Source organism: Ursus americanus, chromosome 19, assembly GCF_024610735.1.
Source record: "Ursus americanus isolate L20-20 chromosome 19, mUrsAme1.1.p, whole genome shotgun sequence".
Lineage (NCBI taxonomy): Eukaryota > Metazoa > Chordata > Mammalia > Carnivora > Ursidae > Ursus > Ursus americanus.
Genome location: NC_142145.1, coordinates 13,975,108 through 14,090,916, shown reverse-complemented (window position 1 = coordinate 14,090,916; position 115,809 = coordinate 13,975,108). Strand labels below are relative to the sequence as shown.

Here is a 115,809-nt window from a genome sequence, read left to right as displayed (position 1 = left end):
ATAAAAGAAACCTGTAAAAGAAGCCTTTTTAATCTATATGCCCATCATTTATTCAAATGATCCCAAGGGTCTGCTTAGAAGCACTGGGGAAGCATGCCAGGATCTGACTGGGTCCTGGGAGGATTCAGTCAGAAGCAATAAACAACAGCCTGGTACCGTGGGAAATGCACGGGCCCTGCAGACCAGAGACAGCTTCCTACTCCAGCCCTCCTCTTGCTGGTCATGTGACTGTAGGCAAGTTCCCTAACTTCGCCTCAGTTCCTATCTCTGTGAAATGAGGTCATTAATGTCTACTTTGCAAGGTTGCAGGGAGCACTAAATGAAGTGAGGCCCATTAAGCCCTTGGCCATAAACATTTCTTTTTCCTCCTTCTTGAATTCCTCTTATGGTATATCAGGCTTATGTCATATCATCAATGGTTAGCTTATTCCATTCTTTATCATATAGACTGACAATTCTTATGTGGGGACAATGTATACCACCATACAGTAAGTGATTTGTCCAAGAGAGTTAAAAAGATTTACCAAAGGTCTAACCGCCCTTCTAGAAGATAAGCCACTGGAGGGCGAGGAATATGTCTTACTCATCTTTACATCCTCCAGAGTGTCAACGTAGCAGAGCTCCACAGGTGTTGTGGAAACTCGTCAGTTTGTCTCAAAACATTCAGATGTTCCGTTTTATTAGCTCTACAAGGCATCCCCAAAATAAATCATAGGGAGTCTCAATAATTGTAAGACACACCTTGTTCAGTAGTTTCCATCTTGAGGTTTTCAACTCTTGGGTTTCTGAAGGGCATTGTTAGGCAGGGCATGGAGGAGAATTCCCAGACAGTGTCACAGGGTAGCCGATCGGACATTTCCTATCTGTGCACATGCATCATCTTCTCACACCTAGATTATTATTTTGTTCTTGTCCAAATGTACTGAATTAAAACAAAATGGCTGGATCGACTATTCCAGAGGTAACTGCTATTTCTATTTCTGTTCGTACTCAGCTGGGAAGAATCATTTTTAAGTGTAGGTTAAGGGCAGAGACTACAGGTCTTTGAAGTGTTCCTTTCAACCCAACTCACAAGGGAATATTTCCCTATTCTCACTAGCTTACCTAGACTTCTAAAATCTCCTGCACTAAAGGTAAAGCCAATGCCCATCTGCCGTCCTCTCAGCCAACATCAACAGGCTCTTGGCTTATGAGTTGCCATAACCACGAACAGAGCTCTTCCTTCAGATCTCTGGAGGCATCAGGCAATTTCTGATCCACCAAACTTTGAACTTCTTTCTCTCTACCTGGAAAACTATGTCATTGCCATCCTAAGCTCTAACATCACCCCTTCTCCAGTTTGCTGAATGAGCCCTACGTCTTATCCTACAGGTTCCCTTTGCTCCAAGAAGCCCTCCTTGCCTACATGTTTCCATAGCATGGGGTTTGTTTCCCCATCGTCATCCATTAATATTCAATGAAACAAGTGCTATTTATGACTGTTCAGGTCCCGTTACACTGTAAATCTCATGTGACCAGGGATAGGTCTGTCTTACTAATCATTGTTTCTCCAGTGCCTGCCACAACGCCACTTACTGTTTGTAGCACTCACCACTGCTCTTCTTCCAGTTAGCAAGCATCTCCCTACCCAACCACATATATTAAATAAAAACTTATTTTTTGTATTAATGACATAAATAAATGTCCAATCAGCACAAATTAGTTTCCTTTGGTTATAAGCAATAGAAACTATGATTACAGCAACCCTTTGGCAAGACATCTGCTGGCTCAGATTATGGAAACCCAAGTCTAGAAGTGTGGATCCAGAGGGGGAGGTCAGAGACTTTCCATTGCTACTTGCAATCTTATCAAAGTATTGTGTCTGTTAGCCATGGATGCCAAGTGTTCTTAGTCTTTTTCTCATTCTGCTCAAAATGTAAATTCCAGGGCCTTGGTCCCCCATCCCATCGTTTGGCTAGGGGAAGACAGGACATCTTAAGTAATAGTCTCACCAAACTATACGGAATGGAGGAGAAATAATTTTTCACAAGGAACTGAAGTGCTATGACTAAAATTGGTAGTGGATGCCAGATCACCCTAAGAATTCTTACTTTGATAAAATATGCGCTGTCACCACATTCAGTCAATTAAGTTATAATCAGAAGCAAATAAATTTAACATTTTTTGTTAGCCTGAGTAAGCTTATGATGGATCATGTTCTTGAAACAAAAATCTATTTTTAATGCACTTTAAATTTAGCCTTGAGAAAGAAAAACTCAATAGGGTATAAGCAGAAAACAACTCTGTTTCCCCTCGCTGTCTGTTTGAGCTATTTCTGCCCCACACCCTCCCAGATGAACTCTTGGCTAGTTCCCATATCTCTGTCAGGCACCCTTTGATAAGAGAAAGTTCTCCAGTCACTCTTAGAACCAGGGATAGCCTCCGTTCAGTAAATTTCCTCTTCAGTGTAACAGATAAAACTGGGAACCTCATTGAAAGTTCTTGCCTCTAGATTAGCTTTGCTTCTGGCTGGGAGCCCGAAGGGGGAGGGGATGGTAGGGTTGACTTCTTTCTGTTTTCTCGGCCTTTCCTCTTCCTCTCTGTCTGAATCCTTCCAGATAAAACCTGAAGGTGGGACTGGGGGTCAAGCTACTGGAAAGAGAAGCACCAGAAAGATCTTACTTGGCTGCTACTGTTAATATCTGCTCAAGTGTTCAATGAATATGGGTGATTCCCTTGCTGACTTTCTCTCACGGACATCTACGAGAAACATCCACCTGCAGTTCTCTTGACTGAAAAGGTAAGGGCTCTCTTCCAGCTGTCTTCTTATGACATTTCTATTAGCTTCTGCATCCAAAAGTGCACCCCCATCTTTTCCTGGCAGGACTCCATCTTGGGTGAGCTCCCTCTGAGTGGCCTATGTTTAGTCTACGGTATGCCTCTGCCTTACCATCATCGGAAGCCCGGCCTTCTCCCAATAGTGCCACCAGGGAGAAGGGGAAAATGTCATCACACTTCAACACCCTTGTTTAAAGATATTCTCTGGATGCCTTCAACATCAGTCCTTTCCTATCCTTAAGGTCACAAGATAGGCTCACAGGATGCCTCATGTGCAAGGCCTTCATAGGTGGTCTAGCACCCCACTTTGGAACGTGAGGGTACTTGCCATCTATTATTTGGCTCTGGGTCATTGATCAAGTACCATTTTAACACGTTGAGGTACACACATTATTCCATTGCTTGAATGTTGATCAAGCCCCAGGCGCTGCGAGTCATGTTCAAGCAAACACGAATTAGGCTCCCTGCCCTCTAGAAGTTCTTAACATACACTGTAAGGTAGAAAGAAGCACATGTTTTAAAAAATCACAGTAATCAAATATTCTTAATAAGTATGATCTTAAAAAAACAGTTGGCCCTTTCTGATGCTTAGTCTCCTTACCTTTAAAAATGAGGGGCTGGTTCCTCAAAACACAGAATCATCATATGATCCAGCGATGTCACTCCTAAGTATACACCCCAAATAACTGAAGTTTAGGGCTCAAACAGGTACTTGTACACCAGTGTTCACAAGAACCAAAAAGTGGAAACAACTCGAGTGTCCATCAGCAGATGAATGGATAAACAGAATGTGGTATAAACATAGAATGGAATATTATTCATCTACAAAACACATAAAATTCTGATGCCTTAAACTCTGCTACCACACGGTTGAACCTTGAAGATGTTATGCTACGTGAAATAAAGCAGACACAGAAGGCAAAGATTACGTGATTCCACATATATGAGGTACCTCAGACGGTCAAGTTCGTAGAGACAGAAAACAGAATGGTGGTTACCACTGGTGAAGGGAGGGGGGCTGAGGAGTTAGCTTAAGGGGCACAGAGTTTCTGTTCGGGAAGATGAAAAAGACCTGGAAACAGATAGCGGTGATGGTTTGCAATACATTGTAAATGTATTAAATGCCACAGAATTGTACACTTAAAAGTGGTTGAAATGGCAAATTTTATCTTACGGATATTATACCATGATAAAAAAAAATGAGGATCTGGGCGTGAGAAGCCCCCATGGGTCTGTTGGATTCTAACTAAGTTCTCTGAAGTATGGAAATTGCTACTATGGTGAAAATTATTTTCAGTTGATTCACAATAGAGTTTTATTTCCAGCTTCTAGGAAAAGAAGGAAACTGAATCCACCCCTCAAGTTCACCTCGACCATGAGAGGGAGGCTGGGCAATGGAGTCAGACGACTGAGCCAATGTCTTTCTGATCCTCACAAACCACAGCTGTCAAGAAGCTCTTTAATTTATTCATTTATTGACTGTGAAAACCATGGTTAACGTCTGAAGTGGCCCTTCTCAGCCAGAAAGTTCAATTATATAGTGTGAAGTAAAGTGAGGCAGTGATTTCTGGGGATGGGGGATGGCGGTGAGGGAACCGGGGTTTCAATGGTTTGGGGAAATAAGCAGAAATTAGAGAGTGAGACTTACAGAAAAACTGAAAATGCCACTGAGCTGCCACCTTGGAGCTGGGGGGTGGAGAGGCTGTTGTATTTTGAAGGAAATTCCAAGAAACAGTAGAAATGAGATCCCAGGAATTCGGCGATCCATAGAACCTGAGGTTTTACCGCCTGGATAATGGAGGTGACAGGCCGCTGGGAAGACTTAATTGACACTGAATCCTTCACAAGCCTCTTTTCCGAACAGAAGCGTGTTAAGGCCGTGGTTTTGTGAAATGTCACACCTCCACCTCTCAGCACCCAGCGAGAGTTTAGATGAGGCGGTTACCAGAAGTTGGGCTACAGGGGGGAGGGAAAGTGGAAAATGCAGAGTTTCCGACAGCATTTCTGCCCAAAGGAAGAGGCATCTGCAGTGTTTCTAGTAAACATGCCCTGTCAGAAATTTCTGCCTCTTGCCCAATTCTTAGGCCCCAAATCACCTCAGCTGCACGGTTTCTGTCCCAGCTCACCACTGAAAGGTTGAATTCTGAGAAGAGGCTTTCTTCTAAATGAGTGATGTTAATTGGCCTCATCTGAAGGGAAGGGGGTTGCCCGCAGGGATGCGGGGCTTATCTGTGGAGAGCAGCCTCCGAGAGCACGCAGGATTTGTAGTCTGTCCAGCCCAGCGGGGGTTGGCTTTGCTGGAATGGCTGCCGCCTCACACCTTGTTAACAGCATTACTCACCTGGGAAGGCTCACGTGACCCTGTTTTGTATTTCCACTTCCTCATTCACAGATCATGCACTATTCTATTCATTTTGGCCACAGGTTCTCCCCTCTGGGGGCTACACAAATTCATCCGGACTGAAAATGGCTTCCGTTTTCCTTAACCCTGTTTTCTCTCTCCCTCGGGAACCTGCCCTTTGGGGTGATTGCAGTGACAGTGTTTACGGCTGGCCTCTCCCTGATTAAAAAGAGGCCCCCGGTTCTCAAGTGCTAAAGGAAAGGCCTGTGTCAGTTTTCTCCACCTGATTTAGTCTTTAACAAGATTTTGGAACACAGGTTTGGAACGAGAGAGAGCTGGGTTTCAATTCCCGTTCCATCATTTAGTACTTATCTTGATCCAGCTACTTAACCTAAGATTCGGTGTTCCTTTTCTATAAAGTAGGATAAGAAGACACATCCCAAAAGGATCGCTGAAAGAATTTAATAAAATGATGCATGCCAAATGCCCACAACAGCTTAATCCATAAATGGAAGGTCAATCTTTTTATCAGTCAAGGCCATCAATATACGGCCTGCCTTGGCAATTATTGGAAAGATTTTATTTTTGTTGTTTGGTGCTGTGTTTTGCTTCATTTTTAATCGTTTAAGGAAATGCCCTATATTTACCAAAAAATATGTATATATGTAAGGTATAAAACACAATGACCCATGAAACAGTTTAAGAGAAAGATGGCTACCATTACCCAGAAGTACTTACGCTCCACCTCCACCTCATTGTCCCCACCCCCCAACCCCCGATTATTTTGAACTCCGGACTCATTTGCTTTTCTGGTTTATAGTTTTAACTTCATATTTGTATCTCTATACAATATACCCAAACTAGCCTTTTAAAGTTTTATATAAATGTAATCATTCTATGGGTACGCTTCCGAAACTTGCTTTTTACATTCAATATTAGGTGTCTCCCATATGGTCTTGTATAACCACAATTCTTTCCCTCTTACTCCTTTATGGCATTCGATTATACAAATATACCACAATTTATGTAACCATTCTACTGCCAATGGAAATGCTGACTTTTTCCAGTTTTTTTTCCTGTTAGGAGGCTGCAATGACAGTGGTAGGGGAGTTCCTGTTATCCACATGCAAAGGTTTCTCTAGGGGAAATCCCTAGGAGGTGAATGGCTGTTATTGTATATGTACATTTTTAAGTTGACTAAATAATGCCAGTTACTTTCTAGTGCAGCTCTAACATGCCCAAAAGCACCGTGTACGTGTTCAAGTTATTTTATATACTCATCAAAATTGGATCTTTATCTTGTTGAAGAAATTCTTCCTTATAACAAGGTCATAAAAATATTCCCCTACTTTGTCTCCTAAAAGTTTTATGGTTCTGCCTTTCACATATAAATGTTTAATCCACCTGGAATGGGTTAGTATGTACTATGAGATAGTTTCATTATTTTGGGGGTGAATCACCAACTGATTTTTTTTAAAAAGATTTTATTTATTTGAGAAAGAGAGTAAGAGAGAGAGAAGGAGCAGGGAGAGGGGCAGAAGGAGAAGGAGAAGAAGACTCCCCACTGAGCTTGGAACCCCACATGGGGCTGGATCCCAGGACCCCAGGATCAAGACCTGAGCCGAAGGCAGATGCTTAACCGACTGAGCCACACAAACACCCCACCAACTGATTTTTAAATTATCAATTTAAAATAATCATTTTAGGGGCACCTGGGTGGCTCAGTCGGTTAAGCCACCAACTCTTGATTTCAGCTCAGGTCATGATCTCAGAGTCGTGAGATCGAGCCCCAAGTCAGGCTCTGCGTTGAGCACGGAGCCTGCTTGAGAGTCTCTCTCTCTCTCTCTCCCTCTCTGCCCCTCCCCCCACCCCCCTCTCGTGCACTCTTTCTCTCTAAAAAAAATTTAAAAATGAAACAAGATATTCATTTTAAGTAATCAGTCCTTTACCCGCTGACCAGCACCATTTTAAATACTTCTTCACCCATTAACAGCAGTGTCTAGAGTTTCTGTATATGTATCTGGGTCTGTTTCTGAGCACCTGATTCAGTTCTATTGGTCAATCTGTCTTTCCAAAGTATTTCCAAATAATACTTCTTGCTACGTTTCTGTAAAGTGAGGCACCCAGCCAATTCTTCAGGGGTGTCTTCACTATTTTTGATCCTTTGCTCTCTGATATAAATTTTCAGATCAGCTCATCTGGTTCAAAATAAAACAACCCAAAACCTGTGGGTGTTTTGTATGGTATTGTCTTATCTATAGATAAATTTGGGAAGACTTGACTTCTTTGCTAAATCGTTTTTCCCCCATCCATTTACACAGTATATTCTTCATTTACTTGCATCTTCATAAATGTGTTTCAGTAAAATTTAATAATTTTGTACATTAAGATCTTGCTCTTTTATTCCAACTGTTTTCTTCCTGGGTATTTTATATATTTTCAGTGCTATCATCATTGGTATCTTTTATTAAATTACATTTTCTAAATGTTTATGGCGGAAATATACAAACAGCTTAATGTTTATATATTATTTTTGCATTAGGCAATCTTTCAAAAGTCTGGTTAACTATAATAATTATTAGAGATCCTTCTGGGGTTTTCTATGCACATAATCATATCATCTGTGTAAAAAGAAGATTGTGCTTTTTCTTTTCCATATCTCACTGGTCTGACCAGGACGTCCACCTTTGTCTTCCTTCTGCTCCTAAAGGCATTACATACAGCCAAACCTCATTATATACGGATTCCGCGTCTGCAAACGCACCTGCTTGCCAAGACTTCTCTGTAGCACCGGACTCGATAGAGCGCTTTTGCGGCCATTTGCGGGCATTTGCGGGTGCAGAGTGGCGAAAAATTTGAGTCACTTTCTCTGCACGTCCCCTGTTGCAGGCGAGCAAGGCTCTGCCTTCTAGCTTCAGCCATCATGCTGGAAACGTGTCCGTTTGGTGTCCGTTTAGTGTCATATTTTTCGCATTGTGGCGCTTCGTGTCAGTGATTCCACTACTAGTGCCAAAGCGCTGTCTAGTGCCCTCCACGCAAGAAGGCTGGCTCGTGACTTAGGAACAAAATACATGTGTTCACATAAGTGTCTTTCGGGCCCATTTGCTATTTCTATGTCTGTGTAAATTATATTTTCCCAGGCATATGTCTATCTCGTTCAAGTTTTCGAATATAGTAGAATATAAATTTCACCATATTTTCTTATATTTTAAATCTTTGAAACACCTATAGTTATGTCCTTTTCATATTTCTCATATTCTACTTGTGTGTTTTCTCTTTTTTGTCCTCCATCGACATGATGAGAGACATTCAGATGGGCTAGTAACGCCCCCCGGTGCTAGGGGGGCCTGGCAATGGGAGTACCTGAGAACGAGCTCCTACTTCTTCAGTGGAAATTGCTGTGCTCAATTTAGGACCCAGGGGACCCTCGTCTGTGGCCCCAATCCATCTTCTCACAAGGGCACCCATGCTAACCCCTGTTGATCTCAGACTCCTCCCCCATGTGGACTGTGGGTCCTAAGTGTCCCCATGCTGTGGCAATTGCCCTTGCCTAGCTGCCATATACCCTAAATGTTCTGAAGATGGGGGAGTCAGGCTGTGACCTAAGGAGCAATTCTCCCCTGGAGCATCCAGAAGGCACACGGCCCTGCCAATGTCATGATTTTAGCCCATGTTGGACTTCTGACTCCGGAAACGTTTGTGTTGTTTGAAGCCACCAGGTTTGTGGTACTGGGTCATAGCGGCCATAGTAAGCTCTACACCACCTTCTCTGTTGCCTCTGTCTTGTCCACGTTTTTAATGCTTCTTTTTCTTTACTTTCTAGCCTTCCCTGTGATTATGTTTCAATCATTACACTGTTTTCTCTACTAGTTTGGAAGTTCTATACTTTCTATTCTTTTTGTGGTTACTAAAGAAATCTAAATTTATCTAAAGACAAGATTATCCATTACCTTTACACTTATCATAAATAATAGAAGGGGAACGCCTGGGTGGCTCAGTCAGTTAAGCAACTGCCTTCAATTCAGGTCATGATCTCAGGGTCCTGGGTTCGAGTTCTGCATCGGGCTACTCACTCAATGGGGAGCCTGCTTCTCCCTCTGCCGGCCGCTCCCCCTGCTTGTGCTTATTCTCGCTCACTCTCTCTCTCTCTCTGGCAAATAAATAAATAAAATCTTGAAAAAAATAAATAAATCTATAAATCTATAATAAATATAAGGAACTTAACCATATATCATCACCTCCCTCCCAAATCATGTGTTACTACTAAGTAGTATTTTGATTCTGTAATTAAACACCCCAAATTAAACATTGGGATTTTTTATTTATATAATTCATGATTCATTATATAAAAGGTTTAATCTATCCAAATATCTGCCATTTGCTTATTATTCCTTACTGCACCTCAGACCTTTCGTATAAGATCACTTTCCTTCTAGCCAAAGTAAATCTCTTCAACTTTCTTTAGTCAAGGATTGTTGTGGAAAACTCAGCTTTTTTTTTTTTTTTTGGTTTGTTTTTGGTCTTGAAATGTTTGGTTTTGCCTTGTTCTTTTTTCTGTTTACTACTTTGTCAGGGCATGATTTCAGTACAGTAAATTTCACATATTTAGAATGTACAATCTGATGAGTCCAACAGATGTCAAAACCTGTGAAACCAGCACCACAATCAAGATACAGAACATTTCCATCACCCAAGGCTTCTTCATGCCCTTGGCACACCATCCTTCCCGTACCCCTGTCCCTGGGCAACCACTTTGTTTACTGCAACTATAGATTAGTTTCCTTTTTTCTAGAATCTTATATAAGTGAAATAATTCAGTAAATAGTTATTTGGGTCTGGCTTCTTTCGCTCAGCAAAATTATTTGGAGATTGATTCACATTATTGCATATGTCAACAGCTCCATTTCAGTGTTGGGTGGTGTTCAATTGTATAAATATGCCACAGTTTGTTATCACCTCCTTTGCGACCATTGGGTTGTACCTGGTGTTTCGACTGCTACAAATATACTATGGACATTCATATACAAGCCTTCGTGCGAACACCTGTTTTCATTCCTTTGGGGTAAATACTTCAGAGTGGAATGACACATGGGAGGTGTATATTTAACTATTTAAGAACTGCCAAACTGTTTTCCAAAATGTATTTTTACCATTTTAGATCCCACCAGCAGTTCCAATTGCCCCCATCTTTGTTAACATTGTTATTGCATTTTTAAAAAATTCTGCCATTCTAGTCGATGTGTAGCAGGATCTCATTCGGTTTTGATGCGCTTCCATTGATGACTCACGTAGGCGGTCCCTAAGATGGCCTGTAGCGTCCTTACCGCCTGGCATTCACACACTTGTGTGATTGTGTAATGGACGGGACTCAATGATTTGCTTCTAACGGCGAGAATACTGCAACACTGGTAAGTCATCACTTCAGCAACGAGGTTACCAAAGACTGGCTTCCATCTTGCGCTGCTTCTCCCTTCTTTCTTTGTTGTGCATTTCCTCTGTCCCTTTCTTTCCACTTCCCTTTCTGGAACTCAAACGAGATGTAATTAGAACTTCCTCCTCTAGCTTCTGTGCCATCTTAACTTCCTTAAATATTTTCGATCTCTTTGTTTCCTGTGCTACATTCTACATCATTCCTTGAATCTGTCTCCCAGTTCATGGTTCCTCTTCTGTGAGGAGTACTCTGCTGTAAGCCATCGAGTGATTTTCATCAGAAGACTTCCCTTTGTAAGGTTCTAGTGACTCCTTTTTATTTTTCATTTCTTACTCTTTGTGCACGCTTTTAATCCAATCCATTCGTTTTTTTTCTTAAAATGTTTGGCAAACTTATTTTCTGTGTCTGAAGGAGTTTTATATCTGCTTCTTTTTTTTAATTTTTATTTATTTATTTATTTGACGGAGAGAGAGAGAACACAAACAGGGGGAGTGGGAGAGGGAGAAGCAGGCTTCCTGCTGAGCCGGGAGCCCAACTCGGGGATCGAACCTAGTACCCTGGGATTATGACCTGAGCCGAAGGCAGACGCTTAACGACTGAGCCACTCAGGCGCCCCCGCTTCTGTGTCTGTTATTCCTGCTAGCTTGCCTTTGGTGTGCTTTGTTTCTTTATTATTTTATAATTTCTCACTATGTCCTGATATTCCTTAGAACTTCATCTTTGGGAATTCTCGAGGCCTGCATTGAAAATGATTTCCTCCAGAGAGGATTTCATATTTCTTTGGTCAGACGCCTGCGGCACCAATCGATCCTAAACTACTTTCACCTGTTCTTGACTTAAGGTTTTTGTGTTTTTTTTTTGTTGTTGTTGTTGTTGTTTTTGTTTTTGTTTTTGTTTTAGGAATCACCAGGTATGGTAAATTTTGGAAACAAATGTGCATGAAGGGAGGCTTATAATTTTGAATTATCAAGAAAGATTTGTTTTCTGTTACTCCAAGATTGAAGGGATGCAGTTTCCTTGCAGCCCCTTCCCCTCCTTAACCTAGGTGCAATTATTTCCAATTCATTACTACCCTCAGGAAACAGAATTTTGAGTCTCAGCTTTATGCAAGAGACCTATAATTAGACACTCCATGGGCAGTCTTGGCTTTTGTCATATGTCACTGTCCCCACAAGGCTTCGAAAGCCAAGCTCAAGTTCACTGGTTTCAATAAGGACACTCAAGGCAAAAGGTTGATTTAGTGCCCTCCCTACTCCTATACGTTAAAGCGTCTACTTAGCTTCTATCACTGAGCAACTCTGCCTTCTTGCTAGCCCGTTGATGCATTTGGAAAAAAATTTATGCAGTTTCAGAGGCAGAGTTATCAAGTCCAGCGTGCTGCCAGAAATGGAAAGGTTCCTTTTAATTTTTGCAGGTTTCTAATGAAGTGTGAATTAATTTAACAATGTTCAACCATGCATCTGTAAAATAATTCAAAGCACTTTGCCTTAGTCATTTCAGGCTGCTGAAACGGAATACCATAGACTTGGTGGCTTAAACGACCTAATTTATTTCTCAGTTCGGAGGCTGGGAAGTCCAGGATCAAGGTGCAGGCAGATCCCGTGACTGGTGAGAAGCCACTTCCTGGTTTGCCGATGGCCGTCTTCTTGCTGTGTCTTCACAGGGCGGAAAGCAGAGAACAATCATTTCTCTCAAGTCTCTTCTCCTAAAGGCACTAATGACATTCATGAAGCTCTACCATCATGAGTTAATCACCTCCCAAAGGCCCCAACCCGTAACACCATCACATTGGAGATGAGGGCTTCACTACGAATTTGGGGAGAACATAAACATTCCTTCCATAGCAGCAAGTTTCCAGGGAACTTCATAGTTTGATCTCACGCAGCTGCACGTGTAGCTTTAAGTCAAGATGTGAAAGGTCAAAAGGAGGTCGGTTGTGTTTTCTTGTCATCTTAAGTAAGTTTCTCAGCAAGATACCAGTCCTACTCCTCAACTTCATCTTGAGTCCCTCCCCACACGGAAGGGCTATTAAAATATTTTCAGACAGGGACACCTGGGCGGCTCAGTCAGTAAAGCGTCTGCCTTCAGCTCAGGTCATGATCTCAGGGTCCTGGGATGAGTCCTGTGGGCTCCTTGTTTGAGCTCCTTGCCTTCCTCTCCCCCTGCTTGTGCTCTCCCTCATGCTCTCTCTCTGACAAATAAATAAAATCTTGAAAAAAAATTAAAATGTTTTCAGACATCCCTTACATGGATGGAATGACTTCGAATCCCTCTGTTTCGTGAAAAGCGAATGTATGTAGGAAAATATAAAAGACATTAGTCTAAACATCTTTAGACAGCGTTTTAAGAAACCTAACTAACCAAATCATCCTCATAAGGCCCTTTTAGGCTGTGGAATTATGGAGGTTTAGAGCTGGAAGTCATGACTCCAGTATGTTATTCAATAGTTAAGGAAGTTGAGGTCCAAGACCTTAGCTGGGGCTAAACCTGTACCTTGTACACTGCCTAGCTCATAGGAAGGGGCTGAGTTTGGTTCAAGGGGCCTGAACCCCAGTCGTGATCTCTTTCCTCCAAGCCCCACTGCTAATAGCACTATTTGCAAAACCAACATTTGCTCTTTCAAACAATCTTAGGGGTTTTGTAGAGCAAACATCCTGCCCCCCCCAACCAGAAACATCTTTCCCTAGCCTGATAAGACAAGCAGAAGTATTGTTAATTTAAGATTTAACATGGATTTCAGCTTCTAATAGGTCACATCTTTGATTTGGCCACTCATAATTTTTATGTGCTATTTGTGCACTTTATAGCCCACTGGAAGCCTGTTGTACAATGTACACAGTACATTTACACCCAATTTGTAGCATTACTATTTTAATTAATTGAAGAGGTTAATAGTTTTGTATATTTGATTTTATGGCACATATTTTGCATATCCATTACATATTGGAGATTGCATTCTGGATCAGAAATGTAACCCCTAATTGTAACATGGTTCCCATGGGAGCATATAGCTCGCTTTATGACAGTCACTTTATGACAATTTCTAGAAATGAATTATGGTCTACATATAATCTGTAGCATCAAATTTATGAGTAATGGAATTAGGACATGTGATCTGTGTGCTTTCATCTGAGGGGCACTGTCAATGGCAGCAGAATCTTGACAATTTTCCATGGAAAACCAACACGACTCCAACATTATGATTTTAGGATAACCTGTAGAGGAGAGAAGATGGAAAATAGAGCATTTAAAGAAAGATTATACATTATTAACTAATGTGACATAAAATGTTCCCATCCCACTAATAAAAAATGCTGAATTTGTTGTTTTATAGCAGGCTGTCTGTCTCCTAGAGAATAGCAATATTGGTAATATTTTTTTCATGGGGCGACTGGAACGCTTTGCTTACTTATGTGATTTACAAGGCTACTTTAGAAAAGGAACAATAACAACTCAGATGTGGATTCGTTCTAAAGTAGAGAAGTTACATTAGAGATTTAGGATGGTGGAAAATGTAAAACATACATTATCACAGAAAAAGAGGCAATATGAAAATAAGGAGAATCATAATTTGTTTAAATGAATTCGGGGCGCCTGGGTGGTTCAGTCAGTTAAGCATCTGCCTTTGGCTCAGGTCATGATCCCAGGGGCCTGGGATCGAGCCCCACATTGGGCTCTCTGCTCAGTGGGGAGCCTGCTTCTCCTTCTGCCTGCCGCTCCCCCTGCTTGTGCTCTCTCACCCGCTCTTTCCCTCTCAAATAAATAAATAAAATCTTCAGAAAAATACAAAATAAAGGAATTCAGTCAAGTGTGGACTTAGCATTAAATACTTCCAAAGGTCTCTATTTGATTTTGCATCTTTTGCTGTACCCACAATCCTAGCAAAGACTTCTTTTTTTTTTTTATAATGATTTTTTATTATATTATGTTAGTCACCATACAGTACATCCCTGGTTTCCGATGTAAGGCTCGATGATTCATTAGTTGTGTATAACACCCAGTGCACCATGCAATATGTGCCCTCCTTACTACCCATCACCGGTCTATCCCATTCCCCCACCCCCCTCCCCTCTGTAGCCCTCAGTTTGTTTCTCATAGTCCATAGTCTCTCATGTTTCATTCCCCCTTCTGATTACCCCCCCTTTCTTTATCCCTTTCTTCCCCTACTGATCATTCTAGTTCTTATGTTCCATAGATGAGAGAAATCATATGATAGTTGTCTTTCTCTGCTTGACTTATTTCACTTAGCATTATCTCCTCCAGTGCCGTCCATGTTGTAGCAAATGTTGAGAACTCGTTCTTTCTGATAGCTGAGTAATATTCCATTGTATATATGGACCACAACTTCTTAATCCAGTCATCTGTTGAAGGGCATCTCGGCTCCTTCCACGATTTAGTTATTGTGGACATTGCTGCTATGAACATTGGTGTGCATATGGCCCTTCTCTTTACTACGTCTGTATCTTTGGGGTAAACACCCAGTAGTGCAATGGCTGGATCATAGGGTAGCTCAATTTTTAACTTTTTAAGGGACCTCCACACGGTTTTCCAGAGTGGCTGTACCAACTTGCATTCCCACCAACAATGTAGGAGGGATCCCCTTTCTCCATATCCTCTCCAACAATTGTTGTTTCTTGCCTTGTCTATTTTTGCCATTCTAACTGGCGTAAGGTGGTATCTCAGTGTGGTTTTGATTTGAATTTCCTTGATGGCTAATGATTTTGAACATTTTTTCATGTGTCTGTTAGCCATTTGTATGTCTTCATTGGAAAAGTGTCTGTTCATATCTTCTGCCCATTTTTTTATTTGTTTATTTGTTTCTCGTGTATTGAGTTTGAGAAGTTCTTTGTAGAACTTGGATACCAGTCCTTTATCTGTAGTGTCATTTGCAAATATATTCTCCCATTCCGTGGGCTGCCTCTTAGTTTTTCTGACCTAGCAAAGACTTCTGTTACCATTTAATGTTAACAGATCACTTATCAAACATAGTGACTTGTTATGGTAATCCACGTTTGCTTACTCAGCTGCAAAGTCCTTAACATACATCAGGTCTAAGAGTCGGTTGTTACAAGATGAGCTGTGTTCCTTAATAACGAACTTGGCCTCAAATAAGGATAAGCTTAATCTGGTAACATTGGCAGCTGGTCATCATTGCAACATAAATGATTAAAACCCATTCTAACCACCTAATTATTCCTTAATCCGATTATCACCACTCATCACATTCCTAAAATAGTCCTATGAGACTTTCTCATTTAAACCTAGTTGATAGCTAACTTAGCACTATCAATAAGGTAGCCAAGTAGCTTTATCTGCTTCTTTGAGATCATGAGCTGTCCAGGGATGGAGGTATTCAAAAAGGAACCAGGAGATCTCTAGGGCCACTTTCAAGACTGTGCCTCCCATTCTCTGAAGGAACACGTACATGACAATGAGATGCTGGGAGATGCTCAGATGGCTGGAGAGTATTGGACACAAAGAGCAGTCAGAGTTGTGATTGTCACTTCAAGCTGAAGCAAATTCAACCTGAAATTACTGATATCACCAGCGAAACATTCAACCACATGCTATAAAAAGAAAAGCAATGGTCTAAAAGTCAGGAGTTCTGAAAGCAAGTCACAGCTCTGCCGGTAAATAATTGGATGTTTATGCGGTGTCTGGGTGGATCAGTCGATTGGGCAGATGACTCCTGGTTTTGGCTCAGGTGGTGGTCTTGGGGTTGTGGGATTGGGTCCCACATCAGGCTCCACGCTCAGCAGGGAGTCTGCTTGGGATTCTCTTCCTCTCCCTCTGCCTGCCCTCCTCCCCCTGCTCTCATTCTCTCTCTCAAATAAATAAATAAATCTTTTAAAAAAATAATTGTATGCTCTTAAGCAAGTTTCTTCACCTTTCTGGGCTAATGTAGGACTCACTAATCCTTTCCAGCCTCAACCTTTTGCCTGTTACTTGCTTGTTTAGACTAAACCAACTTATTTCCATTTCTCAAGGAGATGGTTGTCCACCTCAAGGCTCACCACGTCTCTCAGTTCTTTCAGGTGGAGCAGAGAATGTAGGGAAGGTATTAAGAGACATTGGACTTGCCTTCAAGGACTTTATAATCTAACCCATAGGTCATATGGTTCTCACCCACAAGGAAAGAAGAGTTAATCTGCACAATGTGAGATATAATCTCCTTTCTTCCACCCAGAGAGGAGAATGTGGTGCAATGGTTGGCAATGACTTTGCCAAAGCATAAAATAAATGGGGCTTGGATGACCCTTGGGCTGGACACTCTCGGACGGACAGAGTTTGCTCAGACCGAGGACACAAGGATTATTTGAAACTGGGTGAGCAGCATGAACAGAGTCAGAGAATGAGCATGGCATGTGGAGGAAACGGTGATTTACTTGAATGAGAGAAAGGTGAGCATGGGATGTAAGACTGACTGGAAAGGTAATAATGAACCCAATTATGAGGACATTGAAAAGTAACTCAAAGAGTTCATATGTGACAGGGGAACCATGAGGGGATTGGGAATTCTTGAGTAGGTGGGTGTTTGGGTCCATTTGGGCTGCTATAAAAGAATCCCACAGACTGGGGGGCTTAAGCAACAGAAACTTATTTCTCACAGTTCTGGAAGCTAGAAGCCCAAGATCAAGGCATCAGCAGATTTGGTGTCTGGTGAGACCTACTTCCTGGTTCACGGATGCCTGTCTTCTTGCTGTGTCCCCTCAGGGCGGATGAGGATGAGAGGTCTCATTCATGAGGGGTCTACTCTCATGACCTAATCACCTCCCACAGGCTCCACCTGCTAATAGCATCATCCTGGGAGTTAGGTTCAGCTTCCAAATTTGGGGGAAACACCAGCATTCAGTCTATAGCAGAGTGGTGAAGTTCTGTTCAGGGAAGGTTAGACAGATGTGCCTTTGTAAACTGAATTACTTATAGACGGAGAGGGGAAAATAAGATAAAATAGGATCAGAATCAGAAGAGAGGAAGAGTGGGGAGAGAAGAAGATGGGAGAAGAGGTGTCTTCGCAAATACCTAAGTGGTTCAGGAAGTGAGACTAGAATGCAGGAGAGTTGTCAGGCTGATGTCTGGATATCGGAGACACCTCATGAAAAAAAGTGATATATCCCCAAATTAATTAAAAGGGACTACAAGACATATTTGTACACCCGTGTTCACATCAGCATTATTCACAATAGCCAGAAGTTGGAAGCAAGTGTCCATAGAGGGATGAATGGATAAAGAAGTGTCCATAGAGGGGTGAAAGGATAAAGAAAATGTGGCATACACGTAGATAGAACATTATCCAGGGGCGCCTGGGTGGCATAGTCGTTAAGCGTCTGCCTTCGGCTCAGGGCGTGATCCCAGCGTTCGGGGATCAAGCCCCACATCAGGCTCCTCCGCTAGGAGCCTGTTTCTTCCTCTCCCATTGCCCCTGCTTGTGTTCCCTCTCTCGCTGGCTGTCTCTGTCAAATAAATAAATAAAATCTTAAAAAAAAAAAAAAAAAAAGAACATTATCCAGCCTTAAAAAGGAAGGAAATTCTGACATACACTACCACATGGGTGAACCTAGAGAATATTATTCTAAGTGAAATAAGCCAGTCCCAGAAGGATAAATAGTGTATGAGGACATTCATTTGGCGCACATGCAAGAGTCTAACTCATAGACACAGAAAGTACAATGGTGGTTTCCTGGGGCTGGGGAAACAGGGTAACAGGGTGAGGGAGTTATTGTTTAATGGGTACAGTTACAATCTTGCAAGATGAGGAAAGTTCTGGAGTTGGGTGGTTGCACAAGAATGAGTACTTACTGCCACTGAGCTGTATACTGAAAAATGGTTAAGATGGTAACTTTGATGTTAAGTCTATTTTACCACAATTTTTTAAAAAAGAAAGAAGTGATCTTCCTTAGTCCAAGGCTCTGGATCTCATCATCCCCAGCCATCTCAGGGGCTTCATTCCATCTACCATCCTGTCTCTTTCTCTCTCTCCTGGACCTTCGAGCTCTCCCTTTCTTTCTGTCAACTCTTTCTAGCCATAGTCTTCAAATAATTTTCTATACTTTGTAGAATCTATTTTTTCACATTTCAGCCGCTACCTTCAGACAATCAATCAACAACCCCCTTCTCCTAACATTCAACTCATGCTTTTTAGTTCTTACATGGGTGGACCACCAAGCAGGAGTTTATCCTGTTGAGCTCCTCCTACTTCAAATTGTTTCCGTCCCTCTTCTGTTCCACAAAACTCCTGATTTATCTGCTACCTTTCGAATCACTCCCTGAATCCCATTCAGGCTTCTTCATGGTCTTTCTTCCTGTGTGCATAGTACTGGGGCCCCCAGTTCCATCTTGAGTTCTCTTTTATCTCTTTTATCCTCACACTTTTTGAGTGATCACATTCACTCTTCAGCCTCAGGTACCATCATATGCTGACAATGCCTAAGTCAGCATCTACAGTAGAGATCTCATTCCAGTACTTTCCACCCACAGTCACTGGCCTTCTAGACATCACCACTTGGATGTCCCACGTACATTTCAAGCTCAACATGTCCAGACTTGGACTCATTTTGGCCCCTCCCCACGATACACATACCAACTTCTCCTCTAATATGCCATTTGCTGAAATGGCAGAATTACCATTAAATACCCAACCCAGAAAGTTCACATCATCCTCTACTTCTCCATCTCTCTCATACCCATTTCCCATCAGTTATAATCCTGTTGATTATACTGATTCTGGGACATTGGAAAATCCCCAGAGTGCTCTGCCCATCTGAGGGGCCATCGGAAAGCTTAATAGTGTCAAAAAGAAATATTTTAATGGTATTTTGGTCTGTGTGTTAGGAAAAGGATTTGAATATTCAAATGAGTTGACTTCCATTAGTAGTAAATGTTTCAAGATGATGTAGTAACCCTGGTGTTGAGTATCCTCTTTAAAGTCTGCTTTTAGGGCATCCGAACTGTATTTGTTGTAAAAGTATTTAATATCAGCAAATGTGATAAGTTACTCCTAGAAGAACCAGGAACAACATCTGTTGTTAGATGATAAGGCATCAGTTTTAATGCCTCAAAGCCCTGTTAAGTAGCGGAGAAGGCAGTCAGCTGGAATCTGCCTGGGAGGGTTGGTTGAGGGAGTCCCTATCTCCTCCTCCAAAGCCTGTTGGAGGTCGATCTAGATTTCCAGGGCCCCTCTGAGGCTCAAACATTGGCTCACTACTTCAAATGGGAAGCTGCAGCATCCTACCTGCCAGGACCCTCCTTCCCACACCACTTGGAGGGAAGAAGGCATCTGTGGGGTGATGGCAAGGAGCACTCGTGAAAGGGAAGCAACACGGTTGGCTACTGTATTGTCTTTGCTGTGCTCGAAACCTCATGAAGGGTGTTGTAGATTGTGTTTCCTCCCAAAATATGATCCCTGGTATTTGTGAATGTGACCTTATCTAGAAATGATCTTTGCAGATGTAATCAATTTAAGATGAGGCCATTGGATTAGGTCCTACTCCAATGACTGGTTTCCTTATAAGAAGACAGTAATTTGGACACACAGAGACACAGGGAAGAACACCATGTAAAGACAGAGGCAGCAACTGGAGTGATGTGTCTGTAAGTCAAGGAATGCCAAGGATTGCTGTCAGCTACCGGAAGCCAGGAGGGACACATGGTCCAGATTCTTCCCTAAAACTTCAGAGGGAGTCTTGATTTTGGACTTCAAGACTCCAGAACTCTGAGAGAATAGATTTCTGTTCTTCTAAGCCCCTCAGTGTGTGGTTCTTTGCCACAGCAGCCCTGGGAAAAGAGAACAACGGGGAATCCTGGATGGGACAGAAACAGGAGCCAAAAGGGAGGCCTTCGATACGTGCACCCCAGGTTTAAATGGCAGCCAATCAATACATTGCATCTGAAACAGCGCTCAGATCTGCCCTCCTCTCCGAACTAGGCCCCCGGGGCCCTCTGGCCTGGATTCCACAATGGTCTCCTGACTGGTCCCTCCACTCTAGTCTTACACCAAGGGACTGGGGAAACCGAACACTAGTCACAGTCACATGGATGGAGAACTATGTTCTTAACACGGTCAGAAGCAGCTGGCATGCTGTGTAAACGTGCCGGCAGAATCCTAATGAGGACCCTCATCCTCCTTTAACTAAATCTTGCCGAGAGTTCTGTGATGAGTAATACTATAAGCCTCATGTGGGGGCCTGGGGAGACTACAGCCCAGCGACATTGAGCAATGAGCCTGAGGTCACACAGCTAGAATTTGAACTTGGTCTGGCTAACTCACCAGGCTTTCCCGTGTTACTGTATCGCCTGGAGAAGGGGCTGGCAAACCACACTTCAGGGCTGGAGGGGCAAGCAGAGCCCCTTAAAGAGAAGGAGCGCCCATCTTGAGACAGTCCTTTGAAACTGGGGTGAGGTATCATCGTGATTTCTTGGTGGAGACACAGAAATCTGAGATTTGCCTCAAGTGCCAATGTGAGTCAGAATTGGACCGGAAACCGCGCTTTCTACACTCTCTCTCCCCCCCCAACTGTGGCTCATTCCTTCCTGGGCCCTCCTCCAGTCTGGGCTGTGAGTGGAGCCCAAAGGATCCCCTGGCCCCACCAGCTGCTGACAAGCCGGGGCTCCTGGGGTGATCAAGGCGAACGCTTGCTCGCTCACAGCTAGCGCGTTGTCAGTGACTTTCCCAAGAGTGCGGTGAGAGTTAGTGTTTATAAAGTGCTCTGAAAGCCTCTGATCAAAGACGTTAAATGGCATTAATAGAACACATACTGCAGGCCCCGTGTCTCACTCAGGCTTGATGGACACGCATCCCTCTTGCGCTGTAGGTGGACTCTTCACTTCAGATGAATTGAGCTCATTAATTAGGATCCTGTGTGCAGTTTATTGTGAAGGATGCTCGGTTATTACCGTAATTAGGACCCTGAGCCAACCCCGGACGATCTCACTGTAAACATATGGGGGAGGGGGACTGTCTCCCTGAACCCTCTGTGCACAGAGTTGCTAAATTCAAGCCCATTATCTTGCACAGACAGGCACCTGAGGCTCCAATAAAATAAAGTGTCACTGATTCCAACAGGGCTCGCTCTTAGATGAGTCTCCGGTAAGCACGTGATTAATGCACTGCTTAATAGTGCTTCCCTATTTCCAGACATGAGCTCAACTCTGGTCCTGTAACACCTCTGTTCGTCATTTCCACTCAGCATCTAATAGACATTTTGAAGCAAAATCAAGCTTCTTTACCCATTTGCCACCAAGGGGCTACTTGTATTAGCCAGAAAAGCGGCAGTACCCTTAAGGCAAATGTTCCCAAACCTGGTTGCACATGAGAAGCCTCTGGGGAGCTTTAAGCAAATCTGGATGCCCAGATCCCAGCCTTAGAAATTCTGATTCTGATTCGTGTGGTCTGGGGACTAGGCATCAGTTGGGGGGGTAGGGGCATCTTTCTTTTTCTTCTCTTTCTTTTAATTAGTAGACTTTCTCTTTTTAGAGCAGTTTCAGGCTTACAGAAAAATTGAGGCTAGTCCAGAGAGTCCCCATATACCGACATCTATATGCCATATGGAAAGTGTATGTATAGGGACGCCTGGGTGGTTCCAGTCTGGTTAAGCGTCTGCCTTCAGCTCAGGTCATGATCCCGGGGTCCTGGGATCAAGTTCTGCTTTGAGCTCCTTGCTCAGCAGGGAGCCTGCTTCTCCCTCTGCCCCCCGCCCCCGCTCCCCCTGCTGTGCTTTCTTTCTCCCTCTCTCTCTCTCTCTGACAAATAAATAAATAAAATCTTTAAAAAAAGAAAATATATGCATATATATTTAATGACCTAAGTGATTCAAATGTGCAGGCAGAACTAAGAATTCAGGTTTAGTGCAATCATTCTCCGCACAACTAGAATTCAACAGCTTTGGGTAAAAATAATTCCTGGTTGAACCACAGCCCACTGTTCCAGGTTTTCTCAACACTTGTCCCTAATGTAGCAGCCCAAGCTTGAGAGTGGATTGGCATTCATTCAAATGAAGAGGACCCTGTTTCCCACCGTGGTTTATGCCTTATGCATAATTAATGGCCTTATTAATTATTAGAGGTCTTGGAGGGTTATCTTCCTTGTTAGATTAAAAAGAATATAAGTAGAAATAATACAAGTTGTGGCAGTCTAGACCTCTTTGAAATGGCTGATGAGTTGCAGTACTTAAGGGAAATTAACATAGTACTTCTAAAAAGGAGTTATTCGAGTATTTTTGACATTAGTAGTCTTGCTGTAAAGATAATTAAGTGGAACAAAGGAAGTAATTCATTTGACAGAGAATAGAAAATATGGGGGGAAATGTGTTTTTTCATAGTACCCGAAAGGGAGCTACACATGGAAGCAAGTATTTTGCGTCCATAACCATTCATTCATTAAACAAATATTTATAGAGCATTTATTATATTTCAGGTTCTAGGTGCTGTGGATAAACAATAAACCAAATAGGCAATAGTGTTGGTCTTAGAGAATTTATATCCTGGTGGCATAATCGAATATAGACTCTCCCACTTATCCAAATGCTGTTGGAGCTAACTAACAACAGTGGACACCTATGTAAATGTGAAAGAGTATGCAAATTGTAAACATTACTGACATCACCATGGCTTTTCATTAGATGGCATCACGATAAAAGGAAATTCTAAAATTCACTATGAAATACACTTAATTACTAAATTTTGACTTGAGAGAAAGTTAATACACTCTGATATCGGTGCGCTATAACAACTAATTGTTGCAATATAAATCATAAATCATATATAAAATAGAGAAAAGAAATGAATTCAGGGCATCTGGGTGGCTCAGTCGGTTAAGTGTCCAACTCTTGGTTTCCACTTAGGTCATGATCTCAGGGTCATGGGATCGAGCCTCGCATAGGGCTCCACGCTCAGTGCAGAGTCTGCTTGTCCCTCTCCCTCTGCTCCCCTCCATGCTTGCTCACACACTCTCTCTCTCAATCTTTTATAAATAAATAAATAAAATCTTTTTTAAAAAAGAAAAGAAAACTCAAGTTCGTTCATAAGGTTAACAGCTTATGGGTATGTTGGGTCTATTTCAGTTGATAGACATGTTTTAGAATTTTGTTAGGAAGAAATGGTATCCTTATTTATTGAAGGGCCCTGGTGTCTATCACTTAGCTTCTGGTGCATAACATGGTTCTCTGAAATGAAGTGCCTTAGAACAACACAATTTAGCTTTTATTTAGCTCATGATTCTGTGAGTCAGCTGGGAGCTTTTTCTGGGCTGATGGGGCCTCTCAGGTGTTCCTGCCAACTGATGGGATGGCCTCACTCACTGATGGGGGGGTCTAGTGCCCCCCCCCCAGCTGGGATGGCTCATCTCTTCTCCATGTGGCCTCTCATCCTCCAGTCTCCTGGTCTCCTTCACGCGGTTAAGAGCAAGTCCGATGCTCAATTAGTTTTCAAGTCTGTGATTGTGTCACATTTGCTATTGTCCTCTTGACAAAAGCAACTCACACGGCCAAGCCCAGAGTCGGTATGGGAGGGCAGTACTCAAGGGCAGAGACGGAAATTACAGTGACATTTGTGCAAATGATTCATTCCACGATCCCATTGCCACTATGGGTTTTTAGGTGAGAATCTCCTAGAAATTGCTATTTTCTGAGAAGATCCCCCTTTGATCATGGGCCCCAGGTACACTCAGCTCTAACAGTTGGCAGTGAATATAGTGCAGGGGAGACAGCACCTTGCTGCCTCTCTTCGGCCATCTGGGATCTGGAGGGGCACACTTCATCAGCTGCGCCGTGCTAGGTTCCACCTCCAGGGACCATGCTTTCTTGTCTTAAAGCAGCTTCATAAATTTCATATACACCCCTGCATCTTTAAGAGATGAGAAAGGTGTTTGTGATAATGCTGTGAGTATCTCTCTCCCAGGACTTAAACCTACACGATCTTCCTCTTCCTTAAGCCGAAAGAATCAGAGAATCATTGTTAGAACCGCGTGTGAGGGCTTGGCGACTCAGGATTCACGGCCAAGAAAGAAGCTCAGGGAAGAGAGAAAACACCTCCTGGCGGGACTCAGACTGGACTCCCCCTCAGAGATGAGAGGAAGTGCAACAAAGAGAGGAGAGCCAGAGGAGTGTCTTCCAGCATTGGCACCTCCTTTTTTAGAATCTGATAAAACTCATTAAAAATTTTGTTTCAACAAGATCAGCCACGAGTTCAATACTCTATTGCATGTTTAAAAGTTTCGAAGAGAGATCTTAAAAGTTCTCATCACAAGAAAGAAAAATTTGTAACTACGAGTGGTGATAGATGTTCACTAAACTTACTGTAGTAATAAATTCATAGTGTCTACACGTATCAAATCATTGTGTTGTACACCTAAACTGATACAAGGTGTCAGTTACATCTCAGAAAAAAAAAAGGATCAGCCACGTGTTGATGATTGTTTAAGCAGGATGACAGTTACATAGAGGTTCAATGCACTATCCTCACCACTTTTGAACATGTTGCGAATTTCCCATTAAAAAATTATTTTGTTTGAAATATATACATTTTTTTTGTTTCAAGGTTGACTATAATTGCCACGAGTAACTCCCTGTCCTGGTACAGGAGGGTAGTATAGTCTTCCACCACTTACCACCTGTGTGACCTTGAACAAGTTAGCCTAGGTAAGCCTCACTTTCCCCTCTGTCTTGGCCTGGGTTGTCCAGAGGAAGAGAACCACTAGATAGAGATTGAGATGGAGATCGATTTTAGCAATTGGCTCACAGAATTGCAGGGGCTAGAACGTCTGAAACTACAGGACAGGCTGGTGGGCAAGAAGTTCTGACAGTCGATGTCGCAGTGTGGAGTGTGAGCTCCACAGAGCAGCGGGCTGGAAACTCAGGCAGGGTTTCTGTGTTGCAGTCCTTAGGATAATTCCTACTTGGTGGGGAGGGGACAGGAAGGAGGCCAAGGCTTTTTGATGCCTTCAAATGATTGGATGAGGCCCACCCAAATTATGGAGCATAACCTGCTTTACTCAAAGTGTACTAATTTAAATGCTAATCATCTCTAAAAAATACCTTCACAGCAATATCTAGATGAATGTTTGACCAAACAATGGCCACCATAGCCTAAGCCAGGTTGACATATGAAATTAATATCACACTGTCCATTAAAGGGAAACAAATAGTATACATGTCATAGAATTGTACGGCAATGAAGCATACAAAGCAGGGAGAATAGCTGCTAGCATTAATCTTGGTTGTCATTATTCTTAGCCAAACCCTATCGAAACAGGAAAGGCTGGTCATCCACGTACATTACGGCTCTCTAGTTTGGGGAAGGGGTGAGCAGAAGGGTTGGTGGATTTATGGCAGGTAAGTGGTTTTATTCCTTAAAGAACCAGAGTGGGGCATCTGGGGTTAGTTTTAAATTGATGTTTGTTTTCAAAAGAAAAGGAATTTAAAAAGAGCTCTGATCCTTTAAGACTGAACTGTTGCTTTAGAGACCCATCACCTAGCAACAGGAAGATAATACCTTCTCTCCTCCAACAGGTAAACCTCTGGCTTATCTAATTGAAATTTCAGGCTTCCTGCCACACTCCTGAAAAACTATCACTTTAAAGGGATCAAACTGTACAAGCCAAACAGAGTCAAATTTGAATGTGCTGGTTTCCAAACGGCAGGCTAATGAGATTTTCATTGGGAGAAGAGATTTGAAGCTTTACAGCTCATCATTTAAGTAGCTTTGTTCCACTGGCATTCATCAAATTTCACAAAAAGACTGCAGTAAAATTCCTTTTTTGACTCCTGTCTGGGGATCAAAGATAAGTGTTAGAAGCAGAAACGAAATGTAAATTGTAAGAAAATAAAGAATTATCTAGACTTCTCACCAGGTTATCTTTTATTCTTCTCTCACTGTTACCTGGCCCTCCCTTCCCATGTTCGTTGCAAATGCTGTCCATTCTACTTCTGAAATGACAGCTCATTTCATGCTTTTCCACTCCACTGACATTGCCCTTTACAGTGCCCCTGATTGATCTTCCTGACCGAACTGTCTAATCTATTCTTGACACCATTGACCAGTTTACTTCTTTTAAGACACAGCCTTCCCTCATTCTATTCTCTGCTCAAAAGTTTCAGTAACTACTATTGCTTTCTTCTCAACAAAGTTCAAACTCCTTTGCTTGGCATTTAAGACCTTCTGTGATATAACCTCAAATTTTCTTTCCAAGATTATTTCCATATTTTTTTAAAGATCTTATTTATTTGACAGAGAGAGAGAGAGACAACTAGCAAGAGAGGGAACACAAGCAGGGGGAGTGGGAGAGGAAGAGGCCGGCTCCCAGCAGAGCAGAGAGCCCAATGCGGAGCTCGATCCCAGGACCCTGGCGCCTCTATTTCCACATTTCTATGCACCAGTTCTAGCCAAACACAAATTTCTGGTCCTCCCCAAACCTGCCCTGAGCCTTTTTGACTCCACATCACTTGTTTGTACTAGCACCTCCTCAAATGCCCTCTCCTTGAATCCCAGTAATTCACCTAGGCCCAGGCATGGCAATTCTTCCAAGAAGCCTTCCTTGATTTCCCACCTCCCAAATAGTAATAGATTCTTACCTTTCAGTGCCCCTCTCTTGTGATATTTATCACATTTAGAGAAGTCAGCAGGGAGCAGTACTTGGGTGCACAACTTTGGAGGCAGAGAACTGGGTTTGAGGCCCAGATCTGCTGCTTCTTATCTGTGTTACCTTGGACAAATTGCTTACCTTCTGGGAGTCACAGCTTGTTTGTCCTTTTGAAAAGTGAGATAGCCAGTGGTTGTGAAAGTTAAATAAGTTAAATCATGGAACGTGCCTGGCATGTAGCTGACAGTCAGTAAATATTAACTCTTATTTTTAAAAAATCACATTTAATCTTTATTATACTCCATATATTCCCCCAGCTCATTCCTCCACTGTAAAATCCCTGTGGGTAGAATCTATCTCATAAACCCACACAGTTCTTCGGCCCACCATGCCTGTCATGTATTAATATTTGAAAAAATTGTATACAAAATCAGGCTCACGGTGGCCTTCCCTGAGTACCCTAGCGAAAATGTCCCCCCACCCCACCCCAGGCCTTATTTTGACACGACACTAATTCTCCTCTGAGTTACAGTATACACTTACTGTTTTTGTCATATGCATATTTTATTGTCTATCTCCCCCACAAAAATACACTTTCAAAAAGACAAGGACTTTTGTGTGTTTTGATTATTGCTGAATCCCAGCACCTGGGTCTGTGTGCATAGCGGGCATTCAACAAATATTTGCTGAACACATGAATGAATGAAGATCTCCTTTCTCTTTTTTCTTTTTTCCTGAGTTGTATCTCTAAATAAAGTGATGATGCTTACTGCCAATTCCTCAAAGGTTTACGGAGAACAGCTGGAATATTCACCGGATGATTTTGGTATGTAGGTGTCAGGTGAAGAAACTCCAAATGTGATTGGAAATGTGCGGTGGCGATGTCTAGTGCTTACCCATTTCTTCTCTGCCTCTCCTTTGGGGCATGTGAGAAGGTAACATCTCCCTGCTCCCCTTCCAGTCAGGCACGACCATGTTCTGGAGCAGAAGTGAAGAATGTCACTTCCAGGCCAAAGCCTTTAATTATCAGTGTGAGACCCTCTTCATCTGCTCTGTCACCTGAACAGGTCAAGTGTTCCAGGAGGAAGAGCTATGGAATGGCGGGCCCTCTGTTCAGCCTGGATCCTACAATGTTGCACGGAGGGCAACTGTCTTAGACTGAATCACCTTAGACCCACAAACGACTTTGTAAGAGTGAGAAATAAGCTGGGTGGTACTCAGCCTTGAGACGTAGGGGTTGTTTGTTACTATGCATAACCTAGCTACCCCGACTAATACAAAATGTATTAGGGTCGATCGTATGAAGAGCCAGAAGGAGAGCCTTGGTATTTACAACCAAATCTATCAATGCGAAATAGACCTCCACCTGAAATATTAAGTAACTCACAACATATGCTCTTTAGTTCATTTCAGTGATCATGGAAATGTCCTCTCATCTTCCTTGATTGTCCCTCATTCTTCATAGAGAAGGGGAATGTACCAACCTTTACTGGACTTCAGTGGAGTCCTTGCTTTGCATGCTACCATATTTACCAAACCCTGTGCATCTCAGAACGATATGGTCATGATTCTAACATGCACCTGTTTCAGCCACCACTGTACTGTGCAAAGCAATGACTGCCCAAATTTGACTTTTCTAGAAAGTACTGAACTATAAAGGGACAAGACTTTGAAACTCAATTTCCTGACAGTTTCCTTTGGTTTTCTTTTTTTCTTCAAAGATCAAGAATGTTTTTCCTGTAAATTACTGTAACTTCTCAATAGCAACGAACTTCACACACCCTATCTTAACATTGCTGATTGTCATGGTCTCCTTTCTTTGTATCCAAACAACTCTTCCTCCTATCGCATAAGTAATACTGGTTACTGAGTTATAATTATTAATTCATCATCGATTCACTCAAGATATTGCAGAATGAACTTAAATAGCTGCCATCCTTTGTAAAAATACCTTTACTGTCTGAGGGACAGCCTCCTTGTACAAAAATAATAAGGCCCAGGAGCCATGAATTCTTCCTCAGGACTAAGGGATGAATTTGCACAAGTCTGTCAATCTTTCTGCCCTTTGAGCAAGAACAGCCATTGGCCAGAGGATGAGATATGGTCCATGTCCACAGGATGGAACAAATGGATTGACTTTCCAAGGGATGAAGTCCATGTCGTTGGCTGCATTAGCACAATTCTCTAAACAGCTGAACTCATGAGTCATCTGTACTCTCAAAGAAGTTCCCAAACCTATTGATTCATTATTGACACCAACCCAACCCATGCTGCTGCTAGGAAAATCAGGTGTTTTAAGGTGTCATCTATGCGCTGGAGGGTCTTACAATCTAGTTTGGGTCATGAATGACTGTGTCTTCGGAAGGAGAAACAGAGGGACTCCTGGGTGGCTCAGTCTGTTAAGCATCTGCCTTCGGCTCAGGTCATGATCCCAGGGTCCTGAGACTGAGCCCTGCATCAGTCTCCCTGCTCGGCAGGGAGTCTGCTTCTCTCTCCCCTTCTGCCTGCCGCTCCCCCTGCTTGTGCTCTCTCTCTCTCTGCCAAATAAATACATAAAATCTTAAAAAAAAAAAAAAAGATAATCCATGATAAGGGCCAAGAGTAGTGTAGGCACCGTAAGAGCTGTAGGAACGAAGAGCTCCCAAGGGAGGGGATTGGAGGACTAGGCAGTTTTATTGAGGAGATGAGAGAAAGGGCAGGGAAGACTTGCATCTGAGATGGGAACTCAAATGCCCAGGGGGCCGAGCAGAAAACAGGAGCGAGTGAGAGCAGTATGGGCTGGACGTGCGAGGGTCACATGCCCAGTCCCAACGGGACAGCCACCACCCCTCTGCTGTGCACAAGCCTGGGGCCATGTTACTGGGCCTTCAGATTTTTCAAGAAAAGTTAGAAATCCCTATTTGTAAGACATGGCCAGATTTGAAACTATTGGCAACTCAGATAAACACGATCGCAGGTCAAATAAAACAGTTTCTGGCGGGATTGGACTACTGCCTTGCAACTCCCGCCCCGGGTCAACCAGGTGTGAGGCCGGAGGACAATTCTCTTCTGCTCTCAGCCGACCCCTCGCATTTCAGATGACTCCACTTCTGTGTGCAGGACAGAGTGAGCTCTGATTACACTGATATTAGAGATGGCGCATTTACTTTGCATAATTCCTTAATTTCTAAGAGGAAATTTCTATCTCTCCCCCTCCACATACATAATTTTGCTCTGTCAACAGTAATCGTCCCGAGCCGCCGCCACACTGGGGAGAAGAGGACTTGGCCATGATTAATTAAATTCTATTTGCTGAGAGCAAATGGCAGAGGCCTCAATCACGCTTCACGCCTTCTCGGCGGCCCCCAGAGGAAGCTGCTGTCCAGGATTATAAAACCGCTACTTTACTTTCTCTTTTATTTTTTATTGTGGTAATATACACAAACTATTTACCATTTTGACCATGTTTAAGTGCACAGCTCAGTGGCATTAAGTACAATGTTGTGCAACCACTACCACCATCCATTTCCAGAACTTTTTCATCATTTCCAACAGAAACTGTTTATTCATTAAACAATCACACCCCGTTCCTCTCTCCCCACCAGCCGCTGTAACCTCTATTCCACTTTCTGTCTGTGAATTTGCCTACTCTACGTACTTCATAGGAGTGAAACCACGCAAGACTTGTCCTTCTGGGTCTGGCCTATTTCACGAAGCATGATGTTTTCAAGGTCCATCCGTGTTGGAGCAAACATCCCATTTGCTTTTTATTTTGTTCCTTTCCCCCATATTTCCTCACCACTTTCCCTATTTTAGTGGTAAATTTATACAAAAAGGATAATACTGTTAGCATAAAAACCACCAAAGTATGCATCATTCAGAGCTTTAATTCTCTTAAAAAGAAAGGATCCTGATTTGTCCAAATCTCTGGCTTTCAGACTGTCTGGATTTGAATCCTGACACCACCATTAACTATTGTATGGTTCTAGGAATGTTATTTTACCTTTCTGTGCCCTGGAATTCTCACACAAAAAACCAGGAAAATAATAATTCGTATATACACTAATATCCAAAGTGATATACAACACAGAAGGAGCATTTATACAGAGGAGTTTAAGTAATTCAATTTTTTTGAAACATAACCAGGGACTGATTTTATATCTCTGTCTGTATTCTAAATAACTTATTTAAATAAGTCCTTGTTAGTAAATGTGGTCTGTTTGCTAACCAGGTACTGCTCCAAATCTAGGACTATTCGTGCTAGGAGAAGCTGCCACAGGGCCTTTGCATGGCTCCCTGTCCAGTGGTCCCATCCCCAGCCATCATGCTGAAGTTTGGGAGTAGAGGACACCCCATACAACAGGGTGACAGTGACAACTCTCAGTGGGGAAGTCGGCCGAAATATCTGGAAGTTCTTTGAAAGAAGGAAAAGAGAGAAGAAGGAACAGGGTGGGGGTGGATGGAGAGAAGGTATCTAATCCACTGAACAAGGCCATTCAGTGTAGGGGCAGAAATCCTGACATACCTTTTATCAGCCCCAAGAACATCCACTTTTTCAATAGCCAAGCACTGTTCGGGAAGTACAGGTGAGAGAAAAGATACATGTGAGAATGTTCTCTATGGATCCTTTACACAAAGGAACTAAGTAGGATCCTTCCCTATGGGCCGATCACAATCAGGCAGGAGAGTGAGGTAGGTAAGCCGACGAGTTCTATGAGGATGCCAAGCAGAAGAAAGGTAATAAGATACCGACTACTACAGAGAAGGGACTGATGAACCCTCTCTCAGGGGGTCAGAGAAGCTTCCTGGCATATATGACATCAAGGCTAGAAAATTGAGTAGTTTTCCGGTCAGACCAGAAAGGGAGGGAGAGACAGTGTATGGACAATTGCATTCAGAGAACATTTAAAATCCATTAACACTGTTGGGGCTTAAATAAGCTGGAGAGGCAGGTAGGGGGCAGAACCAGGAGGCCTGTGTGTGATGCTAAGCTCCGGGGACCCTGGTCTCATTGACGAGATGGAGCCAGGAAAGGGTTTGATCCGGAGAGGGGCATGCTCAGAGATCTGTGGTTTCTGAAAGAACACGCTGGCTTTGGTGGGCAGGACAAAGAGTGGGTAGCAGAGGTAATGCAGAAGGTGGGGACATCAGCCAAGAGCTGACTGGAGTTCCCTCATGAGCATCAAAACCAGGCCACAAGAATGTAGAAGAAAAAGAAACTCAATGCTTCTTTTATTATTTTTTTAGTCTTTTTAAAAAAGATTTTATTTTTTTAAGTTATCTCTACATCCAACCTGAGGCTCAAACCGACCCGGAAATCAAGAGTCACATGGTCCACCGACAGAGCCAGCCAGGCGCCTTTAAATGTTTAGCCCTATCGCCATTCATTTAACAGGTATTTAACGAGCATTCCCTGTTAACTGAAGCATTTCATTAACACGTTATATTTTTAAGCTTTTGAAGCATTTTCACAAGTGTCGTTACCATGGTTGAGCCCCAGAGCAACTGTGCAAGGTAGAAAGTTCCATCATCCCCATTTTACAGATGCAGAAACTGAGGTCCAGAGAGGTGAACTGATTTTTCCCAAGGTTACCCAGAGAACTGGCTGCAAAGCCTGAGCTGGGACCCAGACCTTGCCCGGAACGAGGTGTACTCTCCCCCCATGATGTCAACAGCTCAAAACCATTTCCCTGTTGACGCATCCCCAGAAAACGGAAGGCTGCTTGGCAAAGGGTTATTGGTCAGGGGAATGGAAAATTCCAAACAAAGCCAAAACGTTTAGTGAACTGTAGAATTTCTTGGAGTCATTGATCTAGATACAAGTGGCCCCGCAAATGAGAAGGAATGCAGGGCTGTTTCTGGTTTGCTTTTTAAATAAGCGTGGAATCCATTTATCCACACACACAGCTCTGGCTCCGTTAATAACCGGGGGGTCTGGGGTGCTCGACAGGATGCCTGCGCCTCCTTCCTGCTGCGGGGGTTGGGGGGGTGGATCTATAAAAGCTCCGTGTTAGATGGAAAGGCGGCTGGGGCCGTGAAGGTCTGTCTTGATCACGAAGGAAAACCAAAAAGCATCTGGTGACCCATTTAGGCTTGAGTTTGCTTTCGGGCTTCTCCACCATCTGCGGACCGGCCCCGAGCCTCGCGTGGCCCGTGCACGCGCCGGGGGTCTGCGCGGGGTCTCCGTTCGCCTGCGCCCCGAGCAGGAGCGCCTTCGGGAAGCCACGGCCGACTGTTCCGCCTCTGGCTAGGCTGGTCATTATTTGTGGCTCCCGGACCTGTGTGCTGAAAAACATTTTCCATTCGGAGTTAAATCTGGCTGATTCCGCCGCCGCGTTTATGTGACGGAGCCTGTGTTTTCTCGCTGCAAAAAGAGATCAGTCAGTAATAACCGTTTCCATTTAGAGGGCACTTTGGGCTGAGAGGCGCGTCCGGAGCCACAATGCGTGGATGCTGCTTCTTTAGAACCAGCCACTTGCTCTCAGCAAACTGTCAAAATGACAGATGGGCTCTGGGCACAACCCCCACAGTCCCCTGGTAGAGGGAACGGCCTTAAAGACTGCCCGTTGGCCATCTCTTCCCGACCCCCCTGAGAGAGGTTGCCCACACCTCAAGTTTAGACGCAAATTAGAGTCATCCCATCTCATGGGAAAAGATTGGCTGGAGAAAAAGCAGAAATCACCAAGAAAAGTGATCATCAAGTTTATTTCTTCCAGTAGAACTCCTGTTACCAGGTGGAAATCTCTGACAGACGGGTGGGCACTGCCACAGTCCTCCCCTGCCCTCCCCTGCCGCCCGTGCGGCTCCCAGGGAATGTTCTCTGAAGCCTTCTACTGCAGGCCGACTTCCTCATTTTTTAGATAAGGAGACAGAGGTCTGGAGAGATGAGGCGGCCTGCTCAAAGGCTGACAGCCAGCGGCAGGGACAGTGTGGTGTCCAACAGGTCTCCTCCACTGAGGAGGGAATCAAGGGAGCAACAAAACAGCATTCGGGTTCCTCTTTGATCATGTCATTGTTCCCACTTTTCTCCTGAGCGGGAGAACTTTGGTCCCTCTTCAGTGTGCTCCTTCCTGATCTCCCCTTAGTGGGGACCAGCATCTTTCCTTTTTACCCCTTGGACCTGGGTTGAAACGACATGACCTTTTGAGGACATGCAGAATCATCCAGCCCAGAACCTTCCCCTTTGTGAGTGGCAAAATAGACCTCCAGGGGACAGAGTCCAGGCCTTTGCCTAATGGTTGGGGGGGCACCTCCCCTGCCTCTGGGTCCCCCTCACTTCCCTGTGAGGGGCTCCTCTCTGCCCCACCTTCACCCAGGGACCTCTGTCTTCTTGTTGTGTTTGTCCGGAAGAAAGGAAGGAAGGAAGGAAGGAAGGAGGGAAGAAAGAAAGAAAGAAAGAAAAGCAAGCAATGTGAACATAAAATGTCAAGACCCAAGAAAACTGCAAGACCATCCTGCTTAACCAAGCATTTCTGGAAGGGAAGAGTCCTTTTGACTAATGTTTTCCGATGGTTTGCTCACTGTCCATTTGTCACCAGTTCCTGTTTGCCAGTCCCAAGCAGATCATTTATATGTGCCCAGAATCCCTGGGTAATGCGCATGCTGTAAAAATAAATAGAATAAATAAATTAGTTCTTGAGCTCCTCGAATAAATCCAGTTGAATTAAACATACCTAAAGTCACTCAGTCTTGAAGAGCAAAGTGAAGACTGCAATGAAACAGGCTTTTTGTTTGGGAAAAAGGGAGAAGAGGGGAAAAAACTTCACTCAAAGGCATGAAAAAATTTAAGAAACAAAGGGAGTCATATTTGCACAGAGAGTTAATCATTGTTATTTTCTAGAGGTTTTGTCTCCTGATTGTCTTTTCCCATGGCCTCAATTTCACCTTACATTTCTAGAAACTTCCATTGAAATTTGAATGCAGGTCTTTTCAAAAGTGGAGTCAGTGACAGTTACCTCACCGTTACTATATGTGCCCAAAGAGAAGATAAGATTATTTCAAAAAACTACCCCTCTGAAAGGAGAAAGTAGCCCAAATTTTCACATCTTCATTGTCTTTCCTATTATGAGGTTTATATACTTCGAATAACAAAGCTCTACTGGATTAGGCACATGGGCTAGAAACGCACATGCCCCCCCCACGCACACGCACGTGTGCACTGTCTTTGGTTGAGAGCTCACAGCATACCAGGCGCTGTTCTAAGTCCTTTAGTTGCATTAAACGTTTGAACCCTCACAACAGCCCTATAAATCATGTACCATTATGATCATTTCCATTGTAAAATGAGGAAACTGCTAGTTTTAAATTTTTTATAGAGGTCCCTGATAGAATTTTTTTTAAAAGGCACCTGAGATTTAAAATATATTGTACAATTGAGGTAAATTATATTTAAAGCAGACATTTGACATCTATGCCTATAAAAGTATATAATCCAAGTTGACCTAAACTGCATTTTTTTTTTAACTTCTCACTGGAAAGATAAGGTATCACCTTGTAATTTGGATGATTTTCTATTTGAGCACACGCAGTGTTTCCTGAGCACCTACTGTGTGCGGAGAACTGTCTGCAACTGCTGGGGGAGACCGATGTGTAACTGGCACCACCTTAAATCCAGTTACAGTCAATACTCATCACCCTCACACACACTCACCGATGCACACTCAGGCACACACTCACCCACACTCACACATTCATTCTCACACCTGCGCTATCACCAATGCACACTCATGCTCACACTCACACATTCATGCTCACACTCACACTTTCCCCACACTGCTCATACTCACACTCATGCTCACATACTTACACACATACATACATCCATGCTCACGCTCACCTATTCACACTCGCACACACACAGTCACACTCACACATATCCTCCCTTCCTCCTCCCAGAGCTGGGACCGGGCCGAGGCAACGGAGGCTTCTCAGAGTGAGCGCCTCCTTCCATGCCCAGCCCAGCAGCCTCACCTGTCTCCCCCTACTCCCGGCCCTGCCCTCTCCCTCCTCACACACACACCACACGCCATAATTACATACCACAAAATCAAGCATGTGTGCAATGAGCTATGGGGAATGCACAACATCTGTAGATGGTCAAGTGAGAGGGCTGGTATAGACGTGATATCAGTTAATTCCGATTAACAAGTGAAGTCACCAAGCCAGTCAGCCTCGAGCAGGAACATTCGAAGGAAGAGGAAATGACTGTACTGTAGGAAGACAGCTGAACAGGAGCAGCTCATTAAAACGGGCTTGATGGGCAGGAAAGAGAAAGCAAACTATTCCCCACAGCAGTGGCAAGAATCTAAGTGCGGAAAGTGATGAGATCTGCAAAGAAGAGAATCCCAGCCCCCCGGCACTCCAAAACCGGCCGTGCATCTGAACCCGACAGTGCTGAGCTATCCCAGCAGACGAGCTGACTCCCGTCCTCATTCGTTCAGCAAATACTCACTGAGCCTCCATCACTCCTCTGAGTGCTGGGCGGTGCAGTGCTGAGTGCCAGGCACAGATAGGTCCCTATCAGCAGCAGATCCAGGGCAGGATCAACATGGTCCCCTCTCGCTGTGTGCCGTGTTCAAATGCTCTTGTAGGAAGTCTTTTCCCGTGTAATCCCACACCCACTAACTGTGCTTCTCCAAAATTTACATATTCAATCCCTTTTTAAGATAAGATTTTATTTGTAAGTCATCTCTACCCCCAACGTGGGGCTCAAACTCACAACCCCAAGATCAAGAGTCACACGCTTTACTGACTGAGCCAGCCAGGCTCCCCTATCCTCTTTTTTTTTTTTTTTTTTAAGCAGAACACCATTTTTCAGAACTATATAAACTGAAATCATTCTGAAATTAATAATGGTTTCCATAGAAATAAAAGCCACCAAGTATCTGCTTTGGAAAAGGCTAGAGGACCTGGGCTGAAATTTGAGGAAGTGTAAAGGTTTTACTTTGGAATGAACGTTACCTTTCCGATGGCTGGGGGATGAGGCACCCTAGAATGGGGTAAAACCAGGGCCATTTCTTGGTTGGCTGACATAAAGCTAGGAAGGAGGTGTGATTTGTCCTAAATGGTGGTGGGAGGGGGTGTAATTTAACAGGGAACTCACCTGTGCAGTGGGGCCAATTGTGTTTAAAGTATATACGAATAGATAGAAATTTATAGAAGCATAGATAGTCCTTATATTGCTTATGCATTGAGTATATTGAAAGTAATTATACATGGGCGCCTGGGTGGCTCAGTTGGTTAAGCATCCAACTCTTGACTTTGGCTCAGGTCATGATCTCAGGGTCGTGAGATGGAGCCCTGCATCAGGCTCCATGCTCATCAGGGAGTCTGCTTGAGATTTTCTCTCTCCCTCTCCCTCTGCACACCACACCCCCCACTCCCGCCGCGCTCAAGCGTGTGCAGACATGCGCACGTGCTTTCTCTCTAAATAAAATCTTTTTTAAAAAGTAATTATTACAACTATTGATTTCATCCCATGAAATTTATATTTCTATTAAAATGATCTTCTATGAAATGATAAGATAATTTATTTTTAATTTATGTATTTTGCATATACTCGTAAATTCCTTTATTTGTTAGCCTAATCCTCTACGTAGTGATGCTTAAAGTATGGCCCCCTGCCCACTGCAGGGCCAACAAGTCTTCCTAATGGGTTGCCCTTGACAATCCTAAAATTTTTTCTTAACTGCCCGAATGAGATCAACTCATTAATATCTGTCTACATGTTTTGCTACATTTGGTATTTTAAAACTAAATTAGTGCTTTTTAGACTTCAGAGAATTTGGGCATGGCTCCAGTTCAGTATCTTACTAACATTGCAAGGCTCCAATTGCATGTGTGCATATGCAAGTAGTTGGATTCCTACAATTTGGGGGAAGGATACATATTAATTATCAGGACTGCCTTGAATAATCATGTTCTTGTAATTGCTGCTCTTTTGCTTCTTAACAGCAAATTATTGTTAGTTTTGTTCATCATTATCAATTTAGTTTGTTGTGAGTTGTTTTTAACCCCATAGTATGTAGTAATGAATATTTATGAATTTTTAGGCTATAATTTTCCAAAATTACTCTGGTATGTATGCACCGTGTTCAAGTATGAATCATCCACTCCCTTATTACTAAAGCAGATGTATACATATTTCCCCCATGATTTGCTAATATGAGAACATTTCATCAGTAATGCGTGCAGTGCATGGAATTTTAGCAGGCAAATTACAAAATAACATGAAAGTAAATCTAATAAAAGTATTGGGTTATTTTACACTTACATGTTATTGTCTTAAAAAAGCGAACATATAAGTAATGGTTTAATCTTATTGTATAAAAAGTAAGCGCCACACACACACACACACACACACACACACACACACACATTACTATTTTTTTGCCCTATTTTGATTATCTGGAGCAGGACAAAATTGTGAATCATTATTCAAGGTCAATAGTGTCCAAACTGCTTTTTACCAGATGTTAATAGGTGTTCTGCAAACAACGGATTCTTTACTCACATAAATTGGGAGGAAGTGAGATGTATTACGTATCCTTTCTCCGGATTCGCGAAGCCCTTAAGCACACTGTGATGGTGACTTTTATGTGTCAACTGGGGCCACGATGCCTAGATATTTGGTCAGACACTGGTCCGGATGTTGCTGTGAAGCTATTTTTCAGATGAGATTAACAGTTAAATCAGTGGACTTTGAGTAAAGCCCATTGTTCTCCCTAATGTGTGTGGGTCCATTCACTAAGTTGAAGACCTTAGGAGAAAAAATAGTGACCTCCGAGGAAGAGGGAATTCTGCCAGCATTTTGTTTTGGATTCAAGCTGCAACACCAACGCCTCTCTGGGTCTGCAGCCTACTGGCCTGCTCTGAAGATTGCCAGCTTCTCCACGTACGTGAGCCAATTCCTTAAAATAAATCTCTTTATAGATAAATAGACTGATATGATAGACTTATATAGACTTATGTACCTACATATACACATGTATGCATATTCTCATATAGATCTAGTGCACACACACACACACGCATCCTCTTGCTCTGTTTCTCTAGAGGACATGCCACCCATGTTAAAGGCTCTAGAAAGTTCTACAATTAAAAAAAAAATCCCTGTTCAACCCAGTGTTTTCCCAGTTTATTTAACCACAAAACCTTTTTCATATAATACCTACGACTATCTCAAATATAGCTTAGGGCGAGGTTTTTCTCAAGACTTGACCTTAGCCAGAGCTGATCTGTAGCCTCTGTCAGCAACATCAGACGCTAAACCCGTTCAACTCAGAAACGAATAGCATAACTATCAGCACAAAAGGCTCAACGCGGCCTTTTCTTCTGCACGTGGCGCGGGCAGGGGGAAACGGCCACGTGCCCGGTGGGCGCAGCGAGGGGAAATGTTCATTGCGGAGCCAGTTCCACATACCGCGATGTCTGATGAAAATAACTACTGGTGGAACGGACCCCATGGCTGGGCTTTTGTAAAATGCTCTTTTGTGGATATTTCTGGGGATTGGCAAGTCATCCTGAAATACCATCAATTACAGTGCAACGTGGCATAAGGCGACGCCCGAATGGCAGGGAGCCTGACAAGAAAAGCCGGCTCAGCCTCCATAAAAGGCATCAAGCCTCCTCTCTCTCTTATTTATTGTCCCTTCTTAAATGTGTTCTCACAAATGGTCCTCACTGACCCCAATTTATCCTTCAGATCTGGTTCTAGAAGCCATTGCCTATTCTGACTAATCCCTACCCCAAACCCACCAGATCAGCCTGCCCTCTTTCCTGTCATGTGCGTTCAAACACCACGTACCCCTACATTGGACACAAACAGTGTTTATTTATTAATGCCTGTCTTCCCTCCAGGACTGTGAGGGCCGAGAGGACAGCGGCCGTCTCCATCTCGTTCATCAGGGCAGCTCGAGTGTCTGGCGAGCAGTGGGAATGCCGCGTGAAGGAGCGAGTCACCCGAGGAGAGCTTCCTCCTCCCTCATTTCCCAAAGGAGTCTGTATCAATTATCCTTTCTTGGTAGCCCAATTGGTGTACTTTTCTCTACTTTGACCTATCTCTAAAGATCTTCACTCTTTCAACCTTTAAAAAAAATCTGTGCCAAGTCCACAAAATGTTCACATGGATGTGTAGGCACACGCACACACGTGCACGTCTGCACACGCGTGCACATCTCTACATTCACTTATTCTTTGCAAATAATAATAAATACCTTCATTTATCAAGCGAAACAGTGTGAAGAGATGGGGAATGCAAGGAGCAGGAGGAGGAAAGAGAGACTGAATCCAATTACAGCTACATCATTTTCTGGGTCAAGTAGAATTGTGCAAAAGTTTTCAAACCTATAAAAAGAAAAGCAGAGGCCCAGTCTGGTTCTGGGATCAGTTCCTTTCCCCCCACCCCAGCTGTCATTTCTCCAGCCTAGTGCTACACTATGTACACTGAACATGGGTTTTTCTTCAAGAGTCATCATTGGAAACAAAAGTATGGAGAAAAATAATGCATTGGCAGGTAAACAGGCTTTCATGTCAGAAAATTCAGCCGAATATTGGGAGGGGACACATATGAAAGGACTGAGGGTGAGGGTGGCATGCAGTGGGTGCCGGGCCTGGTTCCAATCACTGCGTGTACCCTCTACATCCCCTCCAGACCCTCAGTTACTCACATGCAGTACCCCTAGGCAGGGAGCGCCAGATTGGCAAAGACTTTGGAGTTGACACACGTTCCCCCCCCCCTTCCAACCCTACACCCAGAAGCACAAACTTGTGCTAGCTATCCAAATACAGCCCATCTGAAGAGGTTGCCAACCTGGGCCTCCCCAGGCAAGACATGCATGCAGGGTTCACCTGTGCTCCCCTCTCATTCACCCCGAGTTCCACTAAGTCTACAGAGAAGTCTCTAGATAAGGCTATAGGTACTATCCAGTAATGGCCTTGGAGAAGCGAAGACCTAGAAAAGCTAAGGTATTTAGTAAATGTCTTAAAGGCCTTTCTGCCCCTTTCTAGTTAACTCCTCTAGCTGGAAGAAAAGCTCAAGCACGAGGAAGCAGTTACAAGAAGGGAATCCCTACCCACCCCAACACACACACATGCCCACTCACTCTGAGACCAGGGAAAGCCACACAAGAAACTCTAAAATATGCTAAGTAAATGTCACATTTCCAAAAATCTGGACTCCCTAGTACAAAGCTTGCTTTTTGGTACAAGAAATGGGTATTGAATCACAGTAATCTCACACTTTTAAGACTATGGGGATTATTTTTTAATTGCCCAAAGAGAGCCAGGTCACGCTTATACTAGCATGCATGCATGATCCGATCATTGATAACCCCTTAATAAGGACTAGGCCACTTACTAAACTGACTTGAAATTCATTGATGTGATCCAGAGTTATTGAAAGACAGGATGCTTTTATCAAAAAAGGCTCTCCCGAACACTCTTTGTCCCACTGATGAAAACATGCACTGAAGGATACCTTTCCAGATTCAGAGCCAAGAGGCAGAGCACATTGCCTCTCCTATACAGGGGCCTGTGTGTTGTTCTACACACAGTACAATAAGACGGTCCGCCTGGGGCGAGACACACGCAATGCCATTTCTAAACAGTAGAAGGAGAAAGGCAGGGCCACCAGAAGTCAGGAAAACCCAAGCTGCAATACCATCCTTGGTCTTACTAATTACAAACGCGTTCTTTGGCTTCTCGGAGGAGCCACTTGAAGGTCACCTCCACTTAAAATTCTTGGCTTGGTAACTCCTTGTTGCTTTATTACCCAAGTCCATTAAAATTCTTAGAGTAGCTGATGATGAAAATTCCAGCCAATTTTTTTTTCTCCATGGAGTGGGAAGAAAAAAAAAAACAAAAACAAAAAAACCAACACATGAGTCTATTTGAAATCGTTTTATGAATTTTAATCATAGCAAATGTGTTTTAACAGTAGTCATAAAATCAACATTACCACATGTACAAAGGACAAGACACCAGTTCAGCATACAAAAATACCATATATTAAAATTGGGTTCATTGGAAAAACTCAGGACTTGCTAAGACACCATCTACACCAGAGAGAGCAAGCAAGAATGCTTTAAGACATTCAGATTTATAAACAGCAGCTTGATATCCCCCTTAGAAAGTCAATTATTTGGCAACATTTGAACAATATTTTCTACACAGCCCAGCAGCTCATTTATTTGTAGGGCTATTTGGCCCTTTAAAAGAAAAGCTCCTAAAATAAATCATCCACATAATTATAAATGAAACACGTCAAGGACTTGAGTTAGCCTCTGAGCAGCATTCATCTAGCCATCTGACTTGGAGTATTAGTTATCAAGAGGGCCAGGGAACCCACCAGTGGGGCTGGAAGACCGGCAGGAACCCTGCAGAGCAACTGCACGGCTTACTTGGGGGGAGTCTGTACCCACCCCAAGCTGAAACCAGCCTCCCCACCTGCAACTGTCAAGTGAGGCAAACAGGAACAAGTGGTAGAATAAAGATAATACAATAAATGACAATAGCCAGGATTGAAAACCGAGATATTCTTGAACGAGTCTTCCCAATAGTATCGACCTACTCAAGTCGGGATACATCCACAGGCTTGGCCACCACATTCCACTGCTAAGAGGGTGTCCAATTAGAGTTTGTCTGTCATGACTCAGCAACCGACCCTAGAGCAGGCACTGAGATGGTCTAGTGTGTAGACAACCCAGGGGGGCCTCCTTGGATCCTCTCCTCGGCCGAGCCCATTCCCCATAGGTCTTCAACTTAAAACATCTGGCTTTGAATTTGGTAGGCCATTCTAGAATGACAAATTGTGCTTGTCTAAGTTATTCCTAGTCTTCAGCTGGTTTCTGCCACAACTGAACATCGGCTCCTATATATTTTGTTCTCCACCCATGATCCCATTACCGATTTCTCTCTTTTCATGCAAATATTTTCTCACTGTCTTGGGCACATCTATCTATTGTTAGAGACCCGAGGCCATGTCTCCACTGCTCCCACACAGGATCTGTCTCTCAGCCAGAAAATCAGACCAGGAGTTTCCTGAAGCACCGTGTACGAAAGCAGCTGCTGTCTTCCCACTGTTTAAACAGAGATGACATAGACTGAGGTCGATACCTGTTCCCCTTCAAGGGACATCTCCCTCCTCTTTTTCCTCCTCCTTACAGCCCATGCTCCTTTACCACCTCACATTCAATCGTCTACTTCCAGATTCTCAAAAAGCAAATGTCAAATTAAAAATGGAACATCCCTTTGGGAAACTCTTGTTAGAACAACCCAGTAACTCACAGGGAGAATACAGAAAACTTTCACACAGGCTACTAGCCCCACATCCCGCGGTGATGAATTTAGAGCAGCGTTCTAGAACAGGGACAACTATAAGAGAGCACCCCCAGAAAAACAAAGAAAGTGCATGCTGTTGCAGACTTCAAGAGACTCCTCTGTACTTTGCCCCAAATATTACTGATTGTCCCAAAAAGATCATAATATGAATAGTATCAAAAATCTTAGATGAGGGTTTTCAAGCACCACTACATCATAAGTGAGATATATATAGTGGGATACCCCAGGCAGTGAATCCTGAAAAAAAAAATCCATTGGCCCAACTGTGCAAGGAAACTTGTGCAGAAAAATTGGAGCCATGTTGCGAGAGTTCAGGAATGGTACTCCAACCATGATGCTTGAGCAGAGCCAAAAAACAAGCCATTTGAAAGATGGAAATTAAATGCCCCACCTGCTTATGTTCTTCAATCACCAATGGCTCTCCAATAAAATGTATATAGTAGAACCCACTTCTTCATGTTTGAAGCCTCAAGGGTTTATTTATCTTGACATTCCCAAAGGTGGTTGGTTTGATAGAATGTATGCAGCCTATAGCATTTGTTAAGAAAATAACATCTAAATTCAACATTATATAACCCACAAATTGGAAAACATGACTAACATTTTTTATTTGATTTTTACCTCCTGTTACAGCTAAGTCGTGTGTGTGTGTGTATCTACATATATGTCTATACCTATATGTGCAGATACAGATATATATCTATTTACAGCGAATCGTGTCAGAAAAAATCAATGGCTTGAATTTCCACTTATTTTTTAGAAGTATTTCATGCTTAATACAATTTAACTGATCTTCATTGCTTTTGAGATAGACGACTACTTTCAACACAGCTACTGAATTTTCTTGATTACTTCATTCTTTTTTGGACCTTCTGTTTGAGTAGGGGTTACCTTGTAAGTGAGGTTTTACTGGGAATGATGGAAATGGCAAGGACCAGTTTCTCCTTCCAGGTCAAGGATGACAGATCAACCGACTGGCGACACGTCTTGTGTGGAAACAACACTCTGATTGGCAGCATCATTCTTTTAGGAGAAGATAGAAATTCAAACCTTTTTGATATCACTCTTCTCATACCAATAATCTCTGGGCCTCTAAATTCCTCTTAAGTCTAAAGAAAAACTACCATTTTGCCAAAAAAAAAAAGAAAATTAAATAATTTTAAAAGATAAGCTAAAAAGGTCATGTCCACTGGCGAGTTCTAGAAAAAAAAATTCACCCGATTTTGCTAAATTGAGACAAATGCAATGTTTCCGTTACATTCAGAAACAATGAAAAGCAGACTAGCCCATTTTGACACAGCACAGGATTTCAAATAAGGCAATGGGAACTCTTCAAATCAAAATCTAGACTGGAATAAATACCATACTATCAGGAAGAGTCTCATCTTTCTATGAAAATATATCACAAACTGAATTTTCTGCTTTCCTTTACTCACTTCAAAAGCAATTTTAGTAACTTTAATAACCCTCAAGTCTTTAAATTCCATGGGCAATATTTCTTAATGTAAAAAAAAAAAAAAGCCTTTGTGCAAGGCTGCAAATTTGCAATTTGTTCATGATAAGGGATAAAAGGAAAAACCAAACAAGTCTACAACAGTGTGAAATTTCACTCTAAAAACAGTACCTGTGTTGTAGTCTGGCATCTGAAAAAGGGTGCCCACATATGCCCACACCAAACACAAGCCGAGCTGGCAGACTTCAAGGGCAAACAAAAGCCCTCTATGAACACTGCAAAACACGACTGCTCTTACGTTTCACACCTTACTAATGCAGTGATGAAGTCTGGGTAAGACGCTCGATGCGAAAAGGAATTTCATTAGGTTTTTTTTTTTCTTTTTTTCTGTAACACTTACTTTTTGGCCATAAGACCCTAAACACAGTTTCACAGTACAGGTCATGCATAGCTTGCAAGTCAAACGTTTTTATAGCTACTGTCTAACTACTATTTTTGGACAATAGATTCACATGCAGCTAATGAGCCCAGAAAAGGGGCTTCATAAAGCACTCTTTCAGCTTCACTGACCATTCTTTGGCCCAAAGTATGTAAGTAATAACCCCAAAGGGCAATCAATGAATTTTAATCATCGTACTTGAGATCATACGCTTTTTAAGCCCAGAAGGATTTTTTTAGCCAACTGCATGTTACTAAACCATAAACTGTCTTCTTAGCCTTACTCTGTTACACTGTTAACACTGTCATGCTAGCTCCCACTGCGCGGCCCTCCAGAAGTGCATGGTCCAATACGGTAGCTACTAGCCACATGTGAGTGACTATGTTTAAATAACTTAAAATTAAATAAAATACAAAATCCAGTTCCTCAGTCATACTAACCCCACTTCAGCTGCCCACTAGCCAATGTGGCCAGTGGCCACTATATTGGACCACATAGGTCATAGAACATTCCCATCATTGGAGAAAGATCTATTGAACAGACGAGATCTCAAAGGCTGCACCAGCACATGGGTTAACCTTCAAGGGACCTACTTTTAAGTCATGCTCAAGATTGAACTTAATTATATTTGTAAAGAAAATACCTTTTAGCTTTCTAGTCATAAAGTACGACTGAAACTGAGAACCAGTTTGCCTTTTTATCACAACTTATGCCCCAGGTCATTATACAAAAATTTCCCAAAGACAATGCTTTTTGATAGCATACTTGGCTCTACTTAACATATTAAGCATTTTCTTGCTTATGTCAAGATCATTAATAAAGATGAAAATTCATGCTTCTTAAAGTTTACTATTTACACGACACTCACTGTCCTTTACATAAGGGAAGGGGGGAACCAATGGTTTGCAATTTTAAAAATCCAAATCACATCATTTTTATTAAATGTCTATACTCATCCTTAAAGCAACCCTCCTTTCATTTCCCAGAGAGGTAGACGCTAACTAAAACGGATATATATATTAAAAAAACAAAAACAAGAAACTAAAGCAATATTGAGTTAGTAAAGGGTATTCACCCACCCTCCAAAAGATCATAGCCCAATAGAGAGGTCAACAGGCCTAGGAAGGAGCAAGAGAAACTCCAACGCAGTTCTTGTCCCCCTTTTGCTGCAGAATTACGAGGGGCCACAGACCTCTGTGTGCCTCCACGGACTCACATACAAAACGAAGCCATCAGAAGTTGCTTTCAGCTCTGACTTCCTGTGCTTTCAGTTGTGATTGTTTTCACTGATGTGCAACTGTGCATTCTGGCTGACTGTGTCACAGGACTTTTGTCACAGGGGGCAGATGAGTTGTTCGTGTCGTGGGGAAATGCCAGAAGAGGCCAGAGCGACGGAATGCCAACTAACATGGAAACATCAAGTCTACACAAATTCTATCTGCAGGCTGAGATATGACACACACACACACACACACAGGTGTGCACAACTGCACACTTTAACAAGCAATGCACGAATAACTGCAGGCAGGATCCACTTAAACAATATTCCTTAGGTCAGTAAGACGCACGCACACAATTCTGATTTTGGTGTTACTGTTACCTTAACCTGTAAAGTCAAGAATCTATCACAGAGCTGATTAAGTTTGCGCTGCTTTACTGCCGCTCTAGCACGGGATTGTTTTGAAGTTACGTGGACATTTTTACTCTACGGCTTTGCACTAAGAAATACAGGGCACGCTATCACCACACACGTTAGTGTCTATATATAACCTACTTAACACATAGAACTCTAGGACATACTACACTACAGGGCCAGTCATTTCATACTGTACATAAACAGATGTAGATATCATTCACAAAATTAACTCAAATATGGCCTGGCTGAAAATTGCAAGGGTAAAGTCCGTTTGAAATGTAGCATTCTTAATGCAACATTTTCTGTGGGGTTTTTTCCTCCAAGAGGAATAGAAATTAGGTCAGACATGCATCACAGAAGTCTGGCAGAGTTTGAGAAACTGACACTAACCCAACAGTATATTATGTTACGTAAGAGAGGATAGAATTCAGCTAATATGATACCTAAATTATTAATACCAAATAAACCCTAGATTATTTGTTGTATAACGCCCAATAGCTTACACAATAAAATGACATTTTAACCTAATTTCTACTTTGAGCTTTCAAATACACTTGCTTCATGAATTCCATAAAAGAAATTAGAAGAGAATTGTAAAGCTCACAGCTATTTCTGAATGCACACACATCCAGGCACAGGAATTTACCACGTGACGCCAACAGATCTGTCTTCACCAGCGTCTGCAGACCACCACACATTTAAGAATATTTGAGAATTTATGATGAGCTGATCCACTTAAATTGGGAATGTGAGTTGTTAGTTTACCTTGTCACTTTTCTCAATAAAAACGTATTTTGAAATACAAGAGATTTTCTCACTTATACCAACAAGCGGAAACTGGACTCCTAAACCGTTTAACTCCCACGGAACGACATCCTTCAAAAAGTCATCATGGACTGTCTATTAAAATGTCAGTCCGGGTTTGTCATCGATGAACAACACTCATATCTATCACGATACCTCTAAACCGGGAGAAAAGACAGAATCTTCTGTTAGTCTCCATTTGTGCCTCACAGAATACAGGACTTGAATACACAGAAGAGGAGCAAATGTTGGAAGAGACGAGTGTGTGACACTTCACTGGGCAGGTCCCGGCGCTCGAGAGGTGGCCACCAAGTCAGACCCTGGACTCATTCAGGCCCACAAAGTCTTACTCCTGGGATTCTTCTGAAAAGATTCAAAACCTGAGGTAAATCAAATCACACACACACACACACACACACACACACACACACTATTTACATTTAAAATTCTTATTTCATGAGATGGCTTGAGAAAAACTGGCATATAGGGTTCCTATGGGATTAGGCATTTCTCATTATTACTCAGTTTATTGCTCCCCTGTTGGGCTTTCAGTTTAATAAACATGTAGCGAGCTCTAATTACAAGGGAAGAAAAATGAAGGTACATAACAAAACACAACACATTGGAAACACGTGTTCAGACATTTTCTTCAAAAAAAAAAAAAAATGACCGTCCACTTCACTTATTTTAATTTGGGTGCCATTCAAAAAGTATAAAAAGCCTTAGCAACTAAATGAAGACTGGATTTCCATTAAAAAGGGATAAGAAACCAGCACTGCATGTCGTCGCTGAATTTTTACGTGGATTCTCAGGTTTAATTCTATTTGTATACATAGCATCTTTGTGTTAATCTACCACATTTAGAGAAGATCACATTGTATGCACTTGCACGGTTTAACGTCTAAGTAGAATACGTCTATCTCGTAACATGATTTTGAAAAATCATAAATTACAGTCCATTTAATAAGTGATTATGAGGATGCATGCAATCGTCTTCGAAGCCGTTGCCACCAATACTCAGAATGATTTGCCTGGTATCTCTCTGAGACCTCACGTCTGCCCTTCGTGTCTGTCTCCGGTTAATCAAGTGGCAGCCCAGAGGCCTGCGCTGGCACCAAAAGATCAGCGTCGCCCCCCATCTTCTCGCTGCGATCCCGTCACCAACACCTGGCTCAACCCCGAGTTGGCACCCACGAGAGACTCCCCCTGCAGCTCTGCTCAGCCACAGGAGATCACAGTGAAGCGCTTAGAAATGCAAGACATGTTGTGCAGCACGATGCCCAGCAGGAAGACGAGGACACAGGCCACCAGGATCACAGTGCACACCCCGGACCACGTGGAGCTTTTCGCCACGCCACGCCTGTCTGGCTCCTCCTCCACCGCCTCCTGGGGCGCCCCGCCCTGCAGAGGCTGCTGTTCCGCCGGGATGGTCACCACGGTGACGGACTTCTGCTGGCTCCCGGGCAGCAGGCGGCAGCCCATGTCTCCGGGCAGCAGCGCTCGCTCCTTGGAGATGGGCAGGGGCAGCATGTAGCACCCATTGCTGGGAAGTTTGATGAAGACTGGGGTGTGCTCGGACGCGTGCGGGATGGCGATGACCGCAAGGACCTCGGGGTCGTCGGGAAGCTGTGACACGGAGAAGCCCGGGGGCAGCTTGGTGATGCCCCGGCACCAGGGGCACCTCACGTCCTTCTGGCTCGTCCTCATCTGCTGGAGGCACACCGAGCAGCAGGTGTGTTTGCAATCCAGCAACTTGGGCCTTCGCCGGGGGCTGTAGTAATTGAAACAGATCTGACATTCCAGCAAGGAATCTTGGGAGAGCGTCTCCATCGTGGCCGGGAAGCAGGAAGGTCAAGGCCAAGGGGAAGGCGCTTGTTCTCAGGGGCCGGCACTCCCACGCCTTCCTTCCTGTCTTTCCAGAGTCGTGAGGTGGTCAGGGAGCTCACAGGCATAGAGCATACTCAAGAGTGTTCATTTCTGAAGAAGACAAAAAAAATGCAGAAAAGTTAATTATTTCAAATAGGCTGAGATGTCAGCATATCTGCCGGAGTTCAAAAGTCTTGACACTGGGTCAAAAACGTAAAAATTTCCCACTTGAGGGAGATTACAGGAGTCCGGCCGGTGATGCCCAGTGGAAGGTAAATGAGTTGTCAGGTGGCTTCTTACGGTAAATACTTTGCTCATTTCTAAAGGGAATGCCTTCATGGGGGTACGCAATGCCCCATATTTCATAAAGAGGGAGTCTTGATTCTGTTTTGTGTATTTCGGTGGACCCTGGCTTGTTCTTCTAAAATACACTGGAGAAATCCTCTTGCTTCCAACAACTTTGTAGCATCTCCTAGAAGTACATTTCTTTCCTTAGACCCTCTGGTCTTCTTTTCCTGACTCTACTTACCCTCCTGTAAGTATTCATTGCCAGATTCAGGCAACTTCCCAAATCTAGGGACTCCGAGTAACTAGTTCGCTCATTTTATATGGGTCAGGACAATTCCTCTCTCATAGGAAATTAAAACAGTGCCGCCAAAGAAGCTCACACAGGCCTCTGTTCTTGCCCCCCAGCCCTCACAAAATCACTGAAGCAAAGTCATTCTTGTCATCTGGTTTTAAAAGACACAAAAATTCAGAACAACAGCAACAAACACCAGCCCCAGCAGTGAACCTTCAGGCAGCAGGGGTCACAAAGGCACACAAGGACCACTAGTATTTTTTAGTCAGTTCTTTGAATTTCATTACTATTTAGGCTTGCACCAAGTAACGGGACCACAGGCAAATACTATTAACTCGCCAGTCTTAATCAAGTATTGTCTAGCAAGAGGCTACCAGAGAAGACTGGCAGGCAGCCCCCACCATAAAACAGAAATAGTGCTCACCTCCTGGTATTGAAAGGAAGTCGAGTAACTTAGTTTGGCTTAACTGGGGCTTGAGGAACCCCTCAGTGCTCCAGTGTTTCAGTGAAGGCTGCCCAACTCCTATTGAGAAATGTCCAAATTACGTGTCTCTGGATGGAGTCACAATGACTCTGGAAAGAGCTACCCAACCACTATTGTAAAAATAATTGCCAGTCACTGAACCCCACCCACTCCCAGAGCCAGGAGCTCATAACATGGAAAAGCTCCAGCATGTTTCTTAAAAAGAAAACCTTCTTTTTCTAACTTCCTTGGTGAAATTAAGAATGTACTCCTTGCCAATGATATGATTTGTTAACATTAGAAATGCGGAAAAAAAGTTGAAAGCAAAAAATAATCACTGGTAAAAATTAACAAGGACAGTCAAAAAGAGCAACATATTGTAAGACATTTTAGCGGTAGTAAGAGTGCCTAGATTAAATTACTAAAAGTCAAATAGAATCATACAGCATTCAGAAAGTTCATATCATAATCAACTGCTTATCTATCCACTAATTCAAGAAATGTTTATTGGATAATTGAAATTTGCTAAGGATAGAACTCAAATGTTCTCACTGAAAAAAAAAATATATGAGGTGATGGACATGTTAATCAGCTAGTTGCGGGGGGGGGGGTCCCTTCACAAAGTACATATACAAATCACCACCACACGCACCTTAAATATCTTACAATTTTGTCGGTTATACCTCAATAAAGCTGAAACAAGTAAAAATTAAAGAAATGTCTGTGGAGCAGCTATCACGAACAAAGCACAATGCTAACTACTCTAGAGCGTAACGATGAATTAGATCCAAATCCCACTCTTAAGCAGTTTGAGGTTAGGTAAGAAAGAAGCACGAACAGGTTTCTTCTCCATTCATTTACTCATTCAAATTCTTATGGAACCTCTGCCATCTGTCAAGTGTTATGGTATTTGTTGTTGTCCCTTGGCACTAAGACCTTGTCACTGCCCACAAGAAACGCCCAGCCTAGCATACGCAGTTACTCACGTAAACAGTTGTAATGTAAATACAGAGTGATACAGGCCACACAGGAGCAGGGGGAATCGGGGAGGGCTCAATGAAAGATCTGGATTACGGAGAGGATCTAGACATGTGACATCAGCGGGCAGTTTATTTTCAGGTTCAGAAGTCAGTGTGAGCAAAGGAGAGACGGTGAGCAATTACAGAATTATTTCTAGACTCTACCTGTGGCACTGGCTAGAGGGTTTTTTTCCTAATATGAGAGTAACTTAAAAATGCCCACTCCAAGAGTTTAATAGTTTTAGCTTTGATGTTTAGGTTTCTGAAACAGACGCCTTTAAATTTTTTATTATTTTTTTAAGATTTTATTTTTACGCCCAGTGTGGGGCTCAAACTTATAGCCCCAAGGTCAAGAGTCTCAGGTTCCACCAGCTGAGCCAGCCAGGCACCCCCAGATGCCTTTTAAAGAAACGGAATTCTTATAGAACCTGCAAGCATCTTCCCACTGGCCCAGCCAGAGAGCACAGTCCTTCGGGGAGGGGAGAGGTGAGCATGGCCGGGCACAGACCACGCACCGTGGACAGCCTCGAGTCCCAGGCCAAGGATGTGGGACTTTCTAGTGCATGATGGAAAAACACCAGAGAGGTTGAGAGTATGAGAATGAGGAGTGTCTGGGTGGCTCAGGCCTTTGGCTCAGGTCATGATCCTGGGGTGCCTGGGATTGAGCTCCATGTGGGGCTCCATGCTCAGTAGGGAGTCTGCTTCTCCCTCTCCCTCTGCTCTTCCCCATCTCCATCCCCCCTCATTCTCTCTCCAATAAATAAATAAAATCTTAAAAAAAAAAAGAGTATGAGAATGATTCATTAGGTAGTCACATTCGGGATAGATTAGAAAGACCTGCTGGGAAGCTATTATAATATTAGACAAGAGGTAACGAGTCATTGAAGGAAAGACTGGCAATTAGGATGAAGAGATGAGAGGTGCCAAGCGGTTCTAGAGAAGCCGAGTGGGATCTGGCAGTGAATTACAATGCGCCGTACAGCAGGGAGAAGGCACAGGTGACGTCTGGAGAGGAGGGTGGCATCATTAAGAGCCACAGGGATCCCGAGAGAATGACAGTGAGTTCTGCTTGGGCCCTATTCCAGTTGAGGTACTGGGAAGATACACGAAGTAAGTTATTCAGGAAGATAGGCAAGAGTTGGAAAAATGCTGAAAATGTGGGACTGATATTGTACAGAAGAGTTAGGTGTGGACCTGGGAGACCCAGGGGATGTCCACAGAGAAGAGCTATCAGCCAGAGACAACAGAACAGAACAGAGAGACACCCTTGGGGAACACACAGCTGTATCTGGTGGAAAGGAAGAACTGGGACAGAAGAAGAAGGAAAGCCATCAACATATCTCAGCACGCATCCTTGGCAAAAAAAAAAAAAAAAAAAAAAAGGCCTGAGCAGCATAAGGTTATGGAGAGGGAACCTCAGGCTTCGGTGCCCAAGAGGTCCTTAGTCTCTTTCAGAGTGTTTTCAGTGGTGTATCAGGGAGATGACAGAGACGGCAGGGATGCTACAATGGGCGCACGGTGTCCCTTCTGAGGTGGTGTGAGGCGAAGAGGCAGGCCAGTAGCTGAGAGGGCGAGGAATCAAACCCTTTGTTTTGAGAACAGAGAAATGTGAGCAAAGAGAAGCAGAGGACGCAGGAGTGCGCCAAGCCACAGGGTCTGAGCCGTGCTGTCCCACACCAACGCCGTGACCGCCAGCCACAGGTGCAGGCGAAGGGAGTGTGTGGAGCTTAGAAAGGGGAAAGCTGACGGGCTTCTGCAGTGGGGAATGCGGAACGGAAATCCCCACTGCGCCAGCAGTCAGGGTAGAGCCTTCTAATTTCAGACCCCAGGTACGGAATTTATTTTTTCTTAAAATACAAAAGCAAAACACAGGGTTTGCTGGTGAATCTTGGCAAATGCTCCTCTCTACCCAGGGACAGAGATAAGGGCACAGTGTTACAGACTACAGGGGGATGTGAATGTGTGTGGGTGGGAAGGCTCAACGGCTTGGAGCTACGGTGGTAGAAAAGACAAAACTGGGGAGGAGTACGAGAAAAAGCAGAGATCCCTGCCATTTTAAGAATTTGGGGACAGCATTCCTTAACAAACGCACTCAGGACCACCACCTTCAAGATACTTGGAGCTGGGACAAAAAATGTTTCTTGATATCAGTAAGGAAACTGACCACCGACTTCTTAACCTTCCTTCCTGCCATATTCTTTACCTTACTTCCATATAAAAATGTGGGAAGCAGCTTAGCAGAGGAGGAAGAACAGGAGCTTTGGCCTCAACGAAGCTTGGGCTCAACCCTTGCTCTGTCACCACCAGCTGTGACACTAGAGCGAGTCGCTGAACCTCTGGAAGCCTGCTTCTTCACTGGCTAACAAGGAAAAATGGAGTTGTTGCTGAAGTCAAGTGAAGGGCTCAAGGAGCACCTGTGCTCTCTCTCTCCCTTCCTCCTGACTCCAGACTCCTTCCGGTGCTGTGTGCCATCTTCCCAGAGAGCTCTTCCTGGCTCTCAAAGAACTGCCATTTTGAACAGCTTGGGAGGAAGAATGCAAGGGTTCTCCTTGGCCCTGCCCCAAGACCTGCCATACCACCATTTTTCAACAAAACCAACATACGATTTTATTCATGAATTTATGTTCCAAGTTAATGTTCGCTTAATTGGCATTGAGCTCCCTTAAAACCAGATTATACTACTCAATTTCCAACTCCATCCAAGTAAGCCTTGGCCCCAGGACAGAGGCTGAACACAAAAGCAGACTGGGGAAACAGTTCCTATCTTCCATGCTTGGCCACTTTGGCGGCAGCATCCTGATTTATAAGTGGACACGTTCTGTATGAAGCCAGCTATACTGCATCCCAGTTTATTTTCTGCAGCATACTTATTAATGATGATGATTAGTTAGGTAAAGAGAAGAAAATTTATGAGCCTATGGACCGAAGCTAGTAATGAATCACCCCTTTTCCCTTTCTTTGGAACCTGGAAAGGAGTGAGTCAACCACCGAAGAAAGGGAATGCAAACACAGCCCACGTAAGCTGGAAAATAAACTCGAGTGCCTGGTGAAATGCACCATACACGGAGCACACACCGGCGAGAGCGCAGGCAACCAGAGTTTGATGTTATTTCCCTACAGGAGCAAGACATGGCAGTCAAGTAAAACACTCATTACATTGAAGAGGAAAGGGCACTTCCGTGCAATGCATGCAAAAAGGTGTATCTGAAATACCCTGGAACAATTTATTTTGAAAGAATGTGAAGTAACGATCAAAAACCAGATCACAAGAAGAGGAAGAGCCCCTAAAGGAGGGCACTCTCAAAATAATTATGGCTTATAATAAGATAGAACTTATTTTCATAAAACGGTACTTCGTTTCATATATGATGTCAGCAGTAAAATATACAGATAAAAGGCCTTGAATAATCATTGAACGCAATACTAATGCATGCCTTGGTTTAAATGCTTTAAAAAAAAAAGATTGATTTATTTATTTGAGAGAGAGAAAGAGAGCAAGCAGGGGGAGGGGCGGGAGGAGACAGAGGGAGAGAGAGAGAGAGAGAGAGAGAGAGAGAGAGAGGGATAGAAGCAGACTCCCCACTGAGCATGGAGTCCGAGGCCAGACTTGACCTCACAACCCTGAGATCACAACCTGAGCCGAAATCAGGCGTCGGGCACGCAACCGACTGCGCCACCCGAACGCCCCTAAAATGCTGTTCTTGGTTTCAGCTCAGTTGTGATCTCAGGGTGGTGAGATGGAGCCTGCATTGGGCTCTGTGCTCCTCTGAGTCTGCTCAAGGTTTTCTCCCCCTCCTCCCCCCTAGGCCCCCTGCTCACACGCACGTGCTCGCTCTCTCGCAAGTAAATAAATAAAATCTTTTTAAAAAAATGAATTGAGATTTGTGTAAAAGGAGGGAGGCGTGATTTGGGGGGGGGGATGCCAAAAACAAAGGGTTGTGCATGTTGCTGTTGTTTGGGGACAGTGGATATTTGATGCTTTACAATATTGATACATGTTCCCAAAATAAAACTTCCCTCTTTTTTACAACTATATAACTTTAAGCACCTTTATAAAAGGTGTGGGCATGATAAAGTGCTACTGTGAACATAGTGGGTGGTAAAATAGCACAGGTTTCCAATACTGAGTTTTTATAGTCTCAGTGGCTTTTAGAAGTCCAGGCATAGGAGGATAAAAAAGCCAATGAAATAAATAATCCAGATAGTTTCACTCTGCTTAGATTCTTAAGACCCTTCATACACTCTGATTTAGATTTGTGGCCGTGACAATAACGGGGAAGCCTCTCCTCAAAACTGTGGCATGGACTGATAGTGATTACGTCCGGCTGACCTTGAACTGTTCCACCTGATGGTCTCCATCAGGACCTTCAATTCAATGGTCATGTTGAGAAAAATTTCAAAGTCAGAGACTAAACTAGACACTGTACTGCTTTTCTTCCTCTCTTGACATAGCACGTCTTTCTGATACAGGTCATTTACTCCATTCTTCAAGAAAAAGCAAATATTTGAAATGGGATTAAATGAAATAATTACAATTCCACTTAATGTGGTATTTCAGCTGGCAAGACCACTTGGTTACATTGGATCTTAGCAAACACTCTGATTAGTGGCAAGAATGGGAATGGCCTGGCAGTGACCGATGTGTCGCTGACTTCTGGTCTCTGGTAGCAGAGAGCAATCCTTTCAGGACACAGTTGCCTGGTACACGTTCAGTCTAACTGGTGTAACTACTCTCTCCGATTTAATGGAGAAGGCGGTGGATTCTAGGACTCTGACAAATGTTAAATGAGAATTCCGTCAGCCCCAACTCTAATATTTGCACTGTTTCCTCCTATGAGCATCCATGATTTGCTGTATTTAACAGTCAAGAATCTAGAAAGTGAAAACTGTCATCCACTGTCTTGGACGACCAGAGGGATGCAGCAGGGAAGGGTGACAGTCTGGAGGCGGAGTGGCCTTGGTAGCAGGGGCAGGCAGGGGCAGGCTGGGTGGGACAGAGAAATCGTGGCTAAACAGGCAGAGGGCAGCAGACCAGCCAGAATGCCATGGTCAGCCCTGGGGACCTGCCACACAACCAAAGGACTGGCCCTACCAGCACTGCCCACTGGGACAACCACAGTCCTGATGGACCAGGCCACAGGACAGGTGCCAATTCTGTTACTCTGAAAATGCAATAACCAAGCAGCTGGAGCTGAACCACGGTCTCTGGAGATGCTATTTACTCGGGGGCATTTCATTTACTCAGATGCATTTAAGTCAAGTTGGGAAAAAGATAAACGAATGTGATCCATCGACAGTTTGGCAATGCACGTTTAAAATCCAAGTATATTGGAATCAAGACATTTTTAGGAATTAAAGCCAAATTTCAGAATGGCCATGAGTGAAAATAACTACTGGTTATTTGTGGGTTTGCTTCTTCTAATAGCTATCAAGCAATCATTGCTTTTAGGGGTCAGGAGATGAGGATCTGAGCTCTAATTCTGCCCTAATCAGATGCGTGACCTTAAGCAAGTCACCTCTCTGCGAGCTGCAGTGTCCTCACCTCTGAGGACACTGGACTAGAAGATCCTCTAAAGGACCTTCTGGTAAACATAGTTCTGCCACATGAACACAGGGCTGGGTTTCCGACAGCGTGACAGAGCTGTCAGACTATTGTTCTGTGCTTACGATACCTGACAGATAATTTGCAAATATCATGTTAATGATCTCACAAGAACGTACATCAATGTGAGAGAGTGGGCAGCTAAATAAATGGGAGGCAACTTACATTAGAAATTTCTTCCTTTGTGCCTCTGGTTCCACGAATGAGTCTAAGTAGAGCTAACATGCTAACAGAAACAGCCACAACTTTGATTTGCAGCAACAATCCACAGAATAACTATCTTACGTATAATCAATAACCTTCTTAGACCAAGGAAGGTATCACCATTACCCAAACTTGTTACCAGGTGAAGGTGGTCCTAACCTTCCCTTTGGAAGCCGCCTGCACAGCTGTCCACCTCACACAGAGGCTGACGCTGGCATAAATCAGACACTCTGCTTCACCTTTACTTGTTCTGATCACCCAGTAATGCTGAAGAAAAAGCTGCAGACGCTCATAAAAGCAAGGAAGAGACATAAAGGACCGTCAGGGGATCCCCAGCATCCCTGGAGAGAAGAGATAATAAAGGATGCCATCAGACAGACAGACAGACAGGTCGAACAAAGGGAAAATGATCAATTACCCCAACTCCTAGAATTCTTGAGTACAGCCGAGGGAACTGACAAGTCAGGCATATAGGTAAAGCCAAAGGAATGAAAAACAAACAAAAATCCGAAGCCTTCCCAACAGCTGGACATCTACTAGGGCAAAACATTTGGTAAGTAAACAAATATATATTGGGAATCCATCATATACCAAGCATTACCCAAGACACTGAGACACTATAGCAAACTAGTGCCTTTGCCCTCAAGGAGCCTAGATGTGCACTTGAGGGAGGAGCTATGGAAAGAGAACCACAGGAGGGTGGAGGACAGACAGAGCACTGAAAGGAGCTGCTTCTTCCAGGGATCATTTGCACAGGGCTTAGACAGAACTACCAAGCAAAGAACTGTCACTGCCTGTTAGAACCAGAGAGGATGCTGGAACGGAAGAGGCTACCAGCTGACCCACTAGTGGTTCCTTCTACTCCAACGACACTGGAGAACAGGAACAGTCAGAGGGAAGGACACCAACATTTCCTTTTATGATTAAACATCACATCAGACCCATGCGGGCATCACCCCAGACAGCAAGGTGGGCCCTGAGCCTACAAGCGTCAGGAGAAGCAGGAGTTGGAGGTGGTATCTCGAGGCTGTCTTAAGACAGCCCAGTGCTGGGGAAGCACACTAGGTCATCCCTGGGGAGAAGGGTCTGAGGGCTCCGCGGTGTGCATTGATGACCGTGAGGCTCTAAGCAAGGTCCCTGGAGAGCAAAGGCCCCTCTCTGCCATGGGTCCCCACTGCCCCTGCTCTTCGTGTACGGGGTAAAAGGGAACTCCGAAGGCCCCACACAGACTTGCTATGGATATATTTGCATTTCCATAATATGTGCATTCCCCACTTGTTTTCTCTTGCCCAGCCACAAACAGAAACCTTCAGGCAATTTGTTTTTTAATTTTTTCCCATTACATTTTATCTATATCAGAGACCCTCAACCTTTTTCTGTAAAGAGGCAGAGAAGTATTTTAGGCTTTTAGGCTTTGTGGGTCGTACAGGCTCCCTTATAAATAGCTCTGCAGTCAAAGTGTGAAAGGAGTCACAGACAAGAGACAAGGAACAGTGCTTTTACAAAAACAGGCCTAGGCTGGAGCTGACCAAGAGGCTATCATTTGCTGACCCCAGAGTGCCATCATTTCTTCTCAGCCCTGCCCTTAATCCCCTAAATTCAGTATATTACTATGCAGACACCCATCCCCACATCAGCTTCTTGCTCTAACATTAGTTATCTCACCTGATGTCTTTCTGTCAAGCTCCAGAAGACAAAATATTTTCACGGTTATTCAGGGGAGATAAGAGAATATTAGCTTTATAGATGCAACACCTTTTTAAATCACTGTTTTCAGACAACAGGAAGAGAGGTGAGCAAAGAACATTAACAATGACCATCATTCCCCTGTGCTACCAACAGCAAGTACTAAGACCATTTGTGAGAACACAGAGTAGGGTTCCAAACTTCTTTCCCCCTTAGAAATACGGACCTATTACTTCGACAAAATGGGCAATAACTCTAGAATTTATCATGACCACTGCAGATTAAAGACAACTCCTAATTTGATGGAACTTCACAGAGATACAACGGTAATGCCACCTGACTGCCGGAACTCTGGATACAATCGTTCATCTCCACAGTTATGGCAAGCCAAGAGGTTGCTGACCCAATTTAGATCCGGCCAGGTTAATCTCAGTCAATGTGCTTCACCTTTATCAAGAAGGGACGTCGGGTACATTTCCCAAACACATGGAGAATTCCTTCAAAGTGCCACAGAACATATATGATGATGAGAACTCCATTACTCTGAGGCTCCCTAAGGCTAGAAGGAGGTGCAGGACAGGAAAGTCTTAGCTCAATTTTATTTTATTTTTTTAAGATTTATTTATTTATTTTAGAGAGTGAGAACAGGGGAGGGGGTGGGCAGAGGGAGAAGAAGAGAGAATCTCAAGCAGATTCTGTGCTGAGCACGGAGCCCAACATGGGGCTCGATCTCACAACCCTGAGATCATGACCTGAGCTGCAACCAAGAGTCAGACGCTTAACCGACTGAGCCACTCAGGCCCCCCTTGGCTCAATTAAAAAAAAAAAATCTAAATATTAAGACTCACCTACTTTTACACATTTAAAAAATATAAATTTCTTAAGATTTCTTCAGACTACCCGGAAAACATTCTAAATTAAACATTTGAAAAGAACAGCGCATTAAAAACCTGGTGGGTTTTATAGCTAGCTCTTTAAATAAATCTATTTGGAAGCCATTCATAAGATTATTTTCTTTGAGCAGAGTGTTTATTGCTGCAGTCTCCCTACCTAGTGTCAATTTCGATGATTCATGGCATAAGTGAAGCCTCAAACTGAAGTTGCAAAGGATCCCTCAAGGCACCGGTACTAAACCAGACCCAAGAAGCGCCATGGGGGTGGGGGGCACGGGGAGTCCGCTGTCAGTCTGCTTGTCACACTTCTGCTTTTTCTGACATCCAGCTGCAGTAACACAACGAGACCTGACTTTCCACTTAGGCAAGGTCAGAATTTAAAAAGCACACCCCCTCCAAACTGGATATCCAATGGTAGTGCAACCAAATGCTATCAACCATTAATCCATCTTTCCTAACCTCACAAGAATTCCGAAAGACTTCTCCTTTGCTTTCTTATGTTTATTTTTAAGGCAACTCTGAAGTCATATTTGACAACAATAAAATGCACATATTTCAAACATACAGTTCAATGAGTTTTGACAAATACACACAGCTGTGTAACCACTATACCGATCAAGCTATTTCCATCACCCCACAAGGTCTCTTTGTGCCTCATCCAGTCCATCCTCCCTCCCTGCCCCCAGCTCCATTCTAATTTTGAATCTGTAGCTTCTCTGTAGGTATAGGTTTAGGGGAAGTGGCCATATTCTGAGTGTCCTTTCAGACGACCTAGAACCATGTTCTGGGGAATAAGGTGTTGAACCAACTTCACATTCGTATTTCCCAGAGAAAACCAGAGTAACGAATAGTACTCTGAATGCATTCATTTAAGTCTGTACTGAGGACAAGGCACTATTCTGGGTTTGGGGGATCCAAAGAGAAAAAGATGGGCCCCTCCCTGCAAGGATAACCATGTGATGTGGTCTGGGCTTAAGGCAGGCTGGCAGACAGCAATGAAAACAGCAGCACCCGTGTCTGCCTGGGGAAGGCCGGCAAGATTTTTCAGGGAAAGGTGGCATTTGAACCTCAAGGATGAGGACACAGCATAAGCAAAGGCACAGAGCCCCAGATGAGGCAGGACCAGTGGCTAGGGGCAGGGATCAGAACCTGTGGCCTCCAGCAGGACTCGCGTATTCTGGAAAAGGTGGTAATAACAGCACCTACCTCTAGGCTGTGCAGATTAAAATGCGTTGTAACCCGTGTAAAACTCTTAGAATAGTGCCTGACACCCAGACGGCTCTTCCTGGTATTATCACTACCTGATGAGGAAGGAAAGGGAAGGCCTGCGTGGAGCCTGATGGACAGGCAGGAGGTGGGGTCTGAGCAGCATTAGCTAATCAATCAATTAAGCCCAGTCCCTCCCTGCGTGCTCTGAGCCTAATGGAAAGGCAGACAAAGGAACAGGTAGGGGTTAAAGTACAGCCTTGGCTCCAGGGTTCTGAAGCAAGACTGGAGGAAGGCCCCAAAGCCAAAATGGCGCTTCCTGTTCCTTTGTATTCCCATTCCAGCGGACACAGCAGCTGTCCCCACTGGCTGGGAAAGGTCAGGTCACTAGGTGGCAGTAGGAGCAGGGGGCAAAACATGTCCCCAAGGAGGGCAAATAAGTCAGTGAGAAAGGAAGGGAGGAGAGGAAGAAGAGAAAAAGGAAGGGAAGGAAAGAGGAAGCAGGGAAGAGGGGAAGGGGGAAGGAAAGAAAGCAAGGCCCAGCAGGACCCTTCCCTCCTCCTCACAAATCCTCAAAGAGGGGCACTGAGAAAGGCCCAGCCCCCAGCCCTTCCTATTTCTCAGGGTGACAGGGCTGGTGAAGACTTCACTGGGTAGGTGTATCACAATCATGACTGCGTGATCTTTTTTCTTTTTCTTTTTAAGCATTTTAAAGTACACAGTTCAGTGGCATGAAGTGCACTCATAGCGTCGGTAAGCATCATCACTGTGTCCAGAAACTTTCTCATCATCCCAAACAGAAAGTCTTGTAGGGCCACTCTGACATGAAGATTATTTTGAGTTAAAAGCAATCGAAACCCAGCATATTCAGGAAAACCGCTTTACCTCACCCTCAACTGTCTGCCTGTACCAGGAAGAGAGGGATTCACAGGGATTCCTCTTTACCTAAGAAATTTATCTGCATAACAGGGCAACCTTTGTTTTCCAAACACCTCCTATCACGTCCCCACTAATGTCTTTCTCCCTTTTGTGCCTACAGACCCTACCCTTCTCCTTAGCTCATATAAGCCCCATGGTGCCTCACTGTCTTGGGGATTTCATGTCTGTGTGGATTCCCCACATGCATGAAACTACATTCGATTCTCTCCTGTCCATCTGTCTCTTACCAATTTGATTCTCAGTCCAGCCAGAAGGATCTTGAAGGGCAGAGGAATTTCTTCCTGCCTGACACTCGGTACTCCTGAGTAACAGTAACTCCCCATAGCCCCTGGTAACCTCTATTCTGCTTTTGTTTCTCAAGGAATTTGCCTATTCTAGGTGCCTCATATAAGTGGAATCATATATTTGTCCTTTTGTGTCCGGCCCAGTTCACTAAGCATGTCTTCCGGGTTCATCCATGTCAGAATTTCATTCCTTTTTATGGCTGAGTAATATTCCATTGTGCATTATTTGTTAAAGCTCCTTGGGGACTGAATTGGGACTGGTTCAGGGGAGGGTCACTGCTGGAACACAGGCAGTGGGGATGAAGGGAAGGGAGAAGAGCAAATGAAGAGAACTTGAGGCTGGTTAGAATTAGCAGAGGGAGCGTTGGGGAGCCCTCCTGCTCAACTACAGACCCCAGCAGTTAAAACCAGCCATAGACAAGACTGCTTAACTCATGCTCTAACTGAAACCCATTGTGCTTATTTCTTATCGCACTTTCTTGAGGGATTGACCAAACTGTTTTGCAATGACTGGAACATTCTAACTGCCAGGCCAGAAAAGCGCAGATAGCAAGGTCATGCCTAGAAGACCACACCCCACACACCCCCTTTCCGGCCCGTGATCATGTGCTGGAACACATACCAACCCCCACCTGTGATTACGAGCTCCCCGCCTGCTCTTGCACATACCCTCCTGAACCTCTCCCATAAAACTTCAGTGTCGGGGCACCTGGGTGGTTAGTCGGTTAAGCGTCTGCCTTGGGCTCAGGTCATGATCTCAGGGTCCTGGGATCCAGCCACACATCAGGCTCCACTGCTCAGCGGGGAGTCTGCTTCTCCCTCTGCCCCTCCCCCCACTCATGCTCTTGCTCGCTCGCTCTCTCTCAAATAAATAAAAATCTTTCAAAAAAATAAATAAAACTCTAGCGTCCATCTTGCGGGCAATAGAGGTCACTTGTGAAGGCTCAAGCATGCCACCTCCCCCCACTTCTGGCACCCAAAATAAATTTCTCCCTATCTCTTTTCCGACTCTCATCTCTTGAGTTATTGGCTTCTCTTCCAACAAGTTTATCCAAGTTTGTTTGGCAGCAGTGTTGGCCAACCCTGCCAGAAGCTACACTTCCGATTTGTCCAGCCCCCTTGGGTTCCCTGGGATGGAGCAGCTGGCCACGGCAACGCCAAGGCTCATGCATGCGTTTCCTGAGTTAGTGACCGTGATAGATCGTTTGGTAACACGACAGGGAAGGGAAAGATCCCCAGGTTTCTGGTTCAGACAACTGGATGGAGGTCAGATTTCTAAGGAGGGCTGCTTAATGAAATGCAGCACGGGGTCTGAGGGTTAGAGAGATGGCCAATACGCTCTGAATCTTGAAGTTTTCTAACTGCTCAAGTCCTGACTTCTATGTGAAATTTAGATAACCACTGGGAAACTAGCATTACCGCATCATTTTATTTATATGATGTTACATTTCACCAAGTCAATTATTAGACAACAAAAAACCCCGCACGTCTTCATTACTGGGTCCTCTAGAAAAAACAGGGGAGGAGAAGAGACTATGAACCACAAATGTTTAAGTTCACAGAGATTAAACCTTAGCAGTGTTCAAATTCTTCTCATCTCTAAAAAGGCACAGTGTAAAATATTTGTAAGAGGTTCCAAGGTGCCAAGCTAGAGCTGTTTATTAGGACATCACATTGTCAAATAATGACTGTCACCAGGCTCGAGGCTATCTTTTGCCATGTAAATTCCTTTCTCTAAACCCTGGCTGTGGTTACCAGCTCAATGCAAGGATATGCTCAGATTCACAATCTCTCTCTTTATTGCTTATTCAGCTGGAGCTCCCCCCTCCTCTTCAGACACATCTTTACAGATTAATAAAGCTTGCCAAGTCCAGTAGATGGTATACAGTGGGCGCTCGTTTATTAAATAACACCCAGATAAAAGAGCATGTCTTCCTCTCACTGTCGTATTATCTCTATAATATGAATATTCAACTTCACGAGGAGCCCCAAACTGAAATGTGAGGATATGGATTATCCAAATTTTTATATCCAAGACCACACACAAAGTATTTAAGCATCAAGAAGAAAAAAATTAAGCAATTTCAGACATCATGCTCGCCCCCTACTCTCACCAAGTACCCTTGAAGCAAAAAAACACTGCAAATTAAGCCTGTTTAATCTTCCAATTAACTTATTGAGTTTCAGCTTTCATATCGTTTGTAAAAGAATTTCTCATAACTTACCTTTCTCAGAACAGTCACAAAATATATCTAAAAGCAATAAGTTAATATTTTTTTATATTAACCCAATTCTACCTTTGAATTTAAAACACAGAGATGTAGCAATAGCAGTAAAACAACAAATACAGATTTAAATGAAGATAGATGTCTCACAAACCATTAGCTGATGTAGGTCATGGGAATCAGCTTATATTGGTTTATTGAGACAGCCAGTCTATTTCAGAAAATAATTCTCTAATGCTCTCAAGTTACTGAGAAACTTAAAATAAAACAAGGGTGAATTTAACCTACATTGAATGGAGAGAAGAGGTAGCAAAGCCTCAAAGAAATACCAATCTAAGGTGATTCACAGCGCAGACCCCGCCCCACTCCCCTACCCTCACACTCCGCAGCCAAGATCCAGTTCCATTCCCGCAGCCAAGATCCAGTTCCATTCCTGTCGTGCTTCCCTCTAACTGTCGCAATCCCTCCGTCTTCCCATCAATGGAATATCAATGAGACCACAGAACCACAGACTCACACAAACACAATTTCCTGAGGAAGTGATTCTAGGCTAACATCACTGAACATGAGGGCCGTCTGTTAGTCTCATCGTTTTTTTGTTTTTTTGTTTTTTTTTTAGCTGATGGGAAACATTCTAGAGCTCTCAAGGTCAAAGGGACTATGCATTTTTTAAATGCCATCTATCCCTGAAGCGGGATTATAATAAGCAGATGAAGAGACAGAAACATCATGACGACCATTTGAAGAGATTTTTCTTTCTGTCCATCAATCCAGGATGGGGCAATACATCATCCAGGTGACCCTTCCCAATTACGGCTACTTTAATAACGCGATTTCCATTTGCATTAAAAAAAGTTAATCCACAAGATAAAATATCAAATACAATGGCACAACCAACTCATTTTATTATGGGTGCAAAATGCTAATGCAAACCTGCTTTATTCCACAAATCAGCAAGTCGTCATTCATGTAATCAGCTATCTAGTGAATTGTTGAGCACCTACTCTCCCCAGGCACTGGAGCAAATGATGTGGCCCTTGGTTACTTATTCAAGTACTTGTCATGCCCTGGCTTGAAATGCACCCTCCAGCCACTGGGTCACTTGCCCTTCCGTAGAAGCAGTGTGCTTTTCTTAGAGCCTCTAAACTACACACATTCTCTTAGCTTAGCATGCCTGGAAACATTCAGCCCAGAATGAATCAACTCTAAGAAATGCTAAGAAAGCATCTCTTACCCTTCTAGCTGGATAAGGTGCTAATACTCACGTTCTCATACTCTGTTTACCTGTGTCTCCCCCATTGGAAAGAGTTCCATCAGGGCAGGAACCTGGACACAACCTGAGTTTGACCAACTGAGGGGTTCAATGGACTCCTGTTTACCAGCATCTCCCCTGGCCAGAATGAATACCCGAGGACAGGGATCTGGCCTGTCTTCTCTTCTTTCCTTAATGACTGCCATCCAGTGAGTGCTGAATACATGCTTGTAGACTGACTGAAAACTAACTGAAATTAGGCCATTTTTGAAAAATTAAGGACATATAGTCACCAGTATCATAGGCAATTCAGGACTCATGAACATGGTAAGATTCATACGTGAGCAGTATGCTTTCATTTACCTCTTTCTAGAATGGTACGTTAAAGGAAGGAATTACTGTGTAGGAAAACAAACTCGGATGTTAAACTAGTACTTCAACAAAATAATTTGAATCCATGCCTCATAATGTTCACTGAAGACTGAATAAGTCAGTGCCTGGGAGTGGGCTCTAGCGTCTACCCCACAACAGGCACTCTCCCACACCGTTCCTGGGAGAATATAACAGCAGGAGGGGGAGGTGTTGTTATCTAATAAACCTATATGTGATTTACCTGTCGACCTAGGAATTCCACTTCTAAGTATTCACTCTGAAAATACACCACCATTCATACAAAATAAAGCATTCGCAAGGCAATTCATTTCACCATTACTTGCAACAGTCAGATGCTGGGGAAAACAGAAATTTAAATTCCCATTCACAGAAGCTAATTGATCTCTACCCACTCAGCGGAGTAGTAAGGAATGTGGTCATACAAAAGAATGAGGAAGATGCCATGAAATGCTTTGTAATGACAGCCTGGTTATACTAAGGGGGGGGAGGGGAAGCAAGGTGGAAGGAAGAAGGGGAGTAAGAAGATATATTTGCTTATTTTTATGAAAATAAACAAAGAACAAACAAATTAATGTCACAATGGTCACAAATAAGGGGGTGTGTGGGAATGGAGAGGAAGGGCACGGGGGTGAGGTCTCAGTATATCTTCTGTACAGCTGTGACTTTTGAGTCATGTATACATTTTACATATTTAAAAAACAAGTTAAATAAAAAAGGACAAACAAAATCAAACCCTAAAATTAAATATGTAAACAGAAACAACAGAACTGAGCTCAGATGGACAACATAACCATCATAAGCAGAGGGGGAAACATGCAGAAAGAGAAGAAGAACAAGAGGAAGAGGGAGGGAGTTCTTTTTTAATGACAAATCCCAACTTATATATGAAAAACAACAGATTATATTTTTTAAACCACCATTTTGCCATCTCCAGAGCAGTGACTGATCCAGGAGAAGATCACTTATAAATGCCAAAATCACTGGGTGAAAGGTCGCTGGAAGGCAGCACACCATATTTACTCGCCTCAAAGATCAGCTCACAGATTACTTCTTAAATGGTGAAGACAAAAGTCATCTCTACAATGGAGAGATCTGGCAGGCATCACCTTAACCCCAGATCTAACTCAGCACCTCCCAGTAATGGCACAGACTGATGTCGCCTGCAGTGGGGCACGGAAGAACACAACTTGCCTGTGAGGTGCCATGCCGAAGGGTTCACCTTGAATTTAATCACAAGGAACAGGATGTGGAGGACTTTTATGAGCTCCTCAAAACTGGCAATGTCATGGAAACGAAATCAAAAGGAAGGAGACTGTTCTAGATTATAGGAGCCTAGGAAGATGCGTGAACCATGTTGGGATCCACAACTGGGTGTGTGTGGTGGGATCTCCACGGTGATAAAGGACGTTTTTAAATATGGACTGTATATTAGATGCTATTATTGAATTAATGGTGAATTTCTTGGGGGTGATGATGTGATTCTGAAGGAGAATGTCTTTGTTCAAAGGAGATATATGTGAGAAGTATTCTGGGAGTGAAGTGTCATGATGCCTGCGAACGTGGTGAAGTGTAAAATTTATCTCCATTCCACCTGTTTCATTATGCCTTCTATTTCTAAGATTATAGGTGAGAGAAAGCTAAATACAGCCAAAGCAAGCCTCTTACACTTCTTGAAAAGCTGCCAATCACCCCTCAAAAGCGTGAGTCCCTACAAAAATAAAACTTTCTGTTACGGGCTGAACTGTGCTCCCCCCACCCCACTCCATAATGCATACATTGAGGTCCTAACCCCAGGACCTCAAAATGTGACTGTATTTAGAGACACCTAAATTTAGAGACCTCTAAAGAGGTGATTAAGTTAAAATGAGGTAATCAGGGCAGCCCTAATTCAATGTAACTATGTCTTTATTAGGAGGTTAAATTAGTGCACAGACGGGGATTCCGAAGACCGCATGAAGACACAGGGAGAAGGTGGCCATCTACCAGCCAAGGAGACTGGCCTCAGAAGAAACCAGCCCTGCTGACACCTAGATCAGAGACTTCCAGCCCCCCGAACGGTGAGAAAATAAACTTCGGTTGCTTAAGCCACCCAGTCCGTGCTACCTGTTAAAGCAGCCCAAGCAAACGAATACACTGACTTTGTGCTTTTCTTTTCTTTTCTTTTCTTTTCTTTTCTTTAAGATTTTGTTTTTAAGTAATCTCTACACCCAGTGTGGGACTTGAACCCACAACCCCTGCTCCACCAACTGAGCCAGCCAGGCGCCCCTTGTGCTTCTCTTGATTAATTTTCTATTTTGCTAGGCCAAGTGTCGAGCAGAGTTCCTGGCTTATAGCACCCAAATGCACACTTTCCTTCAGACTTTGCAAGAATGGCACACAAGGTCCTTCGATCCCACCCCCACCGATCACACAGGGTCCGTCTCCCACCCCCACCCCCTCCCCTAGGCTCCAGGACACCCTCCAACTCCTGGTTCCCTGCCTCTGGGCCTTTCTTTGAAGAAATACACACACTGTTCCTCCTGACTTGAAGACTTTCCTTCACAACCCTTACAAAGTTGGAGGCTCCCTCCTCCCCAGTTCCTCAGCTCTTTATCAGCCCCTATGAAACCCCTCCCCGTGCCGCATTATAACTACTTGTTCACTCACAATTCTCCCCCCAGTTTGGTTGCTCTAGAGCAGGAAATACGTGTTCTTTATCTTTGTAAACCACAGCATTTAAGCTCATGCAAGTCATTCATATCTCTGGTGAATTAAATTAACATGAAACATGAACCATCCTATATGTTCAATTTCAGACTCCTAACTTTTCATTCACTTGGCATGTTCAAGGGACCAGAGAAGCAATCACAAAAGGACTCCAAAGTTCAGCTCTATAACCAAAGGCAGAGCAGTAATACTTAAATCCTCACATCTCAGCCTGTACTTGAAGCCAGCCTGATATTCATTAGTATTAGCAGAAATGAATCTCAGAGAACCAAGATCAAATGAAATGTACGTCAATGTGAGCTTAAACCAACCTCTCTTTCTAGAATAAACTATAGTCATCCTTCTTTAGACCCTGGCAAACCACCTCTCCTGTCACCCCTCCCACCCAACTTGGCCCCAAAGCATCTACAAATAGTCACAGAGCATCCTCGGATAGCACTACCATTCACGGCTGGAAAGAGACGGAAGAGCCGCCATTTACTAGGTTGGCACTGGAGGTTCCAGCAAAGGACGGCACACGGATTGATACACGTCTGCTGTCCAAAGCCCCATTCAAGGTCCTTGCTTTCCCCGCCCCATCCAGATCAAAGTCTCACCTATCATCTTCTCATGACTCACCTCCTTGCCTCCCACCTACTCCCTCCTGGGCGACTTCTGCCCTTTGTACATTGGTGCTCCTTTATCCTAAACTGCCTATACTTCCCATCTGTTCCTTTGTCCTTCTTGTCCCTACTGGTACCTGCTTCTCTGCTAACACCAACACAGGCTGCTGATTTATTCACAACCTTCCTCACCCATCAGCAGTGGCAGCTGACCTTTACCATCATCTTCCGCAGCTTCACTAAACATAATGACTACTCATAGGACCCCACCTTGTAGCACAAAACCAAACAGCTTCCCCTTCCCCAAAACATTTGAGAGTAAGCTGCAGACCAGAGGTCCCATTACTCTTCTGTGCTCGAAGTATTTCCTACATAACGGCAGTACAACCATTAAAATCAGAAAATTTCACCAAATGTCCTAATGATGCAAAGGGATAGAATCCAGGGTCACATGTTGTATTTACATGTCCTGATTCTTTATTCTTCTTCAATCTGGAACAGTTCCTCAGTCTTCTCTTGACTTTAATAAACTTGACAGTTTGAAGATTATCAGGAGTTACTTTGTAGAATACCCCTCAGCTTGAGTTTGTCCATTGTCTTCTCACGAACAATTCAGTTTATACATTGTGTTTGGTGGGGAGAGGAGAGAGACCACAGAAGTAATTCCAGCAGGTGGTTATGTCATATTGATACTTGTGTCTCCCACATTTCTCCACTGTAAAGTTACTCTTTAATCCCCTCCCTTTTGTGTTTGACGAGTATTTTGTAGAGAAGTACGTTGAGGCTATATAAATCTTATACCTTATGAAACTTTCACCCATCCACTTAGCATGCTTTAAAATTTCTTGCCTGAATTAACTATAACATGATGGTTGCCAGACGGTGACTGTTACTTCTACCCTTTCTTCTACATTTATTAGCTGATATTCTGTTGAAGGTAGAATGTCCTCTTCTCCTTATTTATTTTATTCATACTAGTGCGGGCTCACTGATTTTATATTATTCAATGAGTTAAGACCCATTACTGCTATATTTACTGTGGTGCTGTAAGTACCCTAGGTTTGGCTATCAGGGGCTCCTTCAGGCTGGTTCCTACGTCTCTGTCATTCTTTAAGCACTTCCTTACTTTGTGACACAAAAAGATGTTTTAGGCTCTTCTGATACTTCCCCTGCCCCAGGCCCAGAATCAGCCATTTCTCCCAGGAGCCCATTCCTTTCACTTGCAGAATGGCATTTAGAAATCAAGATCTTAGTGGGGTACCTGGCTGGCTGGCTTGGTCAATAGAGCGTGCAACTCTTGATCTTGGGGTTGTGAGTTTGAGTCCCACGTTGGGTGTAGAGATTACTTGAAAATTAAAAAAAGGATGGAAGGATGGATGGATGGATGGAAGGAGAGGAAGGAAGGAAGGAAGGAAGGAAGGAAGGAAGGAAGGAAGGAAGGAAGGAAGGAAGGAAGGAAGGGTGGGTCTTAGAAACCATAGGTATGCTCGTGGCCATCAATCATGCTCTCAGGACCTGTCAGTGGACACAGCTAGGAACTGAGCTCCATTGGAGATGTCCAACATCTTGCTCCCATGTAGCAGACAAGCCTCAACATCAGTTAAATTGCCTAGGGTACTGCAACTTGGACTGGTCTGTCTTTTCTTTATAGCCCACAACCCAAGGAGCTATGCTTACAAAATGGGGATCCTATCCTGTCACTCATAGCTCCCCCTCCTCTTCTAAAGCCTCATGCTCTGGCTTGGGAGCTTCTAGTCTTATCTGATTATGTCATCCTTGGTCTTTCTCCTTGTCATACTACTCTGTGTGTTCACTTCTAACTTCTTGGCTTCCCAGGTGGATTTTCAGAGTCTGTGGGTTCCAGGCAGCCCAAAAGCTAGCTCTGCCCTGTGTATAATCCATCTCAGCTCCCAGAACCCCAGGAATCTGTCTGTCCCAGAGGATAATTTTCCCACTAAAAAACAGCACCAAAAAAAAAAAATTTACATTCTTCATGGTGACAGTCCATTTTTCCCTGTGTTAATTTCTAATGGATTAAAAAAAAAAGTTTTAGGTGGTGTAACAAAGTGATACGTACATTTTTAGGTTTGTGGGGGTAATATTTTGGTCCCCAAGTGTGGGCTCCTCAGCTAGTCCTGCATTTCTGAGCTTCCTCCCTTTCTCTACTCTGACATCACAGTTTTTTTTCTAAAAGCACCAGTGTCTTTCCTTCCTCTACTGCTCTGCTCAGCTTCCATCCCCAGAAATGTGTCCATCCAGGTAACCTAGAGAGGACATATAAATCTTCTGGTTCCTACTACCTACTGTAGGAGCTTAATCTGGGGTGAGAAAGACTCACAGAGCCCTTGAAATAGCCATTCACGGGAAAGGCGATCAGAAGTCAGCCCCAGCCCATTGTACAGTCCATCTTCTGCCTTTTGGAAGTTTCTACAGGGTACCATACATGATGGATGTTTAATAACGTTGTCAGGCTAACTAGCAGTGATTTCTAGTGGAGACCCATAAAAAGTTACTACAAAGGCCTATAATTTTGGACCTCAGAGCCTTCATTTTCCCAAATGGGAAAGGAATGTAATAAATATCTCCAGAACCACGATGTGATATGACACCAGCTATTAAGGCTCAGGGAACCAATATCCATGAAACAGTCCCTTATCCATTAATAATAGTTACAAAATGTCATATCCCACAGCTGTGCTGTGCTACAAATCTTATATTCTTTATCTAAGAACAGATAAATAAATATGAGTTGGTCTGACTTTTCTGGGCATAGAGAAGTGAGATCTTTGTAACCATCATGTCAAACATGAATTCATGAGTTCTGAGTCAAGGTCTCCCTCTTCTAGACTAATGATTCTTCGTTTTCGGGGGTTACACCCATTCTGAGAAAGTGATAAACGTACAGACTCCTCCATGTCTGAGCGGGTAGAAGTGCAAAAACACACCCATGTGCACAAGGAGAGTGTGCCTATAATTTCACGGAGTTCCATCCCTGAGGCCCCGGGTAAAGAACCCCTGCCCTCGGCCAGTGCTTCTCAAATGTTAATGTGCCAATGAATCACCGATGCCGCTTTGAGTGGCAACCTTCTAGAACAGAGGTCAGCACACTTTTTCTGTCCAGGGACAGATGGTAAATATTTTAGGCTTTGTGGGCCACACAGCAACTCTGCCGCTGTCCCAGAAAGCAGCCATAGATGATACCCCAACAAACGGGATGTGCCTGTGATCTAATAAAACTTTATTTACAGAAACAGGAGGCAGGCTTGCTTTGACCTGAGGAACATGCTGCAAGGTATTACTTTAAACCCAGCACGAGGACTTTATAATAGCAAATTACAAAACTAAACTGTTTTTTTAAGGTTTATCACATATTCACTTTGTTACAGACTTAACCAGCAATTCCCATTACCACATTCTTTCCTACTGAACAATGTGTTACGAAGAAGCCATTGTTCCATTTTGCAGCCGACACAGCGAGGGTCAGAATAACTCCACATTATAAACATTTCCTGAAAGACCCTCTGTGGCCTGCTGTTCTAACTCACAGCACAGTTCTATTAATTGACAGCTGACCACACGCCAGACATAAAAGCAGAACACATTCCTTCGTGTCATTTTAACAAGGCTGGCAGCTGTCAGACTCAGGCCAACAGCCACAAGGGCTTTGTTTCCACAGAGACTTGTTTTCACAAAAATCAGGACCCACACAAGGCTCTTCTCTGGCCTAGCCTGTCCTTCGTGGCCAAAGGGCAGATGCTTGACCACTGAGTGCCTTCCTGGGTGATCTGCCCCCAGTCGCTTCCTGTTTCCTGTTTCTGGCAAGCCCCAGCACCCACAACCAGCCAGCTCCACAGAATGGAAGGGATTTGGATGGGTTTTCCTCCCACAAGTCCTGCATTCTGAAGTTCACACCTGGCCAGGTGCCTGCCGACCTTGCTCTGGAGGAAGGGTATTAGAATGACCTGTGTGGGAATGGAGCCATTTCCGAGGGACTGAGAAGACGTTTTTCTTTTCAGTGCATGCACACCCTGACAGAAAAGCCAGCTCTTGCTAGAAATGACTTAGGTTCACAGTGTGTTTCTAGCCATTTTCGCTGGTTTCCCAAGTTAAGCCTCACCGAATTCGATATTAACTTCTCCAGGATTGCCAGCCAGTGTTTAAACCTAGAGCATGCAGGTGTCTAAACAGCATGAAGCGTAAAAACTCTACAAAGCACAGATGATGCTTATCCTTTTGTGTGAAAGTCCAACTCAAATTCATGAGCAAACGCCTTTTATAAGATCTCACGCAACTAATCCGAAAACAATTGTTGAGTAACAGAGCACCAGACGTCATAAAAACAATATCCTGCTGCCCACCTCTTGCTATGGCCAAGGACGTTCATCACCTGGATCTGGCGGAATAAAGCCACGGGGGCTCTGGTGTTTCTTGGGTGTTTGCTGTTGTTGTTTGTGTTTGAGAAACATGTCTGGGACTACAGGGCAATCACAGCAGCATTTTTTTACCTGGAGGTCGGATTCTCTTTGTAAATCACTAGCACAGACTGTCCAACAGCTTACTCATCTTGCATCTCCACAATAACTCTAGAGATTATGAGGGAATAAAAGTAATACTAACTTGAGTCTGTAGGTCATATGTGCTTAAAACTTGTGTCTCCAGGGAGGGCGATCAGATGCAGTGAAACTTGATTTCTTAAGGGAATGAGCAAAATACATTTTACCTTAGTTTTTAAAGGCTGTGATGGCCCTTAGCTATTCACGGTGGCCTTGCAAAAAAGGCATTTATTCACCTGCTTGCCCTAGTGATGAACAATTTATGGAGGGCAAGTAACAAAGAGGCTACCTCATTCATTTTATTCCCTCTGTTTCTCCTGGGGGCCATAAGTGGATCCAAGGGCAGAAAACTGTTGATGACACTGGGAAGATTTTTCTAATAGTAGGAAGGCTGGGTGAAAATGACTTTCCTAGTCACTTGTAGAGGTGACAGTTTTTGCATGTGCTGTAGAAGAAGGGAAACGCTGGGGATCTCAGATAAAACCTAGACAATGAAGGTGGCTTGGAATGCCAGACCTCTGGCCAAGTCCGCAGGCTGGCCCATGGCTGCTGGGCACACAGCGCATGCCCACCAAGCCCTCCCAGAGCTTTGTGCTAGAAAACACCACTTCCATCCAGGTAGGTGCTCTGTGTGAAGTTTATGGTCAAAAATGTTTCTCCACTGACAACAGAGTTTTTCTTTTATTTTTTTTTAAGATTTTATTTATTTATTTGAGAGAGAGAGCAAGAGCAGAGGGGAGGGACAGACACAGAGGGAGAAGCACACTCCTTGCTGAGCAGGGAGACCAATTCAGAACTCGATCCCAGGACCCTGGGATCATGATCTGAGCCAAAGGCAGACCCTTAACTGACTGAGCCACCCAGGCGCCCTACAGCAGAGTTTTTCTATCCTTTCATCTTACACAGGTAGTACATACATACTTCCAGATGCTGCCGGATTTACAGGAGTACCTCTAAAGCACTCGCACTCCCCACTCTGAGACACCAGCTGCCCAAAGCAGAGGCAGCCCAGCTGACATTCCTCCCAGTTGAAACTGTCCTCCAGGAATGGCACTAGCACGTGGGGAGCCTGAGAATAAGCCCGCTCAAAATGCAGCCCAAACCACTCATCCAACCTTGCTTGCGCTTCCTCCTGTCTTTTTCCTAACCTTTAAAAAATTCCCAAAAAACTATCTTTTTTTTTTTAAGTAGGCTCCATGCCCAGCATGAAGCCCAACACAGGGCTTGAACTCACAACCCTGAGATCAAGACCTGAGCTGAGAAGAAGAGTCAAGACACTTCAGTGACTGAGCCACCCAGGCGCCCCCCAAAAAACGATCTTAAAGAGCAGCTATGGTATCCTGAAATAGAAAGTCAAAGGTACAACCACCATTTAGCACTACAGAGCAGACTGCTTCCATCTACGCTAGACCGTCTTCTCTTCCCTCCCCAGAGCACCTGGGCAATCTCCTCTACCCGGTCTCAGCCCTACTTCAGCCTTGGCTCTTGCTGCGTCTGCTGCCAGGAGTCTTCTTCTCCCACCTCTTCTTCACACTCCTCTCTCGCGTAATTCCCTCCTTCACATTTGCTCAAATATAAGCCCTGAGGACTTGCTGCCCTCTACCAACTCCGAGCTCACTGTGGTAACCGTGCAGAAGCATTTAGGAAAGGGGCAGCAGGCACAGAAACAGTAGTACTTCCTCATCAGTAAGAAGGCCAGACAAAGCAATGCACCAACATCTAGAAGCACTAAACTGCCTGAAGCGAGAACTTTGCTTGGGCAGAGCTGAGGCCCTGGACCTTGGAAAGTCGCTAATTAGAATCTCAACCCATCATTAATTAGCTATGTGGCCTTAGGCCAATCATTTAACCTCACTAAGTTTCAGTTTCCTCGCCTGTTATGCAAGAACAATTACACTGATCTCATAATATTGTTTTTAGGATTAAATGGGTAATTGGGAAGGTATCCAGCCCAGTAACCAGCACATAATAGCTGCTAGATAAACACGGGTATTCTTTCCCTTACTTGTGGTCTGACTTCACTTTGGGAGCAAATGTGATATTGATGACAAGAAAACAGATCTTTTGAAAATAAATACAAAGAAAGAGGTGGAGAGAAAAGCACAAGAAAGAGGTAGCAGAATAACATTCAAGAGCAAAAACATCTCTAAAAGGGCAGCAAACACAAGTAAATACGAGCTTTGCGAAATGTGCTATTTTCCGTGAGGTCCGCTTCCGTGGCTGACTTGAGACCCTCCTTGCATCATGTCATCGCACGCAGCTCTGCTCTAAAAAAGGTTTGGTGCAGTTATAGTAGGAGCTGGTAAAACAGTGCCCAAAGTCTCTTGGCTCAGAATAAATTCCTTGAATCTGTTAACTATGCGAAGACGGCTTTGCATCCGTGGAAAACAGAGCCTGCCTGAGGCTCACTCTCAAAATGACTACGGCCATGGTATAAACATCTCTTTTTCTTAAAACACACCTCAGAGAAAGCCAATCACTGAGGGTAATATCATTTGAAAATTAAAATTACCATTCAAACATAGACAAGAATCACACATCTGAGATCACCACTGGGAGTTCTCATAAACTTCTCAAAGTTAACATGTCCAGAATGTAATTCTTGGTCTTCCCCCAACACACCCCAAAACCTGCTCTTCCCTCAGTCCTTCCCATCCCAGTTACTGGAAACTCTATCCTTCCAGCAGCACAGACCAAAACGCTCGGCATCATCCGGTTTCCTCTCTGTCACATACCTCATAGCCCACCTCCCGGATCAGCTTTGCTCTTTTCCCTCCTCCCCTCCCCCACCCTGGTCATGGCCACCACCCTCTCACCAGGAGCACAGGCAATATGGTGGTCTGGCCCCCTGCCCCCCTCCTCTGCCCTCTACAGTCTACTTTCAGTACTGCATCCAGAGTGATGTTAGGACAAGTCAGAGCAAGGGACCCCTCCCTCAAAGCCTGATAGCTACACATGCAGTAAGAAGTAGGACCGAAGTTCTCACAGTGACCCATGTGTGTGCCATCACACCCCAGGGCCTCCCTTGGCTCACCCCCTGCTCCCTCTGCTCCAGGCTCATTCTTCCCCTGGCCCACAATTTCTTCTATCAGATATTGCTGTCTTCCGTCCTCATCTCCTTCAAGTCTGTGTTCAAACACCACCTTCTTAAGAAGGCCTTTCTTAATGGCCGTTTTTACAAATTGCAGCACCTCCCAGCATCCCCTCTCCTCTTCCTTTGGTTATCTTTCCCTAGACACATCATCTTCTAACACTGTATGTCACTTACCTATTCTATTTAGCTTGGCGTCACCTCCTGAGTCCCCAGAACATGAGCTCCATGTGTCTTATTCGGTGCTGTATCCCCAGCATCTAGGATTGTGCCCATCCACACCAGATGCTGCACTGATAAACTGCGTCTGGGCTTCTAGCACATCAGCCAACTAAAGCTGTGAGGGGGGTGGGGGGTGGTGCAGGAAAAACAGGTTCTTACTGACCCTGTCCTCTCTCTCTCTCTGTCCCACCACCAAAGCTTTCTAAGTTTTCCAATATTTTTGCAAGAGATAATCAGGCTTCCATAATTTTTCTGGCCATTAATAATTATACCATGTTTGAGTGATTCCCTAAAAGTGTATATGTCAGATATAGTGAAAAGTAAAAATAAAAATAAATTACTACCCCTCCTCTGCTATCACTTTCTCTAATTAAACTGGAAGTCAGTAAGAGAATATAGCAAGCAACACTCATGCTTCCCATTTTAATAAGCAGCGATCCAGTCTGTGCTTGACCTAAGCTGGACACAGCTACATCTCCCTGAGGAGTACTCGAAGAGAGCTAAGGAAGGGCCTGTAATCGGTCTGGGTAGGAGTGAGGGTCCTCTCAAGGCCACCAGGCATTAGCAACAGAAGACCCCTACCAACCCCAGAACTGAAAGGCAAGAGAAGGGAGCTGTCACAATCGTCAAAAGCTTGAAGTTCTAGAACCTGGAAAGTGGGCCTGCCCAGGAGCTAATAGAAAGAAAGGAAAATGGGACGCAGGCAGGCAGGGAGCAAGGTGTGGGAAAGGAGAGGTCCTACCATCTCCTGCCAGTAGTCAAGCCCAACCTGAAGCCAGAGGACAAGGGAGGCAGGGGGATGCAGCCCAAGAAGGTCTGGGAAGACAGGAGATTGATCTGGAGGGATGACTGGAGAATGTCCAGCACACCCCTGTTAGCCAGTGGAGATCCTGGAGTCTTGACCAGTCCAGGGAAGAACATGGAAGGGGAGTCTGGATAGGGACTGGGAGTTTTCCTTACTTCCTCTCTCTGTTAGGTGTGGATCCACTAAGATTTAGGAGCCAAGTCTGTGTCAGGGAAATGCTGCCCTGGGTGGGAGGTGGGCGGTGGGGTGGGTTAACAGCTCGTAACCTAAGTACTAAGTCTCCTGCCGAAAGGAAATGGTCTCTAGTACCCTACACACAAAAACTGAGATGCAATTGCTATGTGGTATGGCCAGGGAATTTCTTTTACAGAAAATCTCCACTTCTTTTTTTTTTTTTTTTTTTTAAGATTTTATTTATTTATTTGACAGCCAGCCAGCGAGAGAGGGAACACAAGCAGGGGGGTGGGAGAGGAAGAAGCAGGCTCCCAGGGGAGGAGCCCAATGTGGGGCTCGATCCCAGGACTCCGGGATCACGCCCTGAGCTGAAGGCAGATGCTTAACGACTGAGTCACCCAGGTGCCCCAGAAAATCTCCATTTCTGCTACCTTGAAGTTGAGCCTGAAGGATTTCCCTAGGCCCATGATTACAGTTTTGAGAGTCCTGCTCTCTCTTCTAAAGTTACTTCAAATGTGCAATAAATGACCAATCTCTGAGCAATTACAGAGAATACCTACAAAGTTCTAGGTGCCATTTGCACCCACTCCTCCCAAGAGCCACACAAAGGAAGTATTCAGGGCTGAGTCATCTGCTGAGCTGACCACTGGGCAGATGTCAAAGCCTGTGCACTTTTCCAAAATATGAAAAAAGAAGTTTTAGAATTTAATCCAAATGAAAAATTCGTAAACCTCTGATTTCAGAGGACCCATAACAAAACAGATCTCTCCTTCATCAACACATTTGAATTGATATAGATGGTGCAGTGATGTAGGCTGAACCTTTAATGAATGAGTGTGAAGAGCACCTGGCTTCTGGATTAAGTTCGATCAATGATTTACTTTGTGACCAGAGGCAATACTCAGTTTCTCAGCAGCTCAGTGTCCCTAGCTTTTAAATACAATGACCCTTCATCCAAACCTGTCAGGGACATATGGAAGTGAATTACTTAATATATCCTCCCAGTCTCTTCCAGAAGCTCTTCTTCCCGAACCTCCTAAATGTGGATTTTGCCCAAAGCGATGATAGGGTAGTATTGCAAGCACATCTGTCGGAGTCATCTGGAGTCAAATGGTAGACCTTTCACTGGTGGACCATTTGAACTGGACAATTTATCCAACCTTTTTGTGCCCTAGTGTTCTTCATCTGTAAAATGTGAACACTAAGAAAGCATGCACTCACACAGTTGCTGGGTGATAAAACGAGAACATGTGTGCAAAGCCCTCGGGAAAGTATAAGGAATAGAATAACCACTTGAAAGCAGAATGTAATCATTATCATCATTATAATCCTCATTATCATTTTTCATATGTGGTTCTGAGTAGAACTGGTGAAAGTATAAAATTTCTTTGAGCATTCTCCAGAATTATTCTATGACCTTAAAATAATTCTCTTTTTAGTCTTTACAAGCAGAATTGACAATAACACAAATGGCGGGGGCGGGGGGGGGGGCGCCTGGGTGGCTCATTTGGTTAAGCATTGGACTCTTGGTTTCCCCCCAGGTCATGATCTCGGGGGTTGTGAGACTGAGCCCCAAGACAGGCTCCACGCTCAACAGGGAGTCTGCTTGAAGATTCTCTCCCTCTGCTCCTCCCTCTGCTTGTGCGCGCACTCTCTCTATCTCTCTCTAAAATAAGTAAATCTTAAAAAAAAAAAAAAAGAACACAAATGGATATTGTGATCGCCACCAAACTTGATTAATAGCTCTCATCAATAAACCCCAAGTTACTGAAAAGCAGGGTCAAGCTACATAGACTTGATTAGAGCACAAGAAACATGTCCTGAGGGAAATCTTGGGGAAAGAGGATTTCATTTTGGACTATTTTCTATGAAAAGGTCTAAATTCATGACAACAAAGTAAACCTGCCTGTGAACGAATGTACCCAAAATATAGGTTAAAAAATAATTTCATGAGCCATAAAATACCCCAAATGCTTCTTTGAGCTCAGGGACCTGTTGAAAACTTCCTGATGCTCCTACCCAGCATTCATTGTACATAAGTACCCCACCCCTCTACTGTAAAGTCTTCTGATACTTAGGAAGCTCCACTTGCCAGGGACCAGGCCCCCCCGGACAGCTGGCACAGTGCCAAGCACACAGAAATGCCCAGCCACATTTACTTTGATAAATGACTGATTCTATGGCAAATCGGATCAGAGAACCCTGTCAGCTTCCCAGGGAACCACTCAGTGGATCAGCAACATGCCAATGACCTTCCTCTGTTTGGTCCCTAAGACCATCTACTGATATCCACAATTATAAAAAATGTCTTCCAATCGGACCCTGGTTGGTACAGATAAACCATCTGAAGTCTTATATTTCTGATCTAACAGAAACGGACAGGCTTTACTCACCCAGTCCCTCCCCAACACCATTTTGTATCAATATTTTAAATCAAACTTTTAAACCATTCAACTTCTGGGCCATGGTGTCTATTGTGCATTAACACTGTAGCTAAGTGTAGTTCTTAGGAGTAGTAGGTATCCAATAAACATTTACTGAAGGGAGAGAGGGAGGGAAGAAAGAAAGGTGGAAAAAACACTGAGCCAAGCTCCTGAGCTGCCCCAGGTTCAAGGGTAAGGAAAAGGAAGAGTGGACCTATATGACACAGTCCCATGTTTTTGATGGGCCTCACCTCATCCTTACAACAGTCCTATGAGAATGTATCTCATTCACCCATTTTGAGGATGCAGAAACTGAGATACAGAGAGATTAAATAGTTTTCTGAGTGCCCCCTAGACAGTAAGTTTCAGAGCCAAGATTTAAACTTGAACAATATAATCTGAGCTACATTCTAGCACGGCCCTACTATCTGGACACCTAAATTCACCTAAGACAGCCTGAAGAAAGCCAGTCATTAAGGTTTTCATTTATAGATAAGAAAATTAAACCCAACTGGTTAAATGACCAATAAAAAAATCACACACCATCTCACAGTATCAGACGCAGTGCTTCTACTCGGTAGCTATCTTAGAACCTAGAAAATAAGGACCCCCATCTGTTCTTATACGTGAATATAGTAAGTTTATGCTACAGGCTTTCTATCATCTTTCTCATTTCAACCCAGAATTCCCACTGAAAATACAACAACGACATTTGCATAGCACCTTGTGATTTATAAAAACAATTTCATCTACAATACCCTCCCTGTGACATACACAATGCAGATAACATCACCAGCTGGCAAAGACCAGGGCAATCTTAGTGACAGGCAGCCCAGAGAGGCCCTCGGTGACACATCTCAGCTCAAAGCACCCAGGAACACAGGGAGGCAACTTTCAAAGACCACGGCTCCTGCCAACAGGGGTTCCCAAGAAAGAAATTTCAAAATGATTACTTTCTCCTCCAGACTGGACACACAAGGACATAGAATGTAAGTAAAGACAATATTTCTCAATCCTCAAGGGGATCAACCATTTAAGGAGAAGGTCTCCACGTCTTTCTTCTCTCTCCCTCACTATTGCTTTTCAAAACCTTTGGGCAATACAAGGAGAAAAGTATTTGCTCATTGAAACTGTTTGCCATCGGGGCACACCAATCTGTTCACTGAACATCTCAAGAGTTGTTGGCTAACTAATACTTTCGTCTTTCTTACCAGAATTAAACCATAGCTCATAAACTGAGAAGTTAATATCATTGAAAGCTATAACCTCGAGTGCTCGGCAGAGCAACTTCCCCCAAACTCAAAGGAACATCTAGGTCATCAGACTTCAGAAGACTGATTTAAAATCTTACTTAGCAGACCAAACACCTCTGCAGGGGGTCTCATTCTTGGCTGAACGCGACAATCACCTGCAGAGCTTTAAAAAAAATATCATTGCTCAGGTACCACCTGCAGAGGTTCTGATATAATTGTCCTGGGTGAGGTCTGCACACTGGGGCATTTAGAAGTTCTCCCGGTGACTCTACTGCACCCACGGTTGAGACCCGCAAGTACAGAAAGTAAGGCATACGCCTGCCTGCTCAAGTAAAAAGTGACTCACTTTTGACCTTCGGACCAGGAACGATTGCACAATGTAGGATTATTTGATAACATGGCTTTAAATTTTCAGACCCAATCTGTTCACTGCATAATTGAAATTGTTCTCCTGGTCTTCCTGACATATCCAGACCACCTTCACCTGGAAATGCAGATGAATATAAAAATGCATTTTGAAAGTACTAATATTTATGTAGCACTCTGAGATTTATAACGATATAAATAGTTATATTTATATAGCTACATTTATATAGTCACATTTAATCATTACAAGAGCTACAAGGTATTAGTTTTCTACTGCTGCTGTAACAAATTATCCCAAGCTTAGTGGCTTCAAACCACACGAATTTATTTTTGGAGTTCTGGAGACGAGATACCTGAAATTAGTCTCCCTAGGCTAAAGTCAAGGTGTGGGCATGGCTGGTTCCTGATGTAGGCCTTGAGGGGAAAAACCTGTTTCCTTGCCTTTTTCGGCCTCTCGGGCCGGCCTGCATTCCTTAACCCACAGTTCCTTCCATATATTCCTCGGCTGCCTCCTTATAAGTAGGATCCTGGGCTTACTTTGGACCCACTCAGATAATCCAGGATAATTTCTCCACTTCCAGATCCCTAATCACTTCTACGTAGTCCCTTTGCCCTGTGAGATAACATTCTCAGGTTCCAGGGATTAGGACAAAGACATCTCCGAGGGCCATTATTCAGCCTGCCACAGAATAAGGAAAATGTCACCACTATTACCATTATGCCCATTCCGTCTGCTCATCATCCTTATTTTTCCACCGAAACTGAGGCTCAGGGTTGCATGACTTAACCAGGTCCCATGTCTGGGACAAGGCTGAATTTAAATCTGACCTCATAACTCTCAGTCCCACTTTCTCCCTGCCACAAGTGTCGCTTCCCCACAATAAGGTGATGTTTGCAAAATTACTTTCTTTTCCAAGTCTTTGCCACACTGTTAACAAGACGTGTTTTCACTCGGCCTCAAGCATTATTTCTGTTCCTCAGCCAATATATGCCAAGTGGAAACTTCCATGCGCTACTCCTGGCAAACATGTCTCAAGTCAGACCCCTTCCCTATGGCCCAGAAGAACCGGCAAGTCCCCCTGAGGCAGTAATTCCCTTATACAGACTATGATGTCACAACAACCTCAGAGTTAGCTGCGTAAGATAGTACATTGGGAGAAAAAGCAAGCTCTCGGTTTTAAGAGAGCAAACAATCTGAACTTGCTAAGACATACACATACACATAACCATCTCGAGAAAAATCTATAATTGGTGATTTCCATATCCTGCCTGCTTGAAACAGCCTATTCAGAACTACTTTCTCTTCTTCTCAACTGAGGAAGTGGTATGTATCTAGAAGCTCAGATAGTGGTCTTCTAGCAGCTGGGGTCATCAGGAAGTAGTGGGTAAGGCTTTCTACACAAAGGACATTCTAATATGATGGTCACACTTCCACTGATGCCTTGGGATTTCACATATCCCTCCTCCCAAGTACGTCAGGGAGAGAAGAACCTGGCTGAATCACAGCCACTTTAACAATAGGAGAAAGTAAACAAGCCAAGCAAATCTCACTGCCAAGCTCATACCTGGCCTGAGTCTGTGTTCAATCTGATGTGAAAATAGTAGGGAAGAAAGAAAAAAAAAAAAAATCAATGCTGCATCAGAATGCAACTGATATAATACCAGCAAGTTACATGATTTTCTGTTCCCAGAACTATAAAATAACAGCAAACAGCGTTTTAAAGGTCATGTGGAATAATTCAAACAGCTAGAATATTATATTTTAAATAAGCTAATGCGGTGGGGGGAGGGAGAATGCTGGAATGTATCTGTGGCTTGTATTCATGCCAAATCCATGCTCTGAAGCTATCACTGTATATGATTATAATCAATATTTGGAAGGATTCTTAGGGGCAGCAAGATGCCCTGACATCTAAGAGTCAGTTTGGGCCACTCATCCAGAACAGTAAACCAATGCATTTTTAAAGCTTTTCAACAAGGTAGCATTACACGGGAATTCTGGTTTACCAGGAGTCAACCATAAACTTGTAGTAAAGTTAGGATGTTCCAAACCATGTGATTTAGATATAACCTGGCTAAACTAAAAGAGAGCACACCTGCTAAGCATTCCTTACTCCACGTTTCCCGACATCCAGGTAGTTAAAGAGTCCTGGGTTTTGGTCCTGGCTCTGCCCTTAATTCACCTGGACCAGTCACTCAACTTGTCTGGGTCTCAGAGTTCTCATTGGTAAGGAGAGAGGGCTGGACAAGATGACCTTTAAGGGCTCCTCCAATTCTGACTCTAGAAGCTTTCAAAAGATCCATTAACAAAGTTTACTGGCTGACTTCTATCTGGAACTAGATTCCAACTGAGTTGGTGAATAAAGGGAAGACAATGAGCTGATGGTCAAGACTCTCAACAACTAAAAGCTGGGGAAGACACATAAGCTGGAGAACGACATGGTGAAAAAGAAAATGCACTCCCCTCCTGGGGAAAGCTACAAAACCCGGGGGACCCAAGAGTTTATTTCAAAGACTCCTGGGGGTGCTTATACTTAACAGCAGGAGGGTCCTGGATTTTCATGCTGCCTCTAGTACTCAGAGCCTCCCAAGTCCAGGCACAGAAGGGATGGGCCGGAATGGGGGGTGGCAGTCATCCCCGGGATGGGAATTCCACAGGCAGCATCATCGAATCATCATCACTAAGGCCTTTCTGGCCATGTAGGATCCAACATAGCGTTCAAGGTCAGTGTGATGCAGGGATGGCTACTCGTTTGAGCTGGAGCTGAGCGGTTAGTAAGGATTTGCTACACCTTCTTCCTCCTGTCCTTACCTGGGGTGGGGAAGAGGGGGGACAGCAGAGCAATCTTCATCTTCTTGAGGGTCTGCGAAATTAGCCACAGCAAATGAAAAGTCGATTCACAGAGCTGCTGAGCTCGCTCAGGATTCAGATCCCTGAACTGCTAGTTCCATGAAACAAATGTGCTTGCTCAAGTGGGAGAGCCCAGAAAAAAAGTGACAGGAAAATTGAAGACTTGCTATAAAACTCATCTTCAAAAAGCCATAATTATCACAATCGTGTCACCTAGGCATTATTTACAAACATCCTTCTGCACAATTTCTCCTCTTGGAACAGCCCTTGTCTAGATACAGTGCCATTACTCAGGGTAACATTTTAGATTAATTAAGTAGTAAAATATGGAAAAACAAGCATTTTTCCATCAAAACTCTGGAATGAATATAATTAAAATAAGATGCAAGGGAACAGGCATAAAAGAGAGAGAATCTGCCTTTTCACCTTCGTGCTGATAATCCCTCCTTAACAGTTTTAGAACTTGTCAGATTCTAGGGTTGTCTACATTACTCAGTGCATTACCCCCCACATTGGAAAAGGGAGAAAGTGTAAAAAAATTTTTCCTATTCTGCAGATTTTAAAATTGAGACTTTGAGGAAATTAAATGATTCATCTAAAGTCAAGTCACAACAAAAAACCCTGATCACCAAACTCCTTATTTTGATGCCTCAGGACATCAAACACAGTCTAGGTGATCTTGTTTTCATGATGAAACTAAAATAATTTTTACATCAGACGCTGTCATCTGTTTTGTCTGGGCCTTGCTTCTGAACTTTTCAGGCCTCAGAATATCCTGGTTTGGCTCCTGGCAAAATGAAGCCAATTTTCAACAGCCACACAAACAGGGTTCTCTCTACAAGCAGAGACAGGCAAGAGAATGCTCCTCACGGTCTATTAACTGCAGTTCTCTTCATAACCTACTATTCCTTTTTTACATTCTTTTAACTGAAGTATAATTGACATACAGTGTGACACGAGCTTCAGGTGTACAACATAGTGATTCGACAGTTCTACACATCACTCAGTGCCCATCACCCTAAGTGTAGTCCCCATACAACGCGATCATTCCCTGTGCCGTACTTTCCATCCCTGTGACTTATTTGTCTTATAACCAGAAGTTTGTACCTCTTAATCCCCTTTACCTATTTTGCCCCTTCTCCCACCCCCACCCCTCTGGCAACCATCAGCCTGTTCTCTGTTTTTATGAGTCTATTTGTTTTTTAGATTTCAGGTATAAGTGAAATATGGCCTTTGTCTTTCTCTGTTTGACTTATTTCACACGGCCTAATACCTTCTAGATCCATCCATGTTGTTCCCAATGGCAAGATTTCATTTTTTTAATGAGTGAGTAATATTCCATTGCATGTACAGATCTTTCTTTTAAATCCCAAGCCTCATGGTTCATGGCCATGATCTGCTTGTACAGGACACAAAAACAGCCAACAGTTCCACACTATTTCCAGGGTCTTCCAGGCTCTGGCCAGCAATCAAAAATAGGACTGTGGGCCTTTGGTCATTCTATTTGGGAATGGTATCACATCACAAAGCACCTCTCAGTCCCAGCTCTGTTAATGAAAAGTCCTTTTAGGTAAACCTGTCATGGACGCATATGAACATCTACCTTCAATAGTGTTTTCCCAAATAATGCATCTGCCCCGTGATTTGAAGGAATGAAACAACCAGAACAACAACAGCCGCAGGAGAAACAACTCTAGTCCATGCTCAGGTGGTGGACTCCTAGGAGTTTAGCTTTATTTTGGGATCTCTGCTACCGAATCCACAAGTCTGTTCAAATAAATGAGGCAGGGTAGGGTGGCGGCTCTGCCCCAGAAGTGGTCTGTCTCAACCTGGAGTCAAGCTGCCCCAGCCCTCTTTTCTCACAAATGAATCCCTCCCACCTACCCCAGTTTCTAGGATTAACTCTAACCTCAGTGGAGACGTCTGGAGAGTTTTGGTGCAACCCCCTGGAACCCCGCCCAAGTCCCCCAGAATGCCAGCTCGGTGCTGACTTCCTGCCAGCTCCTCTACCTACACCTGCATTCTTTCTTGATTCCTTAGCCTTCAGGTCTGAAGCTCACTGGACCCCTGAGCTCTCCCTTCCCCAAGCACCTGGACCTGCTGTCCCTTCGATCCTGTACTCTAGGACTGGGACTCTGTCCCTGAGATTCGGCCACCTCTGGAAATATTCCCCAATCCTGCCTCCTTCAACTTCCTGTTGGAACCTTCACCCCGAGGGGATGCCCCCAGCTTTCCCGAAGCTCCCCCATCTCATCTGACAGGGCTCCCACGGGGCAAGCCTACCCCACTCCTTCCAGGCCCGGCAGGGCCCTGAGAACAAGACCAGCAGCTCTTCAAGTGACCCTCTGCATTTCAGACCATGTGCTTATTTAAATGCCCCTGTCTGAGCCCACACTCCATTTACTGGTGGAGACAGAGCTAGTGAACGGCTGTCCTCATTATCAACCCCTCACTATTTACTTGACATCTGCCAGCGGCTTGCATACAGCAACCTACTAATTGCCCTGCGGACAACATGACGCAGCAAATCTCACTATTTCCACATACAGATGAGAAACCGAAGATCCCATTCTAATAAGAACCGTGCCTACGCTCCGCTGGCAAGACTGGGGCAAAACGAGGAGTAACTCGGAGTCTCTTGGCTTCATGCTTACAGTATGAACCCTCTTTGGGGAAACCACATTTCCTGTGCATTGAGTTATGTCAATTACCCAGAGTGGGTGGGCAGAGAAGGTCCTTTCCGGCCCCCATGGGCCGACCTCCTATCATGGACAAGGGCTGGGGCTCCCTGGCGTCCCTGTCACCTGCCTGCACGACTCCAAAGCCACCGCGTACTCATTCCAACTTGCAGAAGAGCCACAGGACGCATTTGCTCAAGTCCCAACTCAATACTTCTGATAAAACCAATTGTTTCAAATAAAACTGGAAGGACTTTTGTACTTCCCACCGGTACCATCGAAGCTTCTTGGTTTCAGGCTTAGTTGACTTAAGTGAAATCAGCAGCAGAGCATGAGAGGGCTGTTTGGTGCTAATTCAGACTCTAACTTCCGAAGGGGGCATAACTCTCGCAGACCACGTTCTCGGGGGCCTCGCAACGTAGTCACGAGAGACACACAGCTACCGGTTCTGGAAAGAGCCAGGGAGGAGCTGCCTCCCTGTCCAGGCTGGCACGTGCTGCCCTCTGGAAAGGAGCTCGGAGCTGTGGTGTGAATGAGTAGATGAGTAGCAATCCGTCCATGCGTGTGTGTGTGTGTGTGTGTGTGCCCGGTGCACAGGGGTATTAAATGGAGTCTCCGCCAAAAACCTATGTTCAAGTCCTAGTCCCCTGCACCTCACAGTGTGGCCTTGCTGGGCAGTAGGGTTACTGCACAGGTGGTTTGGCAAGATGAGCTCATACTGTTGGGATGGCCTTTAATCCAACACCACCGGTGCACTTTCAAGAGGGGAACAGACACCTCGGGAAAGAGGGTCCTATGACAGCATGGGCAGAGATTAGTTGCGTCTACAAGCCAGGGGTTGCCAGCCCCACCGGGAGCTGGAAGAGGCAAGGAAGGGTCCCCCCTACAGGTTTCAGGGGAGTGTCGCCCTGCTGACACCTTGGATTCAGACTTCCAGCCTCCAGAGCTGTCAGAGGATACGCTTCTGTGGCTCTAAGCCACCCAGGCCCTTGCACTTCGTTACGGCAGCCCTAGGAAATTAATATAAGGTGGAAAGGAAAACCTAGGAATCACAAAAACCTCTTGATTTGGAAGAAGCACCAAATAAGAAAGAGAAAATATATGGTTGTGCTCATGCTCATTCTGCAGCATGGTCGCCCACCTGAAGGAACTGAAGGAACTGGAGGAAGAAAGACAAGGCCCTGCATCCCTCCGAGGAACCTTCCTTCCCCTAAGAAGTGAGACTAGTTCAGGTCCTGAGTAGGGGAGGGAACGGAGGAGGAAGTCCTGCCTTCTCCATCCTGAGCCTCTTAGCGCCTCTCTGCCTCACATACTGACAAAAGGTACTAGGCAGGTGTTTTCAAATCCATGATCTCTTTTCATTGTCATGACCATTTGGGTGACAGAGAAAGAGGGCAGGTATTATCATCCCCATTTCACACACAAGGAAAAGGAGGCTCAGACTAAGTCATGGGCTGCCCACAGATGACCATTCCAAAAAGAACTTGAGTTGACAAAGCAAAAGGCTTTCAAAAGAGGTGAGATGGGGGTAAATCCTGTCTGGGAAAAAACAAAAAACAAGCTATACAAAAGGTCTAGACACCTTGCATGTCCAAACCAAACCAAATCTGCTGCCCTTGACACGTAGCCCCTTTCCCTTTTCCTGAAGGTAGCAACAGTCACAGAACGTGGCTGTCGACACACTCTGCCAATTCTCTGGCGAGCTTTTTACCTTCAGGTGTCTCTGAGGGGGAAAAAAAAGCTGCACGTTTTCCAGGCTTGAAATATAGGGCGTCTGCATGCTCTTTCACCGTGTGCTCTACAATCTTCAAGCGCTGCTGTGTCCTTGCCCAGCCGTCACCTGAGCCAGGGCGTGCTCTCCTGAAGCTGGACTTGAGCGTTCGAGAGGCTGGAGCTCCCACAGACTGTGTCCAGCAACCTGTGTGACTGAGTGAGCCGTCTCCCAAAGCAGCACTTGAGAAGGCAGGAGAATACAGGGACCCAATGGGATGGCCCATGTCCCAGGAAAGGACAGGAGGGAAAGGGTTAAGCTGGAAGCCCTGGAGATAAGGACCTTGGGTGGAGAGCTCGGACTCTAACCAGCTGCCTTTTCCAAATATTGTAATCTCCCTCTGGAAAACACCCAGTCTCTGGCCACCGAGAAAACTTGGGTTTCTTCTTTCATGCTCCTTAAAACCTGCAGCCAAGATGCCAGGCACACACACATACCCTGGGACCAGCCACTCACCACTCTGAGAACGCTCGGCCGCGAAACGCCATTCCACATTTTGTCAGCTTGAAAATATTAAACACCACTGAACAAAATTTAAGGTTTCTTTTTCAGACGTAAATTTCTGCTTATTTCAAAATGAATTAGTGGTTCTCTGGGTTTCATAATGTTTAATTCATTAATGATAACTACAGCTCAAGAATTTGAAAGGAAATTGCTTCCAGGATAAAATTAAATGCGAAACTCTAAGCAGTGATTCATGGCTGTTCCTATCTAAATTACTAATCCGTGTGACAAACCTGGTTGGCAGCACACAAAAAAAGCAATACCATTTCCCCCCATTGCCTTTATATATTTTGCTGAATTGTTTTGCAAACTGCCTAAACCCAAGTCCTAGATAATCCCCTGCTAGCAGCCTCCACCCCATAGTGGGATTCAGTACTGAGAGTCCCTACTGCCTCGGAGAGGCTCATAATGGACTAATACTTCTGTGCCTCGGAAGAGAGTTTTCTCGACATTAGACTTTAGACATATAATCCAATGGATTTCCAAGGAAACTCATTTTAAATTAAAGGCAAATATCCCCATGATATCTGTCCGCATCTCCCCAAAGAAACCTGCATAAAACTCTAAAAATGGCAATTTTCCTTTCGTTCGCAAGGAAGCCTCGCCAGCTGAGATCCAATTACGTATCTCCCCGTTAGAACAATTGGGCACTAGAGTAACCATGCTATCCAAAAGATGAGAGAACAGAATGCTCCTGAAGTTTCATCAAGCCCAGGTTATTCTGTCTCCAGAAATTTCTCTCAGGTCGGTTCCTGTAACCACTGCCTGGGTTTGGAGCCTAGGCTAGAGAGAAGCAGCAGGCAAGGATATTCCTGCCTGCACACAACCCACCTCCAGAGGACCTCAGAGGATCAGGGTTCCCCCAGGGCACCTCTCTGGGAACTGCTGCTAGACTGCCACAAACCAGGTCCCCTGTCTCCAGGGTGTGTCTCACGCCAACCATCCTGTGTGCTGCTCCTAAATGACAGGTGAGATCCCCAAGAGCCCTCAAGGGTGCTACTCCATGCCAGGGATTTACAAATGGTGACTCCTTTGTCCTTGGGACAACTCGGGGAAGGTGTCCTCTTCGTCCCCATATTGCAGAGCAAGAAATGGTGGCAAAGAGGTTCAAGACACGCACCCAATTTACCGAGCAAGTAACCGGCAGAGCCAGGATTCACACCCACACTTTCTGCCCAACTGCCCATGCTTCGAACCAGCTGATCATGCCACACCACCGTTCCAAATATTCTACTCACTCTTTATTTCTGAGGGGGCAGGGCCCACACAGCCGCCAGGCTCTATGGGTCCTTTGGTGATTCAGTTACATTTTCAGCCTCATCTGACAAACACGCTCTTCTCCATCTACCTCCCATTCTGGCTTTTCCAATCTACGTGCACCTGATCTTCCTTCCACCTCTCCCCCGTGACAGCCTCCAAGTCCCCCTTTGGGGTGTCTTCCCCCCACCTTTATGCTCCTGGAGTGCCAAGTTCATTCCTTCGGTTGACCATCCACTACTGTCTACTGACGCTGGAGGCGCACCGTTGTCTCCCCTCGAGTGTGTGACCTTTTCGCAGCCACCGCCCTGGCTTCTTCTCTATGACCTGCCCTGTGTTCCCACAGCATAGCAGGGCCATGGTGAGACGTTCTGTAACCTCTGCGACTAAGGAATGTGCTACAGCAAATCATCAGTGACACCAAAACCAAACCAGAGACTCAGGAACTTGTCCCCAAATGACCCAGTTAGGTCCCTAGAGAGTGAAGACGAGGGATGGCAGGATTTATGTGAACTTTGTCAAAGGTCCATCAGGGAGTATTTTTTCCATCAATCATTCAAACGTTGCAACCACGTGAAGGGAAGAACACCTAGCTATCTACTCAGTAGCAAGTGGCTCTATGAAACAAGCCTGTTTGGGATTTAAAATCAACAAGAGGTCATCTCAGAATGGGAACTCGAGAGTTACCCATGCGCCACAAAACAGGGATGGCAAACTGAACCCGCAACTCAGACTGGTCTTTATTGTAGTTTCTGAGCAGCAGGAGGGGGAGAGAAGAGGCACGTTAAGGAGGTTCTTTTTTAATTTTAAGGAGGGAGTGTACCCACTCCCTGCAGCTCTTCTGTCGCCCCCACACAGGGTGAGGGATGTAAAGCAGGCTGGTCTGCCCACAGTACCAGTCTTACCAGGCGGGCATCCATTCCTGACCATGAACTCGGCATCAAATAAACCCCAATACCATCAGCAATGCAGCACGAAGATCAAAGATCACGATGGTAACTCACGGTCATAATTTAAAATAGAAAATAATGCTCCTAAATCCCATAAAATGGTTACAAATGTCCAATGCATGCAAATTCTCTGAGAAACCCCGCAGTACTGTGGAAATACACAAAACACACCTAAAAATACAACCCTACCGTTATGTAAAATTAACCTAAAACTAATATGCTAACTAAAACAACTATATATTAAATCCATTTTGCTCACCTTCTTAGAACTTAATGAGCCCCAGGGGGCAGGCAGTGGGGGTGCAATTTGGATGCCAGGGCCTCTTTCACAAAACCGTCCAAGGAGATTCATGGTCATGGGTGGAGCGGGATTTTTCCAATCGCTCCCCATTTTCCTTGTAGGCAGCACAGACATTCAGAACAAGCTGCTGACTACAGAGGTCGGCTCCAAGTGTCGCTGCAGGCTTACAACACTGTGTTCGGGGGTGTTTCTCCCAGGGAAAAGCATTTTAATAATATTTTCTCTTCCTCCCAGCCACACCTGCCCAGCGTCAGATCAGAGAGCACGGGATGGGGGGGAGTGCAGCCCCCATCGCTGTTTGCTGAGGCTGCAGGGCACTCTGGAAAAGCCGGTTCAGGTCGAAAGGCTAGGTACAGGCTTTACAAGTAACTTCAAAGTCGTCCACTAAATGAATGAAAAGCATAAATCAGTATCGTGCCCTGTAGTGACGCAGAGGAAAGAGGCAGAGCAGGAAAGTGTGTAGGAAAGTCAGGAGGAGGCCTTACAAAAGCAGCTGTGGGGAAAAGGTCAATGACATACAGGAGGCTTCCCACGTGACTTAAAGCAGGCTGATAAAGGGGCTGCCTATCCTTGAGGTTCCCAGGGTTCCCAATTTAGCGATTAAATAGAACTAAAAGTATTCACTGTTTATAAAAATATAGGTCTTTCATAAGCACTTGAAAGGCTTAGAAAAGATTCTTTTGAACATCCCAACACCTTGCAGGTGACCTTGTTTGTTCTACGAATATCTCAAGTTCTCTGTTTCTTTATACGTAGGACTAGCCAAAGGAAGCCCCAGTTCCCACCATTTCAATTACCACAAAATTTTAATTAGAGAAATCCACAGAAATGGGAAATCCCGATCTTCACATTTTAACTGCTCACAATGCAATAATGATATAAAGACGAAATGAGGAAGTTTGTAAGCTTATGTGCTTTGACCAGGAAACCACGACAGCTGACGGTGTAATCAGGATTCACTATAAGCACTTGTATTTCCTGGTAGAGACTTCTGCATGGAGCTTGTTCACTCTGGATGTAATTCATGAAAAAAAAAAAAAAAAAAGATGGGCAAGTCTATCAACCCAAGGCAGGCCTCACTATATACCTTGTCATATCGTATCTTTCCATTGCTCCTAAACCTTGCCCTGTCTGGAAAAGAAATCATTTGGAAGTGTAGAAATATTATTTTACTGGACCCACATCTGACTCTAATCCCCTGCTTTTAGGATTATAAAGAGGCTGGAGAGGGGGGTGGGGCTCAGAGTGTGGCGGGAAGCCTTCGGTGGCCAAATGTCACTGCAGCCAGGACATGGCCTATGCACTCCAGAGAGAAACAGGCTTTACGGATCAGTGTCTGAGGATGGGATTTATTATCGCAAATATACTCACGGATGGCATTTTTAAAGATCTTCATGTCATACATTTCGTCTGCTTGTCTCCTACACCGCTTTTTTTCAACCAAGGGACCTCATCTGCTCGGCCAAGGAAGAAAGTGTGCAGCGCTCCCTTCCGTGTTCCCGCGGTCAGTCCCCTCACCCCTTGGCTCTTCACAGCCGGCCTACTTTCCCTCCAGGAAAGACTCCCCAGCCCCGCCATCTGCACGGCTCCAGAGTCCAGCCAGGGTCTGTGCCTAGGCCAAAACGACCCCAACCCCACTCCCTTTAGGTTTTGCTTCGGGATGTCACTGTTGTCTGCCCCACCTTTTTTTTTTTAAGAATGTGGAAAGAAGAGTTCTTTTAAGGTTAACCACGAAGGAAAAAGGACCAGAGTCCTATTTTCCTGCCAGCATGTTTGTAGACCTCACTTCTTCAGATCCAAGAAAAAGAAAAGAGAAGCCAAAGTAAGGGGCCAGCTCCATCCAAGGCAAAATGACCCAGTTTAAACTGAGCATCTCCCGGTCTTCCTGCATTCTTGCCTCCTGCCCTGGTTTTGATGCTCAGGTTAGTCCTCCCACCACCCCATCCCCAAGGCTTAGTGGGGCCAATCTGTCTGGATAACGTTACAACCTGTGGTCTTCTTCTTCCCATTCCCTCCATCAGACCCGCCCACACCCCATCTGCACCTGCTTCCCAGCAGGGCTGGCAGATACTTGATCCAAGCGATTAGCTGCAACACCCTCACGGAGGTGACTGTGTTTCCCTTCACAAGGGCGCGCACATTTTAGCAAAGGATTCAGGGACATAAAACCCAAAAGGAAAAGGAACTAATTTATAATGAATTGTCTACGTACCAGCCTCAGACCCCAGACACATCATGTCATTTCTCTGGGCCTGACTCTGGCTCCTGCCTCACACGGTTGTTCTGATAATTAAGTAAGCTAACATATACGTAATACTTAGAACAGCACCTGACACCTTGCAAGGGCTCCACGTGCATCAGTTTTATTAACCTTCACCATGACCTTCTGAACGAAGCACTACTGGTCTCATCTTAAACGAGGACACAGAATGACTTGCTCAGGATCACAAGGCTAATGAATTAGCAGAGTAGGGATACAGCCCTCTCTCACAATCCCTGCTGTTTTCAATACACCACAAGGAATGCATCTCTAATGGTAAAATCATGGACACTCTGCAGGCCTGTGGGGTGAGATCTCATTGAAGGGGTCTTGTGGTATGCTGATGGTGGACTATCAGAAGGAAAGGCTGGGCAGCTGGGGTGAGCACGGAATGATTCCCGGAGCATGACCAGAGTTGAACAGCATGGAATGTCCTGTCAGGGTTAACTCAAGGCCCACCTCTGAACCACAGACCTTGGTCTACACATTTGCCTCATTTAGGCTCTGCCTTATTTCCTGACTGTAAAATGGAACATAAAATTTACTTGGGACATTGCAAGCTCCTGACCCCTGGAGGTGTTCATGGCAGAAGAGAAAACCCCTTGTGAGAGAAACTCCAGAAAGGGAGTTAAGTCCTACAGTAAGGAGGACAGCAAACCTGGGAATGTTAAGTTACTTCCAATGTGAGAAATCAAGGCTTCACTGAACAACAGGCTAGAGATGAACAATGCTTATTAAAAAAAAAAAATGCTGGAGCTAAAAATATTACTAATGATCTTGATAATATCTGGTTAAAAATTTTGAATTAAGTCTGGGCGGTCTAATTTTTAATCTCCAAAATATTCTTGAAAACTCACCTATTTCCATTGTAGGTTACAAATCCATAATTAGGCCTCTTTCCTTTCTGGCTTGTTCTACATTTGAAAAGCATTCACTATGCCACTGAAGCAGACTTCCCTCAAAATAACCTCATTATTCAAGACTTGAACAATTATGTCACAGATATAATTACTACCATCATGATTCCAGTGGCTATTTGTTGCACCATCATTTCCAGATGAACTTCTGGCGTAGAAATAAAATAGCCACAATAAGATAATTAATTACAACTCTATTATGACTATAGCACACAGTGACTGAAATTAAAACCCTGAAAGTTTTAGTATTTCATTTTTGATATCATGTTCATCTTTGTAGCCAGCAAATAATTACTACAAAGACACTTATTGTTAGTATATTTTGTTTCTAATAGCAGCTGCTTTCTTGGTATTGGTACTTTTCCATAACTACTACTGCAAAGTTTTGAAAGACCACTGTATCGTGATGGTCTGAGTACGAATGTTACTACTAATCAGATTCAGGGTTTGTTTTCTTTTGTTTTGTTTTTTTGAAATTTTACTTATTTATTTGAGAGAGAGAACAAGCAGGGGGAGGGGCAGAGGGAAAAGCAGACTCCCCACTAAGTGGGGAGTCTGATGCAGGGCTTAATCCCAGGACCTTGGGACCATGACCTGGGCCGAAGGCAGACGCTTAACCTACTAAGCCACCCAGGCACCCCCAGATTCAGGGTTTTATGCTCCTTTTTCCCCTTGGGAGCATAATCTTGCCCAAGCCACCAAACTTTTCTGGGTCTCAGTTTGCTCATCCAAAAAAATGGGGCTTAAAACAGAACCCACTTCTAAATTATTCTAATAATTAGGTGGGGTAACTTTTATAGAGCTTCACAAAATGCTTTGGACTTAGTTACGGCCACGTAAAGCTAGCAATTACTTCTTTAACTTGTAAATTCAGTTCAAAGATATTTAATATTTAAAATTTTACTCAAGGGACGCCTGGTTGGCTTAGTAGGTGGAACACGTGACTCTTGATCTCAGGGTCATGAGTTTGAGCCCCATGTTGGGCATAGAGCCTACTTAAAAAAAATAAAATAAAATAAGATTTTACTCAAAATGTCACCTGCATTTGCTTCTTTGCATTTAGTACATTTGCCAATGTAGTAAACTGATTATCCAACAGTCGGTTATGAACGTCAGTCCACCTGACACAATCTCTGAAGGAATGAGGTTCCTTTTCACAACCCCAAGAAAGTAGACACATTTTCTGAGACAATGGAACCAGCTAGAGCAAAGCCAGGGTAGCAGATTCAAACTAACTGGCGCTGATTATACCAGAGTGTTTGAGGCCAACGGGCCAGAGACTGCATTAATAAACAAACCTCACAAAAGGAAAAAGAAACCTCTCCCATCTTCAAAGTATCTTCCTAATCTATCTACACGAGTAGTTTTATTCTGTGTATTTGTGACCATTCCTCACACTGTACTAAATGAATTTTGTCAATTAATTTAATTTAAGACATATAAAAACTAATTTCCAGCCTCTACTACTGTTTTACCCATATGGGACTCCAAGTATATTTTGGTTCCTGAAAACCTACCCCCAGCTTCTTAAATGAAACCCAAAGGCTGACCTACAAGACAATACCATCCCCTTGATGCTAGCTTCACTGCGCATTAACTGAGAGAAGAATCAATCAAGACAGTCAATATGTCTTTGGAACAGCCGAATATAAATGATGCCAGTGGTGGGAACCATCATACTTCCCATTGCTAATATAAGACTTGGCTACTAAGATACAGTGCCCCCTAAAAGAAAACTTCCTGATGATACAGCTTCTAACCAACCAGTAGCATGAAGATACCACATCCAAGATAGTGTGGGGGGGTATATAAAAGTGTTAGATCACTACAGTCTTTAAGGAGATTAAGAGTCAGTTAGAGGTAGAAGATAACCAGTTACAACATTTACTGGTGGGAAAAAAAAAAAAAAAAAAGCCAGGTCCCTAGATGCAAAGATGCATAAGGTAGGCACGGCCCTCAGGCAAGCCACATCTATCATCACTCAGCCACATCTATCACCACCACCAGGCCCCACGAATCATCAGGGATTCAGAGATGGGCCTTGCGCAGGGTACCAAAGGAAGAGAGGATTTGAACTGAGGGGCGGAGGAAGAAAGAGAAGGCAGGCATCCTCAGGGAGGCCACAGGAGGAAGGCAGGCCAGCCTGAGCATGCCCCGGGGCTGGTGAGGTAGAACCACCATGGCCAGTTCAGCTGAGCAGAGCACTGTCCCACCAGATTCCCCATATTCCAGGCAGGGCCCCCTACAGAACCCTCTTCATGCATGGTCTGCAAAATAGCTCCAGTATCTTCAGTCTAGGAGAAATCATAATCAATCTGGGAAGAATAAATATAAATTTAGCTACACTATACCATGAAGTCACACATTATCTTTTAGTTTTCAATACATGCAGGTGTCCTCTGCTCCAGGAAACAAATGTGTTTTCCTTGTTCCTACCTCCCTTTCAACCTGCGTCCTTTCACAGACAGCTCTGAGAGGCTCTCTCCCCCACTTGGCAACATGGTTCAACCTCAGACTCACAATGGCCATCTGGATGTAGATTACTCTCAAATGTACAACTCTGACCTCTCTTCCAAATGCCATTTCCAACGAGAACTCTTGATTTCTTCCCAATCTGGCCTTTTCCGTGTCATTTTATATTTGTTATTGTTATTTACCCTGTTACCCAGACTTGAAAACCTGTTTATCTCCCACCTCTCATTCAATTCGTCTCCAAAATTCCACTAATTTTGTCTCTGAAATGTCTCTTGTGTCCATGCATCCTTTCTATTCCTGTGGCCCTCCCCCTGGGGTGTAAGTCTTCACTACATCTTCTCTGGACCCCAATTGGTCTCCCCACCCTTGTCCTTTCCCATCCATATGGACTGCTGCCAGATTAAGCTCCCAAAAGTACAGCCTCATACCCACATGCTCCTCAACTCCCAAACCATCAAGGACTTCCTCCCAAATAAATCCCAAAGGCCCCCTTCCCACCAGCTATTCTAATCCTTTTCCTCCCAGTCCGGCTTGCATACTCCACAGTCATAAAGCATTGTAGTCATAAAGCATTAATTGTTGTCCAGAAGACAAGATCCACCATCCCCGACCATGTTGCTGCTGCTGGGATGCCACTCCACTGCCACATGGCCAGAGTATCCCCTATGCGTCAAGAGCATCACCGAACGCTACTTCCCGCATGCAGCCATCTTAAATCCTTTAGCAGGAAGTAATCTTTCCCCTCCGCATTCCAGTACCACTTCATCCACCCCACCCAGCATGTGAGTTCCTTGTGTGCATGTGTTCTTACTCCTACCAAGGTGACCTCCTAAAGGAGCATCTCTGTGGGAAAATAATCAAACCAATGTGCTACGTTAGTACTTCCTGATGAGCGAGCATTGTGCCAAGAGTCATGGAAGACACAAGAGCATGAGCTGACAGCTAAATGGAGAAATTATGCTCAAACAATGCAAAAATAAAGCAATAATATCAGTAACTCTTTTTAACCATCCTATACAGATGTTTATTGAATTCATGAAAATACAGAACATCTCAGAGAAAAGAAGTCTTCTGAACAGAATGAAGAATTTGAGGCAGCATACTGTAGTGGCCTATAGCCTCAACCCTGGAGCCCCTTGGGGCTGAGTTCTAATCCAAGCTCTGGCATTTACTCACCTTGTGACCTTGGGCAAGTCATTTAGCCTCAAGTCCTTGTAAAGAGACAAATTAAAATGAAGATATAAAAAGTACCTTCCCCGGGGCTCAGTCGTTAAGCGTCTGCCTTCGGCTCAGGTCATGATCCCAGCGTTCTGGGATCCAGCCCCACATCGGGCTCCCTGCTCAGCAGGAAGCCTGCTTCTCCCTCTCCCACTCCCTCTGCTTGTGTTCCCTCTCTCACTGCCTCTCTTTCTGTCAAATAAATAAAATCTTAAAAAAAAAAAAAAAGTACCTTCCCCTTCAGACTGTAGTGAGAATTATGCACATACTATATGCAAAAACACTTAGAGCCATGGCAGATAACTAGTCCTGTCCATGTTAGCTGTTCTTATTATTGTGCAAATGTTCTATATGGGGGAAAAACACAAGAATCACATATTCGGTAGTTAAGATGCCTAGCAGGATTTTTACTAGCAAGGAAGACTTCACCATCTTAAAATCATCAATCCACATTTGCTTGACTTCCTGACAGGGAGTTTCTGGTTGACTGACAGGTAGGGTGAAATTCACCAGGGGTGGCTCTCAGGACCTCGGATTGAATGCTGTGCAAACAGAGCAGGCACCTTGGCCGCTGAAACAGACACAAAGAAGGGCTCACCCACAAACAGCCCACAAACAGCCATTGTCTCCTGCAAACAACCCTGCTGTTGTCATCCAGATGGGGCCGAATGAAACCATTTGACCAAATGCATTTTGGTCAGTGGCTCTGTGTAGACACACCACAGGTACAATTAGTTATGGCAAAAGAAAGCCAGAACTAGGCACTGAATTTGGTCTGATAAGGGAGCTTTTGGGGTCAGATTTTTAAAGGACACGAATCCACAGCATCCAGCTGGACTATGCAAATATGAGTCTGTGTCAAAGCCCACCCCATCATACGGTGACTTATTAATTAATGGTGTGGGGAACAGCTGTGACTGTAGGGCATCAACATCTGTCATTTCCCCCCTAAATGTTAAAATGCGTTATACAGAAATTGCCACAAATAAACAACCTGAACCCGCATCGCGGGCGCATATCCCCACACAGTGAAGTGAAACCTGCCAGGACATCTGATGTTTTATTACTTTTTACTAAAATTATTTACAGCTCAAAATCACTTGTTACTCACATGTCAGAATTACCAGAGCGGTGGCATCACAAATTCACATTTCTCACCGTCGTATTTTCTGACCAAATCTAGAAATTAACAGAATTCTAGCACTAAGGCTGATGCCTTACAAGAACAAACAAAAATATCTGTCCCCTTCTCCATGGTTGGAAGGTCTGTTTTTACTTACGACCTGGAATCCTGGCACGGTTGCTTCAGCGAGGTCTCTTCATCCAAATGTCAGGGAAGGTAAGGCAGGGGAGACTGACTGCCAGAACAAATACCCCCAAATCTTACTAGCATCAAGCAACACATAGTTTAACCTCTTCTTCCCGCGGCATTCCAGTTCCGCTTGGTAAGGGAGGTTCTGCTCCACACAGTCATTCAGGCTTCTCCCGTCCCGTGGCTTCTCCCATCCCGTGGCTTTTCCCATCCTGTGGCTCCATCATAGCCCAGGGCTTCGCAGTTCTCCATCCCCCTGCCCCCTGCAGCCGGCCAGCAGACCAGAAAGAGAGCAAATGTGGAAAAAGCACTCCCGCTCTTAGCTGCCTCTCATGTCCACACACATCTATTGGTGAGAATCAGTCCCATGCCCCCCCTCCGCCCACATGTGAAAAGTAGTCTAGTACAGTGACTGTCCACGGGAGGCAGCTGTGACGCCCAGGAGACACTGGCAATGTCTGGAGACATCTTTGATTGTCACAACGAGGCAACTGGCACCTAGTGGGTAGGGTCCAAGGGTGCTACGAAACACCCCACGGCGCACAGGTCAGTCTCCGCACAACAGAGTCATCCAGTCCCAAACGTCAACAGTGCTGAGATTCTGGTAAGCATCTAGCCACTCACCACCATCATGCGACATGTCAATGCTCAGGTCGACCACCATTTGTCACTAAAATACACCCTAACCAATTCCAGAGAATCCACATTTCAAGTTTGTTCATCCATTCGCTCATTCGTTCCTCCATCCATTCATCCAAACTTCTGAACAAAACAAGGTCCCTGCAGTCAGAATTCAAATGGAGCAGGGAGGCAACCACATACAGTATTATCAGGCACGGAGGTAAGTGATATTAAAAAAGAACAAACAGAAGGAACACTCATTCTTCCTGAGAGAGTTGGAGGAGAATCCATAACGCAGATGGAATGGGAAGGAAGCCTTGAAGGAAGCATATACTTAACAGCTTTCCATCAAGACAAGGCGTTTTGTGGGAAAGGGGAGAAGGGGGACAGGAAGAAAAGGCATTCCAGGAAAAGGGAACTATACGAACAAAGGAATGGCAATATGAAAGGATATGACTTCTTCTCCTTTTGGTATGGGGCAAAACAGTAACTAGGGGAGGAGGGTTCACCCACAAACAGACATTGTAAGAAATGCTTTTTTGTTCAAACAATATTTTTTAGTAGTGTACTCATGAAAGTGTTAAGCTCCCAACTACACACACTGGCTTTCAGTCAAGTGGCCCTTCAAGAAACAATTCCCATCACCTAACTACACAGAAACGTGTTAGCACAGGGCAAAACTCAGATAATAGTCGGAAATCTCACTGTAAATTTCCCAGCAGAACTCATCACTGACTCCTTCAAAACCATACGGCCTCAAAGTCAACATCAAACTGATTCAGGGAGATGCTGACCAAAATCATCCATCTTCGTTCCCAGAGACAGAACAGTGCAGAAGTCAGATCACTTCCTGAGTTATATTGCACTGAACCCATTTTTGAAAAAGGAGTTATTGCTCTTTCAATCCCGAATCCCAGCCGTGGATGTGGCTCCCAGGCTCGGGTTCAGAGCACAGACAGCATAAGCTCATACCCCGGCTCTGGCATAAACTCGTGGTGTGACCTTGGGCAAGTCCCCTAACTTTTCAGGATCCACTGTCTCTCAGATAACACGCTTGAAGCAGTTAGCACTGAGCCTGAAGCATATAATAAACATTATCTATTATCTCTGTACTAGAGTTATCTCCCCCATCCCCCTCTAGTAATACACTATGGAATCCCACACAGTTTGGGAAGGAAAGCATCTGATAAACTTCCAGGTCACTTTGTAAAACATGCATTATTAATAACAACGTCAATTTGCTTTGGGCAAGATGCTTTCAATTACGAAGTCAATACCACCATGTAAACAACAGTTGTTCTTAATTTTGAAGCTAAAATTGAGTCTAAAAAATAACACTCTCCTACACCATTATTTACCCCATTATTCGCTTAACTCACTTTTCCTCCCTCAAACTGTTGTCCCTCTCTCTCCTTTTCTCATTTTCACTGTGATCAGCTCTGGGAAAACAAAGTGTATTTCGCTGTTAAGTACTATAGATTATATCGAACGACACCAGTCACCTAGCACTAAAAAGCCTCATAAAAGGAAGAAATTTGTTTCTTTACAAGTCAGAATCTCGAAGGAGAAGTTAAACCCAGGGAAGTGGACTCCAGAACCCAGCGGAGTGTCAGCCTGCGCAGAGTGGCTTCCTCCGCCAAGAATCCGGAATGCCCATTTCTGGGGTGTTCCAGGTGAACACACATGAAGTCCCACTCACCTTTACTCACAGTGGCCACAGAGTCTAATGGCACTGCCCTTTGCAGTAAGTCAAGGACAAGGAACAGAACGAAAGCCAAGGCGACCAGACGACCGAGGCTGAATCCCATTTATACTTCAAAATTGATTATCACTGCCCGCCTAATTTACAAGGAATTCTAAGTTGTTTGGACAGCATCTCTTTTTCAATTTCCATTCCGGACTGGCCTTGATTCCTGAGAATGTTATTTTAAGGAGCACATTAAAGAGAGGGCTTGGCACCTCCACACACAGGTTCCACAAATAAGATATAATAAATCTGGGGTAAAACCTCACATACTCTCTTTAACCTCTTAGTGAAGACATTTTTTCTTGCAAATCAAACAACTTCTTGTTGGGAAGAATGACTGCCCTAAGATACAATTCTCAAACACCTCGTTTATTATTTTAACATAAATTCAAGGTGTGTGAACAATTAATTTTTGATAGCACTGACTCCACTGTTAGGGGAAAAAAAAAAGTAAACGAGTGATTCTGCAAAAAAAAAAAAATCCACAAAAAGCAAAAAAAAACCCAAAAAACAAAAACCCCCACCAATTCTTTCAACTTATATTAGCATTGTGTGTAGAAATAAGGGCAATTTATAAAATGAATTCTGCTTGCCTGTAAGTTTCCCCTTCCATAGACAAACCATTTACCTTTTTCTCAGGTGAAGCAACAGGCCCTGAAGAAATCTGGCTTATCGGGAACCGAAATGAGTATGATTTCTCAGTGTGCATGGTGATTACCCAGGAATCTGAGTTGAAAGAGTGACGTAAATGTCTAGCAATTGCCCTCGGGTGCTATGTGCATGGGGTTTGCAGAACTAGCAAACTAATTACTGTTTCTGGCAATTTGCTGCAGGTCCTAACATCCCCAGATAAATAGTTACACTTGCCAAAAAGAAACAGAACACAAAGGGTTATCATTGGAGGCATCAGCTAAAGACTAGAAAAATCTGTGGCTTATCCAAGGGCCTTATCAGTTGCCATCAATGCCATGTGTTAGTAATGGAGATTCAGAAAGAGGGAATGCAGGCAAATTGGAGCCCGGGCTCCAGACATCTCCACTCAGTAGTACGGAGCTAGGCCTGCTTCCCTTCCCAACCCCCTCTTGGAATGAACAGACTCATCAGGAAATCGCTCCCTGGGCAGTGTGTACACAGGCACTTGCTCGCGCAACCGTTATGTTCACAACACGCGCACGTTGCAGCAGCTCATCGGCTGCTCTTGTGTGGTTCCACCAAGAAGACAACAACAACAAACACCATCAAGAAAAGCATAAGCTTATACATAAATACACTCCAGAACCCCGAGCAGATAGAGGGTCATGCATTTTCAAGGTAGCCATCCAAGGGCCTACCCTGAAATCCTGCAAAGATCCGCAACCCAGCCCTGAACTGGAACCCAGCTCTCAAAAGTCATTTCTCAAGATTAAATTCCACCATTCCTTCAACAAGTATCTATTGAATGTCTACGGTGCACCAAGCCCTGTGCAACAACCCTCCCAGACACAGCAAATACTACAGCTTAAAGAGCATTTTTTAAAGAGCCCATTAACTTTACGGTCCTATTGTATAGTCTAGTTGCCTTTCTTGCCTGTGCTAGAGAGATCTCTTCTTTAATAAAAGTAACAACAATAATAAAGATCCTATTCCAAAAAGTACATTCGTAAAGAAAATAATTGACAAAGCCAACTGCCTCCTGCAGGCTTATCCAGCCCTGTTCTCTCCCGCTCCTTTTCTGAGGATGGCTGCCTCTCTACCCATGTGAAATGTCCACGAAGCCTGCTTTAGGAAGCTAAAAAAACAATCCCAGAACGAGGACAGGACCCCTAAGTAGGGTAACCAATGGATGCTAGGTTTCCTGGGGCCATTCTGGTTTTAAAACAGAAAGTCCCTCACCCTGGGTATCCTCTTAGTCCTGGACAAGCTGAGTCAGTGGGTCCTCCTACCCTCCCCTCCCCAAGAAACCAGACCCTTGCCTGGCCTGGGAGGAGTGAGGCCACAGGAGAAAGGAGGCCGGTGCTCTTGAAGGAAGGCTCGATTGCCTGCAGGCTGTCCCAGAGCCTCTCCACTTCCTCCAGCTTCCTCCTGAGAAGGCCTATCATCTTAAACCCCACACCATTTAGGCAAAGCTTTAGAAAGACTCTGCAACAAGACTCGGATGACACGGCATACAAAGCAAATCCTCATAAAAATGCCAAAAGCCATAGTTATTTGGATGTGGTTATCTTCGTGGCTAGTTAAAAAGCTTCTTCAGTATAGAGCACAACTATTGATCCCGAGATTTCCAGATTTCAACACCACAACTGGTGGATGGTAGATGCTGAATAAAAAGGACATCAATAATAGCCGCCACTAACAGAGCATTTACAATGCACAAGGCAACGCGCTAAACACTTTTGTAAATGATCTCACTTACTCTTGAATAACTCAATGAGGATGACTGTCCTCCATTTCCCAGCTGGAGAAACCAAAGCTCAGTCAGACCTGATTTACTCAAGGTCATTATGGCAGAGCCAACACTTGAACCCAAACCCATCTTGCTTCAAAAATGCCAGGTTTTAATCACTCAACTGAATTAGGATCAAGTAAGATGGGTATGTACGGTAACAGACCAAGAATTGAGAAAGAAGAGTATCGGATACATTTCTTTTATTCTGTCCCCTTTTAGCTTTGCCATTGCAAAAAAGAAAAAAGAAAAAAAAGGGCAGAAAACCAAAATAATTACAAGTTTGTAGATTAAGTTAAGGCAAGGCAAGGACTTTACTTAGAATTGTGCCTAGCAAACAGTGGACATTGAATATTTGAATAAATGTAATATATACAAACTTATACCTAATATAGGGTTTAAGTCATTGATTCTCAGTGTTTTAAATGTTTTTTTACCCACCATGAGAGGTGAATAGATGGATTCCTACCTTAGGTGATGGAGTAGGACTAGATGGACAAGTACTTACCCCAGATAAAAATGGCTCTCTACCTGTATGGTTGAATTAGCTATTCCTCACTTAGAATGACCATAATCCTTACGTCACATGCAACAAAGGGGCAAATTCTCCAAACAAGGTAGAGAGATCTATCCACATTCTCTCCAACCACTTTTAACCTCATATTAACCTGCAAGGAAGCAATTTACAAACCCACCCCAGAGCAATACAACTGGAAAAGAATATCACAGCAAATACTTTCATTTTTGAGACCTTGATCTCAGCTCCATTCATTAGGCCTCAAACTGAGAACATTATTCTGATGTTAATGTATTTGTGGCCATTTTCTCCAAGCAGCTAAACACATTTCCTCTTTCATAATAACGCTATCCATAATGATCAAGCATTCCAAGGGTTAGAGTTTCTATTACATGAACGAGTATTCCAAAATCAAAAGAGGTAGAGCAAACCAGATGGCTACAAGCTAATTACAAAGGGAGATATGGCAGCCAATTATGGACAACTGTCACCCACTACGGTCAAACCCAAACAGCACAGTCTGCTTCTTGAGAATCTGGGGTAGCCTTGAGACTGTGGGATGTCAAGTTCTCTACGTCCCCCAAGAAGATGCTTTTGTGTGTTCTGTTGTTGTTTTGGAAGAAGACAAACGGATGCTGAAAAACAGACTACCAATAACAATTCATTTTGTTAGAGTGATGACCCTCAGTGAGAATGGTCACTTCCCGACCACTGAAATGCACACTGCAGCCTGACAACTCTAATTTGATTCAATACTTAATCATTATTAACACACAAGTATGGGAAGCTCTTAAAAATAAGCTTCCCTCGGGGCGCCTGGGTGGCTCAGTCAGCTGGGCATCCAGCTCTTAATTTCTTTGGCTCAGGTCATGGTCTTGGGGTCCTAGGATGGAGCCTTGTGTTGGGCTCTGCACTCAGTGGGGAGTCTGCTTGTCCCTCTCCTCCCTCCTCTAGTCATGCACATGCTCTCTCTCTCAAATAAATAAATAAATAAAATCAGAAAAAAAGTTTCCTTCTTCTAAACTTCCTTTAAGTCTAAGGCCAAAAGCATCTATAGTTCCTTTATCATAGTAGGTCAAAATCATTTCTGTGCTGTCAAAGATTCATCAATGATTGAGTATTTACTGAGCCCTTACATTGTACAAACATCATTGGGAATACAACATAGGTTCAAACCTTACCCAGTATTCATCTCTAAGGAGCTTGCAAGAGAAATGAAACTTGCTGGTTTCAGTCCCTACATCCACCAGTTCCAAGACCCTCTTGGAGAAAACTGGACCCCTCACCCTTTCCCCCAGCTGAGCAGTGACTGGAAAAGTCCCACTCTCATCCTGGGACATCTTTTCAGCATATCTCACTTTATCTGAACTAGCTGGAGTGGGTTTCTGTTCTTTGCAATTAAAAAGAAAGAAAAAGACTGGGGCACCTGGGTGGCTCAGTCAGTTAAGTGTCTCCCCTTGGCTCAGGTGATGATCCTAGGGTCCTAGGATCAAGGCCTACTGTCAAGTCAGGCTCCCTGCTCAGTGGGGAGTCTGCTTCTCCTCCTGCCCCTCCCCTCTGCTTGTGCTCTCTCTGACTCTCTCTCTCTCAAATAAAAAAAAAAGGAAGAATGAAAAAGACCCCTCAATCTTAGGTGATAATACAAGACCATCAATGGTAAATGCCCTTTGTAGAATGAATGAATGTTGAACGAAATGAGAGATGAAGGCAATTTTGCCAGAGAACTTTGGAGGAGTGAAAGATTGCTAGGAGCTAAAGTGACAGAGTTAAGTTTTTTAGAAGAGTTAAGAGCAAAGTCACACCTTGACTGACGGAGTATAGGGAGAGGACACTGTAGGCCACAGAATATTCCAGAATTTTAAAACAGGCTATGCAAAGCATTTCTGGGGACTTGTGTGTTCGCCATCCCAGCCAAGCTGGTGTTTTAAAGTCAGGTGGAGCGAAAGTCAGGGATGGACATAAGTCTGGGTCTAGGTGGGGAAAACCTTAAAGGGAAGACTAAAAAATATGAACTTCATCGCCAAAAGACAGGAGCCATTGAAAAGTAGAAAGCAAGGGAATGAACACTTAAAATGATCTACTGTCCTAAGGGTAGCAGCGTTTTGTCATATGGATTGGGGTGGGAAAGCCAGGAGGTAAGGGTACCCACTCTTACAATCCAGAGAGAAATGAAGTCCACAGCTGGGAGATGGCGGTGAGGACAGAAATTAAGGGAGACAGGAACTGTCACTAAGGAGGGACAGTTCATCTGTTAATCAGCAGAATCCCAATATTCATAAGAACGCTCCCTATTTCCTCAGTATCTGGCAAAGCTTTTGCCAAAATCTCATCAATGACTGTAGAACCTCAGTGACAAGTGTACTAAGCGTGCTTCTCCGGATTTATAAACGGAAAGTGTGGTGACCAACATAATATAATAAAAAAATATTATTATATGAATCAAAAAAAATAAAATAAATGGAAAGTGAGGCAGGAAAGCTACATTTCCTTGGGAAGTAGGTAGGAGGGACTAGAGAGAAAGCATGGGCACAGAACATGGTACCCCAAGACCCCACTTCATCAGGCCTTTGCCCCTCCTAGTGGCATTTGATCAATACCTTCCCTGCATGAAGTCTGGTAGCCCAGGGAGCCTGCGTGATGTCAGAATAAGTTTTAGCACGCAGGATGCTTGCAATGAGTTTTACATATGCAGGAATTAACAAATCCAGTGGTAAATAAGACATCCTGCCCTACTTATGCCCTCTGCTCCCAGCAGATTACAAGGAGCCCCCCCCTCACAATTCTACAAAAAATGTACTCTGGGCCTCAGCAGCCATAGAGGGTCTAGGCCAGAAAACCACAGGCTTCAAGAACCACCCAAAGGAGAAACAAGTCACACACACTGCTGCTGGCCTCAAGTCTTCCAATGACAGTAAGTCAACCAGAAATAAAAAATCCTTAAACATAAAACGAGTTTTCTTTTATCCAAATGGTGACTTCAATCACTCAGGCGGACTCCTGGAATTCTGGGCAGCTAGCTCACAAAGCCAGGAGGGAAGGAGCAGGAAAACCCATGCCTTCCTCCCTTCTGGCTTTCTTGACATTACCACAGCACCTCGGGCCAGGCACTGCATTCATTCCACAAGTGCCCTCTACCTGGTCAGCCGACTGGTCATGAAATTCAAGTGGCGGGCAACCAAAATACAGAAATGTCTTTTGGGGCTTCCCAAATACATTTCGAGACTAGACCCTCAGGGCTTCATTTTCCCTCTTGCCAGGTCTGTGCCTTGCCCTCAGCCCAACCACACCCCCTGAATTGGTTCCTGGAGGCCGTGGAGGGCGATCTTTGGTTCTCCCTGCTGGCTTCTCAGCCACTCATTTCCCACTTTCCCTCCCTTTGGGTGCAATATTTTGTCACTCAAGGGAAGCAGAGGGCAGCCTCTGCATTCTTAGGCGAACACTGATGTCCCCTAGTCACTGTGACTCAGGGGCCAGCTCTCATTTCACCGTATCACCTGTCTAGGGAGAGCTCTTTTTATAAAATGACTTCAGCGACGTGATTACTGAGCCAGAAGCAATACTATATTGTTAAATTCCACGCTTATGCCGAAGGTACTTCTTAAATCCTAAAAATTCTAATCCGTTCATGTATTTATCACAACATGAACAAAGATATTTGAAGAACCAGCACTTCCAACAGCAAAATCTCTCTAAAAGCCACCAGCTACTTAATCCACCGCCCTTTGCGATGCCTATTCCTCGGCACCCAACTATTTTTAGGGACAATGCAACAAGGCAGGCTTTAAAACTTACCACCCTCCTTGTCAACATCGTTGCTGATGGGAGCATGAATGTCCCAAAACTCTCTGAGTGTTCTGCTGGTCCCGTGACCAGAAAACGCCGCTTGTCCAAAGTGCTTTTTCTAAACATCGGAGTAACAAGGGGATGGCCCAAGGCCACCCTACGCACATTCCTGCCCCCTCGAAGTCTTCTCTGGGGCCCTGAAACCTTTGCTGTGAGAGGCCATCCCCTGTGTGACTCTAGGCCCACTGCCACTCCTTTTCTACCCCAGGCTGTTCCAAACAAACTCAGGAAGTCTTAGACAAGAGGCAGATGGTGAGGGAGACAAAGTCTGTAAGTTAACAGCTCTCTGTTACATAATGCTAAGCACAGAACCTCCTAGAACTGGCCCTAGAACCATCTCCTGGCCTATCACTTCAGAATAAACAACTACTCAAAACAGGCAACAAGAGACAGCATTATAATTTTCTTATTTGATGGTCAGTGTACAATAGTATTAGTAAACATAATACCATCATATCAGTAAATACCATGTGGGGGTAGGACCAGATTCTTTAAGATATCTATCATTCATTCTTTCATCTGATACTCGTGTAACAATGTCTACAAAGCATGAGCTAGCCCCGTAGGAAGACACTTTGCAACCCCATCTGGGCCACATTACCTGTGGAAGTCAGTAGTGATCACTCACCTCTATCCAGTTCCCTCTTTCTCAAGACAAGAGATATTGAATTGTGGCTTCAGTGGGGACTAGTTCTGGCCAAAGCAATGTAAGTCACTTCTGGGTCCGAGCATGTCACTACTACAGCAAGATCCTCTATACTTTCCTTTCCAACGTTGCACACTCAAGATCACACCTCCATCAATCTGGGTCTTCGGGGGACGACGAGCAGGGCCTCCCTGCTGACCACGCCGGACACACAGCACGGGAAAGAGAGAAACTGTATTTAGCCACTGAGATTTGGAGGTGATTTCTTACTGCAGCATAACCTAACCTAAACTGCCAATAATATCGCTGTCTTAAAAAAGAGAGAAACCTGCAAAAGTTCCTCTCCCCCATCTGTTTTCTAAATCGGATAATACCAAGAAAGCAGAGTTTGTTTCAAAATTCAATAATTCTTTCAAATGTAGAGGGTGCAGACAGGATAGACAGGTTCAAGCAACTCTAAGGGAATAAGGAATGAAACAGAATGACCTTTCAACACGGTGAAATCCAAACATTCATGTGGAATTCAGCTGAAGAGTTTAAAGACTAGGAAGAAAAGGTCACCTTCTGACAACAGGTCTAGTCACTTAGGAAGTAGTGATCTCCCCAATGAACGAGGCATTCAATGATCATACGCTCCTCCCTCAGAAGTCCAATACCACCCTTTGTTCCTCTCCCTCTCGCTTCCATTGAACTTAATTAGAATCAGGTCTTCCATAAGCTCCCTGAAGGTGGTTCATCTTTATGTCTCCAGACAGCTCCCCCACCCCACCCCTTGGCATCTTTCACAGAGCCTATTATTTATCAGGTGCTTGATAAACATCTGCTGAATGAATTAAAGGAACACTGTAGAAAGGACTCGGGCACTGGAGGCAAAGGTTGGTCTAATAACCCTCGAGGGCTCCCCCGACCCACAGCTAAACACACTGCTGCAGACATCTGGAGGTGGGGAGGCTCCACCTAAAAAAACCAAAATAAGCATCAATACAACACTTTATTATGATTTATTCCTGCACACCCTTTAAAACCACAGTGAAACCTAACACTGCACTGTGGCTATCTTTGTTCTTGGACGTGCATTTACATGTGCAGGCAGCTGTTTTCCTGTGTGGAATTTTGTGTGTGAGGTATTTATTTTTTCTATTAAAAAAAAAAACCACACCCTTTGTTTCTATTGCATTATTACACTCCTTATTATCCCATCACGTGGCTTTTCCTCTTGCAGGAACACAGCACACACCCTGCGTTATTGCTGACATAAAAATTACTTGTCAAAATCCCTCTATCCTAGCACCATTACAAATCTGACCTTCCCCAAGCGGTGGTCTTTGTTCCGGCTGGGACCAGAGACCTCCTTTACTTCTCCTGGTGATTCCTGGATGCTCTGAGTAGAAGGATACATGCCGGTGTCACTTATGTTTTCTTAAAGTCACCTTTCAGAACTACCCCAGAGGTGAATGACAAATCCTTCAAGTTTTTAAATTTTATTTTTCAAGGGATGGGGGGGGGTTGGTGATGGAAGAATCTGCCCAGTACCCAGTATGGCTATTGCTGCAGTCCAAGAGAGAGCACCAGGAGCCTTTGGCCCTCAGCAATGCCTTCTTCCTACAAGATAAACCTTGAGTCCACCTCCATAACCATTCTTATTCTCTGCTCCCCGTGCAGGATGCCAGGACTCTGCCCTCTAGGAGACAATGCCATTGCCAAGGTGATCTGACACATCTGAAGGTTACGTTTTCTTTGAGCTCCATCAAGATAACCCCAGATTTCGTGAGGTTGACACCAAAACAGAACTATCCTTGGAAAGAAAGGAACAGGCCAGAGTTTTTGGAAAAGAACCAACAACCTAAAGATAAAATGCAGCCTGAGAGCCTAATGGTTCATGGCTATGTAAATGGGAACTTAACTAAAGCACCGTTTCTCTGTTCTCTTTCTGCTCCCCCAACTGCCTTCCGTTCCACCTCCCAGGAACTTACTGCTGGCATGTCCCTCCTGATATTGCAAACACTATTACAATGAAGGCTTGCAGGAGAGACATTATTTCATAAGGTTACTACATTTGACCAATGCCCTAATTGAGCACTGGTCAAATTTATAATCTGCCTTACGATGATACCTTTTCAACAAGCAATATTCATGAACAGACTGAAGCCAAAATGTATTACTACAGATAAGAAAGCAGGCATCTATCCAAACCCCACATTCAGATACAATTGCCTATGTACTGAATATATCAAAATTCCCATCAATGGAAACCCAGTGGAATTGATTCAACCCCAAACGCACCCTGTCCTCAACGACTTCTTCCAAAGGAAGGTTTCAAGTCATTTGCAATTTCTTTCTCAGAACCAGGAGTTATCAGCAGCCCCCCACAGCTCCTCCACATAGACAGGAAAGGAATGGTGTGATGCAGAAACCACCCAAACAGCCCCGTGCAAACACTGTTGGCCCAAATGACCCAGAGACACCCAGGCGGCTACCCAGACTGCTGGGGGTTACCTGAATCTGTCACCGAGTCTCTTTCACCCCCTTCTGCGTGATGACATCAAGTGGAAATGGTACGCGTTTGGGAGGCAAGAGGCTGACAAGCAGGAAGCACAACTGAGCCTGAGCTTTGTTCAGCCTGCAGTGAAATACACGCAGGAAGGGTTAGACTCGCTCAGCAGAGAAAGAAATCCAAGCACCCTCCCCGGCCAGCGGCGGTGGAGTGGGTGCGCTGGGCGGTGGAGGGAGGCGGTGGAGGTGCGGAGAGCCGGCCAGTCGCGGAGGGGGCGTAACGCTTCCTAATTGTCTCTATAGGATAAATAACCCCCTCCCCCTACTCCGCTGCAGTCTCCCCCCGCCCCCAAGTTTTCCTCTGGTGGTAGAGCTTCCACCAGCAACTGTAACCTCTCAAAAAGAAAGAAACACGAGAAGGCGTAGAATAACATCTCGGGGCAAAGACACACTAACAAAATATACTAGTAAACCGGGTTATCAGGGAATGCGGGGCTCCCGGTCACCCGCCCAGACAGACACACCAGTGCTGCATTCGCGAGCATCCTTTCCTCGCCCCTGTCCGCCACCTCATCAAGTCCCTGTCACTGTTTTGCCGATTTCTCTACTCTTTCCCAAACCGTGTGGCGCTTCCCCCCGCCCCACCCCCACCCTAGGCGGGATCGGGGACCGCCGCCTCGCGTGCAGCGTCCCACGCGTCCAGCCTGCTTTGTCCTGCCGCTGCCCTTCCAGGAGCAAGCGCCCCAGGCACGTGGGTCCGCACAAAAGACCCCCAACATCTGGCCCGCCACAGCTCCCTCTCCTCCCGACAGGGGTCCCGGGGCCGCGGAGTGGCGCGCGAGGGCAACTTCTGGGGGTGGGAACCTTGCTCCACAGGGGGCTTGCTAGGGCACTGTCCAGGGTGCGTGCGGGGTGGGGGCGCAGCTGGGGCGCGCGCGCGCACGTGCACCCTCCGGGGCGCGCGCGGCGCGGGCACGAGACGCGCTCCCTCAGACTGGAGCTCCAGGGGGCATCCGAGGACTCGGCGGAGTCGCCGACAGCGCCGCTCCCCCGCCCCAGCCGCCAGCCCAACTCAGCCAGCGCTCGAGAGAAACGCAACTCCAGGGACCCCCCCCTCCCCGGCGCCCCGGGACCGCCCCGCTGTGCACCGCACTCCCCTCCCCGGGACCCTTGCGGCCCGCCACCCCAGTCCGCTGCCCAAAAGGAGCCCCTCAACACACCAGGTGGCGGCTCCCCTTCCCCGCTTCCCTGGCTCCGGGCGCGGCAGCAGTGGGGGCGAAGGTATCCATCCCTCCGCGCCCCTCTCGCAGCCCCCGACCCGGGAGGGGCAGAGCAGAGAAACAAACCGAAAGTCACCGACCTCTCTCTGCAGCGGGCTCGGGCGCTCCCTACAGAGGCGGAGGCGGCGGCGGCGGCGGTAGCATCGCGGGGTGGTCCCGGCGCGCCCGCCACCCGCTCGGCTAGACGCGCGCGGCGGGCTGCGGGGCGGGCGCGGGGAACGCGGCGTCGGCGCCTGCACCCCGGCTCCCGGCTCGGCCCTTCGGGAGGCGCCCCACCTGCCCGCCGCCCTCCGCGCTCCCGGTCGGACACCGCCGCCAGGCGCTCGGCTCCGAGCGGGAGCTTTTTGTGTCACCGCCCAGACTAAGGCACCGAAGGGGGGTGGGGGCGGGAGGCCGGGCTCCACTCCCCGCGGCACCGCCCCTCCCCGGCGGCTCCACCTCCTCCAACCTCCCCCACCCCCTACAGCGGCGGGTCCTGGACGTCCATCTGTCAGTCGGGAATCGCTCACCCACCCCTCGAGTGAGGAGCTGCCCACCCTGGCCCGCGGGCTTCCTAGGCCGTGCCCTAAGTGCCCAACCTCGGCCGGGACCTCGACATTGTCTCTGTACCGCGCGCGGGTGGGACCTGAGCAGCGATCAGGTGTGAGACGAGGCCGCGTTCAGCCGGCAGGAGGGCAGGGCTGAGGTGGGGGCCGAGGCTGGCGGGGACCAGCGTGCGGCTCGAGACCAGGTGACCGAGCCAGGGAGTTGACATCGTCGCGCTTCCAGAAACTGCCCTGGCATACGCGTCGCCGCAGATACTTTTTGGCTGCCCCTAGAAGTTCACGTAATCCAAGCAGGGAGCGGTTCTGCTTTTGCGAAGGGGAAGACGGTTCCAAAGAAGCCGGAATGGATACCCTACTACCTGGCTCCCTGGGAGGGGGTGCGGGCGGTAGGGAAGAGGGAGGTGCAAGTGCTGAGGGTTCTATGGCAGGTGCGCACCACTGCGGCCCACCTTATTCTCCACCTTGAAACCTAACTCCTACCTCAGGGGACGTGCTTAGAATGACTAGTCCCTCCAAGAAAATGTGAAGACATGGTCTCTTGCCTCTTGTGTGACTGCAAAACTGGGGAATGGAGGAGAGGGGG

The 115,809-nt window shown here is 44.5% G+C and overlaps 1 protein-coding gene across 7 annotated transcripts; it reads right to left on the bottom strand.

Moving 5' to 3' along the window:
• Positions 1–42,024: 42,024 nt before the first annotated feature.
• RNF152 (ring finger protein 152) lies at positions 42,025–115,032 on the bottom strand. Of its 7 annotated transcripts, none has more exons than XM_045790213.2 (4): positions 114,762–115,032; positions 113,405–113,528; positions 110,891–111,102; positions 42,025–49,788 (listed from the first exon to the last, which is right to left on the bottom strand). In XM_045790213.2, exon 4 carries the CDS (start codon positions 49,639–49,641, stop codon positions 49,030–49,032), a length of 612 nt encoding a protein of 203 aa, XP_045646169.1. In that variant the 5' UTR covers positions 49,642–49,788; positions 110,891–111,102; positions 113,405–113,528; positions 114,762–115,032; the 3' UTR covers positions 42,025–49,029. The 7 variants fall into 7 exon arrangements, with proteins under 7 accessions (XP_045646169.1, XP_045646165.1, XP_045646172.1 ...); XM_045790209.2 differs by having other exon boundaries at positions 110,891–111,099; XM_045790216.2 differs by lacking the exon at positions 110,891–111,102.
• Between the last annotated feature and the right edge of the window lie 777 nt (positions 115,033–115,809).

Bases quoted from the DNA above. Each gene is read 5' to 3' on its own strand.
- RNF152 (XM_045790213.2), bottom strand. From the start codon at position 49,641: ATGGAGACGCTCTCCCAAGATTCCTTGCTGGAATGTCAGATCTGTTTC.